At 41.8% G+C, this 144,179-nt stretch overlaps 3 protein-coding genes across 3 annotated transcripts; 1 reads left to right on the forward strand and 2 right to left on the reverse strand.

The window, feature by feature from the left end:
- Positions 1-2,106: 2,106 nt before the first annotated feature.
- On the forward strand, positions 2,107-16,095 carry TYMS (thymidylate synthetase). The gene is made up of 8 exons (XM_063450452.1): positions 2,107-2,280; positions 2,355-2,511; positions 5,598-5,671; positions 6,777-6,951; positions 8,841-8,942; positions 10,037-10,212; positions 14,972-15,043; positions 15,816-16,095. Exons 1-8 carry the CDS (start codon positions 2,236-2,238, stop codon positions 15,951-15,953), a joined length of 939 nt encoding a protein of 312 aa, XP_063306522.1. The 5' UTR covers positions 2,107-2,235; the 3' UTR covers positions 15,954-16,095.
- A 14,075-nt stretch (positions 16,096-30,170) lies between these two features.
- Positions 30,171-90,925, reverse strand: ENOSF1 (enolase superfamily member 1). The gene is made up of 16 exons (XM_063451504.1): positions 90,760-90,925; positions 87,582-87,690; positions 82,570-82,685; positions 76,460-76,546; positions 73,676-73,702; positions 72,688-72,760; positions 72,545-72,583; positions 66,823-66,905; positions 56,397-56,431; positions 49,526-49,613; positions 48,315-48,449; positions 39,383-39,424; positions 37,157-37,286; positions 35,542-35,641; positions 31,555-31,636; positions 30,171-30,577 (listed from the first exon to the last, which is right to left on the reverse strand). Exons 1-16 carry the CDS (start codon positions 90,841-90,843, stop codon positions 30,470-30,472), a joined length of 1,338 nt encoding a protein of 445 aa, XP_063307574.1. The 5' UTR covers positions 90,844-90,925; the 3' UTR covers positions 30,171-30,469.
- Positions 90,926-115,182: 24,257 nt separating this feature from the next.
- On the reverse strand, positions 115,183-117,816 carry LOC134609367 (zinc finger MYM-type protein 1-like). The gene has a single exon (XM_063453043.1). The coding sequence runs from the start codon at positions 117,775-117,777 to the stop codon at positions 115,183-115,185; it is 2,595 nt and encodes an 864-aa protein (XP_063309113.1). The 5' UTR covers positions 117,778-117,816.
- Positions 117,817-144,179: the final 26,363 nt, after the last annotated feature.

Genomic DNA, 144,179 nt, shown 5'->3' on the forward strand with positions numbered 1-144,179 from the left:
TTACTGACTGTGCTATTTTCTCTTCTGTGTTTGATTTGGAAGCTCTTATAACTTGCTTAGCCTCTTTCTGCCTAATCTTATAGGTCATTCTGTCTTCCTCACTCTGGTTTTTTTATAATTACTAAATGCTAACTTTTTGTTTTTTACTATTTTGGCCACATCTGCAGAGTACCACAGTGGTTTCTTGAATTTTTTGCTTTTACTGACAAGCCTAATGCAATTTTCTGTTGCCTTCAGTAGTGCAGCTTTTAAATAATCCCATTTCTTTTGGACTCCATTTAAGTTGCTCCAGTCTGATAATGACTCCTTTACACATATTCTAATTTTAGAAAAGTCTGTTTTTCTAAAGTCTAAAACTTTTGTTTTTGTGTGGTGTGACTCAGTCACTGTTCTTATATTAAACCACACTGACTGATGATCACTGGATCCTAAACTTTCACCTACAGTAATATCTGATACCAAATCTCCATTTGTTAACACTAAATCTAGTATGGCCTCTTTACGAGTTGGCTCCTCAACGACATGTTTTAGAGACAATACCAGTAGGGAGTTTAGAATATGTGTGCTCCTGGCACAAGTAGCTATTTTTGTTTTCCAATTCACATCAGGAAGATTAAAGTCACCCATGATGATAACTTCCCCCTTCATTGTCATTTTAGCTATTTCTTCAACTAGTAGATTATCTAACTCTTCAATTTGTCCTGGGGGCCTATAAATCACACCTACACGAATTACTGTTTGATTACCAAACAGGAGCTTCTTTGTCTTATGGTGAATTCTCAAGTTGATAAAAGCAGAGCTACTGCCATCAAGTATGGTCACTTCCTCCAGCAGTTGCAAGTATCTATGGAGGACCCTAAAGTCTTGCAGGCACCTCCATAAACCTAAGTGTTGTGCTCTCATGCATCTGTGAGCGCACCACATTGAGGTGGCACCACACTGAGGTGGGCTCCTAGCAGATGAAGCACCAGGAGCTGAAAAGTATCCGCGCATGACTGCATGAGGTAAGTATAACTCACCCCGGCTGCACTCCTAGGCCATGCACACCAAGCAACGATGTCACCATCGGGGACCTTTGTAAATAAACAAGTAACCCATAAAGAAACAGATACACTTTCAATCACTTTATTTATGCCCTAACCACACCTCCCTTGACTCAGACTCACACAGTCTCTCTGTGGATTATCTGCAAAAGCCATTTTTTCCATCCTTATTGCACAGTGGGTTTAATTTAGAATTTATTTTTGTTTGCTGTGTTAATAGTCTGCTAGAGCCTACAGATATCTCCTGCATGTGATTAAAGTTCAATTGACCTTGTCCTGTAAGATCTGCTTGAAAATGAAACATTTTTTTCTGGAAGCTGTGTGAGTTACAGCCAAGGGAGGTGTGGCTAAGGCTTCATAAACAAAATGATTTAACTCCTAAATGGCAGAGAATAGAACAGTGAGACTGCAGGGGCATGATCTATACACTAAAACGGTTTGATTAAACTAAAGTTGTTTTGGCAATTAGCGTATCCTTTTAGGTTTCAGGTCAGAAGACTTAGGTCTTAGTTATAGTTCCAGCTGTACAGCGCTGCAGACTGTGTTAGTGATTTATAAATAATAATAATAATAGCTGTTATAGTGCAAGGAGCTCTCTGGTGTAGTCTTTTGGTATATGTCAAACCGTTTTAACATGGTTTGAGAATTTCAGCTAAGCATTTTTAGCCAATGAAATTGGCTCTACTGCTGGAGAAGACTAGATGCAGAGGCTGTGGCTGCAGGTAAGTTATCAAACCATGCTAAAATCATCTTACTGTGGGATGAAGAGCGAGCACACCAGGCACAGTAAACAACATAGCGGACTGTAGTGGTTATAGTGTGTAGAGTATTACCTTAACGGAAATATCACAAGCATCAGGACACAGGTCCCAAACTTTGCAGTCCTGACAGATCAAGAAAGGATGCAATCAACGTGAATTTAAACAATAATATAAAATATGAGGTGTGGTGAACAAACTTTTACAGGGATTTGTGTGGTAAATTATATAAATACTCTTGCTGCCCTGCAGGATACACCTAATCTCACTTAGTTCATATTCTGTATAGTTTGGCACTGCTCAGTAAAATTGGGTAGGGTAACATTGTCCCTATCATGTGACCATCCACCCCCTCCCTCCTGTACAGGCGGGAAATCCTTTTTTCAAGTGACAGCAGGCAGTGTGTGTGTGCGTGCAGACATTAAACTGGGAATATGCCGGCAGAAACCGAGCTGTCCGTTTGTGGCCCCCAGGAAAAGGTGAGCCCTCGCCCCCCAGCCCTACAACAGACGGTGTTTCTGTGGATGTACTAATGATCTCTGTCTCTGGGTAGGTGGCCAGGGATGCGGAGGTCCAGGAAGCCCCCCATGATGAATTGCAGTATCTGGGACAGATCAGGCACATCCTGGAGCGCGGGCACCGCAAGGAGGACCGGACCGGGACCGGCACCATCTCGGTGTTCGGCATGCAAGCCCGGTACAGCTTGCGAGGTGAGAGCCCGAGAAAACGCGGGAAAACATTTGGCGGCAGGTCGTTCCGTGCACCGCTATGGACAGTGCAGGGGTTATTACTGCACAATGCTTTATTGTAATGGAGTAACCCGCTTTTAATAATAAAACGTCATTCATTCATTCATTCATTGAAGGGTGACCGGCTGGCGGGAGATTTTACCCCTTCCATGGGAGCTCGGATAGCGCCATCTACTGGCACAGAATCAGAGCACTGGGTGAAGGTCAGGGACTGGCACAGTTAAAGTTAACATTATAAGCACACAGACCAGTTATTGAGTATTGATCCCTAATCCTAAAAACAATGAAATGTGATAACTGATAAGACATTAAATCGGCAATGTCGAGTCATGTTTGAGAGCTATAGTGCTCTATTTCCCAAGTTTCTGGGTTGACAGTTTTTGCATTTTTCCAATTTTGCACATTGCAAGCACTTATAGGTTTTATTTTATTTTTACTATTATTTCACAAAAACAGGAACAAGGGAAGTGCAACTTCTACACCAAAATCGCCAAATTGAAATAATAATCAAAATATGTTTTCACAGCTGTGATTCTTACCTTAAATTTCCAAGTGTCCTGTTATCTCTATACATTCTCCAGTTTGGTGGGTATAATACTGAAACAAATAATGATGTTTACAAATATGTTTTTGCTTTAAGAAAGAGCAAAGGCAAACAAATACAATGCAGATAGTAAATATAAATGGAGGACCACAGAGTTACACATGCTTACATTGTTTTCTAAACTTCATGAGGGCTTCTAAAAGTGTACAAAAGAGAGAGAAACGGGACTATTTTAAAACTAGACTAGATTAAAACTAGGTAATCAGAATATTATTAAAGTAGTTCTTATTTTAGTGTACAATAATGGACTGGACGTGAGTTTAACCCCTTAAGGACACGTGACATGTCCTTTTATTCCAGAAGTTTGGTCCTTAAGGGGTTAAATGCTTAATCCTAACTAGACTGCAATGAAATAAGTCAAATTGGTCAAAAGGAAAGTAATAAATTGGAAAGCACTATACTGTTTTTAGTATAAATGATTAACGTTTTCCTGGGATTATGTATGGCCAACGCGATAATTGTGGCCATACAAAGATTTACAAAATAAGTAGGCGCCCAAACACATAAAAACAGAAGTGGAGAGTATGAATTACTGACCATGATGTTGTCACTTAAGTACTTTAAGGAGGGCAGAAATGGTAAAAAAAAAAAGAAATAAAAATAAGTATTTTGTTCTCCAAAAATACAAAAAATAAATAAAAATGTGCAGATCTCCACAAAAGAAACTTGTAAAGATGGTAAGCTTGCAACCCAGGTCTAAGTCTGCATAGATTATGAAATAAGAATACAATAACACAATACAGTACTTTATTTTATTTTTTTTACAATAGACTAGGTGTGCGCTTATTCCTATTGGCCTTTTTCTTTTCTAAACCGTTTTATTCACTAAAGTGCGAATTCTAAATTTAAGGTCAAAATAGCTGAAATGGAAGCATTCTCTGTCAACTATGCTTTCAATTTGGCTACACTGGCATTACATTTGAAATTCAGTTGTGAATTTACACTTTAGTTAATAACCTTGATAGTCAACCTTTTCTAACTCCCTAACTAATGTTACCCTACAATGCAGGGCTACCTCCAACCTCCCCTCTACTGGAGGATCCCTACAAGTGGCTGCAAGGCCATGCGGCTCAAAGCGTAATTGCTACAGACTGTATCCCCACTTCTGCTAATAGCAGCACAGGAACCCTAATGAAACACCAGATCTTCCTTACTACTGTGTGAAGCTGATGCATTTGTTCTAGCAGTCAACAGGGATACAAAGCAAGTAGTAAATAATCCCCCACAGCACTGTGGTGGCTGAATGTGGTATCTGTGCTTTAGTTTTCCATTATGATCCAGAAATGGGACCTAATGCCATGAATAGTGTCTCCATCAGCTGTGGGGAGAGTACAACACCTTTCCTGAGTCCTCAGTGTCGTTGGGGAAAGCCCTGTCGCATAAAACCATAAACAATTCCAGTGTTTCCTCTCTGCTGCCATGGATAATGGATGTGACTTCATATTCCCATATTCTCTATCATAAGTGCTTAACATCACAGAGCAGTGACTTAAAGGGCACCTACTATGCCCCAAATAACCTACGCTCGTTGGGTTGAGCATAATATTTTATCTTTACATTGTGCTAGCAGTTTTGCTTGCAAACCTATAGATTAGAAGAAAAACCTGTTTAACAATAGGGTTTTCTCCCAGCTGTAAGGTGTCCTGAGCAATTGGCTGACAGGAGGTACCTCTGCTCTCCTACCACAGCAACTTCAGCACATGCTCTATGGTTGCTTTTAAAACTCCCTAGACTGCACTTCTACCTAGGGAGTATAGCAATGAAGACGGCTAGATTTGCCCTGCTTGAGGATGCTTCCCAAGCAGGGCAAATCAAAGAAGACCTCGGGAGGAGCATAGGACAGCCTGAAGGTGGATGCTACACAAAGGGTAACGCCCACGAAGCGGCAATGGAACGGAGGAAATGTGAGTCAATCTTTTATATTTTAAATTGAATACGCCATGTATCTTTGTGATATATGATGTATCCAATGTATATGGGAGCGATTTCAGGTAATTTTTTTTTTTGTTCCCATAACCAATTCACTTCAAATAGAAGGGTGAAATGGAATGATGTGATAGGGAGAGAGAGGTCAGAAGGCCTAGGGAATCTACTACTGAATATAAAGGTTTGCAGTGGCAAGTAACTAACTCTGGCTAGTTGTGTAGAATATTAAGTACATGTATTTGTGTTATTACCTAGTTGCATGTTTTATAATGTAAGTGAGTGGCTTGTTATGGCAATGAGTGTTCCTTATTAAGTGGGAACATGGGAGTATGCCACCTATTAACCCTCTGAATGATTTAGATGAGCACAGCTGTCGTCAATTGTTGCCTGGCCCTTAAATGCTAGGAACCCTTATCAATCTCTGGCATGAAAAGTCTATACTAAAATCTTGTTGCTAAATAGCTGATGTAGACTTTATTTATTTATATGATAATATTTCTTTTGTACTTCCCCACAGACCAGTTCCCTTTGTTGACAACAAAACGTGTGTTTTGGAAAGGAGTGTTGGAAGAACTTTTGTGGTTCATTAAGGTAATTTATGTCATTTTTGCAATGCAAGAGGCCTCAAATGCCCATTTCTTGTATAGCACACATATTTAGGTAAACCGGTTTTATTTAAATGAAGTCAGTGCTGGTTTTCCTTTGAATTGCTGGCACAACTTACTCAAAATTAGTTTAGCCTTTCTCTGCTCCAAATAAATGTATAGGAGGATCCTGAGTATCTGTTAATATATGTGATTCTATAGGAATGATCCATTTTACAATAAAACATTATAAGTCTTACTGTACATAAATTAATTGGATGTGATATGTAAATTTTGTACCAATTTAGTACAGGCCTTTGCACTTCCTTTAGTCATTTTAGGCATATTTACCACCTTAACAAAGATAGGACATGTCATTACATCTGAACAATACTGCACTTTAACGCCATTATTGACACATCCTTAGTAGATGGTGGTCACAGACCACTACTATGTTGACTAGGAATCCCATCTGATGATATCATCAGTACTGGTATTAGCAGAGTGTAGGGCTAGGTGTAAGGTTAGGCTTACTGCTGCTATCAGGTGATGGATAATATAGGATTATGGTTTGGTGTATGGTTAGTTGGTGAAAGTATTAGGGGTAAGGTTGGTGCAGAGTGGAGCTGTGTTGGAATTGGTTAGTAATTGTCAAAAATGTTAATTTAGATCCTAGACATATGAAACATTTAACAATCATGACTTAATAGATGTGAATCTATTTAGATTATTTTTTTTTCGTGTTCTGCACTGGCTATGTAAAAATTATAAGTAAAATGTGAAGAAGTGCATTATCCCCAATTTTAACATTTTATCAATTTTTAATGTTGCTAGGTATAGATACAAGATATTAAAAGGAAGCTCTATCTGTCTTTTATTTTTTAAATACATTGAATATGTATGGGGGTACTTTAAAAATGAACTGTTAAATTATGGTGGAACAAACAATGCAAATTATGGTTCAGAAATTGGACTTTACCTCTGTCCTTAACCGGTTAACTGGGAGTTGGAGTGTTAAATTTAATTCCATAACAATTTACTTCCTTAGGCAATAGATGGGTTGATTACATGGTATTTCACAATTACTCACTTAAACACCATCCTGAATACAGGGCTCTACAAATGCAAAAGAGCTTTCTGCAAAAGGCGTGAAAATATGGGATGCAAATGGATCCCGGGAATTTTTGGACAAACAAGGATTTACATCCAGGGAAGAAGGAGATCTTGGGCCTGTGTATGGTTTTCAGTGGAGACACTTTGGTGCAGAGTACAAAGATATTTATACAGGTAATTAATACTCCACACACTTTTAGTTGCAGTCTATTTATCAATCAGTATTTACATAAATTGCAAATTATGAAACCTTCATCTGTAGATGAACAGTCCATTTAAAGGAGCATTATTAAGAAAGAGGTACAATAATTTAGTGTTGCAATTTTTCCCCCCTAACTTATATTATTTCCTGCTGGCTAATAACGGGTGTGCAGTGTTTGTGAGCAACGCAGTGATGTTTGCAGCCCTTCTTTTTTTTTTTTTTTTTCTCTACCCTATGTCAAGAAGCCCTCTCCATAGAAAAATGGAAGTCTATGCTAGCTATTGTCCTAGCTTCTTTCCTCTGGGGTGTAAAGTCACAGTTAACAATAAACTTTCTCTAATATGTGTGTTCCTATACAATTGTCTTGTGTTTAAACAAAGATACTGCTTGCAAATTCATTTACATCAGTCCACTGTGGTGACCAAAGTGTAATATATAATAGTTTGGATCAGATTTTATTTCACTTATGGAAAGGGAACATTAGGCAATTGAACTTCCTATTACAGAATATAGTTTAACTGATTATAGTTTCATGACCTTTATGGTGCAGTGCTTATTTTGTTCACTGTGTTGCTTCACTCATCTCTCCATTGCCTTGGTGTCATATGGTTTGTTTTTGTTTCTCCTATGCAATTGGCCATAATCCTGTATAGCATTTTGTTTAATGAGCTTCCGTTAGCTTACAGTAGGGGTGCCCAAAAGGTAGATTCCCAGATGTTGCAGAACTACAACTCGCATAATGCTTTGTAGTGCCTTTAGAACGGGGCTCGACAAATCCCATGGCGCTTAGGAATTTTACCTTCGCGTCTGGGATACGTGAGCAGGTTGTGGTGGCGGGCGGCTGCCTGAAGGATTCTGGAGGCGGGCGGCTGCCTGAAGGATTCTGGAGGCGGGCCGCTGACTGAATTTATTGTTGCCAGGTGGCGAGGGAGCTGTGATGTACCTACCGGAGCCAGAATTACCTCATATTCCGGCCTCACTGGGCGGAAGGGAGCAGAGCAGGGACATCACAGCTCCCTCACTGCCAGGCATCAATACGTTCAGCCAGGTGCCCGCCTCCACAATCCCCCAGCTGGTCGCCTACTGGATCCCACAGGTATTTAAAAAAAAAAAAAGCAATAATGTGTGAGTCTGTGTCAGTGTATATTGGTCTGGTTCAGTGTGACTGTCTGTCATGGTATGTGTGTTTACGTGACCAGACCCCTTCCGTTTGCAAGGGAATGTTTTTACTTATTTTTTATTTTTTCCTAATGCTGTAATGGTCTCCCCTTGACTGACCCCACCTCTGAATGAGATTATCAAGCTTGGTGACCTCAGCCAAGCCAATGTTTTATTTATAATCCAGTGTTTTCAATGTTTTACATTGAGAAGCCTGCAGAGACAGGCTATAGACACCAGCACCATTACATTAAGCTGTAGTGGTCTTGGTGAGTATAGTGTCCATTTTAAGAATTGTATTTTTGTTGTTGAATATAAAGCTTTGTAAGTTACACACAAAAAAAAATGGCTTCTAACTTTTCTAGCTGGTTCCTATATTTAAAGAAAACTTTGTCAAGCCCTGCTTTAGAATGACAAAGCATCATGGAAGCTGTAGTCTTAAAATATCTGGGGATCTACCTTTTGGGCACTCCTGGCTTACAGCTCTAAGATTTGCATCTTCTTTCATATTTGCAGTTAGTGCTGGTTACTGATCTTAGTTTTTATATGTAGCAGTTTAAGAGGCTAGCAATGTGTTACCTTTTTAAACATGTGTTTTTACTTTTTTTTTTGCAAATCTTTATCAACCTGTTTAAGTTCCTGTCTTGCCAGATTTGTGTTTTTGAAAAATGACATCTAATTTATCTTGTGATGGATTCCTTAGATTACACAAATCAAGGTGTTGACCAGCTGCAGAAGGTAGTTGATGCCATCAAAAACAATCCTGATGATAGGAGGATCATTATGTGCAGCTGGAACCCCAAAGGTATAGTATCAAAATGCCTGCAATTGATTGATTGCATATTGTTCGTTTTAAGTTCAGGTGAACAGGTGGCCCTGCCGAAAGGGCTCTGTTGAAGCAATAAATCTACCACAAACAACTACATTTGAGGCAATTCTTATGTAGATGAGGTTGCATCCCTCTTGTGAATTGGAAACATGGCAATGTCATCTGTGGAAGATTTTACGTTTTCTTGCTCATGTGCAATTTTATGTATTTTCCCTCTTGTTATAGCTTGTGACAGTTGACTAGAAACAACAAGAATTGGGAATTGTTGCCCTATGTATCATATGAACTTTTACAACATTAAAAATAAAATAAAATTGGGGATTTTATGAGCTGATGCAAATGTAATGGGGTGCCCTTCCCCTCCTCCCTCCAGCCCCCCAATTTCCCCAAATTGAAAGGAGAAAGTAGTGTTTAACTGTATGTGAGAGTGAAATATCCAGAGTGTGCTTCACATTTTGATCATTTAAAGGCCAGTATGGCCCATACTGAATAGGTCTCATCGATGCTGTCCTGTGTTCCTTGTTGTGAATGAGTGGAACATTGGAACAGGAACCGGTGCAAAAAAAATTATCTAATGTGCAGGAGTAAGCAGGTAGCCTTTATTTGACATATTTAATGCATAATCATGCTTGTTTCAAAACTACTTTTAAAGGAACACTACACTATAACCAGCACATACTGCTGGTTATTGTGTTTAGAGTGTTGTAGTGGTTATGGTGCACTCTCACAGTAAGTTGTCAAATCACTTTAACATGGTTTGATAGCTTATTTTAGTACACTAGGCGCCTTAAAACTAATCTTGATGTCTACATAGAGCAAAACAGAGTTCAGCCACATGAGGTTTCTATAGAGACGCTGCTAAAATGAAGAAAAAATTACCAAGCATAAGGTTTGTAAATGTTGTTGTTTTGAGGCCTATTTCTGCAGTGGAAATTATCTCTTTAAAAGGTTTTCTGTTATAATAAAATTCTGAAAAAGCACAGATGGAAAATGTTCAAAGTAATTTATCCAACGCCCGATGCCTATGACGTGTCATTTTACGAACTAGAACTTTTTCTTTTCGCCTGCAGATATTCCTCAAATGGCTCTGCCTCCATGCCATGCCCTTTGCCAGTTCTATGTAATAAATAATGAGTTATCATGCCAGCTGTATCAACGTTCAGGAGACATGGGCTTGGGAGTGCCATTCAACATTGCCAGTTATGCTTTATTGACTTACATGATCGCACACGTTACTGGATTAAAGGTATGATATGTCTGTTGAAAATATGCTACAAAACAATATATTTCAACTAAAATATAATATTACTGAGAAAAAGAGCAGACTACGGTAGTTGCTGTGAACCCTGTGTATGCGTAATTCTCTGAAGTTCTAAGATATAGATGGATATAGATTTCTTCCTCTCTTCATAAATCTATATCTAGGGACCTCAGAAAATTACACACATACAGTGCTCAGAGTAACTTAAATCTATATATTTTTTTTTTCTGTCATATGGTGGCAGTATGTTTGTGTTGTGCCTCCTAATTGGGACAAACATCTGCAAGATAGGTGGTTAAGAAAAGACCCACCCCAGTTCTTCCTTGTCCCAGCACGGGACGGATCAAGCGCCTGCTGAAGGTGAGGCACACAAGTTGCTGTCTGGGTGAGGAAGCGCGTGGGTGGTAGGCTGAGCGGCATGGCTCCATCCATGGAGGTTCCGGAGCCCTTTCTGTTTAACTTTGCGCAGGGTATGTTCCGGCTTGGTGAGTATAAGCGGGCCGTGGGACACCTTCATTATGTTGCAGGCCGTGCGCCTGCGCACAGCGGTGGAACGCACGCCCGGGTGGTGTGCGTTCCACCGAAGTTCCGGGTGTGCTATTGCACATGCGCGAACTGGAACTTCTGGGAAACTGCCGAGTGCGGATCGCTGTGCTGTTCCCTCTGGCAGCAGGAGGCTTGTCAGAAGGGTTCCCCATGTCACCAACCCCCCACACGGCTCAGAGGTTTTCAAGGTAAGATAAGCTGATCTTTGCTTTGAAAATCTGTTCTGATTAAAATTGCAAGTTTTGGATGGAATTGTTTTGCAGAAAGTGGACTGTATGTGCAAAATAGACTGTTTGTTTGTACATCGTGAAATGCCTCTGCTACACAAGGCTTTTGCTTATTGTATCGGTACTACTCCCCTTAAAGAACCACTATAGGCACCCAGACCACTTCAGCTCAATGAAGTGGTCTGGGTGCCAGGTCCCCTCTAGTTTTAATCCTGCAGCTGAAAACATACCAGTTTCAGAGAAACTTTCACTGAGGGTTAATCCAGCCACTAGTGGCTGTCTCACTGACAGCCGCTAGAGGCCTAGACGCTTCCGTGATTCTTACTGTGACGTCGGCAGGAGGAGGAGAGTTTCCCAGCGCCGAGGGAACCCGGCGCAGGAGAAAGGTAAATGGCTGAAGGGGTTTTAACCCCTTCAGCCCAGCGGGAGGGGGGCCCTGAATTTGTTTTCCTGGCACTATAGTGGTCCTTTAATATGTTTCTGGGGTTTATAAATATGACTAAGGTGCTGTAATTTCTTTGGTAAAATTAAGCATTCCTATCTTTGAATTCTTATAGAGAATCAAATAGCGTATCAGCTGCTCTGCCTGAGATGTTCTGCAGAGACCGAAGAGAAGCGTCCTTCGATTACTTCTAATGTCTGGCGAATATTTATCTACCTCTTCTTAAGACATGTCTGGTTCATCATACTGTGTTGAGTTGGCTCCCACCTGATGTACTGAGAAGGTTCATTAGGAATGAATCGGTCACGGGGCAGGATAAATCTGCTAAACTTTAATGAGGGCTATCTGTTCCTCAAACCCCATGTCTTTCTCATATGCAGAAATGGGAAAACTCTGTGTAACGAGCCTTTCGTGCCCGGTGTTTAATATGTTTATCATTAAATAGGTAAATGTTACACCCCCAGGTACACTGGGAATCCATAAAAACCTGCAGAAGTACCTCTTGCAGACTATCTTTCCAGACTGCTGGGTTTCGGTATGGGTCTTTGCTGGCAGGTGCAGCAGTGTTCAAAAACGTATAACTTTGTTTACAATCGTTAATAGAGGTTATTTAAGTCTCCTGATGAGCAGTTAGTCAGTTTCCTGTTTTATTGTGATTGTCACATACTTTATATGGATTTGACTCCTAAAATTTGACAATGACAGCCAAGATCATGGGTTGATCTGCTGTTTCCCTTATATCCTGGTGGCTTAAGCTTGGGCGGCAGTTCAGCGTCCTTTTCGGTCCCCTGTTTACTCCCATTATTATGTCGAAAAAGGAAAAAAGCTCTGCCTCAAGACAAATAGAACTAGGTCTGACATGGGTAGGTGTTTCGGATGCCAAGAAACTTAGAGGCGTAATCCTGCATTTCTATACTAAGTGTGGATAGCTCAGTGGGTTTAGACCTTGTTCAACCCTTGGGGTTCGCAGGTTCATTTCCCCTGCAGGGTTAACTCCGCACTTCATCCTTTTGAGGTAGATGTCTGGAGTACCATTCAATGGAGTCACTTAACATTCCAAGGTTACATTTGGGAACCAGTATATATCTGAATGTCTCTTGCCTGGCTTTTAAGTAGAACCTACTTGCAATCACTGGTTTCTTGATCTAGTTTAAGAGGGCACATTCCCTACTTGGGAGTTTGGCTACTTATTGCTAATCGGGATGGTTGCCCTTTAAGTATGTTCAGGTAGGTAGAAGAGCAACACAGTTGGATACAGAGACTATAATGTATTTTCTTCTTCTCCAGGAAACATCGTTTTTTGTTTTTTTTTTGCGGTTAACCTTAAAACGTTACCTCTGCATCTACTGCTCTCATAAAGGAAAGGTCCAATTACTAATAAAGTGAAAATTCCTCCATAAGAACAGGAAATTAGATTGCTGGGATGCCTGACATCTTCAATTCCTGCGGTCAACTGGGCAAAATCTGGATTTGGTCGCTACAGTGGAAAATTCTCTGGGTCCAAGTGTGGAAATCTTGGATTTCTGTCTCCTAGACTTTCTTTGAATAAAGCGGAAGATCGACTAAACTGGTGAACAATGTAAAGTTTTTTCCGACAAGTCTGCCCTTTCAGCCTATAGAAGGAGTAATTTTCACCACAGGAAGCATCTAACACAGGCTGGATCACTCGTCTAAATTCTCTAATGTGCCAGCTTTCTTGGTCCTAAGAAAAATAGTTCACTAATTTCAGAGCTCTTAAGGCAGTTCTTCACTCCCCTCACCGATTCAGATCTTGGTTGATTGAGGGACCTATTACAATGTGTTCAGACCACGACACGGTTTCCCTAATGTCAACAGACAGGGTGGTGCCAGAGGCAAGGTCTGTTTCAGCTATGTCCCAAAACAGTGTACTGGGCTCAGGATCACTTGGAGGTCCTCTCTCCATTCCACTCGTGATGTGTCGACAATGTCATCTCCAACAACCTCAGCAAAAGAAATTGGGATCAAGAGTAATGGTCTATAGATCCGAACATGTTAACTGTCTTCAGAGAGATTTGGAGTGCCCGGATAGACCTTATGGCAAAGAGGGAGAACGTGAATAAGGCATAAGGCTATCCTAACTATAAGATAAGGCCAGGGACTAATGAAAGTATTTAGAAAATTGGGCAGACTAGATGGGCCGAATGGTTCTTATCTGCCGTCATATTCTATGTTTCTATGTGAAAATTCTCAGGTTTCCCTCTCTGTACAGGACAGATAATTCACGCTGAATAGTTGGTCTGTCTATCTAAGGGTATTTCTCCGGGCTTAAATTGTTTCTTTTATAGACTTTTCACAAGACTTCTTCAAAGAGGTGAACGGACAGAGCAGTGGTTCTGCCAATCTTTCAGTACTGGCCAAACACGAGCCAGTTTTCTGCCTTGGTGGAGATGACTTTCAAGTTTGAAGATCTTCCGATCTTGAAAACACTTTTGGAAGACAGGATATCCTGCTGGAAGTGTTGAATAGGTTCTTATTGACGGTAGGGCAACTGCTTGGTTGATTCTTCATTAGTCAGAGTCCACTTGTTGCGTATAATCTTCTAGTCGTTCTGCCTCTAACTTTTACATGAAGGTTTGGGTAGAGTTTCTACATTTTTGTAAGGAACGTCATTGTCTTCTAGTTCATTTGTCCGGGTGGTTCAAACTTACACTTCCTGCAGGATTTCCACAGGTGTTGGGCGTTTCCACATTAAGACGAAATTGTATTCCTTAAGTTCTTTCTGAGAAGGGATTGGTCTTTGTATTTACTGGTTAGAAGTTTCTTTAAAGCAGTAGGCTTCTTAGGCCACCCAGGAAGTTCTGTTTCCCTCTTGGGATCTTTCTTCAGTCTTTTAGGTCCCCTTTTACTTTAGAGGGTGTTCCTTTTTAATATGCTAAAGCTTTCTTAGTGGCCATTCCTCTACCAAGAGAGTAAGTGAGCTTCAGGATGTATAATCTTCAGTGGAATTTCAGGGTGAAAGTTGTGTTTCATCCTAACACTTCAATTCTTCCTGAGTTATCTTCTTTGAGCCGTTAATCAGCTCAGCCATCTATAATTATGCTGGAACTAGATGGCATATTTAAAGGGCATTTCAGATGTACCTATCAATATCAGCCAAATTCAGAAGATCAGATTACCCGTTGTCAACTTCTTGGGAAGTTTTAAGGGGAATGAAGCCTCCCGTAATTCTATTTCTCGTTATTTTGTCTATCATACTGGCCTATGCTTCAGTAGTTTTGATTCGCAAGCATCTTCCACAGCGCATTCCACAAAGGCAATGGCCACTTCGTGGGCAGAGAAAAGCTTAACCTGAAGAAATCAGCATGGCAGTTTCTTGGTTAGCTTTTAGCACCTTAAAATTAGTCCTAATTAGGAAGCACAACCCATACATACTGCCACCATATTAAGAAAATAATAATTTACGGTAAGTAAACATTTCTGTTTTTATAGTAGAACACAATAAGTTTGTGAATATTTGTGTTCTATCAAATTCAATTTTCTACTTTTTATTTTAATGTTTATTCCTCAGCCTGGTGATTTTATACACACCTTGGGAGATGCTCATATTTACCTTAATCATGTTGAACCATTAAAAATTCAGGTAAGTTCTGTCTCTACAATTTTTCATACTGGTTTCAGACAAGTATGTCATTTAATTTGTGAAAATTTGGGATTTACTATATATTTGAGGATATAAATTGCATCATATATTTTAACTGGTGGTTAAGAGAAAAATGTACAACCAATGCCGTAAATACTTTTAATCTTCAATTTATGTGTAATGGGGATGTAGTATGTGTGTGAACTTGTGTCCTGGGATAGGGGCTGTTTTGTGTGGGGTGTTTTGAAAGAGAGCAGTTTTATTTATTTAAAGTTTATTACTTCCCTGTTTCTTATCTTTTGTCCAGAGTAGGGGGACATGACAATTCCTTGTGTTCTGGTGGTGAGTGACTTTAACCTGCACCTCCATCACATTGCAAGCCCAGCACTGTCTGGTACTGGAGTCATGCCATGGTAACTCATGGCAACACTCTGAACAGCCAAGACTTGCGGGAGAGATTCTGTGTGCACCCGGTAGAGGTGCAGAGAAAAGTCTCCAGTTATCTTTATCTCCACAGGGCAGGCCTTATTTATTGCTCCTTCAGATTTTATTTTGACACAAGTGTGCATAACTTCATTAATTTTCACTAGAGTGGTAACCCATACAATAAACAGTGTATTTAAAATATTTGAATAATAATTTGCTAAATAGGACACTGCTTCAGGGGTGACACTAGAGTGGAGAGATCATAACACAAGCTATTTCCTGTTGTATGCCATATATTAAAACCTAACATCAATTCCACAAATCTATATTTTATTTTTTTGTTTAGCTTCAAAGGAAGCCCAAGCCGTTCCCTAAATTAAAAATCCTCCGTACAGTGGAAAGCCTGGATGAATTTAAGGCAGAGGATTTTCTGATTGAAAACTATGACCCTCATCCTACCATAAAAATGGAAATGGCTGTATGAAAATATTCTAATGTCTTATGGAAAACACATGCTTTCAAAATATTTAATACATATTTTAGTTAATTTCAACTCTTCATCTACCATGAAAAATATCTGGTGGCTTTATTTATTCAGTAAAATAGTATACTAAACTTCTGGTGAAAGTGTTTCACAGAATAGTATTGTGAAATTGCTGTTTTTCTGTTTTTGTTTTTGATAGAAATGTTTTAAATTGTGTAAATAAACTAATAAAACTTGTTTTATAATCTATTTTATGTGTGCTGTGTTTCAAATATGTTGTTGTAAAGTGATGTGCCTATGTGTGTGTGAACTGGACAATCTATAGACTGTGTTTTTTTTTTTTTTCTCCTTTCTTTTGTGTTTATCTACCTGATGATGTCTCCAGGAATATCAAAAGTGAGAGGGAGACCTGCAGTATCTGAGAAGACCATAGTTCGGTCTCTCTGCATGCTCCTCACAAAGCTGTCAGTACCCTCAGGTGTCGGTGACATTGGCTATGAGAGTTCCTTTAACAGCTGAGGGTTGAAAGGTTGGTCTAAGCACCAACCAATGATCACTTCATTGCTTTTAAAGTGAGCATGGAAGTTTGTATGTGCAGCATTTTGCTTTGACAAAGGGGGCTTAACATCAGAAGAGGAAGACTGACTTGAGGGGGAACTGTTTTGTCATTAAGTCTTCGGTAGTCCACACGGAAGCGGGTCGTGCCATACCGCTTCGGTACCAGAACTACCGGAGATGCCCAAGGACTATCAGACGCTTCTATGACCCTGAGGCGGAGCATCTCCTGTCTCATCTTTTCCCCGACTGCCTCAGGGATTCCGTAAGGGGTCTATCTGAGGGGTGGCTGTTGGAAGTGTCTATTCTGTGCGTAGCCAGCAGAATGTATCCAGGTACGTTTGAGAATTCTGGCTAGTAATTGCCGTACCTGAATACACTCTTGGGGACTTAGCCTCTCCCCTAACTGCACCTCATCTAAAGAACCTAGCTTATCATCCTCCCCCAGATGGTCTGGTAAAGGGTGATTCCTCCTCCGTCCTTTCATAGTAGATTTAAGCATGTTTACGTGGAGAATGAGTCTCCCCCCACAACCAGAGCAATGGGCGATAACGTATGTGGTGTCACATCTTTGTTCCACCACTTAGTATGGGCCCTGCCAGGTGGCTTGGAGCTTGTCGTGGTGAACAGGTTTTAAAATGAACGCCTTTTGGCCAATCTGAAAGCCCTGGCACCTCTGTCATACCATCAGTTCTGGTGTGTCTGTGCCGCATGGAGGTTAGTATGCACTTAGTTATTTCCTCCAAGCGGTCACGGAACTCCAGCACATTTGGTATAACTGGGGTACCATCCTCACCTACTGTCCCCTTCCAGTGTTCCCAGATGAAATCGAGGAGTCCTCTAACTCGCCATCCGAACAGTAGTCGAATGTGGAGAATCCTGTAGATTCCTCCCTGCAAGCAAATAGGAGGTGAGGCAGGAATCTCTCCAAGTCCGGAGCATCTGTTTTTTTAAGGTGCCATTGAACCGTTCACATAAGCCATTGGTCTGGAGGTGGTAGGGAGAACGAACAATTGACTTGATGCCACACAGTTTCTAAAGCTGTTGGGTGACCTCTGCTGTAAACTGAGTGCCCTGATCCGAGACTATCTCTCTGGGGAAAACCCATCCGAAAGAACCTGTAACGTTGGGTCACTAAGGGTTTCCTGCCCAAATGCTGCGGAGGTATCCCAGGGAATGGGGTTAATGTTTTGGGGAAGTGTTCTTACCTGGACCTCAGAGTGTGCAGTGTTTTCCGTGGTGTGGGCCTGCGACCGGGTTGATAAGTGGGTACGTCTCGTTGGTGCCCTGGGTTTGGACAAAAGCTGAAGTCATCGGGCAGAGTTCGCCCCTAGCAAGACATCAGCGGGAAGGTCCTGAATCAATCCTACATTAATTAATCCCGCTCCGGCACCCCAGTGCAGATGTACTCTGGCTGGCCACCCACATTGCGGTCGGAATCTGTAACCAGGTGACGTTTGACCAGGGTGAGGGTGGCACCGGAATCTTGCATTCCCTGGGTTGTCTTGCTGTTTAGATTGACTGACTGTCTGGCGATGGTGTTGTCTGTTGTCGGTATCCTCCTGTATCAGGTCAGCCTCGTGTAGGACATTTCAGTGTTCCTCTGAATCCTGGTCAGATCCACGTTGCTTGGTCCGGTTCTGAGTACAGTCTCTTTGATAGTGCTCAAATTTCTTGAATGAATGGCATTGTACTGCGCCCAGGGTATATGTCTGCCGGTGGGGTAGGCATGAGTCCTGACCGTTGTGGTACTGGTGGCCCTGGGTTATTGTGCAGGGGTCTGGGATTTGGCCTAAAGCTAATCCGTGATTGCCTGCGGGCGTCCTTGTACTCATCCGCCTGCCTAGCTGCTTCCAAGAGGGTGGTAGGTTTTCGGTCTCTCACCCACTCCTGCACTTCTGGGTTTAGTCCATTAAAAAATTGTTCTGGCAGAACTAGCTGGGTAATCTCTTCTGCTGTAAATGCTTGGTTGGCTTGCAACCAAGCTAGGGCTGCCCTCTGAATATGGCAAGCCCATTCAGTGTAGGAGTCCTTCTCCTGTTTTTTGGTTTCCCAAAAAACGTCTCCTGTATACTTCTGGGGTGATGGCATATCTCGCCAAAATTACTTCCTTCACCCAGTTATAGTCATGGATCTCTTCATCTGGTACAGCTCTGTACGCTTCTGCTGCACGGCCGGACAGCTTACCAGCTAGGATACCTACCCGATCTGCTGGGTTTACTTGGTGTAGCTTGCACTGCCGATCAAAATCTTGTAGGAAGCCGTCGATCTCTTCCTCGGCTTCCACAAACTTTTTAAATGCATCATGTGGTACTTTTACTTTTGTTTCTGGTACCTGGGTAACGGTTGGCAGTCTCACATGAACGCTGTTCTGCCAGCCGAAGTTGTTTCTCTCGCTCTTCCCTCGCTGTAATAAAAGCATCCACCTGGGTCACCGTTGCCCGTACCAGCTCTATTGAGGGTTTTTCTCCATAGAACGCTAGCCTATGTTTCACTTCTCTGTCGAATTTGGTATCTCGGTTTTCTCTAGCCATACTGCAAGCCTGGTCTCCCTCGGTCAGCTCTGCAATCAGCGCAGCTTTAGTTTTGTTGCTGGCTATCTGTCCTCTCGCTTCCAGCAATTCCTTTAATGTTACTTGTTTTAATCCAGCATCATTTGTCTCCATTAACCTTTACATTTCTGTAACCGAATTTGTTGATGCTGGGCACGACCCGCTGCTGTTTCACTTTGCCGTTCGTTTATTTGAATCCATACGAACGCTGCTTCCTTTTGCGGCAAGGCTTGTATCCCGCCGCTTGCCACCAATTGTAGCGGAGCTCCAATATTCAGCATCAATGTCTCCGCTGTAGACTCCTTGTAGCTGAGGAAGCGATGCGATATCCAAGGCACAATCCCCCCAGTAACTGGATGACTCGCACAGTTCTGGGAGTCAACTGATTTTAATTCAGCCATAGCTGGCGTTTATGCAACTCCCCATGCAAGGGGTTTCTTAAATTACATTCCAGGTGTTTTCCCCTTGGTGGACCTTGTTTGGGACAGGGCAAAAATCAACATTTCACAGACTCCTCCTCTGTGCCTTGGAGATAATTGAGTTAGAACAACTCTTTAATTACATTATCTCCCAGGTACAGAAAATATACAATATTGTAAAACCACATAAAACATTTTAATATCTCACCGACTAGCAGGGATCTGAGTGCCCACTTTGCCAAAATATCAGTCAGATTTGTTTGGTAGATTGGGAACGCCATTCAAGTTAAATTTAGACCGGTCGACCACGAGGTGACGGCACCAGGCAGGGATGCCCACTATCCCCCCTGCTCTTTGTGTTGACGCTCGAGCACTTCCTGTTGCACATACAACACGATGCCGACATAGGGGGCATCGGGAGAGGCGACACACAGCACAAGGTGCCGGCATACGCCGACGACCTCTTGTTCTTTGTTACCAACCCGGAGGTCTCACTCCCGAATATCCTAAAAGCCTTCAGGGTCTTTGGGGAAATATCAAACTTAAAAATCAACCTCTCTAAGTCCTTTATCCTGAACGCCAACATATCAGAACACAGAGCCACCCCACTGACACAGAACTACACATTCCAATGGGCAGCACACAAAATACAATACCTGGGCACATGGCTGACCAGGAAAGACAAAGACCTATTCAGAGAGAACTTTACCCCCCTTACTAAGCAGATTCCAAAGAGACCTGTCTGATTGGGCGTACCCACACATATCCTGGCTCGGCAGGATACAGGTCATAAAAAATGAATTTCCTCCCACGCCTACTGTACCTCATGCAGGCACTCCCTATCACTATCCCCAGATCCTTCTTCCACACACTAAGACAGGCAATGGGGAAATACGTATGGAATCAGACCGAGAGTCGGGATGGCCACACTGATGTTACCCAAAGACAGGGGCGGCCTGGCTATGTCAGACTTTACCCTGTTCTACGAATCCTGCCACCTTCAACGAATCATGGAGTGGTCAAAGAGGGGGTACATAAGAGATGGAAAGACATAGCGGAGGCTGGGAGGCCGCTGTCCACCCTGCCATGGCTGAAGGGGAAGGGGGGGAAACCGGGGGACAGTGCGCACCATACACGACAGCAACTATGCGGGTATGGAGGATAGTAATGAAGAGGTATGGACTGGCGCCGTACCCTTCTCCCCCTGACATACAACAAAAGCTTTCCACCGGGCCTAGACCCCAAAGCATTTAGAGACCTGCTCCGCCACAAGACACCTAGACTATACCACTACTGACCTTGCTAGAGGGTAGCACTCCCACCCCCCTACAGACTCTTAAGTACAGACAACTACAGAGCTATGTACACACCCTCCCAGGGGGCACGGCATAAACAGGGGCTCACACCACATTCGAGCGACTGTGCATAGACCCCCAACCCCACTTATCTACGCCACGCTACAGAGGGAAACCCCGACGGAGACACCCAAGTTCATGGGGACATGGGAACAAACACTAGGTAAAACCTTCATGGATGGAGAGTGGGAGAAGATATGCTACTGCTCGGTCTTCAGCAGGACCCAGGAAATGGCATTCAAACTGCTGACAAACTGGTACCGCACTCCAATCATATTCCATGCCATAGACCCAGACCACACTGACCTTTACTGGAGATGCAGCAAAGAAGCCAGCACCATGCTCCACCTCTGGTGGAACTGTAAAGTCGTCAAGCCCTTCTGGAAGGGCATACACGACTTACTCCAAACATTCTCAGACGCACCACCACCCTTTCTTCCGGCAGCCATGCTCCTACACCACATGAAGACACCCAGATCCCGCTATAAAAACTCACTCACCATAAGAATCCTAAATGTGGCCAAGCAAGTGCTCCCACAATTCTGGAAGCAAACATTGACACCCCTACTGACAGCATGGTTCTCCCAAATGGAAGAACTAAGAGCCATAGAGAAACTCAACAGGAGCGCAAACACACCGGACAAATACCTGGAAATATGGTCGCACTGGCTACTGAAGACCAGTAAGACAGATTTTATGACTAGGCTCCAATACGACACGTAGACAGAGAGGCAGCAAGACAGCACAGACCGACACCACGACAGACAAAATAGACTGAGACAACTCTGACAGCAACACGACTCCCCCCACAAATAACCCAACACCTAAACCCACCCCACACCGCACACAAACCAACACACCCTGGCACCGACCCACGGCTCCAACAAAATATCACCCCTATGGGACACACACGACCACAACACTGCACAAGAAACCACACACTTGTCCAGACAAACAAAACACAGAGACAAGCCGAAACACAAGAAAGCCAACACCCAGCCACCTCCTGGAGCACAAGTAGGACCGACAGGCCACAATACAGGCACGGCAGACCAGAATCAAGGAAACACAGCACTACGCCACAACACATTGACACTGCCAACAGCACACGTGACGGCCAGAGAATGGACACATTGAACTAGGACTTACACACGAAAAAGAACCCAACAAACACCATACACAACCAAAACACAGGTCTCTGCACTACACACCTACAGCAAATTACTATTTTGGACTTACGAGCCACAGGAAAGCAGAAAGTTGAGAGACCTGTGTGTCTCAAGAGTTACTGACTATTCACAAATGTTGAAACCTGCGAGTTTCGGAATAAACCCAACCTTGACACAATTGAAATGTTATCGCAACCGGTCACAGACCTGAGACCTTCGAGTCTCAATGTTACTCTTTTCTTTGAAAACAAATAAAATCATATTTACAATATATATATATATATATATATATATATATATATGTCCGGGATTATGGAAGGGGCGCCCATTAAAGTGTGTGTAGTTTTTAATATATAAGAGTCGGTTGAGGTGTGCCGAAACCGACGCGAGGTTAGGCCTGCAAAAAGAGGGCCCACCCAGGTATAATGATATAAAAAGAGGGCGTGGTGGGAGGGAATTTCCGAAATCGACGAAGACAGGTGAGTAAGGGGTTTGCTGGGTTTAAATAGGCTTAAATCCCTCCCACAACTTCAGGCATACGCCTTCTATTTGTGTCCGGGATTATGGAAGGGGCGCCCATTAAAGTGTGTGTAGTTTTTAATATATAAGAGTCGGTTGAGGTGTGCCGAAACCGACGCGAGGTTAGGCCTGCAAAAAGAGGGCCAAAAAGTATGTAACATTTATCCATCATAACAACATAATTTATACATATTATAGAAAGCAAGCCTGATTTCTACTCTGGATTTGGAATGTACTGGTTGTATGCCGAGGACTTCCAGCATCCCATCTTCTCTACAAGATGAGTTGGAACTTGACAACTTGAGGCTGCTGTGGCGGCCCCCACGCGGAATGAATGTCCCGAGAGGGACTTGGATTGAGGCCAAGACTAATAGACAAGGAGCGAATGTATGGCATGAACTGTTTGAGAGATGTGGCAAAAATTGTACGAGCAACCATTATAATCGGAACGCATTTAGTATCTTGAACCACATACAATAATTACACATATCGTGAGCCGTAGAGTACGTTTGCTTAGTATTAGTAGACAAATCTTACCTGCGTAGACTCTAACTTCAGGCATGATTTATACCTTTTTTGACCTGCAGAGGAAATCTGGACTGCGTGTTCTTTTATCTCAACCGTTACGTTAAGCAAGGTCCGACTTCAGGACTTCGGAAGTGGCTAAAGCGGAGGAATACTGCAGGGGACTTGAGACGTCAGGGTTAGCGTTTATTAAAGATAATACGATACCTGGAGCTAGTTCTTGTAGCATGCTGTGAGGAGGAAGGAAACGTAATAAGTTTAACTTATGCAAAACTCAGAAGCCCATTGAGCTTTCTCGTGTAGTAGAGCTGCTAGCTAATGGGTACCAATAGGTGAAGATAAGGACTATCCCGTAAGAGTTGAGGCCGTGCCAGTAGCCCTGTGTTTGAGAGAGGCCCTACCTATGATTTGGGCCATGTGGACTTGTACCATCTATGCGCGGCAGGGTATTAACCTCTTGTGGACAAGCGTTAACCTGACCGTACACGTATGATTACCTGCATAAAACCACAGCGAAAAAGGACTGTAACAGGCGCCTGATGAAACTGCCGTGATGTGAATCGAAGAATAGAATGTAAAGCCGTGACCTACCGTAGGGAAATGTTTGCACGAGAGAGGAACCTGAAAAGAAGCTTTGACTAAATTTGAAGACGATATGTGTTTGTATAGCAAGTACCCTATAGCAGTTACTTGATAGGCATGAGATCGTAAGAGATTGAACTACAGGATGCATAAGGTGTTACACCTTAAATCGAAACATCCAGCATGACCGAGAGTAACTCCCGATGGATTACTTAAACTTACATAAAGAGAAACGGGAACAACGACAAATGCGTGACGAATTAATTGACTGCGCATGGAGGACCCTGTGAATGTCGAGCGTGCAGACAAGTCCCTAATTAGTAGATTAAGGATTCGAATGGTATTTGTTTGGCCAAAAATGGAGGCGGAGTGATGCCTCGGTGTTCGATATGAAACAAGTGGGAAATCTGTTCACCCGGTCCAATCAGATTGCTAAAGCCTATCCTGCAATGCTTGTATAAGTGACACCGACGTGAAAATTGAGTGATAGTATGAGTCGATAAACGGTAATTTAGGACTCAATGTACTAAAGTGCCCCCAAAATGTTGCGAAGCAATAAAAAATATATCCGTAATACGTGAGTCCGGAAGCAGTCACTGTACGTAATGTCAGCGCCTGGAGGACCCGACGAAGGTCCAATACGAGGCCAAACCTGTACAACGTGCAATGTGGAAGGCAAGGCGAGGCCCAACATACTTATTTGACTGAATATATGTAAGAAATGCCTGAAACAAGTTGTAGGAGGCACCGCTGGTCTTGGTGTCTACTAGCTAGGTCTGGGCACGCAGTGTACGTGGTACCTAAGGATCACCAGTGAGCGACAGGTTGGGGTAATACATATATATATATATACATATGTATCCTCGTACTGCTAGAACTAAGCATCTAGCAGACCCGTCGCCCATAAGAGATAACGTATCGAAAGCACCGGATTAGCCGAGTACGATAGTTCTGAAATACTGTTTGTATCGCTGTAGGAGTATGTAACGCACAATCAAAACTAAAGCGGGAAATAAAGCGCCAGGATACCTGATGTGGTTATAGGATCTAAAACATAGTGATTATGCATGATGGGTCTGGAGTGTGCCGCCCCCCCCCCCCCCCCCAGCTTACTAGGAGCGCGAGCGTGAGTGCGTGTGCGTGTGAGCTGGCCGACTAGCTAGTGCCGCAATGCGGCGAAACGATTACACTAGGTTGGTGACGGGTGAGGCCCTGCTAGTTGCCAAGCGGCTTGAGAGGCTCTATCTATGCGTTGGCGTGAGGGGGTAGCGTGGCCACTGAATGAGGTGGCGGGGTGTCGGCCTCTCGGTGCCGGTAACATAAGATAGACTGGGAGTGACAGATGAGGCCCTCTCTATGCCACAATGCGAGGCGACTAGCTATGATTTGGCCCGAGGGGCGTAGTACCTCCAAGAATGAGGATGGGTGTTGGCCTCGCGGGACCACTAACCTATGGCGAAGAAGCCGGGGAGAATAACAACTAGTGGACACCTAGGAACCTAACAGCCAGCAGTTGCTAACTAAGATGGAAGGGTAGTTAGTGAGAGAGGACATACTACAGAACGAAACGTGGGTAGCAAAGAGTTAGGATCGTATGGTTCGACCGAAACTGGAGTGCCCAGTGAGCATGTGGGGTCCGGATGGTCGGGACGTACGAACTAGAATGCGTGTATGATCGTATGAATGGCCCTCGGGGCTCGTGGTGCCAGACCGTGGCCTTGATTCGAAATGCAATACGAATAAACGTGTATATCTGTTGTTATTTGCTTTTATATATATATATATGCAGATCTTGTTCGTAGTATAGTTAAATGCGTACTTGCCTTAGCCGAGGCTCGCTCACCAGAACTGCAATATGAAAGTAGATGCATTTGTCCAGTAACGTATGTGCTTGTCTGCGTAGGAGTACGCCGGGTTCTACACGTAACGCAAATTGCCGCACTGACTGAGGATGAATTAGGGCTGGTACAGACAAGGCTTTGTTTGCTGTGTGCATACATCGCTTCAAAGACCCTCACAATGATGAGCAGGTGAAAGAAAGTCAGAGCGGCGATCCCTCATGTCTACATATGATCTGCACTCCTAAACAGATACCGGCATGGCATCCCTAATTGCCACCAGCTTGTGAATCAAGCCCAGCGGGGGGTTTACGCTTATCGCAAGGAGGATCCAACTCCGCCGAGGGAAGCAGTTACTCCGTGTACTGAAATCCACCACGAATCTGCAACTGTGTACAGACAATGGGCAGACAATAGGAGAGGGGGGGTGTGGGGAGAATAGGGGGGAAACCTTCCTACCCGGTATACAGACAGTGTAATGTAGGTAAGACACTGTATACAAAGACTATCCGTATGCAGCGTGTTAGTGGCTCTGTCTGCACTGTGCAGGTAGCACAGAATGAGTCTAATAGTAATCTGACACTGGAGAGTATATAATCAAACAGGTGTGCAGATCCATGTCATTTAAGCAGACATGACTTAATATCGGAATACAGCAAGCAAAGGGGGGCACATATAACCCCTTCATGCCTTGGGAATGAAAGCAACTCTCTGCTCTGTATATAGAACATGAGATTGACACGTTCATGAGAAAGCCACAATAATTTGCAGAACATGCTATCCACTCGGTTACACAGGATAGCCCGTAAAATTCTCTCACGTGCTGTGCATTTAATACATCTGACTGTCTACCAATATAGGCGTGTTAGAATGGTGTCTTGCCTGCAGAGCCTACATATAACTTTGCACGAATTATAGTTGGTACAAAGCGTATACACACCACAAAAATTACCAGAACGGGTCAAAAGGATGTAAAGACTTTGATATCGTCCAGATTACAGCGCTCTCCTTTCAGGGTGAGACCTCAAACCTCATCTCACAGCCACCAGATGCGCAGTACAGAACTTCTACAAAGTGACTTGCGAAGTTTGTACCACTTCATTCCTTCTGCATGTAGATTATCCTTGTGAGACCAGTCTAATATTGAATAATGTTCGCGTGCCGCATGCATAGTCTGACACTGTGCAATCTGAACAAGCGTGTACCCTACAAGTGTGAGACCTATGTACATGATCTAACGTTTCTCGGTCTAATGACTACCTACTCAGTGAGATATGTCTAACCTCAATGCAGCCCTTTGAAACAACCACGAATGAGGTTCTAGCATAGCGCCACTCGCTCCATTCCGACACTATAGGCATGTTCCCGTTAATGTAAAGCCAAGTCAGGAACCCTTGAGAGCTATCACCCCACTCGTGACCAGCACTGGCCCGGACTGTCAGCCAAACCCAACGAAGCGTGATTTATTCCGGCTCCCTTTACCATCTGTGCGGCTGTGTTGGCCAGCAATGCCTAACGGTGGGCAGTGTAGTCGTACGAAAAGTACATTAGTCCTGACACATGAACCGGCCAACAATACCGCCGAACAGTGTTAGACATGCAGGGAAAAGCAATTACCAGTAGGTATGTGTGTGCGTTAGAGGCAGGTTAGTACATAGCATTTTCGCCACAACAGCGTATACAAATGTAAACAGGCTAGGCAGTGGCATGTTAAATCACACATTTTTGTTTTATGGTCATGTTTTACATTTCTAGTTTGTCTCCGAGTTAGGAATAACAATTATCAGAGTTAAGGAGGCATGCATACGTTTCACTAGCATATTGTTTTAGGTAAGTCATTGAGTAATCATATTAGGATAGGTTAGGTTAAATGTTACTGCTTAGAGAGGGGGATGCAGGCCAATATAGGTTATTTGGGTTAAGCTAGGTTTCTATGATTGCTGTGTGAGTTATTTCACCCCATAGGCCCCTATGTTGAATCTTGGGTATGCACGGTGAGGTTGGCACATCAGCGAGGCTTAGATCAAGTTTTTTTAGTTTCGCAGTGCGTGTACTGAGTGGAGGTGAGGCATGTCTGCCAAGTGTCCCCTTGGATTTCAGCTTAGTCCGCGATTTTAGCATGATCCTGCTGTATGTCAGCAGTCCAAGTGCGTCACAGTACCAGGACTGCTGGGCGGGAGGCACCGTATGGCAAACGGGGGGGGGGGGTGCAATGATTTACGTTGGGTGCCAGTTCCCTGGATCCTTCTGAGGGTAGGTATCCCTGGGCAGGCCGCCGATGGCAGTTGCTGTGGTGCATCTGCTTGTTTAATGTCTCTCCTTCTCTTCCGCCCACCCCGGGCCTGCTAAAGTGCCAGAGTTGAGGCCTCGCTCCGAGACTCGAGAGGTATGTGTTGTGTTAAGGCTCTGTGTTTCTTGCATGTTGCAGGCTGCTTTATGAGTCGAGCCAGCTTATACCGATGAGCTGCACCATGTACGGTGTGTGCAGGGGGAGCTCTGGCATTGGCTCCTGCGCACATGGCCTCCGCCATCATAGATGTAGGCCTTGGCATGCAGAGTGGGATGGTGTTGTGTTTTGGTGACTGTGGCTACAGGGTGAGGACCGGGATCACCCCCACCGGTCCAGAGGGGGGGGGGGGGGGGAGAGGAGGGACAGGACTGGATCCGCGAAGGTTCTGAGCAGGATAGTGGAGCACCAGCCATCCACTCCACTCCCCGCCGGATAAGGTCCCACATGGAACAGCGGAGATCTCTCCTCTAAGGGACTAAAACTCTGGGAGCAAGCCTCGCCTTGGATCAGGTACCCTTGCACATGGAGGGTCGCAGTTGGTTGTTAGATTTGTCTAAAAGCATGGGTTATAGACTTGTTTGAAGTTTCCTGGAGCTGATCTTTCCTGCGACCGTCCAGCTTGGCGGTCTGGCCCCGCCCCCAGAAATTGGCCTTTTAAAAATTGTTTTAGTATACCTTGTGTGCTTTTGTTTTTTTGAGTTTATTTCAAAGAACACTATATTGTGATCACTATTTCCCAGTGCTCATCTACTTGAATTTTGGTCAAAAGATCAACGTTGTTTTTTTAGAACCAGGTCCAGACAAGTGTCCTTTCTAGTTGGAGCTTGTACAAGTTGTGACATGAAGATGTAATTTAACAAGTTCAAAAACCTGATTCCCTTAACTGAACGACTAGTCCCTCTGTCCCAGTTTATGTCTGGGTAATTAAAATCTCCAATAATTAATGTTACCCAGATTTGCAGCTTTCTCAGTTTGCTCAATCAGCTGTTGTTCCTCATCAATATAAACATTAGGTGGTTTATAACATATCCCAACCAATAACTGATTTCCCTTCTTTTGCCCCAAGCAGATATTTACCCAAAAAGCTTCCACATTTTCCTCATCACTTTCCACTTGCATAAGATTTGACTTTAACTCATGGTTGACATACAAACATACCCTACCACCCTTCTTGTTTTTCCTATCCTTCCTAAATAACATGTACCCATTTAAGTTAGCTGCCCAGTCATGTGTCTCATCCCACCATGTTTGTTATGCCTATTATGTCATATTGTTTAGTGTATGCTATTAATTTATGTAAATGTACATTTTTAAAAATATTTCTTTTTTTAATATCAGAGTGATTAAATGTTATGTTTTACATTTGTGTCAGGGTAACCCTTTATCTGAGAGTCTAGAGTGAATCCAGGGTGGGTTCCAAATTTAAGGCCAGAGTAGCAAATATGAAGGCACGACTGATTTTTCCAGTTCGGCTGTTTTGATCTTACGTTTTTTTCCCATCGATTTTTTTATTTTGTTTGTTTTTCAAAAATATTTATAATATCAGTAATTTAAATGTTAAATTTTAAATTTGTACAAATGAAAAAAATCTCAGGCACTCACTGTGATATCTTTAATGCAGTTTTATTGGATCTGCAACGTTGCGACCTGTAACCAGGTCTTTATCAAGCTAACACCACAGTGACAAGAAAGCATTTTTATACACACATAATAATCAATTAATGTGCAACTACAAAATTCATATACAAAAGAAGTGATAAAAAAAAAAACAGATGATCAGTTATTTTGATTAATACACTCATTAGATCTATGTACCCCATAAGGACACATGACATGTGTGACATGTCATGATTCCCTTTTATTCCAGAAGTTTGGTCCTTAACCCCTTAAGGACCAAACTTCTGGAATAAAAGGGAATCATGACGTGTCACACACGTCATGTGTCCTTAAGGGGTTAAGGGGTTAAGACATGGAAAGGAATAAACATGTACATGGCATATAAAAGAGATTTGAGAAGGAAAGAAAGATTAAAAAGAATCCATGTATTAGTGCAGACCAAATTAGGCATTATAATAAACATACATCACTTCCTTGTGATAGGAAGATATAGGTAAGTATATAAAATCAAAAAGATTGAATAATTAATGACAGATGTTAATACCTGAACACCTAACACTTAAAAAAAAAAAAACGCGGATTAATTGAACCGCCTACCGCACGTTACATGCGTGATTACATCAATCAAAATGTTAAATGGAAGCCTGTAGTGGTCAATAAGGGTAAATGCACTCAGAACCAGAGCGCATGTGCAGAAAGTGTCAAACCGCGCATGTTAAATTTAGATCATTGTTACACTGAAGGATTGCATTGGGCACCCAGTATTTGTTAAGTACACATCCTGCTTAAAAAACAAAACAAAAACATAGCCTGATTTTAATTAATGTTATACCATTAGGCAATATTTTCCTATAAACTGAATTTGCCTGGTGATATTTTGTGTACAGCATTAGGGGATTTTCCAGATATCTAGCAAACCATATGTTTCATTGGAATAGCGATACCACTTACAGAACAGAATGTAATTATTATTATTAATTTTTTTTTTGTATTCTCTATACCAATTGCTATAATAACCAAAGTACAAAGTTTAGTACTGGTAAACTAACAATAAGCTTGTTATCAAACGTTTGCAACAATTTTGTTTTTAACATGTTAGACTTCAACTTTTTTATTAATAATTAACTGATGCCAAACTTCTCCATCTGGGAACTGATGCTGTAATACAGACTCTTCTTTCATTTCAGTGGAGTAGCCAGGATCCTAAGATTAAAAAAAATACACATAAAAATAAGATATCATGATGGAACAATCTTAATTTGTTTTTATAAAGTAACAAAAAGGTTTTATAGCACGGCTACAATTACTGTTGGCATCAAGAGGGAACTTTCAGAATGTGTTGTCTTGTCTAGCAGTGATGTTTTATATACCTATTCTTTTCTGTCGCAGTATTTTTATTTGTGCGTGCGGCTGTATACAAATGACACAAATACCCAAAAGGTAGATCACCAGATGTTGTAGAACTACATCTTCCATGATGCTAAAGCAGGGATAGGCAACCTTCGGCTCTCCAGATGTTGTGGACTACATCCCCCATAATGCTCTTACACACATAATGCTGGCAAAGCATCATGGGAGGTGTAGTCCAAAACATCTGGAGAGCCGAAGGTTCCCCACCCCTGTGCTAAAGCATTCTAAAGGCATGCAAAGCGTCATGGGTAGTTCTACAACATCCGATAATCTACTTTTTGTGCACCCCTTGTGTTACTGGTTCTGTATTACAGTCCTTTGAAAGCTGGGCCTGGAACTGTGTTTCCCATAAATCTCTTTCTCGGTCAGTATTTTAGTGAGGGACAGGTATTTTCTCCAAGCAATTAGATTGCTCAGTTGGCTTAATCAGGATTGCATTGGAGAAAGAGTACAAATTAAACTGAATGCATTCCAATAGGAAGTAATAGAAACTAATGCGAGCTGGCATATTAGTTGTCTAAACTTGTACAATTTCACTGGTTTTCACTGTCAGGGTTTAATAAATTACAATTTTACAAATTTTTTGTGAGGATGGGAACATAAACAGAAGAATTCTTATGAAGGGGTAAAAGAAGTCTGTTGTAAGTCCACATCCCAGTTTCAGTTCTCTCGAGTTGTGCAAGGAAGGCATTAAGAAGCAAATAAAAAATGTGATGTACATTTTGATTTGAACAGTGTGGCAGAATGATAAACATATAAATATTACTTACATGTGGTGGCATGTATGCAGCATGATGGATGGATATTGGATATTTAAAATGTTCATGGAGGTGATCCACATACTCGCACATCCTGAAAAAATACACACAGGCTTTGACAGCAATTTAAGGAAACTAGTAAATTAGCGGTTTAGTCACTATACTTGGAATTGTGGATAACTGGCAAAGGAATTGCAAATTCAATATAACCAAACTGGGGAAATCAACTAGTTTTCCAGATGGGCTATTTTTATTCCACGTTTTGCAGTTTTCTTTTCAACTTCCTGCGATTTTAAATTTAGTAAATTAACTTAGTAAAAACACAAATATTTAAGAGGGACACTGGTGATTCAAGCTCCCATACTGCATCTCAATGACACCACCATAAAGGCTGGAGTTGCTGAAATGTTAAACCATTTTCAAAGCGTTAAACCCAGGGCTGCCCAATACAACTCTCCTTATGCTTTGTATGCCTCTAGAATGACAAAGCATCATGGAAGCTGTAGTTTTAAAACATCTGGGGATCTACTTTTTGGGCACTTTTGGTTTAACCACAAAGCTGTCCCCACCCACCCAGGAGGCTAGCAGCAGTGATTTCGGTGTCGTCCAATGGCCACCACAACGATCAGGAAGGTGTGCCTTGGTGACTGGTGATAGGCTGAGAGTGACACCTGCACGCAATCTCCTGAACAGTGCAGCAGACAAAGGAAAACTGAGGAGGCTGTAACAACAGGTGATAACTTTGTAAGGTAAGACTTTGCCCAAGAACTCCATGCCCCATAACAACGTAAAGCAGCACTGTCATCCCCCTTCATCGTTATGAAAATTAAGTAATTCATAATCTTTATGATATCCTCAGTTTAACTGTGTTGAAATTTCACAGAAATTCCAACCTAGTAAAGAGAAATACAGAGACAAAGTATGGACTATTTTATCTTTGTATATTTCCTATATCTGACACTATACACTGGGCTGAGCTACTGCCATCCAGAAGTGCCAATCTCCCCCACCCCCCCACCAGTGATGGCTGCAGGTAACTGGCTCTGTCTATGTAGGATTCTCCAGACCTCAATGCTGTACTCTCACACATGCGCTAGATTACAGCAGTGACGGCTCCTGGCACTGAAGCGACAAATGTTGAAGAGGACCCACCAGAGGAGAACAGCTGTGCCAGTGAGAGATGGATAAGGAGAACTCACCTTTACATGCCTTCTTGGCCCCAGACCCACAGTGGTGATGTCACCTTTGGGGGTCTTTGCAAATTCTGTATAATCCCCAGATGGTGACCGTGCTGCTTTAACTGCAATGGGATGGGAGTGTTCCTTTAAATGTTCCATAAACAGTGCTAATTGCTGCACAAGCCTAAAATACTCTTACTTTGTAAATTGATGGTTATTCATTTAACGTCCGAACGGCCTGGTAGTAAACTGGGCAAAACCAACTGGCTGCATACAGGATCATGCTGACTGCAAAATTCAGACTTATTTCACAATGTCCTGAATTTGCAATTCATACTACAAACCTTCTTGACTCAGATTTGGATTTCAGATGGACAGCTGAAATCCAAACCCTAATGCTTCAAATCTGGGCCCATATCTAAAAAAAAAAAAAGAACCAACTATTTGTGCAATGGAAGCACCTTTGCACACTTATATTGAATTAATTAAATGCACTTCAGTTTATGTTATATTCATTTAGCACTGGCACTATTTAAGTAGTAAGCATGGTAGTTAGCATGTTAATCTCCCATGCTAATATTAGTGTAGGAGCCACTGATATTGGGGTACTGTAACCAGGGCCGCCACCATAAATTTTGGGGCCCCTGACAAAGCACAAGGTCTGGGGCCCCCCGCCCCATCCCCCCGGCCCACCCCATCCCCCCAGGCCCGCCCACGAGTCCGCCCACAGGACTCTTACCTAGTCCGCAAACAATGATGCAGGACTGAATGTGGTGTGTATAGTGGAAGTGAATTAGAATGTGTGTAATGGATGTAGTGTTTGTGTGTATTAGATACTGTTTGTGCAGTGAATGCAGAGTGTGTGTTTGTGTAGCGGATGCAGTGTGTGTAGTGGATGTAGTGTGTTTGTGTAGTGGATGTAGTTTTTGTGTGTACTAGATGCAATGTGTTTAGTGGATGTAGTGTGTGTTTTAGACGCAGTGTCTCTATATAGTGAATGCAGAATGTTTAAATGTGTGGTGGATGTAGTGCGTGTACTGTGAATACAGGATGTTTGTGTAGTGGATGCTGTGTGTATAGTTAATGCAGTGTGTGTTAGTGTAGTGAATGCAGTGTGTGTGTTAGTGTAGTGAATGCAGTGTGTATGTTAGTGTTGAGGATGCAGTGTGTGTGTTAGTGTAGTGGATGCAGTGTGTATGTTAGTGTAGTGGATGCAGTGTGTGTGTTAGTGCAGTGGATGCAGTGTGTGTGTTAGTGCAGTGGATGCAGTGTGTGTGTTAGTGCAGTGGATGCAGTGTGTGTGTGTTAGTGTAGTGGATGCAGTGTGTGTTAGTGCAGTGGATGCAGTGGATGCAGTGTGTGTGTTAGTGTAGTGGATGCAGTGTGTGTGTTAGTGCAGTGGATGCAGTGTGTGTGTGTTAGTGCAGTGGATGCAGTGTGTGTGTGTTAGTGCAGTGGATGCAGTGTGTGTGTTAGTGTAGTGGATGCAGTGTGTGTGTTAGTGTAGTGGATGCAGTGTGTGTGTTAGTGTAGTGGATGCAGTGTGTGTGTTAGTGTAGTGGATGCAGTGTGTGTGTGTGTTAGTGTAGTGGATGCAGTGTGTGTGTGTTAGTGTGTTTATTAGTGTATGTATGTAATGTAATGAAAGTTATTCCCCCCTCCCTGTTTCTTACCTGGTTCAGGGAGGGGGGAAGATCCTTTGATCCCTGGTGGTCCGATGGCATTCTGGGGCCCCCCGGCTCCCTGTATTTGCAGAGGGGGCCCAGCGGACTGCAGGATCACTTTCCAGCATTTGCCTGTCTCTAACTCCCGCGAGACGTGGTTTGCGCGTCGCGCGGAGCATGCCATGGTAACCCATGGCAACGCTCTACCGACCGCACATCTCGCGGGAGTTAGAGACAGGCAAATGCTGGAAAGTGATCCTGCAGTCCGCTGGGCCCCCTCTGCAAATACAGGGAGCCGGGGGGCCCGCGGCTGCACATATATATAGCGATGATCGCTATATATATGTGCAGAGTGTAATTGTGGGGCCCTGGACTGCCAAAGCAGTCCGGGCCCCCCAGGACCGCCGGGCCCGTGACAACCGTCACGGTTGTCACCCCCTGATGGCGGCCCTGACTGTAACACAGTGGTGGGCATAAAGGGAGACTAAAGGCACCTAGACCACTTCAGCTCATTAAAGTGGGGTGCAGTGCCCCTGTCACTCTTAGTCCTGTAATATAAATCATTACAGTTGTTAAAGAAAATTTGCAATGATTGCATTTCAGGACTAAGATTGCCCCTAGTGGTTGTCAATAAAACCGCTGCTAGAGGCATTCCTGGTGGTTAACCGACTTTATGTAGCCTGACACTGAATGTACTGCAGTGCATGAGGACATTCAGTGTCAGTAAAATCATCATAGGAAAGCATTGAGTCAATGTATGCGTCCCAGCACCGAGGGACATATAGCTGTAATTGGGTAATCGTTAAACCCTTTCCATGAGAGGGGGGGAGGGGGGGGGGGGGAGGCAGAGGGAACTATAGTATAAGGAATACAGATTTGTATTCCTAACACTATAGAATCCCTTTAACATAAATCCCAATATTTATTTTCTAAGATAAGTGATTTTAAGTAGTCTTTCAAATCCATCATTTAGTGAATAATTCTATAAGAATGAATATCTTATTCTTTGTTTTCACAGCAGTCACTGGCAAAGACAAACAAAAGATTACATTGGGTGTGTGCTCACATATACATAGCATTTAATAAAGGGAAATAGGGGATAGGTTATATATTTGTCTTGATATGTTATTTTAGTTTGTTAACAAAATGTCTCTAACCTGTTTTCCAGACTTCCTGAAACCGAAATATAATCAAATATTATCAAATGTTGTACCAATTCACAGAGTCCAACTCCACCAGCATGAGGACATACAGGAACTGCATAGAAAAAAGTAAAAGGTGCTTATCAGGTCATCAATGCAGCAACATGCTTTAACGTTTGGATTCTAAATGATATATGATACGATTAACTGTGATAAACTGATAATTGTCACAGGAACAGACATATTACTGGACCTAGAGAGTGGCCTGGCTTAACGTACAAAAGAGAGAAATCGTTGTCAAATACAAGCCAAGGGCAGGGTAACAGAGAGACAGAATATTCAAATAGTCAGGAAAATAGGGTCACAAACTAGCCAAGTTCAATATCAGAAAAAAACAGATAGCAACAGGGAATGCACTAAACAGCTACTAGGAACAGAATCCATGGTAGGGAGTGTAGGTAGGGCAAAATAACTGTGGTCCACTTCACACCTGTGACCCCAAAACATGTGTGAAAGGGGACTCCAGATTGATGTTGTCCGCATGAAACCAGAAGTGATGTGATCCCCGCTCTGTGCCTTTAAGAGCACGCTTCGAATGTGAGCAGCTTTTGCATTTCTAGATTTCGGGCCACGTGAATGGTTTATCGTATTGCCGTGCTGACCAGGTAAATACTGCTACAGTACTACCTTAGTCCCTTCCCTCACACAAAGTATCAATGTGCACACATTTTTCCACCCACTATGACCTCCAATTTATTTACTATACTTCTTAACTATGTAAAGTCACCCATTGCATAAAAGTAACTGTCACTTCCCACTTTTACCACAACCAAACAGCTAACTAAAAATGACCCACAATTTGCAGGACGATTTTTTTAAAATCATTTTCTTTTCTTTTTTTACTAACATACTTGGCTAGGCAAAGTATGTCAATTGGTTAATTCTCGCATTGCTGTGCACACTGCATCTACGTGCATACATCACTGCAAGAAGAAAATAAAGAGACAGACGCAACTGAGCCTGCCAAAATCTACAAAAGAACTGTGGTTAGTTCTCCAAGACGTTTGAAACAACTTACCTGCTGAGTTCCTTACAAATCTGTGCTCAAGTGTACCAAAAAGAACTGCCAAGCCAGTATAAATGATTTTTTGAACATCTGTGCAGAGTTGTCTCAATCTCAAAACCTAATCTGGGGTAATTTTGGAGAAATAGATTGTGTGGGGTTTTGGATGATAATGTCATGTCTCAGGTCAAAGGCACGGGCACATTCCGTTTATAGTATGACATTTTGAGACAGTCATGGAATATGGTTGAATAATAGTTTACAGGACATCATTTGCAAACAAATTCACTTTCTATTCATCATCTACAGACATCCATTGAATATCATGTGCATTACAGGTCAATGAAATCTATGGTTGATTATTTGACATTATTACAAAAATGCATGACATTTGCTAAAATTCAGGAAATAATAAAAACCCAGTGGACACTGATTGAAGTTATTAAGTTATATCATAAAATAATAATATATCATAAAATAATAATATATTCGTGTTTCTTCCTACATGTAACTGTCGCTTTTAAATTTCAATTAACTGGATTTTGAAGGATTATTATATGATCTTACTGTTGAATTTTTTTGCCATGAGAAGTACTGCCAGGTTTTCATTCACACTTCCCAATCTACAGCTATCGATCTGGAGATATTGTAGGGCATTTGCTTGAAGAAACTGTTTAAACATTACTCTGTTATGGCACTAAAGGACAGAAAAAAGAAAATGCAAATTTAAGGTATAAAAAGAAAAGTATAAATTCTCAAAGTTTTACATTTAAAGCATGATCTACCTTGGATTCAAACAGGAAATCTCGAAAAAAAAAAACCATATATAATAAATACTACTTCATATAAGGCTCTGACACTTAACCTTTTTTTTTTGTCAAGGACAGACATTTTGTAAATGGCATTAGCTTAAAGGCATATTTTTAAAAATTTATTTTGCAAAACATGTTCGTCAGACACTTCTGGCATTAACGTTTCTGCTCCAGTAAAATATTTATTATGGACACTTAGCTAAGGAATGATGAACACAATATGCCCAGGGACACACTGAAATAACATTGAATAACACATTTTGGGTCTCAACCCAGGGAGTAAGAACCATTGCTTTAATACATTCTTTATACCAAAATCCAGAAGTGAAGAAAGAGTTGATTATTATGAATGAAATGTAGTGGCTTCATGGCTAAAGAAGAAGTTTTTTTTTGGTGGTGGAAATTTTGAGTTTGATTGGAATGTAACACATTTTCATTGCATGCTGCTGAAGCTATATGTAGGGCTTGGTCAATGAAAATGTAAAGCATTTTAAACACAGGTGGTAATGTATAATGTCTGTGTATCTCTGTGATACAGTCATACACATTCAAACAATCTAAGTTCCAAGGAGAGTGGGAGAAAGAAATAGTGGGTCATACCACAATTCTACTACAGCAAAGGTATTTCAATTACACTAAATAAACCGCTGAATCAAATACATTTCAGGTGTTCATGTCAAAAACAAAATTCATCATCTCCTCACAGCAGCCAACACCCTCGTTCCAGTAAAATGGAAAAATCCCAATACATCGACGATCAGAGAATGGATTCACAGTAGACGCGCTTAAAATAATGGAAAATATACAAGCCTCTGTTACCCACAAATTGTCCCTCTTCCAAGAGGTGTGGGAGCCATGGACAAGATTCTTGTCCAAATCTAACACTGCCCCATGACACCTCAACCTAGAAACTCTCCACCACCTACCGGTCCACAAGACAATTGGAATGCCAACAGCCTAAATACTCCCCTTGATCTCCTCTTGGTCTTCCCCCCTTCCCATCCCCCCTCCCTCTCATCCCCTCCTCTCCCCCCTGCTCCTCCCTTTCTCTTTTGCGATATAACTCACATACTCACATACTCTTAACTCACAGGCAACTACTAGCTGCTTAACACAAAGAGCCGACTCGGGAGACCTACAGCCAGCCCATGAGCAAGATACCCCCACTGTAGTATCTGCTAGACCCATGCTGGCCCGAACTCGAGCAAGTAGCCACCACCTAACCAGGAACCTTGATCACAACCAACCCATATTGATAAACTTGAACTTACCCATACCGTCCTTGAACAGAAGGTAACCACTGAAAACAAATACAACATACTGTAATACGGGTTACTCCAAACCCACCAAGCTCATATAATTCAGCATAGGGGAATGTGAAACCCGCACAGACGCCAAAATTGTTGGGCAATTACACAAGTAACACCACTCCACCAGAGGGTACAACGTCCATGGTTCATAATGTACTACATGATATGTTTACCACCACAGTATTGTAAAGTGACACCAGCACTAGAGACCTGGGCATCACTTATCGCTTTGGCAATACCCCCTAGGTCAATACAATACGTTTTCAAGCAACACACAACTCTCTTTGGCAGTAGGTACCTGACAGTTAACCACAGCGATTTCAATGAGTTATGTAATGATGTATAATACGCTACGACCCCTGCGTGGGTCCCCTTTCCTTATGTAAACGGATTGTATGTGAGAAATGCAAATCACCCCTATATGTATTCATGTGATTTCCTTTTATGTAAACAATACAAGTTTATAAAAAAAAAATCATAAAAATATAAGTTCAGTCTGCCACTTCACTAACTACAAAGGCATTTGAAGTCTCCTTGATGAATGTTGGACCCTTAGGCAGCAGCTGTTAGCCTTTTTGATTCTTTAGTCCCATAATCTGTTAACATTTTAAAACCCTGTCAGCAGTCACGCACAGTTCACCTTAATATGGTAAAGTTCATAGGAAACTTACTTGCTCTCCTGTAGCGACTCCAATTCCTAAAGGTGATAATGCCTAATTTAGAAACAGAAATTGAACGCATTTTCAAGCATTTAAATAAAATGTACACTTAGTCTTCAGAGCCAAACTATACTATGAATGATAACATAACACAAATATAAAAAATACAGGTTCAAATTATTCAGTTCTATAGAATATATAGGGTGCTCACTGACATTTGTCACACTCCTATAACTCTATAGGATGGTAGAAGGTTCCCTTCTATACTGATATAATCCATCTCTGCCCACGTAGATCCAGTTTAAGAATTTAGTTTCTATTAAATTTGAAGATATTCCACCTAATTCACTTAAATAATTATTCTCTCTGCTTTGCCACCACAGCATCCTGTATAGAATGTAAACTCCACTACAGTATTAGCATCCACAGTGGAGAAAGGAGTTGGACTACCAGAGGTCCAAGCACCTAAAATCCTGTAGTAAAACTGGGAGCAAGTCTAGCATACTTACTAAGTGCATTGTGTTTGGTTCAATAGTACCATGGGGAAGTACACATTGGTATATATATTCAGTTTGTGATCTGTTTGCCATTATCAATATTTCATACACATTCTTCAGCCATTCAAATATAATATAGACATAGTAAAGTATAAGAAATCCAGATGTTTGGACTACATCTACACTGATGATTTGCCTTCGTTCAGACTTTAAGAGCATTATGGGACATGTAGTCCGCAACACCTGGAGTGCCAGAGATTTCCTATAGGCCTTTCAGAGATCAGAGAAAAACGCAAAGAACCAAAAGTTCTATGTCCCTGTGTAGCATCCGTGCACACAACCCCTTGTTCACCAAAAACAGGGGGGGGAGTGGTAGCGGGTGTCACACCAGAACGAATGTACCGATATGAGACTCCAGATGTCTCAAAGGGGCTTAACCCCAAGAGAAAACAGAACAACGACAATTAAATATGCAAAGCAGTCTCAGTGTGAAAGTGAGACTACTTGCATAGTCTGGAAATATATACAGCGCGGTCAAAAATCCAAAATCTGACTGTCAAAATAATATGGTCAAAATACCCCTATCAAATAAAGTATATACAGGTGATCCTACAATCCCTTGCCAGTCCAGACTGCTATAGCTCAGGAGATAATTATGCTTAATCAGTATCCTCACTCAGCCCTAATAATAAGCTTTATTGTGATCTGCTATAGGGATATGAGTGTCAAATAGCTAAATCTCCATAGTCTAAACACCCTAGAAATGTCAATGTTAGAATAAATATATGCTCAAAAATTGAGCCATGTCCATTGCAGAGAGAGAGATAGAAATTAGCAGAAAAAATTAAGCATCAGTCAAAAACAGACTGATAATTATAATTAAGAAAGCCTCTCTCCCTGTAAAACTAACTAGACAGGCAAAGGAAAGAAAATAAGAAAATAAATTAAGTGGTGATCATGGTGCTACAAACACCAGTGCCCAGTGCAGGAAAGAACGCCCAACGTACGTTTCGGTGCTTAGGAGATGCACCTTCGTCAGGGGCCAACATAAGACTGATAGAAAGTCTCTTAAATACCCAAATGCCAGAAAACCTGAATACCTTGTGGCCAATGACGTGTGGGGGTGTGTGTTCACAGCTGAATGTGATATCCAGGTTATCCGACTACAGCAGCTTCAACCACGTATTAACGTGGTGATTGTGAATGAGTCCGAGACCGGTCACATAACCCTCTGTGCCGCGCGTCACGTGACACGTCTTACACTACCCTATGTGGGCGGGGCCAAAACGTCAACCCCACTTCGCTCCACCCATCATGTTAACATGGGCGTACCGAAAAACGTCCGAGCAAAGCTGAAATATATATATATAAAGACGAGCCAGAAATGCCCATCATGTGAATATGTGCCAATATATACATGTCCATACCTAACCAAAGACCTATAAGGAGTATGTCAATGTAATGTAATAAATAAAGTATCCGGTCTCTAAAGGATGCCTAAGGGAAAATGTACAGTAGGTAATCATGATAAAGCAGAGGTACTTATAAATAGGGATGTAATGATGCAGGAGGGATAAAAACAAGTCTATATATATATGTTGCAACATAGGTAAAAATGTCCAAAGCAGTGGTACATCCAACCCATATGTACCCCCTACTATATTTAATATAAACCTATATCCAATAGAATCTAGATGATAGTAGTTCCCTAATGAGGGTATACCCTAAGGCATTTAAAAGAGGCATTGGGAGATGTAATCAGCCAGCTACAAGCTGAGGCAAATAAATAGAGGTATAGATATTATGGAGATAATACATCCATCTTCTTATACCAGGTAGCCTTCTAGGTATGGTGGTCATTCTGTGGCATTCATGTCAGAGTGATATAGAATAGTGATCCAATATAATACAAAAAAGATAAATAAATTATAATAATATATACACATAATGAAACAAAACACACGCTCTATTTACAAATTTACAAGTATATCAGGCCAATTAAAAGTGTCTAACAAAGTACACATGTACATACTTAACGTACAAGGAACAGGGACACCGGTAAGTCAATATTTCTCTACGGTGTCAAAAGTCTGAGATGAAAGGTGTATATGAGAAACCCTCATTTAAGCCAGAGGGAGACAGGGTTTTAAGCTTATAAATCCAGAAGCTCTCTCTTTGGAGTAGCTTCTTATCCAGATCACCACCTCTTGGTCCCAGTGTAACCCTCTCAATGCCACTAAATCTGATCCCTTCAGGTGAACCATCATGGTACAGTTTCAAATGTTTAGAGACTGGAGTGTCAATTTGTCTTCTAGGGTTAACTGAGTTGACATGTTCCCGTATTCTGAGTTTAAAGGGCCGGAAGGTTTTTCCCACATATAGTTTTTTACAACAGCAGGAGAGCAGATATATAAGACCCTTGGACTGACAGTTAAAAAAGTTTTTTACTCTGAATTCCTGTGTTCCTAGGGAGTCTGAGAATGTTTTAGAGGGTCTACGGATAAACCGGAACGCCTTACATTTCCCACATTGATATGTCCCTACAACTGGAGACTTTAGCCATGATGTTTTCTGCGGTGCGCTTTTTAGGTGGCTAGGGACCAATATATCCTTAATATTGCATCCCCTTCTTGCTGTCACCGAGGCCCTAGATGTAATTACCTTGTATAGATGTGGGTCCTGATGCAGAAGGGGCCAAAATCTATCCAAGATTTGCATAATTTGGTGCCAGCCGGCATCAAAATTCCCTATGCATCTTATAACTTCCTGTGTTGCCCCTGAATTATGTTCACCCAACAGGTCCTTACGGTCCGACAGAAGAGCCCGTTTATATGCATTCTTTAAGCATCTATTCGGGTATCCCTTTTGTTTGAATTGGTGTTGTAAGGCCTTGGCTTTTAGTTTGAAGTCGTCAAGGGTAGAACAGTTGCGTCTGAGGCGCAAGTACTGACCAGTTGGGATCCCTTTCTTTAGGGAGGGGGGGTGGTGGCTTGTCCAATTCAGTAAGTTATTGGTTGCCGTTGGTTTGCGAAACAGGGTAGAGGTGAGGAGCCCTTCGTCTGTTAGTGAGATGGTGAGATCTAGAAAGTTAATTCTATTACCGCCAATTTCACTTGTCAATTTTAAATTAATATTATTGGAATTGAGAATGTGAACGAATTCCAAAAACAGATCAGAGGTATCTGTCCATATGATTAATACATCATCGATGTATCTTTTCCATATGTTGATGTGCTTTGTGTATGTAAAAGATACGAAGCATACACTAAACATCATTGAAGGAATCAAAACCAGTGGCGATGCTATCTTATGCAGCCTCGATGTGGAGAGCCTGTATAGCTCAATTCCACATGAAGTTGGCTTACAACATATGAAAGCAATTTTGGATAGCAAACCAGTAGTTTCACTACAACACAATAAATTTGTCCACGATTTGATGCAGTTCATTCTAACGCATAATCACTTCATCTTCCAGGGAAAATACTACCACCAGGTGAGGGGCACGGCGATGGGGACGGCTTGTGTCCCATCATATGCCAACCTTCACCTGGGGTGGTGGGAGACCACAATGGTATTCACTGAACATATGGTAAAATACACAAAGCACATCAACATATGGAAAAGATACATCGATGATGTATTAATCATATGGACAGATACCTCTGATCTGTTTTTGGAATTCGTTCACATTCTCAATTCCAATAATATTAATTTAAAATTGACAAGTGAAATTGGCGGTAATAGCATTAACTTTCTAGATCTCACCATCTCACTAACAGACAAAGGGCTCCTCACCTCTACCCTGTTTCGCAAACCAACGGCAACCAATAACTTACTGAATTGGACAAGCCACCACCCCCCCTCCCTAAAGAAAGGGATCCCAACTGGTCAGTACTTGCGCCTCAGACGCAACTGTTCTACCCTTGACGACTTCAAACTAAAAGCCAAGGCCTTACAACACCAATTCAAACAAAAGGGATACCCGAATAGATGCTTAAAGAATGCATATAATTGGGCTCTTCTGTCGGACCGTAAGGACCTGTTGGGTGAACATAATTCAGGGGCAACACAGGAAGTTATAAGATGCATAGGGAATTTTGATGCCGGCTGGCACCAAATTATGCAAATCTTGGATAGATTTTGGCCCCTTCTGCATCAGGACCCACATCTACACAAGGTAATTACATCTAGGGCCTCGGTGACAGCAAGAAGGGGACGCAATATTAAGGATATATTGGTCCCTAGCCACCTAAAAAGCGCACCGCAGAAAACATCATGGCTAAAGTCTCCAGTTGTAGGGACATATCAATGTGGGAAATGTAAGGTGTGCCGGTTTATCCGTAGACCCTCTAAAACATTCTCAGACTCCCTAGGAACACAGGAATTCAGAGTAAAAAACTTTTTTAACTGTCAGTCCAAGGGTCTTATATATCTGCTCTCCTGCTCTTGTAAAAAACTATATGTGGGAAAAACCTTCCGGCCCTTTAAACTCAGAATACGGGAACATGTCAACTCAGTTAACCCTAGAAGACAAATTGACACTCCAGTCTCTAAACATTTGAAACTGTACCACGATGGTTCACCTGAAGGGATCAGATTTAGTGGCATTGAGAGGGTTACACTGGGACCAAGAGGTGGTGATCTGGATAAGAAGCTACTCCAAAGAGAGAGCTTCTGGATTTATAAGCTTAAAACCCTGTCTCCCTCTGGCTTAAACGAGGGTTTCTCATATACACCTTTCATCTCAGACTTTTGACACCGTAGAGAAATATTGACTTACTGGTGTCCCTGTTCCTTGTACGTTAAGTATGTACATGTGTACTTTGTTAGACACTTTTAATTGGCCTGATATACTTGTAAATTTGTAAATAGAGCGTGTGTTTTGTTTCATTATGTGTATATATTATTATAATTTATTTATCTTTTTTTGTATTATATTGGATCACTATTCTATATCACTCTGACATGAATGCCACAGAATGACCACCATACCTAGAAGGCTACCTGGTATAAGAAGATGGATGTATTATCTCCATAATATCTATACCTCTATATATTTGCCTCGGCTTGTAGCTGGCTGATTACATCTCCCAATGCCTCTTTTAAATGCCTTAGGGTATACCCTCATTAGGGAACTACTATCATCTAGTTTCTATTGGATATAGGTTTATATTAAATATAGTAGGGGGTACATATGGGTTGGATGTACCACTGCTTTGGACATTTTTACCTATGTTGCAACATATATATATAGACTTGTTTTTATCCCTCCTGCATCATTACATCCCTATTTATATGTACCTCTGCTTTATCATGATTACCTACTGTACATTTTCCCTTAGGCATCCTTTAGAGACCGGATACTTTATTTATTACATTACATTGACATACTCCTTATAGGTCTTTGGTTAGGTATGGACATGTATATATTGGCACATATCCACATGATGGGCATTTCTGGCTCGTCTTTATATATATATATTTCAGCTTTGCTCGGACGTTTTTCGGTCCGCCCATGTTAACATGATGGGTGGAGCGAAGTGGGGATGACGTTTTGGCCCCGCCCAAATAGGGTAGTGTAAGACGTGTCACGTGACGAATACGTCAGGTGGCATTGACGTCACGTGACGGGCGTCACGTGACGCGCGGCACAGAGGGTCATGTGACCGGTCTCGGACTCATTCACAATCACCACGTTAATACGTGGTTGAAGCTGCTGTAGTCGGATAACCTGGATATCACATTCAGCTGTGAACACACACCCCCACACGTCATTGGCCACAAGGTATTCAGGTTTTCTGGCATTTGGGTATTTAAGAGACTTTCTATCAGTCTTATGTTGGCCCCTGACAAAGGTGCATCTCCTAAGCACCGAAACGTACGTTGGGCGTTCTTTCCTGCACTGGGCACTGGTGTTTGTAGCACCATGATCACCACTTAATTTATTTTCTTATTTTCTTTCCTTTGCCTGTCTAGTTAGTTTTACAGGGAGAGAGGCTTTCTTAATTATAATTATCAGTCTGTTTTTGACTGATGCTTCATTTTTTCTGCTAATTTTTATCTCTCTCTCTGCAATGGACATGGCTCAATTTTTGAGCATATATTTATTCTAACATTGACATTTCTAGGGTGTTTAGACTATGGAGATTTAGCTATTTGACACTCATATCCCTATAGCAGATCACAATAAAGCTTATTATTAGGGCTGAGTGAGGATACTGATTAAGCATAATTATCTCCTTAGCTATAGCACTCTGGACTGGCAAGGGATTGTAGGATCACCTGTATATACTTTATTTGATAGGGGTATTTTGACCATATTATTTTGACAGTCAGATTTTGGATTTTTGACTCTACCGCGCTGTATATATTTCCAGACTATGCAAGTAGTCTCACTTTCACACTAAGACTGCTTTGCATATTTAATTGTCGTTGTTCGCCTTTCAGAGATCGTATATGTCTATCATTGATGAGATGAACCTTTGAATATTCACCAACAGAGCATAAAGTCACTTTAAAAAAAATCAGAAAACCTGCTGTTGGGGTGGTCAGTAGGGCAAGATAATGATGGCTAATCCCTTACTTGTATTCAAAATTCAAGACTAAATATGTTGCTGGGTGATTTGGTTTATTATCTATGACTCTAAATAACATTATATTTTAAGGCATTTCCTAGGTGTTCCTAAAAGAGGGGCCTCCATTTTTAGTCTTCGATTTTGAAGCACTTACAACATTGCTCAGATTTAGTTGCATTAACGGAATACTGGTTAACCCCTTGAGCCTTTGAGAAAGTGAGCAATGCATTCCTTTGCTAGGCCCTTGGCACCTATGTGTTAATTTATTCTGAAGAGATAAATTACTGATTACTGGCCACACATGCCTTTTACAAGACTACAAATGTTAAACCTGGCAATTTGCTAGAGAGAAATAATTATTTGTTTGTGCAAATTGAAGTAATGAATAATGCTGAGATGTAAACAGACGTTCACTCAAAATGTAATTAGGCCGTTGGGAGTTGCAGTCAAACCCACAGTAAGCCTAGCAATTATTCCCTCCTTTCATCATGTGACCCTTTCTGGAACAATATCTCCCATTTAGTGTACTATAAAGGAACATTCTAATGTGTGTGTGTATATATATAAAACATCCAAATATTTATAACGGGTTCACTCACAGGACTTGAAACATTTTTAAATGATTTTAATCCAAAAGGTGAAGAACAATTACATCTGTAAATTAACTAAAATTTTGACCCCTGAGGGTATATATATATATATATATATAAATAAATAAAAAACACACACATACAGTATCTCAAACAAAAGTTTGTAAGTATTTTATTATATCTTTTTATGTGACAGCACTTAAGAAATGGCACTCTGCTACAATGTAAAGTAGTAAGTGTACAGCCTGTATAACAGTGTAAATGTGTTGTCCCCTCAAAATAACCTAAAACAAAGACAGTAAAGTCTTAACAGTTGGCAACAAAAGTGAGTACACTTCTAAGTGGAAATGTCCAAATTGGGCCCAAAGTGTCAATATTTTGTGTGGCCAACATTATTTCCCAGCTCTGCCTTAACCCTAATGGGTATGGAGTTAACCAGACCTTGCGCTCCCCCACCTTCCATTTGAGCATGCCCCACAGATGCTCAATAGGGTTTAGGTCTGGAGACATGCCAGTCCATCACCTTTACCTTCAGCTTCTTTAGCAATGCAGTGGTCGTCTTGGAGGTGTGTTTGGGGTCATTATCATGTTGGAATACTCCCAATCTGTGTGTGTATACGCGCGCAAACACACACCCGCACACATTCACACGTGTGTTCTTATCATCTTTAGATAATAAGAACAGTTATAATACTTAAATTCACTATTAAACTTGTCTTTATTCCCAGTCCTGGGAGAGTACTGCCATTCAATATCTCCACCCTCTGCATGCAGACACTGAACTTGCCTCATAAAGATGCATTGATTTAAGTAATCTCTGTGACGAGATGCTGATTAGCCAGAGCTATGTTTGACTTGTGCTGGTCCTGCCCCTGATCTGCCTCCTTGACAGTCTCAGCCAATTCTATGGTGAAGCACTGTGATTGGCTCAGACCACCACTTCTGATTATGTCAGCAGACAGCAGGCAAATCCGGGGCAGAGACAGCAGCTGCAGACTTAATTTCAAGTAAGATTTTACTATATTTAGGGAGACAATGGGCAAGGGGACAGGTGAACTAGATGCTGGTTTAAAACTATAGGGTTAGGAATACATAAGTGAGTACCATGGGACAATGACGTGTTTTTAACTTGCCTACACTGGAATATTCATACTGATACTTATTTCCATGCCATTTACTGAGGTGATTGAATAAAGATATGCTACTTGCAATTATATAAAGAAAATGAATACTTACCAAAATAGCATTTAGCATAATTGGAAATTAACTAACTAGGATCTACCTTTGAGATTGTTGCATGACCAAGGATGTCATCTGGTGATGTTGGTTCCTCAATCCATAAAGGTTTAAATGAAGCCAACTCAGACACCCATTGGACTGCTTCATTCACATCCCATCTCTGGTTTGCATCAAGCATCTAAAATAGAGGGAGTAGTAAAAAAATCACATGTGTGTTTAGTTCTGCTATGATTAGTTCTAAATTGATAGTAGCTGGATACATGATTACATATGGCAATGATTAATTTTGGTTATTTAATAAATAGTATTAATTAACTTTATATGTGATTGATTACTATAGTCAGGTTAATAGCTTGAAAACTATGAAGGATACTGTGTTCAGCAGATTTCAGTAGGGTGTGAAACTTAGCATTTTGAGATTGGTAGCTAAAACAGAAAGACCAATGCATATACTTTTTCCTCCACAGCTGTAGAATATGCAACAGCAAAATGGAAAAAAGGCCAATTACACCAAATAGCACAATCCAATGGGCATCTTCATCACACCCAATGTAAAATGAAGTATCTCCCTGGACTGAAAAGGAAGGGAGGGCATGACTGCAGGCCAGCAGTAAAGGGGTGGCTAGGTTGTATACTTTATTGCAAAATGAAATATAAAGCAGTTCAGAGGAGGGGCGATATCAGTTTCTCAGTAAAGTTAGGAGTGAGATCGCGCTAATTTCCCGCCCCACCCTCCCTACAGTATTTTGACTGTGTATTGGGCTTGTTCTGGTATGTTTCTTGGTTCTGGTTTGTTCTTTCTTCTCGCTGTCACAGCTGCAGCGGTGTTCCTGGCCAGCGCATTGGTAATTGAAAGAAATTGATGAGTCAACTTGGGGAGTCGCAGCCTGCCGAGGGCCCTTGGCGGTAGGCAGGCGGATATGAACTCATGGACAAATAAGTGGTATCTGCCTGTTGGGAGAAGTCTCTCAACAGCTGGCAGTTGGATGGAAAGCTGGTCTGTGTTAAAATTAATAATGCTGTGGCCGTTGCCCTTACCCATAACTATTGTATGGTGTTATTATTTATGTAGGGCAACGGGAGGTGGGTTTTTGGATCAGCAGTAAAGAATGCTAAGGCCAACCATCTCTCATCCTGTTCATTTTGTTTTTTGACTTACAAAGCATCGTTTAAAACAGATGGAACAGAAAACATTTAATCACCATTGACAGTCTGAGAGAGAGACATTTCTGAACTTTTTACATTCATATTTACCATTTGGTTGTCAGGACCAATCATGCTTCTGATGAGCTTACATCTTCTCTTGTCATCTTCTAAATCTGCTCCAACTTTTACTTTAAACCTGAGAAATTCAGTTGAATGAACCATAAAATTAGATGAAAAGGGTTGAGTTAAAAATATATTTTTGTGTTATCATCCAAAAAGTGCAACAGTCAGTGTGGCTACTAAGACAAGCAGTGTTTCAGTGTCACACTGCATTGCTGTACACCATTATTTTTCAATGTGGACTGTGCGGGTCACAGCCAGAGGAGGTGTGGCTAGGACTGCGTAAACAGAAACAAAAGTGACTTAATTCCTAAATGGTAGAGAATTGAGCTTTGAGACTGCAGAAGTATAGTCTTTGCACTAAAATGGCTTCATTAAGCAATCAAGTAGTTTTGTGCTTAGAGTGTTCCTTTTAAACATTAATTAAATTAATATAATAGAGGGTTTTATGGGTGTTTATCTAATTATAGTATAAATAATTTACTTTTCAAGGTAGCTTGTGGTGATAACCTAAATAATCTTTTATGTAAGACACCTTATTTATAGCAGAAAAAAATACTGTATTTAGTCGAATCTATGCGCACCTTTTCTGGAAAACAAAGTTTCCAAAATTTGAATGTGCATTAGATTCGATGGCGCATTACATTCACGGTAAAATTCTAAATTTTCCAGAGAATTTCATTCCGGCGAATTCACACAGACTAATTAAAACGTTGAATTAAAACACACACTCACTGATAGACATATACATATTCTCTCTCACACACGCAAATTATAATTTTTATTTTTATATAAGTCCACCCAGCCTCCCTACCTTTGGGAGAGCTGGAGTGGATCATGTTCAGTGGGGATCCTTTCCCTGGGATCCAGTGTGGGGATTGTGTAATCTTCGTTCTCTTCCAGCTCTGCTCCCTTGCGTGATGTTTAGTGATGCCAGGGCCAGAGTGACGTCAAAACCTGGCTCCTGGTCTCACTGCAGAGCGTGTGAGAGAGCAGTGCTGGAAGATAATGTAGATTAGAGCTTCATCGCCACCTCTGCCTCCACCTCCATTCCCCCCCCCAGATACTGTTTTTGGGCATAGAAGACACCTATCATCTGGGTAAGCAGGTGTCTACTTTGCCTTAGTGCACAGCCAGCCTTCCCCTGGGGTACACGTACCACTGGTTGAGAAACAAGGCTGTACATCGCAGTACATTGTGAAGATTTTGTCAAACATTCAGATCTTCCAAAGTTGTCCCAATTATTTGTAATAAACATATTTTATTGAGTTTTGAATATAAAATACAAATGTACAATACATATCTAAATAAAGGTGGCAAATTAGAAATAAACATAAATTAAAATGAAATCTGTAACAAGTTCACATTTTAAATATTTATCATATAATGATAATTATTTAAACTTTGTCACTATTTATGTTTGTATATTATTCAGAAACATAGTTCACTGGCCATTTAGACTATCAGATGTATTAAATACATGAGGCTATGCATAATCATACATATGTAGTTTTTTTTTTCCAAGCACCATGACCACTTCAGAAATTTTAAGTGGTCATCGTGTCCGGGTCTGTATGTACAGCGCTTCGCTTTGGCATACCGAGTTTAAACCCTTTGCTGCTAGAGGTGTAACTCCACCTCTGGCAGGACAGAGTAATTGAGTCCAGGCTGGCTGATATCAGTTCTGTGCAAATTTTGATGCACAAAATCTAATTAATTGTCTGAGAGCAGTCAGCTGACACTCTCAGCCAATGAATGAGTGGCAGGATTGGCATCCAGCTTCTGCAGCTCTGCAGTAGCCGGATGTTACAAATCCCGCTTCACAAGAAGATAGCCAATACCGCAGATATACAGATTTACAGATATAGAAATTAATTATGCATGGTTTAACAAGCTGAACAACACGAACTGATCTTGACATTAAACCTGTCTCCATATATTTTGGTACACAGGGTAAGAAACTGGAAAGGACACGTGATGACTGTGTGGGTAATTGTTCTCATTCTGCTTGTATAAACATTAACAGTTTGGACCTTGAACATGCAGACATGCAGATTATTTCTATTATACATAGTGAATGGCTTATCTTTTAACTAATAACACGTTATAGGGTCTGATCACTAACCGAATAGCAAATTGTAGACCAAAAGAACTGCTATAGATAAACTACATCTTTAACCCCTTAAGGGCCAAACTTCTGGAATAAAAGGGAATCATGACATGTCACACATGTCATGTGTCCTCAAGGGGTTAAAGGACGTTTAGTGACTAAACATTCTCTAAAGATTTATTCTATCAGTTCTATACGATTCACTGCTTAATGAAGAGGACCATATAACACTTGAAAAATAGTTTGCAGTATCTATTTTACAATGACTTCCATACACTTGAGATGGCTACTTCATACATTTTTGGGTTTAAACGGGGCTGGCCTCAAACCTTTGGGTGCCCTGTGTAAAATGTAAGTTTCACACCTCCCAAGCATATCATCTTAGCATTATTATTTATTACAAAAAAAGAAATGTACAATTGTTTTTGATTGTCATTTTTTCAATGCATTATACAGATAATGAATTATAAAAAAAAAATAATAATAATAATAATTAATAAAGTTAGACTTCCTTAGGTTAGGGATTATCAAATCAAGAATTGGCTTAAACATATGAGCTAATCCTAGTGCTCTAATTATTTACAAAGGGAATGGTAAGCTTATCTCAAACACCCTCGGTCAGCAGTGACTTCAGATATGTAGTTCAGCAATTAGTAAACATTTTACTCATTAAACAGATGACAAAATGGCTGTTAATGCTGACAGAAAGTACAGAATGTGTCATCCTCCATCCCCTGCGACCCCTGCGACCCCGGTATGTATGCCAGTGCATGCAGATGCACACACACTTAAAGGACCACTACAGACATCCCGATCACATCAGCTCAATGAAGTGGTCTGGGTGCCAGGTCCCTCTAGTTTTAACCCTGCAGCTGAAAACATAGCAGTTTCAGAGAAACTGCTATGTTTCACTGAGGGTTAATCCAGCCTCTAGTGGCTGTCTCATTGACAGCTGTTAGAGGAGCTTCCGCGTTTCTTAGACACTGAACGTCCATAGTAAAGCATTAAGTAATGCTTTCCTATGGGTGGTTTGAATGCGCGCGCGGCTCTTGCCGTGTATGCGCATTCGGAGCTGAGAGGCGGAAAGATCCCCAGCGCCAAGGGAGTCCGGCGCTGGAGAAAGGTAAGTGCTGAAGACACACACACACACTCTCACGAACAGACGTATACACACTAGCTAACAGACACATACATTTACTGACAGAGACACACTCAGCGACAGACATACATACACACTCACTGACAAACACACACTCACTAACAGACATCAAACAGACACACACAAACACACTCAGTAACAGACACAGTAACACACTCACTGACACTCACTAGCAGACACACACACTAACACACACACACACACTCTAAAACACACACAAACTAACACTAACACACACACTAACCCTGACACACACACTAACACTCACACTCACTAACACACACACTATCACACACACTAACACTCACACTCACTAACACACACTCACACACACACTATCACACACACTAACACTCACACTAACACTCACACTCACTAACACACACTCACACACACACTATCACACACACTAACACACACACTAACACACACACATGTTTTTTTTTAATATAATCCCCCCAGCCTCCTTACCTGTGGGAGAGCTGAGGGGATTCCCTGGGATCCAGTGGTGTCAACCGGGAGGCTGGCAGGCAGGCGGGCGCGAGGGAGCACTCTCCCCTGAGTGCTTCTTCTTCAGCTCCCTCGCACGTCGCGTACTGATACCGGAGCCGGAAGATGAGCTGAAGAGGAAGCACTCAGGGGAGAGTGCTCCCTCGTGCGCCCGCCTGCTTGCCAGCCTGCCGGGTGACACCAAGGCCAGCCTCGGGGGGCCCTGAGGTGGCCGGGTCCTGGGCCCCTAGGAGCAGAGGCTGGCCATAGTGGCAATACATACCGGGTCGCAGGGCAGCCGGGCCCCCAGGTGGGCCGGGCCCGGTCGCAGCCGCGACCCCTGCGACCCCGGTATGTACGCCACTGCTCCCAAGGATCCCTATTTAGGAGATGCAGTCCCTATTTTGGGCCCAAATCCCTCTGTCCCTCTTTTCTATGAGCTCCATATTGTTGGTGTGTCTGAGTGTATAACAGAGCTCCACAGCTATAATACTCACAGTAATGTGTCTATTACAATAAATGTGTTTAGAAATCAGTCTGTTTAAATCAGTGGTAGTCAACCTTTTTCTAACTACCGCCCACTAATGCATCTTTTTGGTTGAAAAAATTTCCTTACCGCCCACCAGTTTTCGCGCAAGTGCGGAATATTTTTTTCGAAAGGAGGGTGTTTTTAAAAAAATAAATGTACGTACATTTATCTTTTTATTTGCAATTAATGCATGTTTATAATGTTTTTAACTTTATAAAAAGTTTAATGAGAAAACAATAAAGTAAATTGAAATTACCTTTACTAGTGATTAATGAGATCCTTGAGGTTGTAAGGAACAAACGAAGGTCTCCTCTTTCGGTGATATTCAGACGACTTCTCTGTTTGCGCATAATATGATTTCTCATCTGTGCGTCAGCTCCCCTCTTCTCCCTCCTCAATTCCCCTCCCCACCTTTTTTCCCCCTTTTTTTTAACCTTCCTTATAGCAATGCCCAGTAGGAAGGCTGAGCTAGGTATCCCACTATAACAGACTGGCACACATACATACAGACACACATACAGACAGACAGGCACACACACACACACACAAAGACATACATACAAAGACACATACACATACAGACAGACACAAGAAACAGACACACATACATACACACATATATACAGACAGACACACACACGACACATACATACACACATATATACAGACAGACACACACACACGACACATACAAAGACATACATACAAAGACACACACACACAAAGACATACATATAAAGACACACACACACACAAGACATACATACAAAGACACACACACACAAGACATACATACAAAGACACACACACACACACAAGACATACATACAAAGACACACACACACACACAAAACATACATACAAACACACACACACACACAAAACATACATACAAACACACACACACAAGACATGCATACAAAGACACACACACAACATACATACAAAGACAAGACACACATATATACATACATACACACAGACACAAACAAGACATACATACAAAGACAAGACACATGTATACAGACATACACACACACACACACAAGACACATACATAAGACACACACAGGACATACATACAAAGACAAGACACACATATATACAGACATACACACACACACAAGACACATACATAAGACACACATACAGACACACACAAGACATACATACAAACACAAGACACATGTATACAGACATACACACAAGACACATACATAAGACACACACAAGACATACATACAGAGACAAGACACACATATATACAGACATACACACACACATAAGACACACACAAGACATACATACAAAGACAAGACACATGTATACAGACATACACACACAAGACACTTACATAAGACACACACAAGACATACATACAAAGACACATACACAAACAAACACACATTATATTTAAGTCACCCTCCTGTTTCCTACCTTTAAGGTGCAGGAGGGTGACTTTCCCTGGGGTCCAGTGGTGGCTCAGGTGCATGGGAGTCAGAGTTCCAACTCTGACTCCCTCCTCCTCCTTCCTCCCGCGCGGCTCTCTGTATGCTGGGAGGAGTGACCGGGGAATCACTTCCTCCCAGCAGATTTGATGTCATCACAGGGGGCCCGGTCGCGCTGTTAAAGCGCCCAGCGCTGACCGGGCCCCCTCACAATCCACATCCATCGGGTGGCCCTGACAGCATGGGCCACCCGATGGACCCCTCCATATGCGGCCCCGGCGGTTTGCCGCCGGGGCCGCAAGTGGTGATGGCGGTACCCAGTCACAGTGGTACCGCCGGCTCGCGCCCGCCCGCCTGCCCAATTTATAAAAAAAAAAATTGAAAATCCCTACCGCCCACCTGGAATCCTGAAACGCCCACTAGTGGGCGGTAGGGACCAGGTTGACGACCCATGGTTTAAATAATGTACATTGTTCTTGTTCCAATATAACAATTTATGCAATTAAAATGTAATTAGTAAATCACCTAAAATTTCTCAGAACAGCATCACCCCTGGCCACACCCAAACTCACACCCTTGAAATTAATATGTCCCTGTTTGTCTATTTGGAATTTTGAAAGGTATATCATTGTGTGCTCCTCTCAATGGCCCCTTGTTCACCCACCTCCATGCTCTCATTATGTATCCCTTTCCATAATCTCTCTTTGTGTCCCTTTCTGTGACCTCATTGCGTGTCTCTTTCCATACCCCTATAGCTTGACACAGGGCACCCCTAAGGCTTAACCTGGAGTTGAAATCTTAAAGCCAAGCGGTTTAACCCCTTAAGGACCAAACTTCTGGAATAAAAGGGAATCATGACATGTCACACACGTCATGTGCCCTTAAGGGGTTAATAGCTGCGGATGAAGTAAATTGTCTATAGGTATATACTTGTTTAGTATAACATTCTTGGAGAACTGTGAAATCACTATCTTTTTGGGATGCCATGTCTGAGGTAGACTTCTTTATGGTCATATATATATACGATATAGATACAGGTAACACACAACAGAACTTTTCAGAATACAAAGAGGAACCAAAATTCAGTGTACTTGAATCATTCAAAATAATAATATTTAACTCACCTCGTCCAACCATCCTTCAGTGCATTGGCACATAACTAAAGAGATAATAATATTGATAATGAGAGTAATCACAACAAACTGCTAAAGGAATAGTTAGTTTTGTGCCAATAAAGCATTTAGTTATGAAGTAAGGCAATTTATCAATTTATGTCCAGCTCTTGTTGTATGCTATGGAAACCTTCTGTATTGTAGTGAAAATGTCTCGTCAATAAATGTTTAAAGATCTGGAAATAGTCAATATGAATGCTTGCGTAATCAAGATACACTATATTAAAAAAGCATTTATCAAGACAATACAATCATTTTGATAGTTTGAAGTCTTCACTCACAAACACATATTAATTCCAGTAATATAAACTGCGGAGTAATTGATTAGTAATTAATTTTGCAACGTATCCCTTATGGATCATAATTCAGCCACAGAGTTTTATATAACTTCATTATAAAGCTAACAAGGAAATCTTTTCCCATTAAAATCCTATATTATTATTATTATTAATAAAGCAACAACAAATACCACAGCTCTGTACAATAGTTGGACTAATAAACGAGCAGTTGCAACAAGGCAAGTTGGACGCAGAGGAACAGATGGTGCTAAAAGCCCTGCTCAATCCAGCGTACATTAAAATATATATACATAGAGGGCGTGTCCTAGCCGCGCATGTGATCGGACGTGCTTACCGGAGCTCTCCCGGACCGCGGCACGAAAACGGCTTCAAACAGCGTGTAAACCTTCCGAACACAAAAAATTAAAGCAAAAAACGCTCAATTCCCTCCTGGAGAGGCCGCAAACCTTGGAGCTGCAAGAACAAAATGGCGCCGACGGGCAGCAAACACCAGACCCAGGCCCAAGCCCAGACACAGGAGACAGCCAGCAAGCACCTGGCAATCCTGCTACAGATGCCTCTATCAGGCTGATTATGAAAGAACTACAAACCTCCTTCAAAGCAGACCTCCTGCAGATGACTGCTGATATCAAAGCAGATATACATAGCATGGGGGAACGCACTACCCGCCTGGAGGAAAGAACAGAAGAACTAGTGGAGGCGCACAACTCAATGGCAGATGCATACTCCTCCCTGAAAAATAAGGTCAAAGAACTAGAAGAAAAAGTGACGGACCAAGAAGACAGGAGCAGGCGGAATAACATCCGAATAAGGGGCATACCCGAAAATATCACACCTCCAGACCTCCCCATGTATGTCAAAGACCTATTCAAGGCCTTAATCCCCTCCCTGTCTGAGTTTGACCTCATCCTGGACAGGACACACCGGCTCCCCAAGCCCAAACACCTCCCCCCGGACACCGCCAGAGACACCATAACCAGGGTTCACCACTTTACGGTCAAAGACAGAATTATGCAAAAAGCTAGAACCACCAACCCATGGCCAGAACCATACACTAACATCAAGCTCTTCACAGACCTCTCCTCGGCTACCATGACCAAACGCCGTACCTTTGCGCCTGTGACAGAGGCGCTACGAAGCGCGAACATCCCCTATAAGTGGGGCTTATGGTCAAGAAGAATGGCTCTATCCAAGTCATCACTCATCCCGAAGAAGGCAAAAGACTGCTCCAAGAGTGGGAAGTACCGATCCCATCCAAAAGCCCGCAGAAAACACAAATGAAGGCCCAAGCTCCAAAGATATCTACCAGGGAATGGTCCCGAGTGCCCAGACCCTCTCACACACCGGCAGAAATGGAGTCTTCACCGACCTGAAAAGTCTATAGACTGTTCTCACACCACCAAAACCAAGTGGACTTTTCATACAGGTTTATTCTTATTTTGCGTTTCAATTTAATGCACAACTAATTTTTAACTTTATATATATTGCAATGTTACAAGAAGGTTGAAAACGTATGCCGCGGAGGGTGGATCACACCCGGTCGCTGCGTGCTTGGACTCAGACTATCGTAGATCCCGTTCCCATCAAGATCTCGATACTCTAACCCCGAGAGGTATACCCCCAAGGCTCCAGTAGCCATATTTCTCCGTTGCCTAGAGCATCCCTCGTCACCGAGAGGTGACACACGGAGTATTGTACATAGTTTCCCCCCGTTACCCCTCCCCCCTTCCCTTGTGAGTACACCCAAAAGCCCCCTGGGACCCCGCTGCCTAAGGGGACAACACATCCTACGAATACAATATGGTTTGTTTGGGGAATTGAGCAAAAGGGCTCAATTCCCCAAACAAACGTAGACTGGCCATACAAGAAGCGAAGAAATGTGGTGCGCTAGTAGCATTCTTCCAGGAGACACACTTCAGGTGGAAAGATAGACCCAAATTCACATCCAGATGGTTCCCCCACGATTTCCATACATGTTACACAGCCAAAAAGAGGGGTGTTTCCATTTTAATAAGTAAAGAAGCGATCTTCTCCTTGGTCCGCAAGATCACGGATAGGAAAGGGCGATACCTAATACTACAATGCCTACTTAATAATACACCGTACACTCTAGTTAATATATACGGCCCAAACGATAATCAACATGACTTTCTAACTTCAACCCTGGCAGTAATTGATATGTACAGATATGGGGAGGTAATAGTTGGAGGCGACACTAATTTCCTATTGGATGCCAAATCTGACTCATCCACTGCCACAGGTCTCTCATGAGGCACTATGCGACAACGAACTGCCCTAGCAACTAAGGCATGCACTACGCTAACCTCCCACCACTTAGTGGACCCTTGGCGCATCCTCCACCCCACAGAAGTGGATTATACATGTCATTCCACGGTGCACAACAGCTACTCACGCATCGACCGCTTTCTCATTCCTGCCACATTGATGCCGAAAGTGGTAGAGGCTTCTATCGGTACGATGTCATGGTCCGATCATGCGCCTATCACCCTTAGCATCAATGAAACATTCCCTAATAAAGGGAGAGGCTCATGGAGACTAAATGAGACACTTCTGGCAGACCCCTCCATAGTTACACAAATCACCACAGACCTCCAGCATTACTTTGCGGAAAACATGACACACGACACCTCTGTAGAACAGCTTTGGTTAGCACACAAAGCAGTCATCCGAGGCAGTTTCATAAAACACGCCAGTAGAGCCAAAAAGTTAAGACTAGCAGAATACAACGCACTGGTTTCGCAGATTGCCACACTGACACACTCTAACAAGCGAGACCCATGCAAGAACACCCAAAACACCCTACTGGCTCTCCAAAACCAATTGAGAAATATAGAACTAAATAAGACAAATTATCTCTTGCGCAAAGCTAACCACAACTTCTTTGCCAATGGGAACAGGGCAGGTGCCAAATTGGCCTCCCAATTAAAGGAGAAAAAAGTCGCCTCCAAGATTGCCTTCCTAATCAATAACAAAGGGGGGAAGGTTTTGAATCCACAAGATGTTGTAGACCTGTTCGCACAATACTACGGGGAATTATATAATTTAAAAAATGACCCCAACATGTTCATACCATCAAACGAAGACATTGACAAATTCCTGACAGGCCTCGACCTACCGAAACTACAAAACGGAGACTGGGACTTGCTCCAAAGACCCTTCTCCCCTAGTGAACTCACGGAAGTTATCTCCCAACTTCCAGCACACAAATCCCCAGGCCCTGATGGTTTCACGAATGCCTACTACCAACAATTCTCCACCATCCTTTCACCACACCTACTAAACTTTATGAACCACTGCGCTACCAAAGGTGCACTACCAGATGAAACACTGCTAGCCCACATTTCCACTCTCCCCAAACCTGGCAAACCCCCCACCATATGTAAAAACTTCGGGCCTATCTCCCTACTTAATGGAGACGCCAAAATATATGCCAAACTTATCAGCAACCGCATAGCCCCTCTCCTCCATAAACTAGTACACAATGACCAGTCAGGGTTTATAAAAGGCCGGCAAGGGTCAGACAACACCAGGAAAATCCTAAACATGTTAGCAACACTTGATGCAGGCGGCACAGAGGGCCTCTTTCTAGCACTAGATGCAGAGAAGGCTTTCGACCGCTTGAATTGGATTTATATGGCCAAAACCCTCAGCAAATATAACTTCCCTGAACCCACCATTAAGAGTATAATGGCATTATACCACAATCCAGCAGCCAGGGTCTCACATGGTGGCTTCCTATCCAGCCCCTTCTCCATCACAAATGGCACCCGACAAGGATGCCCCCTCTCCCCCCTGCTATACATACTGGCCCTCGAACCACTGGCATGTAAAATTAGATTACACCCTGAAATACAAGGAATTCCTATACGCAACACACGGTACAACTTAGCCCTATTCGCAGACGACATCTTTGTGGCATTAACAGACCCCTCCCAGTCATTGCCCCATATGCTGACTCTCATACAACAATTTGGAAAGGTATCCTACTATAAACTAAATCAAGATAAAATCCAAGCCCTACCCGTTAACCTGCCAAAAACCCAAACAGACGTCCTCCGCACCACCTACAACTTTGACTGGAGATCTTCATCCATCACATATCTAGGGATAAAAATCGCACCCTCTATCCCAGCCACAGTAACACTTAACTACACACCACTGTTGACACTCTGCAAAACAGAAATGAACAAGTGGAAACACACCATGATATCCTGGCTAGGGAAAATTAACGCATACAAGATGATGATCCTACCCCGCATCCTCTATGTCTTCAGGATGCTTCCCCTCAAAATCCCCAACCACTACTGCAAAACACTCCAAAAACTATGCAGCGCATTCATCTGGGGGGGCAAAAAACCTAGAGTGTCCATGGCACTACTGCAAACGGCAACCCGCTCCGGAGGTGTAGGCCTCCCTAACATTAGACAATACTATAGGGCAGCAATCCTGACCTCTAGTGTACTACTGCACACACCGCCTGACACGATCCAATGGGTAGACATGGAGAGAGCACAATTTGGCAACTATTCACTCACTGACTACTTATGGACACCCAAACAGTTAAGGACCCCGCGCAATGATCTCTTCCCTACCACCCAACTCACAGTTGCAATGTGGGACGAATTCATGGGAGCCATGGGTCACAGCGCCTCCTTCCACCCCAGGGCACCCAAATCGACCCTCAAGGCAATAGTGCCAGGCATACCACTACAAGACTGGCACGGGGCGGGGATCAAAACTATATCTCAACTGATGACTGACAAGAAAGTAACACCCTTCCCGGCCCTGCAATTAAAGTGGCAACTCCCTAGCAGAGCCACCTTTTCATACCTACAGGTGAAAAGTGTCCTACAAGCACATGCTGTAACCCCGCACAGCCTAACACCTTCAGTACGAGTCGCCCCCTGCTTACTCATTGAAAGATGTTGGTCCGCACCTACCAAACCCAAAGCACTTTCACTATGCTACAACGCGTGGCAAGAACTTATGCCATCCAAACCACACTCACATAAAACACATTGGGAAAGGGATTGCAACTTGACCTTATCAGACAAAGAATGGCTCTCTGCACTAAACGGGCTGTCCAAATGGACAAAGTGCTTCACACACATAGAAGCCCACAGAAAGCTGTTGTACAGGTGGTACATGACACCAAACAGACTCCACCAGATATACCCCAAGTCAGACCCGAAGTGCTGGAGATGCAACTCAGCTACAGGCACATTACATCATATGTGGTGGTCCTGTGGAAATATACGACCCTTATGGGCCACAACGAGATCACTCCTAGACGCACTAGACATCCCACAATTTGAACTGACGGCATCAATCTGCCTATTGCTACTACTTCCAAAAGACCTAAATCCAGGTCAAAAACAAATAGTGGCGCTAGTGCTACTAGCTTCAAGAAATCTCATCACACTTAACTGGAAATCAAACAACTGCCCACTTCTGTCACAGTTGACAGACAAAGTACAGCAATTCTACTTATACGAGAGGATGTCAATTTCATCCCCGACTAAAACGCAACAGTTTGTGGCTTCTTGGGATAAATGGGTAGAAAAATTTGGAGGTATAAGTGAAAGAGTACAGATGCAGACAGGAAAAGACAGAAGGGACGATGAGAATTAGTCCCGATCTTCCCCCCTGGCCCCCTTTTGTAGTACCCTAGTCATAGAAAACGTCATCGGTCACCAACCAATGGTGATACTCACACACCCCCCATATCCCTCTGAATACCTTCCCAACCCACAAGTTTCCACTCTCCCACCACAACCCCCCTACTTAGTGCTTGACCTCAACTACAGGCTCTAAGGAGGCAGGCGAGACAACACTTGCAAGGTTACCCAAATGTTAGTATTGCAAAGTCAAAAGCAAGGATGTTATATACGGTTCTCACATACTAGCAGTATACCTTAAAATAACAAATGTACAAAGACTAAATTGTACCATACATATGTCTGTATCTTTATTGGTTGTATAATGCTACATCACCATTGTTGTCAAGCCGAATGTATCTCATGTTTGAATAACCCTCCCACTTTCTTTTTTCTGTACCCCTAATACCCTTAACCAACAAAAACCAATAAAATACAAATTTGAAAAAAATATATATATACATAAAGTAAAGTGGTGTGGCACTCTTGGGGAAAGAAAAGCATGGGAACTAATGCACCTCCAGGTACTCTGTGGTCAGGGCCGGATTAACATAGGGGCTGATGGAGCTGCAGCTCCAGGCCCATGCCCATAGAATAGGCCTATTGATTTAAAAAAAAACACTTTTTTTTTTAAAAACACACTACTCTTAGAGTTGCCACCTGGCCGGCACAGCCAGTATTTGAGGCTGCCTGGACAGTGCCATTATTGCAATAATAGCGCAATACAAATGACAGTGTTTTTTGCAGTATAAACGGAGATTAATCTGCTATACCAGCGCTGGCCAGTAGAGGTCACTGTGTGTGGAGAGAGACAGGGATAGGAAGTTACAGCATATCCTTGCCTCTCTTTACTCATTAATCCGCGGGGGAGCTGCTACACAGCATCTCCCAGCCTGCATAGACAGTCTACATCTCAGGTAGTGGGATGGGATGGGGAAATACTGCAGGGAGACATGGGGACACTGAGTCACAAAGGGACACACTAGAAGACATGGGGACACTGAGACACATGGGGAAGCTGGGAGCCAGTGTTCCTGGTGTCTCAGTGTCCCCATGTCTCCAAGTCAGTGTCCCTGGTCTTCTGGTGTCCCCATGTCTTCCAGTGTCCCCATGTCTCCTAGATTCACCATGTCTCCTAGTGTCACCATGTCTCCTAGTGTGATAAGGACACAGCCACTAGGGGACACTGGGATACATAAGGATGCTGAGACACTAGGAGACATGGGGCACTGATACATAGGTGACACAGACACTAGGACAATGAGAGAAATCCATCTATACAGCAGAATCAACTGGTAAGTAGTTTTTTTTATTTTACAGAATTTTCTCCTATGTCACTCCTTGTGATTTCCATTTTTTTATGTCACGCATACTAAATGAATTATGCATATTAGTAAGGTCAGTATTTTTTTTCCAAGAAAGGGGGCAACCCTAACTACTCTTATTCTTGCTTAAGTATTGAGACACATATTCTTGCTTAAGTATTGAGATTTAAGAGGGACGTATGGAAACAACACTTGTGTGGACTGGCTGACAATGAAATTAGTCAAGGTAATGCTGACTTTGGTCTCTCTAACACTGTGGCATGTCCCCTTTCTTCTACACTCACATACACCTTGTCTCTGTCCCAGACTATGTAAGGAGACAAAGGGACATGTGAGTGCTCGGGGACAGTCCTTAGAAAGCATAGAGCGAGCGTATCATTAGACATATTTATGCCAAGCTCAGGGTGCTGTCTGCATAGTATGCCCTTAGTTGGCCAGCATGCATGATTGTCAGGCAGCCTGACATGCATTCATGCCAGGCTAGCCTTTCAAATCTTTGGGCAGACATGCCCCCTTTTGGGCATGTTCGCCCCTTTTGGCAGGTTACGCGATTCGTGTCACAGGCACACCCTTTTACCCCGTCCATTGATTTCCTGCTTCACTTGACACTGCATTTAGGGGTTATGGATTTACTTTAAAGATGAAATCATAAAATAGAGAGAGATTAGCATTGGATATGTGTTTTTTTATAGCTGCATCCTATGATTTTCCCTCCAGTACCATCTCCATCAGATACATAACGCTTGAGAGGTATAACTGTTTTAGTGTTTTTGGTCAATAAGATTCTGTAATTAGGCCCATCATAATTGTCAGCACCAGGCCCAATGGGCTCTTAATCTGGCCTGTCTATGGTGGAAGCCCGCAAGCAGTTTTCCTTTTTTTTGTGCAAATATTTATTAATTTGAGAGTATTTTTTTAATAGAAAGAACATACAAAATAAGCAACAGAGCACACAGTCTCTGGAAAGAAGCTTAATTATATTGCATAGATATAAACTTAGTGAGATTTACAGGTCACAGTCCTACCAAGGTATATAACAATAAGATAAACCTATTCAAGATGGTAGACACTCAGAGGATTGTCAATGGACCTTGGCATAAAACATTTTAGTCTATGTATGAGTGCTTCCCATCCGAGGAATGTGTGTTTAAGTATTTGCTGAAAAAAGAAAAAATTCCGTGTACAGATAGAACAGTAGGAAAAAGAAGATGGAAAATGGTCGCTATTTGTCCAACCCACCTTGTAAAGTAGCTCAAACTCCAAGGCTGTCAGGTCACCACTCCCCGGCTTACCTACCTCCGTGCTCCCACGCCGCATCTCCCTCTCCCTCCATGGAGACTCCACGCCGGAGCACAATGGCCGCTTACCATCCTCCAGATACTACCGCCTCCCGAATGCAGCTATACAGAACCCAGAGCTTTGGGGAAATCCTAAGGCGCACGGTGAAGCAAAGTCTCGTATAGAGACAGAAGGTGGAAACCAGGGAAGGGGGTGTGAATGAAGGTGGAGCTACAGTAATGCCCCCTCTCCCTATTTAAACACCACTAACCCTTGACTCTTTGCTCAGTTATACAGTGCTGTTGTTGAATATATTAATACCTTCAGTGCCTGTCCTGTTTGATTCCCTGATATTGATTCCTGCTTGACTCCTGACTATAATCCTGTGCTGACTGTCCTGACCTTTGGCTTTGCTGACCAATCTTCATCTTGACCAATTTTGTACTGCGCTCCTGATTGATTTTTTCTGCATCTTGGGCTTCATCTCCTAAACAGTGTCCTGACAAAGGCTGACCTCGCTAAGTGTCTACGGTCCCTTGGTGCTTGGTATTCAGTTGTTAGTGTTGTGGTGATCCAACATGTCCAAATTGTCATATACGTTTGTGTACGGCCTGAAGCACTAAATGTGAGCTCCTCTATCGCTCTGAGTTCCTCCTTTCTGGAGAACCAGAGTTGTATGTAGTGTGATTCAGGCTTGCGCCACATTATGGAAAATGAATTTTTAGCGGTGTTCAAGATGCTGGTAGTCATTGATTTTTATTATGAGCAGAAGTCGCCACTGAGGTATTGTGGAGGAGGAATGACACCGGTTAAAATGGTTGAGGTTGACCTGTAAATCATTTAATTATGTCATGTATCTATTTCCATTTTTGTGGGAAAGTGTCCAGTGCGTCATGGCATCTCCAACATCCACTATCCTGAGAGGGATCAAACCTGCAAAGAATCTGTAGAGTCCTGTACCATGTAGACAACAGTTTGGATGCAGATTATTGCATTTTGCTGGACAGGTAGCTGTGGTTTGTCAAGAGGTATTTAAGGCCACTTCCCAATGACCAATGAAGAACGCAGCGGTGGGGGATTTACTTTGGTGTTGAAGGGTAGAGTATAGAATAGAGATTCCATGCCAGTATCAGTAATGATACTGCTTTGACAATGGAATTATTAATACACGGGTGATAATGCACAGCAGAGTGTATAGAAGGATGGGGCACAGATCTTACAAAGCTCAAAAACAAAGCTTTAAAGGCTACACTCACTGTGAAGTGATTCATTCTTAAATATAAATATGTGTATATAAAAAAAATGGAACAACTATATAATGATTTTTATTTACAATTGGTCTTTTATATTGTAATGCGATTAGGATTTTACTTCTCACTTTTATTAATTCATCCCAATAAGTACCAGTTAAAATTGAATTATACAATATAACTGATTGTAGAGAATTCATATTACCAATATCGTAGTCAAGCTTTGATATTAAGGCGAGTTAGCATGCTAGAAATAGCTTTGTCTTAGTCGTGTCTAGAGATTGACCTCAGAATACCACTGCTGTGTCACGAGAATGACTTTAGAGTTTTAGGTACTATAACTAACAAACAATGATATTCTCAAATACAGATGCCTTATTTAGCATAAAATAAAGAAATGTGACAGCCAGAGTAGAATGCAGGGTTTGAGGTTGCACTGTGTAATATGAAATGTATATCTAGATTATTGCATATAGAATAATGTCATTTCTAAAAGATATATCACTGCAATCTGGCACCATATCTGAATGAACCAGCTAGATTCTCACCTTTTGTAGCTGTTCGTCTGAGTAACCTAACCAAGCACACGATGTTGTGTAAGCGGGATATCCATTCTTTTCAATGTACTCCTCTATAACAAAATACACTCAATAAGTTAAACTCACTTTTAAAATACAATCTTGGAAACAATAAAATATAGACAGGTATATACAAAGTCATTCAATGTGTTTATGGTACAATCAATCAATGTATACATTACAAACATAAAAAGGCAATCAGTTAATTAAAGTTAATTCATCAATAAATAAATATGGGCAAATTAAAGGGATATTAAAGCAGCTCTATCACAATCTTAATTGCAAAGAGCCCCGAAGGTCACTGATGCACAGGTAGTGCGGTGGCCAAGAAGTGCTGGGAGATATACTTTCTTGAACCGTCCTCTCGCAGTCACCACCATATTCTTCCTAATGGTGCTCTTCAGCTCCAGGCGCTTCAGCTGCCAGGAGCCGACAACAGCGTTGTACATTTGCACATACGCAAGAGCACAACACTGAGGTCTATGGAGGATCCGACAAGATCCTCAATAAATAAAGCCTTTTTCCCAATAACGGCTAAGGGCTTGACAAAAGATAGGACAAGGACAGGACACTTTTCGGCACTTGCCGCAAACTACTACCGAGTTGCATTTGGAACGCAGAAGGGGTGATCAGTGACACGCACGCGGCACCATACAGTTGTTTCATCTACCGGCCGAACTGCAGGACCATGATAACTATGACCCCAAACAACACACCTTTCCACAAACACTTGGTAGAATTCTGCAAATTGTGAGTGCATTTTAATTTAGCAATTTTATTAAAGCATCTAACTCAGTAAACACTATGGATCTCCACTTTATTTCTTTGTAGTACGGAGTACGGAGGAAATATCCATAACTTAAGATCCTCATATATGATCTTAAAGTCCATTACATTATATGCATTGTACATATCATTGATACCACAACATTTGAAGAAGATATCACTGTTATTGTACTATATACAAATAGCTCATTCAGTAGATAAACTCCAACTGGTCCAATAGCTGGAGCTAACTGATACTTGCTAATATTGCATAAACTGTATCAACATAATTATTTTGATATTTGTATCAAACAGACTAAAACTATTGAAAACATTGTTACTTTTACATTAGTATTCTAATAGAATTGTATTCAGTTTTACTAAGTTTTATAAAGTTATATTTGGTTTTATATATATTTTTTTAAAAATGCACTTGAATGCATCTCTTATGCATATATCAAGAAACAATTTGGAGAGTCAATGTATAGGTATGCAAGAATGCAATTCATTTATTATACACCAATTGTGTGCTTGAATAGAACAAGACATCTCATATAAATCAATAATCTCTCTTACTTTGGAGAATTAATAAATTCTAAATAAATTCATATATAATACAAATACCGGGAATTCATAGTATATACACACTAGACTCTTGGAAAAAAAACAAAAAACCTTTACATTCCTCGTCAACATTTCTTTGGAATCTACCCCATAGTGGCCGCCTACAAGGCCGTGGGAGGTATGAGTGGATAGGGGAACCTGTCAAGTGCTTCTCTGACAATAAAGCAGCTGGCTATACCCACATTCCATGGCTTAATCCTGCACTAAATCGCCTCATGGCATTTGGCAGATTTCTAGATTGAGCTGCCCTCTCTGATTATACATCTCGAGCATACAATAGAGATTTCATCTTGACAACAAGGTTACCACCAATTACCATAATACCGATATTCATTCACTAGTCGCCATTGTCACACTCCTCTCCTTTTTGCCCACACAATTTAAAAAATCTCTCTTAACACTACAAAACTTACCTGGCTGGATCACAACACCATATCTTAAGTGCCTATCCTAGTACCAAACAGTTCACATCCTCTTACCATATGTAATACGTAGGTACATAAGGACTATCCTACGGACAATAAGGTGCCGGTCAAAATGTCAGACCTTTACAGGTTCACTCACTGGACCAAATCTCAATATGCCCCTATTTAACTGCAGGGCAAACCACTCACTATAGCTAAATTCATAATGTACCTCAGAACCTTCTTAACAAGGCGGGGACTCAACCCCAATGCCTTTTCCTCCAGAATCAGGGCAGCATCAGCTGCTTCCAGACAAATGTCCCTGCTCACACCGTAAACATTAGGACGCTGGAAATCCACAGTATATTACTAGATACATACCACAACCAGAGCTAGAGTTGAGTATTACGAATCTTGCAACGTAAAGATGTGTAATAAGGTATCTTATTCAACTTTTTGCCCTCTTTTATTACAGGCCTACCCGATACGTCGGTTTCGGCACACCACAACCGACTTGCTCATATATCTAACTTATCATGTATACGGCTTTTGTCCCCGACTACAAAAATATATATATATATATATATATATATAAATATATGTATATTTATTTTATTTCATCCATTTATGGACTACTGCGCTTACTCTTAAAGGTACATATCATTTACTACTCCTGGATACCCATTAGATTATATCTAATACCTTACTCTCATTTTGCATTTTGTTTTTTGTTTTTAGTGGGAGCCCTGTTATCTCCAGTAGAGTGGTATCTCTAGCCATACTATCTACTCAACATCTAAGACCTCCAATTTCAATCTCAATCTCAACCACATTGACAAAAGATAGCTCTACCTTTTGTCAAGAGAACGAAAAAATACTAAAACAAAGTCATAGTTTATTTTTTAACTTGGTTGGAGTTTCATAGAAAAAAGGGGAATTGGGGGCACACCTGGAACATGCATTTCTTAGCAGTGGTGCTGCCATAGAGTGCCACCCGCCTCCTAACTTTAGATGCCCCTTTGGAGGTTATCACAAGGAAGTATACATTTGAGGAGATTTTGATATCAATGTCACTTTAATAATAATGTTTATTTGATATAGAGCAGATATTTGAAATGCATTGGGAGTATCCAAGCACTATTACTTTAATTCGTTTTTTACATTGCAAGAATTGCTTCATGAACAGGAACCAGAGGGGCAAAGGCAACTGTGCTGGACATACACTGTGCTCAGGAAAGGAAGGACAGGGGGTAGTAATTGTGGATGAATGACAAAACAGGGAGGTGGGGAACTTTTGGGGTATAATGGGACTTGACAAATATTGACAAAGGAAGTAGAACATGCCTTATTCCCTACCTTTTGTCAAGATATCATATATTTTCCGAGAGAAAAAAAGATGGGAAGAATGCAAAATAGATGCAGAGAGAGGATAAGAAGAGGAAATGATAGGAGAAAGGTAAGGTAAAAACAAACATCTGATATCTCCCACATGTACAGTAAAGTAGGTTTAACAAATCTGTGAATCCTATAAAGTCCATCACCAATGACCAATCTGATCCAGGCATGGAATGGGAACCTGCATTGTTAGCTTTTCATAATATTAATAGGTCAGAATGTTTCTCTCTTTTCTGAGATTCCGGAGTCTCCACTTCATGCATTCATTTCTGAATCGGACTATTCACTTGTAATAGTTTCTTTCTTTTTTTATTCTACTCTCCTGCTGATGAAAAATTCCCGGTATTTATATTTTATATTTATAATCACATTGTCTAGACAGCAACATGGTATCTATACCTATCTCTGCAACTTCTGTCGTGTACAGAAAATGTGAAGCAGTTTTCATTACTTTATTCAGCAGGGGTGGGAGAAAATGCAGGGTAAATATAATTTTTGGGAGGCAATTAAACAGCAGTACATACAGCAAAAATTACAAAAAAAAAGTCAATATCTACGGTTCATTGTATGTTTGGTCAAATTAAGAATGTTTTAATGATCTCTTTGCTTTAATATTTTTTATTATTCTAACTTTCCTTAGATTATATCATTACATTCTCCAATGAAATTTGTAATCCATTTAGTAGTTTACAGACTGTAGAGCTTTGTTAACTACCCTTTTGTTTCTCTGGTGTAGAATTCTTTAAAAACGAACACAGAAATTGAAAGCAATTTTATTGTAACCCATTACAATTCTCTCAAGTCACAAAATAAAATGAGTAAGGTAATGTAAAAAAAGAAATAAAACTTTAAACTCTTTGCATTGTAATTGTCTTATATCATTTTCTAGTCTAAGTGGTGCATTGGTTTTATTAAGACCTACAGTACTCCTTATTCAATATTTATTTCACAATGTTTTAAATACAAGTAAAGTTTTTCTTTTAATCTTACAGAATTTTACAGAAAAGGACGTACATAAAATGCACCAGAGAAAGCGCACAGGCCTCGTCATAAAACTTAGGATACTGGTATATGTATTTTTACTATGTAACATTCCACATTCTATTATCTTACACCTTGTATTATCGATTACTATACTAGTATTTGTAAATGGCAACATTACATTTAAAAGAACCAAATACAATCATTTGATCATCATGTTAAGCAGCAAATCAAGGGTGATATTACAATTTTTATTACATTAGGTGAAACCCGTTAAAGGGGCTCTCTGGGGACTTAATAGCTTTTGACATTATAATCGTATTATATTTGTTTGCATGTTTAATTCTCTTTAAACTATGTGTTCGGGAACCGAATCAACATTTCCTATAGGAATTAATGGAAATTTGATTAATCCGTTCCAGACATATCATGTACCAGATGTGATCATGTACATGTACATCCAATCCTTCCTGTCTACTGTATCGGCAACATGCAGTCACTATAGTACTTGTGTTCACTTTTACAAATAAATCTGCCAGCCACCTGAAAGCCTAACGTCGAACAACGGTGTCCCAAAATGTTGCTCAACGGACACTCACCTCCATCATAACCCCCAAGTTGCTGCCACTCATGTAGACAGGACTTGTCCAGTCATATTTTCTAGCTGCCAAAGGCTGACCTGGCAGATCGCTCCCCTGCACTAACACAGAGTCCACTGCAGAGAGCGACCGCCGAAGCAAGGGCACTGCCCATCGAAGTCGAAACCCTGACACGAACAGCTCATCCACAGTATCCATCAACCTCTCCAGAATGCAGCTTGACTACTGATACTCACGTAGAACCAGCAGGTGTCACTGCTAAGATTACCAATGAATGCGCGTGATGTGTTCGGGTACCGAGAATCGTTCTTGTACCGAGACATTTTTAATGCAAAGTTTTTGTTTGAATTCCGAATTGTTCGTGAACGGGAACGTTCGAGTTCCAACGTTCCACTGCAACTAACTTCCTGATTGGCATGCACTCACTGTACATACAGAGATTAGAAACTGGCAGCAGTGGTGTAGCTTAACTGGGGGAAAATCTCCAGCCTGCACAAGAGGAAGAGGACACATAGGCAACAGAATAAACCCAATGAACTGAATGTTTCTCACAGAGAAGATATGTATGCATACAACGTGCAAAAGCTTGAAATAGATTCAATAACTGAATGACGGTCACTAGCAGGCTTGGAAGTGGTTAAATGTAAACCATTCTGTTTCTGAGAAATTGCATTTATTTCATTTGCTAGGCTGCAGAGGTAACATCTGAACAAAAATATAACTTTATTAAAATTAAGTGATTTTGATGCTTAGTCTGGGAGCTATAGTTCAGGAGCAGTTTGAAAGCTGCACATTTGTTTCTACAATAAGCCTTTTTCAGAAATGCACCAAGAGACAGCTATAATGTTTAAATCAAAGAATACAATTTAAAGCAATTACATTTTAAAGGCTGTTATGTAAATGCCAACAAATAAATTACTGTACCTCTTGCTTCCTGTCCGCGTTTTCCATTTTGAAGGATTTCTACAAAATAAAGTTACTTTAGCTGTTCATATGATGAATGCAAGTCTTTATTCTATTTATTTTTTGTTGCCTAGGGAGTAAATCTGTTTAAGACAGTGACTCACCGAGTGCTTCATCCTCTGATAGTGCATCAGTTATGTATCTGAAATCTATGCATGATAGCAACTGAATTGGGCTCTGGCAATAAAAATGTCAGTTAAAGCATGCTACGTTCCGAATTACATTAACAAAATACGCTTCAACAATTTCTTCATGAACACATAAAATTTGACTTTTAGCTAAATTACGAATTTGATACTATTTTGCCTATTTGGGCTCAGTTAACTCAGCCGGGGTAATCTGAAGGCCAACATGTGAGCTATGTTATATCCTACTAATATAGCTTGTTCAAACAGATATAACATTAACAAAATATGCTTTAAAAATTATCTCATGGAAAAATAAAGTTTGACTTTTAGATAGTTGACAAATTTGATTCCATCTTACCTATTTAGGCTAATTTTCCTCAGCCAGGGGAAACTGAAGGCCAATAGCGGAGGTAGGCCACACCCTACCTACTATATATTGTTCAAAGAGACATAACACATAATAAACGTAATAAAAGAGACATAATAAACTCCACTAACCATAACCATTAATAGACCGTCAGCCTTTTTTTGGCAGAGCTATAGCCCGTCAATCTGAGAAGTTGGCAGGTGGATTGGTATAGAATGATTTGCTATAGTATTGGTACTAGGCATAGATATATGGTGACGATAGCAAGTAAAGAGTAATTTCAGCGAATATCCCTTTTCATCTCTCTTTAATGTTTTATCTACAATTATTACCACATGAAGACCTTTGAATGATTTGTTAATATTGATTAAAACATTAAATTAAAAAAAATAAAAATTATGCCATGTATTATTCTAGTTAATTATACATCTTTGGGAAAACTAACACCACTGAAAACAGGGTTAGTGTGCAATTAATATGACGCTCCATATAAAGAAAGTCAGAATGTGATCAAGGGGTAAAGTGAGTAAATAAATATTTGTAAAATAAAATATTGTAAATGGATATACAGTGAGCAAAATAAATATAGTTTCTTACCATGTCAGTCAGAAGCTTCCACAGGGGCTGAATTAATGAGAAAGATATATAACAACAAAAACGTAGGACATTTTGTGAGACAATGTAAGACAATACACAACTATCTAATGGCAAAACAATTTTCATATGTTTTTTCCATACTATTTCAACCCCAACACAACTGCTGAAACCTGACAGAAGCAAACTATACATATAGTTTTCAATCAATTTATGAACAGATGACATAGCTATTAATGAAGCCATTTTATTTGCTCTTTGTATTCACGTCTCATTCTAGCTAGGTTACAGTGTAGCAACTCGCCATTGCTTCCTGTGATAATGACCATGACATATCAGTGCAAAAAATGTGTATGTCATGAAGCTCAGGGCTGAAACATAAAACTATAGGTGACAGTTAATCTATCTAAGGCCTACATAGTTTCCATTAAGAGTTTATGGAAAAGTAAAAGCATTTACCTTTCCTCAAATTTAGTGTCTGATTTTGGAGTGATCATAAATATCTCCCTGTCGATGGTGGTCAGGTAATTGCTATTGGCCTTATGTTCACCTATTCTTGAACTGGCCAAGCATGTCTCAAGACCTTAACCCTATTGAGCATCTGTGGGGCATCCTCAAACTGAAGGTGGGGCAGCGCAACGTCTCTAACATCAACCAGCTCCATGATGTCGTCATGGAGGAGTGGAAGAGGACTCCAGTGGCAACATGTGAAGCTCTGGTGAACTCCATGCCCATGAGGGTTAAAGCAGTGCTGGAAAATAATGGTGGCCACACAAATATTGACACTTTGGGCCCAATTTGGACATTTACACTTAGGGGTATACTCACTTTTGTTGACAATGGTTTAGACATTAATGGCTGTGTGTTATTTTGAGGGGACAGCAAATTTACACTGTTATACAGGCTGTACACTTACTACTTTACATTGTAGCAGAGTGTCATTTCTTCACTGTTGTCACATGGAAATGTATAATAAAATATTTACAAAAATGTAGGGGGTGTACTTACTTTTGTGAGATACTGTATGTACATGAAGTGTTTTGTATCTTTGGGATCTTTTCAAAGTATAAAAATGTAATCAGTTCTTGCCTTTCTGGCAGATCATGAGTCAATAATTGTAATTTTGTGATATTTTGGTGTATGGATCAATCTTTTCCAACGGGTATATTTTGGAGTTTAATTGACAGGAGTGGATGAACATAAGGCAAGTTCTGCTAAAAAAACTTTGTGGTGGAAGCATCTTTTAGAATATAAAATATGAAGCACTGCAGAATTGAGAGCATTTAATAGCTTCTAAGTGCTTTCAATAAGCCATTTGTGAGTTGGTTTTCGTACCACCCTTACAAACATGTATACCTCTAAGGACTAATTGTGACAATGGATTGTCCTATTTCAGCTCTGAGATTCTCCTCAAGTACTATAATTCTCTGCAAGCCTAAAGCTAGAATGAAAAATAGAGTAACAGTAGCTGAACGGCTGAGGTTAGACACCATTTCAGATATATGGTTATTCTCTGTAAGTCAAGAGCTGTTGCAGTAGTTACCCGATGAGCACACTCCTCCGACTTTCCTGAGAGAGCTGCAAGCACCATTCAGGAATGACTATCTCCTAGTTAATATCTGTACTTGCATTCGGCCCTCCGATTTCACTTATCGGGAGGCAAATGCTCTAAAGCTGCCTGATAGAGAGAGGCATGCTGGCAGTTCTCCACAACGCCTACCGTTATTTTCTGTATAGGCAGTTCCATGTCATCACTGCAGCCCCTTCACTTTTTAGGGATCACAGTGGTGACATGGACCAGTCAGTCTCCAGCTCAATAAGTTTTAGCCCAATTGTCATTGCCTTGTTGCAGTTTCCTCATATAGTGTGTTATATTTAAGCTACTATTCTGGTTCTTCAGTTTTGGCTTATTTACTGACTCTTCTGACCTCTGTAATCCTGACCTGGCTAGTAATATCGCATTTACGTATTTGTGATATCCTGATCTTGGCTAGATTTACATTTATGCTTTCTCCTCTCTTTTTTAAAAGTTAAACCCGGCCATTCTAAGGCCTGGTAATATGTCCTTTGTGTCTTCATATACCTGACTAGCCATGTTCGATTCGTTTCGTTACGAATGTACATACGTAGGAATTTCATGCCATTCGGACATTCGGATGCTTACGAATGTCCGAAGTGCCGAAGTCCTGAAGCGCCGAAGGGATTTGGATTTCTGAAAAGTGGCAAAACAAGAGAGAGGGAGGGAAAACTATGTGAATGATGACAGGAATCTTGAGCAATAAGCTAATTCCTTTTGTGCAATGACGTCATATCCTGTTCGCGTCACATCGCGGCTGCCAGTGGACCCTGAAGGACTGCGCATGAACGCATCGTACAAACATCCTCTTATTATATAGGATATATAAAGTAGACATGTGCAATTTGTTTCGTTCCGAATGTACATTCGTACAAATGTCTTGCCATTCGGACAGTGGGATGCTTACGAATGTCCGAAGTTCCGAAGTGACGATGTTTGGCAGTTCCAATGTGCCAAACCGAACCGAATGCCATTGGTCCGAATTGCCGAAGCAGAAAAAATGTTTCCAAACCTAATTTTTTGCCAATGCACATCCCTATTCCCGACCTATACTTGTAAGTTGGGTAATGCACAAGAGTATTCCTAACAGATCTTTGACTAAATATGACCAGAAACTTGGCCAGAGTGTATAGGTCAAATCAGCACAGTTAGTAATAGATACCCATGAGTTTCATTGTAATAATTCATAAAACATTAAAAAGTCAACCTACCTTCTTTTCTTTTTTAGCCCATAAATCCCAAACTGCATTAAGAACAGCAGAGGTAGCCAGATGTATGACTCCTTTTTCTGGACCAATCTACAAAAAAATAATTAAAACAAATATGCATTTTCTCTTCAGAGAAGAAAGATAAAAGCAAATAAAAACGTATAAAATAAACCTCTGTTGCATGCTCACCGCCACCTTGTATGGTTGTATATGCTTGAATGTAGACATTGTTTGGGAAGCAATATGTCTATTTATTCAATTAAAATAATTAAGGTAATGAATGGAACACTCCAACACCATAACCACTAGAGCCCAATATAGTGATTATGGCGGCAGGAATGCCCTGGTGTTCTCGCAGGGTAACTAGACAAACAGCTTAAGAATGGTTCAGCACCTTACTTGGAGTCCACCTGGCACTGGTAGTCTCTTCCTGTGGAACCACAGAAAGTTTTAGTTACTAAGAAAAGGTTAAAAAGTTTAAATCTCTTTAGTTTGGAAAAACAGTGCCTCAGAGGGGATATGATAACATTATACAAATATATTCGGGGCCAGAAGAAACCATTATCTGAAAATCTATTCATAAACAGGGCTATACATAGGACACAAGGTCACGCATTTAGGCTGGAAGGAAGGAGATTTCATCTTACGCAAATAAGTTTTTTTGCAGTAAGAACAATAAGGATATGGAATTCTCTGAGGTGATTTTATCAGAGTCCATACAGATGTTTAAACTGCAATTGGATAAATACTTGCAAAAACATAACATACAGGGATATAATTTCTAATTAGTGGGGTAATAGCTGCTTAATCCATTGAGATATCAGACTGCCATTTTGGGGTCAAGAAGGAATTTTTCCTAGTTTCTTGCAAAATTGGAAGAGCTTCAGACTGTTTTTTTGTCTTCTTTTGGATCAACTGCAAAAACATATGTGAGGAAGGCTGAACTTGATGGACTTGATGTAACTATGTAACCAGGCGCTTCTGCAAGGAGTGCTCTGCTGGACCAGCTCATCACCAATGAGCTACGCTTAGCACCAACCACTTAGCTCAGTGCAGGAGCTTACAGGAGCACAAGAGAAGGTGGCCAGAAAAGCTTCACAAAAGGTTTGACTACGTACCCTGGGAGGGGCAAGGGGTACCATAACCAATAAAAGGGGCTGTACTGTTTATGGTGCTTAGAGTGTTAATTTATGTAAAAGTATTACCTTAGCACAAAAAAATGCCATAGTGTGCCTTTTTAATAATGCTGTAATTATACATATAGAAATACACAAAGGCAGTCCAGAAAAGTAAATATCAAAACATAACCTTTATTGAATTTTGTATGATTAAAAAAAATCAGTGAATAATAAAGGTACCAGTGTGAACAATAACATCCTAAATGAATGGATGTAAACCTATCCTGTCATGAATAATTGTTCTTTGGTGTACGGTTAATGGCAGTAGCAGAGAAATCAAGGCTTGCAGTTTATACATAAAACAAATAATACGTTTCCAAATAAGGACACACAGTGTAAGGTTAGTATCAGTATATATCAGAAGCAGACATAAAACAGCAGCAGGGAGAAGCAATAAGGAAGAAGAGATAGAGCCCCTAAGAATCTGACCCTGAGTGTGCCTTCAAGGACACCTATAGTGGACTAAACATGCAGAGAATGCTGCAACATTCAGGGTAAAAAACAAACCTGCTACAGTACAAACAGAAAGAGATGACATGAATAGGTATTGCAAAAAGAAGTGCACAGCCAGGTCCACAGTACTGCAATCACTCCATGTGCTATGAAGAAAGCTGTGTGGGAAAACAGGCAGCACTTCAAGGGGGACAGATGTTGGAACCCATTCAATTTTAAATAGGGCAGCTCCCAATGTGATAGGCAGGGGTATGAGCCAATAGAATGGTAAAATTATAATGCACAAATGCCACAGTGAACCTCTGTAAAGTAGGGGGAAGCAGTGCAAACCGAATCCTGGAACTAGATATTACTTATTTGTACTTTAGTACAAATATTTGTACATATCCTAAATTAAAGTGACACTCCAGGCACCCAGACACTTAACCCTGCAAGTGTGATTATTGCAGTTTTCATAAACTGCAATATTTACCTTGCAGGGTTAGGTCCTACCCTAGACAGCCACTAAAGGGCACTTCCGTGTCTATAGCACAGATTTTATCTGTGCTATAGCGTCGCTGTATGTCCTCACGCTGTGTGAGGACCGCCAGCGTTGCTAAAATCCCCATAGGAAAGCATTGAAAAGCATTTTCAATGCTTTCCTATGGAGAGGTCTAATGCGCCTGCAGTCTCCCCCGCCGGCTGACGTAATGAAGGGGAGGAGCTGCGGCAGAGGATGAAGCAGCGACGTGGGACATGTTTTCACCCCTTCAGCAACCGGGGATGGGAGGTGGGAGGGAGAGGGGACGGATTGTTTTCCTGGCACTGGAGAGTCCCTTTAACTTCCTTTCTTCTCACTCTCCATGTGCAGTCTGTAAGGGTGATCTATATAAAAGTGCTGGTATAAGCTTAAAGAGTTCCTATACTATGACTCCTATCATCATTTTCTTCTTCATAATTAAATATAATTATTAAAAAGGTATAGAAATTGTACACATATATATATATATATATATATATATATATATATATATATATATATCAATATATTGACCCATTTTCATACATAGGGGGATGTTACACAGACTCATTATTTACAAACTGAAATTGAAAAAGAAAACAAAAAGGCCAATTTGCATAGTTTATGATGATAGATATTTTTTTTTACCAGATATTTTTGATACACAGTCTTACTTCATACCCTCCATACATTTTATTGACACACTGTGTATGACAGTGAACATGTTTTATGGCATGAATAGCTTATTTTAGATTGTTCAGCATTGTGAAGTAGCCTTTTAATTTGCATCATTTTACAAGTATCTGCACCATTGTGTCATATGTGTGTCAATAAATGCACACATTTTGGACAAGCAGGAATGGCGCTGGCCAATAGCAAGAAGCAATAGTTGCCAGAGGGCTAACAGAATAAATAAAATTAAATTAAAAAAGGCTTACTACCCTCTAAGGAACCAGTGTGTTGGCTGAGAGTAATGACATCATCATATTCAGACTCATTGTGAATAGGACTTTTAAACAGCGCCATAATAATATAATTGATGTAATAGATATCGAACAATCAAATTTAAACAACAAAAGGAAAATGACATCAAAGCTGGGTCAGAAATAGAACTGACTCAACAAATGAAATTTCCTCACAGAAAGCAAATACTAAAATCAATAAAATATGATAAGCTAAGATTTTGAAATACCGTAGTTTACAAACTCAATTACTTTATTTTATTTATTACAGCAGTGTTAGATGATATTTATGTCAGATTTTATTTTTTATTACGAGTTATTTTTTTCCCCATGTGTTATTTTTCTTAAGGAGTTTATCACTGAAAACAATTGTACATCATATTTGTAAGTCATAAATAAACAACATCTTAAAACATGAGATCACGACTAATTTATTTCGTACAACATGTGCCAGGATGGACAAAACCGCAGATATTAAGGAATCGGCAGCCAAGAAGGAGCCGGACATAAATTTTAACTTAACTCAGTTAAACTCAAAGGAATCAAGATGGAGAGAGTATGAGGCTATATTTTGGTCTTTAAGCTAATCTTTTCTGTCCCTGCCTGCAGTATTTCCCCTGATACCACTATAAAACTGTTGTAAAGGTCATCAGGAAGCACAGCAAAGGTTTCTGTGATTGTAAGTGAGTTATGAAAAAATAAAATAAATGTAGAAACCCATATCTCTTTATCTTACAACGAGAGACTCCATCTTAGCTTCCTGTCAATCATTGTTATAACTCGGCCGTTCCCAGTCTCAGAAACATTTGCTGTATGTTGTCTCTGTGCAAACTATTTCTCCTCTTCATTTTGCCCTGGCCTTCACATGTCTGAACTGGACTGTAATGTAATTTTCTAAATCTTTAATATACATTTAAAAGAAAACAGAGAATCTCATAAAAAAATAAATAAAAAAAAAATAGGTTAACACCAGCTATGGGTGATTTTCAATGTTTTATTTACGCGTGTAAATTCTAGAGAAGTGACCGTTCCTCAAATTGTGGTGCTTGCACGAATAGTTATTGTAGTAGACCGACTCTTCCCAGACTCTTTCTGGTTTATAGGTTTTTTTTCTCATCCCATAAATCACGGTCCAGCAGGGGATTATATGGTATATAGTTTTGCCATTGAACTCCGTCTCACTCCTCAAAATGAAAGGATCCGTTCAGTGGCGTACACACAACCCATGGGGCCCCGGTGCAAAAACTGATCCATGGCCCCCCCCCCCCCGCTTACTCTGCGCGGGCGGGGCCGCAACACATGGCGGCGGGCACCTGGTCGCAGGGCTGCGACCCCTGCGACCACGTTATGTACACCAGTGCATGCATAAACACATACACTTAAAGGACCACTACAGACACCCAGATCACATCAGCTCAATGAAGTGGTCTGGGTGCCAGGTCTCTCTAGTTTTAACCCTGCAGCTGAAAACATAGCAGTTTCAGAGAAACTGCTATGTTTCACTGAGGGTTAATCCAGCCTCTAGTGGCTGTCTTATTGACAGCCGCTAGAGGATTTTCTGCGATTCTCACTGTGAAAATCACAGTGAGAAGACGCTGAACGTCCATAGGAAAGCATTGAGTAATGCTTTCCTATGGGCGGTTTGAATGCGCGCGTGGCTCTTGCCACGCATGCGCATTCGGAGCTGAGAGGCGGATCAGGGCGGAGAGATCCCCAGCGCCAAGGGAGTCCGGCGCTGGAGAAAGGTAAGTGCTTAAGACACACACGAACACATTAACTGACAGACACACAGTCACTAACAGACGCACACAGACACACACTCTCTAACACACACACTTACACACACACACTTACACACACACACTCTAATACTAACACACACACTAACACACACTCTAACACACGCTCACACACACACTCACTAACACACACACACTCACTAACACACACACACTCACTAACACACACACACTCCCTAACACACACACACACACACTAACACACACACACACTAACACACACTCACACTAACACACACTCACACTAACACACACTCACACTAACACACACTCACACTAACACACACTCACACTAACACACACTCACACACACACTCACACTAACATACACTCACACTAACATACACTCACACTAACATACACTCACACTAACATACACTCACACTAACATACACTCACACTAACATACACTCACTAACATACACTCACTAACATACACTCACACTAACGTACACTCACACTAACGTACACTCACACTAACGTACACTAACACACACTCACACTAACATACACTCACACTAACACACACTCACACTAACACACACTCACACTAACATACACTCACACTAACATACACTCACTAACACACACTCACACTAACATACACTCACACTAACATACACTCACACTAACACACACTCACACTAACACACACTCACACTAACACACACTCACACTAACACACGTTTTTTACACACAGCACCTCCTCAGTCACTTTGCTTTGTTAGTGACCTTCTCTTGACTTCTTATCATTATCATTCTTTTCATTCTCAGTATTCCTATGCTCACCTACATGAGGGAAAAAGGGTTACAAGAGGTCACTGCCTGCCCAGAGAAACCATACAATGGTGATGGGGCAAAGAGTGTCCATGTGCAAAGGTCTGGAGATTAGATAGGTTCCTCAATTAGCATTGGGCTTGAGGCATAGTTGGGTTCCTCCATGCTGTGAGACTCTGATTTTAACACCCTGCACCCCACATACAGCTTGGGGCTTTTGCAAAAAAGGGATCTTGGCCTTCTATTTCAATAGACACTACATTAATGTGGGCCTTCCTTTAGCTTCCGGTTCCGCTTCAGTCTTATTATTCACTTTATGTTACAGTTATACATTTTTTTATTTTTTTTTAAACATAAGAAAAAGAGATTTTATGAATTATCAGATTTCACAAGAGAAGAGTTTATAAGTCAAGAATGTACTTGAAAATTATTTTATAAATCATACCCATCGGAGCTGTCCATCACTTGTCAACTGTCTGTAGAACCTTCTGAAATCAGTGACAATATCTTCTAGAGCTCTGCCAACAACGTGTCTTGAGAGAGCTTTCACAGCGCACACCACTGTAAAACAAATGTATTTAAAATCTTAAATGATTTTGATTAACACAGCTTGGTTAAAGAGTGAAAGATGTAACCATTTCTGTAGACAACATAACTGCCAAACAGGTTACGAAGGAGCTGCTAAGATTATTACTCTTAAAATGTTAACTGTCTCAATCTAACTTTAAAAATAGATGCCAGTGAGCATATACGATGATTTTACAGTAAAACACACCTGTACGTTCAGTGTTTTATTTTATTTGTGTATTTTAAAATATTCCATATTCCCAGGTTTCCAGTTAGCACCATATCAGTGCATGCTTTCTGGTGTTATATTTAAAGAAGATATGGCAGCATTCTGGCCCCCTTTCTCTCCATAACACCCCTCTCTTACCCTTGTTCCTCATAGCCATAGCTCAATTAATGAAAACATATTTATGGAAGCTTAAAAACAAGCTGGAAGAAGTCATTTGCTAATTCAGTCATATCTTATTCCTTATTTTATTTCTGGATTAAACTGCTGACAACATTGAAATACATAAATTCCATAAATCCCTACCACAGTGTAAACTCATACTGAATACAATCAGAATGCATGATATTCCATTGATGACCCTTCAAGTGTTTGTTTTTATATGTATTTTATATTTTTTGGATCATATAATAAATAGTTAATTTTGCTGACACTTATGGCACCATATTTCCTGATTTTCTAAAAAGAGTGTTGTCCTTAGCCACACATTATTTGTGCCTATTTTTTGGCTCTGGGTTTGTGAGTATCCATCTTATATTTTTATAAGAATATTGAATATTGCACCATATCTTGCTTCCCCTACTACCATACATAGTGAGATCTGGTGAGATAGCTCAGTGGGCTAATAGTAAGTAGAAAGAAACAAAAAATTGCAGCCTAGATAGAGTTATGAGACAGAGTGGTAGTGGAAAATGGGGGGTAACACCTAAATCGCTAACTGGTGGACATGACAAAAAGAAAAAGAAAAAACTACCAATATATGTCTCAAAATGGGTATTTGTCACAGTAGAATGAACTTTAAAACGTAACTTTTAATAGATATATTAAAAGTTACGTTTTAAAGTTCATTCTACTGTGACAAATTCTCAGTGGGCTAATGCATCAGTAGAATCTGTTCAACCATTGGGTCGCAGGTTCATCCCGGTAGTGTTGACTCAGCCCTTCATCCTTTGAGGTAGATAAAATGAGTCCCATTAAATTGGGTAATAGTAACAACCCCTGGATGTTGGGCTAAGGTAACATCCCCGGTATGTACTTGAAAACCAGAGAAATCTGAATGTACCTTTCCTGGTTAAGTACTTTGTTTTACAGAGAGGGTAGTGGGATAGCCTTCCAGCACAGTGAAGGAGTTTAGACATGCGTGGATAGGCATAAGGCTATCCTAACCATACGATAAGGCCAGGGACTAATGAAAGTATTTAAGACTAGATGGGCCGAATGGTTCTTATCTGCCGTCACATTCTATGTTTCTATGATCCGTACTACACCAAGAGGATCCTGAAAATAAGAAGGGGAGGGTCGCCTTGACGGACCCATATGCCCTTAATACTAGAGTTAGGTGTATAGATCAGACATATATGAGTGTTTCCTTGTTATACTGTAACACCACTTGGTTTTACACTATTGCATTTATTTATTTTCTTAAAGGTATTCAACCTCAATTAAAAGATTACATACCTTAAAGTATATAAGATACTTTGCAATTGGCACTTTAATACCCATATACTTTTATTCCACACTACACCGTATGGTTCAGAATGCATGACATGGCTAAAAGATTTTAAGATATTTCCTATTCAGGACTCACTGCAGCAGCAACAAATATTATTGTATTTGTTATTATTTTGTTCAATTAATAGTCTAAAAACAAAAAAAACATTAACAATGTAGGGAACTCAGAATTCTCATTATATACTCATGTTGCATTTAATAAAATATTATTTCCAATAAAATTATTGAATTATTTCGTAATAATTTTCTGATTGGTGCATCCTGATGTTTGGCCACAGACTGTTTGTTCAGTTTAGAAACCTTTCAGTTGCTTCATGTTTTCAAAGCTCACATATACATTTGCTTATCTTTAGATATATCGTCCCACCTTATTTATTTTCCTTTTTTTTTTTAAATATTCTTTATTTTTGTGGGGCTCTTGTTACATAACAAGCTGAAATTGACGGTGTTATGGTTACAAGATGATCATCAGTATGTATCAGTAAGTGTTGAGAGTTCAGCACCTTTTTATTCGATAAATGGAACAGACAAGCGGATAATGCCATAGCGTAAACATACTAAAAGGGGAAATAAACAGCAAAAATACAGTGTATGGCAAGATTAGATTGTTACTCAAGAGGTTGAAAAATAAGAACAGGCTAGTCAGTCATGTCTAACAGGAATAGGCACCAGTAGCAGCAGTGTGGAGTATGGTGGTGAGCCAAGTTGTGGCCCCAAGGGCCTCTTCAGTAAATAAGTCCCTCGGTTTAGGACTGGAGAGGCCTACTGCACCAGTAGATCTGTAGGTGAATTGCGCTTGGCTTCTCCTGTATTGCAGCGTTTAAGGCGCCTCCGTGATGCACAGGCTTTTCTCAGTCCTGACGCCGAAATCCCTTGCCGTGGGTGCAGCTGGAATGGCTGTAGTTGAAGCCTCTGAGCTACTTTGCTCTGCTGGCACCCAACGATCATGCTCTTCAGGCGTTCACCGATCACTTACTCCAGGCGCCTCCAGAAGGTGTCAAAGATTATCATAAGCCTGTCCTCTAGATCAAGGCTTGCTGCTCAGGGGTGAGAGAGACATGTGTTCTACGTCATGTTGGGCAGGCTGAGGTTGGGTCTGCTCTTCTGGATGGCCTCACTGAGTTCTGGAAGCCTCCCAGGTGTGGACCGGCATCACCCCCGCCAGTTCAAAAAAAGGAGGGGGGAGGGGAGGGAAGGGTGCCTCTGCATAAAGGCAGTTGGATCTGAACATCCCAGAGTCAAGAGAGTGGCCGCCTCTCCCGTCTGGTTCATGCTAGGCCATATCTGTCACAATTAGGTGAGCAAGCTCCCAATAAGTTGGTAACCATTGCTTATTGAGAGCTTGCTAACACGTCTCCCAGATTATCTTTGGTGTGTCAGATTACAGTGCTAACAGTAGTTATTTGCAAGCTAGTAGAGCAGCTCTACTACAGTAGACGAGGGCTACAGGGGTTGAGTACCTGCACTGATAGAGCAGACATATATAGACCTAGGAGTTTAAGGAGATGCTAAGCAATCAGAAATGCAATTTCCCCCTATACCTGAGCATTAAAAGCACCCAACTAACCCACACAAAGGGTATTGACAGGAGGCATTCACTCTGAGTATGTCGAGTCCACTATATATGTATATGATGTAAGGGAAGAGGCAAGCACTGGATTACCTTTAACTTTTTTTTAAAAATTTGTTTGGTTAAAGGAAAGGTAAGTGCAGATTTAAACTTACAAGCTTGCAGAGACATTTTACAAGAGAGAAGTATTAATAAGGTAGAGATGTAACTGTAAATGTTTAGGGTACTGCACTTTTTTTTCCAAATATAAAGTAAATGAGAAGGCAAGTAAAAAAAACATGAGAAGCACAGCTCCATCAAAGTCAACAAAGAAAGGGTGCAACATGCTGTAGAATAGAACTGTATAAGAGGGGAGAACCACTGTGTGAGATAAGGATCACTTAGGGCATAAGAGCAGAGAGCCCAGACCACAGCATATTTTGTACTTGAAAAGGTTAACTGAAAACATAAGATCAAACTCTAGCAATCATATATTAAAATCTATTTTGCTGTATATGAGAAGCATAGCCTCAGCCGATTCCCTTAGAGGGATGGATGTCTTTGTAGTACTTGAGTCCATACAAGATGAACGGGATGCCCCACTGGACTTCAGCCACCACACTCATCCGGACAATACTTCTTGTCGTCTGAACAGGTCTGGCCTCCATTGCTATGACTGGTAAGCTTCCTGGGAAAGACATCGATGCTCGCCGCCCTTGTAGGTCATACCGTGAGGAGATTCCCCGTGCAATATGCTGTTCAGGTAGGTATGTGCCAGCTTGAGAGTTAGGTCATTCCAGTCGCGGTCTCCTGCTCCTCAACACCATGCGGGGCATATCCAAATGAGGTCTCATTTTGCTACACCGTGGGGCAGTCGGGACCTGTGAGGCCTCGACCCAACCTATGGGAAGTCGAGGAAGCACGCGGTTACATAGAGTCTCTCCAAACTTTTGGAGAAGCGGTTCCACAATGGAGGGCTGCTGTGTGGAGGCCTCAAGCACTGCAGCCATCTTAAAAGGCAGGCCTTGGCCCCCAGAGTCACCTGATACTTCGGTGTGTCGCTGGTAAGGCTTCATGAGCACCTCAGTGGGGACCGGGATAACCCCCACCGGTCCAAAGAAGGGGGAAAGGAGATCGGGCATAAGGTTTTTGGCACACCAGGGCAGAGGATCGTCCACATACCCTGGCTCCAGCATAACCAGCATAACAGCAGCCCGCAGGATCATTTGTCACGATGAATGCCAGCAGAAACCAGGCAGACGTTGGTCAGACAATAGGCAGAGTGTAAGTAAGGAAGGTTTGTGCCAAGATTGCACTCTGGACATCGAGGTTTTAGCTGACTAAAAAGCTTTTCCTAAGGAGCTCTAGTTACATACGACCAGCTTCGTCAACTGTCAGGCCCCGCCCCCTCTGTGCATTTTTCTGATATAAAAGAAAACACATGGTCATTTTTGTCACTCTTTAGACATTATAGGATTTATTGCACAAGTATTTAACAGAACTGCCTGATAAACTTTTACAAATTGTATTGGGTAGCCTGAGAGAAGGCTTTGAACGTCAGATGAAATAAACCCTCTTTTGCACAAAATTACCTATTACGTACCAATTTCTGTGCCCTTTCCCAAGGTAAAAGTAAGTCCGTAGCCCTTTAAACCATCATCTGCATCAGTTTCAATCACAACATAAGCTGCTGAGTAATCAGGATCTGTGTGCTACAGTAATAAAAGAGAGATATACAAATCATTTAGAAACTCACAAATTAGTACTAAGTTTGTAAAATTTCTACACACTATTATAGAACGGTTTGATTTCTTGCCTGGAGTCGTTTCGGTGCCAGTACCCACCTCCACTGCTTACATTTGAGAGCTTCCATAGCTCTCCTGAGCTGAGCTCTGCAGTACAGAGCTTGCTCGTTGGCTGAGAACATCAAGCGATTGCACTTATCTAACCTCTGCACTGCCGGTTCTCTGTCTGAAGTAGTGGAGGCAGGTAAACCCAGGTAAAAAGACAAACCATTCTAACACAGTTTGCAAACTTAAACAGGGGGAGGAAGGGTGTCAAGACGTTGATGCCTTTCCTGCAGTTATTGCTTCCAAAGTTGGAAGACATTATTCTGTAAAACTGGATGTAACTCTTGTTGTTGCTGTCCTTGTCACTGCTGTTAATCAAATGTTCTTAATATTAAAGGAACACTCCAGGCACCAAAACAACTTCATCTATCCTTTAAGTGTATTCAGAACAAATATTTGGGTATGATGTACATGTATTTGCTGTGTTATGGAGTTCACCATGGAACAGTGCGTATTTGAACTTTACTTGCTTTATTCATCAACCAGAAATGTTTTCATATGTTTGTCACTGTTAATTGGGGAATTGAAAGGGACATAAAAAGGGTAAATGAGTGAGGTTTGCACACGTGTAATCCAGCTATGCTAGGTATTTTAGACTAACTGCATAATATAGTGAATGGAAACCAAAGTTTAAAAATATAAATGGAGTTGAAAACAATCCAACTCAGCAACTTTCCCAGTGTGACTTATTTTAGCCTAATTTTAACCATTTTCGTTTACAATTCTCAACAATATATTGTTTTGTTTTTTTTAAATACATTCCCAAGTAAGCCATAGAAAACTTCTGGCTCAAATAATCAAAATCTAGCAGAGACAAATGTCTTTGATTAATAGGTCTCATCCACGCAAGTTTTGGCATTCTGGCATCAAAACTGTATAGATTAGATGGATGCCTTTGCAGTGGTGTATTTTGGATTGGTGCTGCCCTAGGCATGACTGAACTCGGGCACCCCCTAATTTAAATTTGCCCAACCCCTTCCTGCCAAGGCCACACCTCTTCTTGTTAACACACATTGACACACGCGCTCAGATACATTGACATACACACACATACTCACAGATTTGACACAATCATTCACACACACTCTGACAGATGCATATGCACTGGCGATACACACACTCACTGACAAACACACACAATCACTGAAAGACACACACGCTCACTCACACATACATTCACTGACAGACACACACACACACACTGAAAGACACCCACAATCACTGTCAAAAACACACTCACTGACAGACACACACATTCACTGACAGACACACACTCACTGACATACAGACACACACACACACACACACACATTCACTGACAAACAAATGCACACACACACACACACACACACACATTTTCCCCCAACACTCACAAATTATTATTTTTTTAAATTTAAATCCACCCAGGCTCCCTACTTTTGGGAGAGTTGGATGGATTATTTACCTGGGGTCCAGTGGGGTTGCTGGGCGGGCAGGCAGGCTGGCAAGCTTGCGGGTAGGCAGGAAGGTAGCCGTGTAGCTAAAGTAGGCGGCGAGGGTGCTGTGACGGGAGCTGGACTGACGTCATATTGCAGCTCCCGACACCACTACGGGGCACGCAAGGGAGCTGAGCAGGAAAAGCTCAGAGGACAGCATGCCCTCATCGCCGGAACACAACTGGCTGCCTGCTCCAGGGGGTGGGAAGCAAAGGTGGACTGCTAGCTCTTGGGCCCCCATAAAACGAGACTAACAAGGCGTTTGCCTGGACATTTGGGGGCAGTGTTCCCCCTGGAAAGTGCTGCCCAAGGCAAATGCCTTGTTAGCCTCGCTGTAAATACAGCGCTGCGCCTTTGTCACTTTATAGCAGAGTACATTTTATATTGGTGGCACAGTATATAGGGCGAGGTTTATCAAGGTAACATTTGTTCTGTTCTGGGGCAAAGTGCTAAATATTTACAGACATTTTATTGGTTCCTTTTTTGATTGTTCTTTATTTGTCATTTTGCACCCGAATGGCTCCAGTGTTTGCTCTCTCTAGTCTAGAAGTAAAGTATAATGTCTCAAGTACACAGGAAACACAGGGTTATGAAGCAACATACAAGATCCAGTGCACTTGCTCATTCACTAAACAGCAATGTTAAGTCTCACAGAATTTAATAAATAGTCTGATTTAAAAACACCTCACCAAGGCAAAAAAAATAATGGGGGTGTAGTTACATTATATGATCATATAGTGCATAAGCCTGCCACAACATCAATGTACCCCATTCTTGGCAGGTCCTACTCTAGCAGCCTAATGTCTGATTTTACGAGTTTAATCTTCTTAGGAAATGCTTCCTCCTGGGACTCTCTTCAGTGCATGGTTAAATAGGTCCCTTGAATGAGTCACTTGTGACAGGGTGCAAAACCAAGGAGTTGGCCTGGTCTCCTAAATATATATATGAAACCAGGACGCTGCACTCACCTGAACATGCATACATTATAGGGTGCTGCTGAGGGGTGTGTGTAGCCTCTTGGTTTCATTTGGTTATTAAGCAAAGTGGCCTAGGTCAGTTAATTTAGTCTTTTTAGTAAAGATCACTTGACGCATGTATTTATTTTCAAAATAGTGAATTTTGGTGAATAAAAAAACTAACTTACAAAACTTGGGCCAAAATAGTGGAGTTTGAAAACTCTCAGTTATATTTCATAACTCCTGCTTGGGTATAATTCCCAATTTGTCCATTCCGGCCTATGTTTTGCAATCCAGTTTTTGGATCACTGCAATTCCCGATTTAGTAAATAACCAGTGCAGTGTGTTGGTTAATTTTCTGTTAACTGGAGAAATCTCGAATCACTGATAGGATTACAAGCTTTGTGATTAAGGTTGGGCAAGCCTACTGTTAATCCTGCCAGGCACAGTGTGAATGTGTGCTACAAACTTGCACAGGAAAGGTTTATTTTATTCCTTACCATGGCATCAGAACCGTGGTGACCCAGAGAGGTCGGGAAACGGACATCTGTCACTATGAGCCCAGTGATCTTTCCTGCTATCATGGTGAGGTATAGTGTCAGACTGTGAAAGAAGGAACAAATGCTGACAGCATGTCTTTGCAGCCTTGTGGTAAACAATGTTTAAACTTCCTCCCTGGTTTTCCACTCCCCTGACAGCTGACTGGCTCCAGTTTTCTCTGAAACTGCAACGTGGTTAACCCTGCATTCAGCGTTGGTTGCCTCTTTCTCTTTTGTTTTATGCAACCGAATGGAAATAAAAACATTTATTTTGCAGCCAGGTTTTCACTGTCAGTGTGATGCCTGGCCATAGATACCCAGATGCAGATTATTTTATTAGCACAGTTATATTTAGCAGGTCTGCTGATTTCAGATGGTGATTCTTGCAAGGATGGCTGAGAATGATGAGTGTATGTGCAGTAATGTTGTTGATGTATAGGGATTTCCAGAGTGCCACATTAAAAAGTTGTTTTTGTGTGTAGTCGTGTTGGTGTTTGAATGCTGTTGCGTGTTTGTATGTACTGTTGCCATTTGAATGCAGTGCTGTAATGTTGGCGTTTGAATGCAGGGTTTGCGTTTGTGCGTACTGTTGTCATTTGAATGCAGTGGTTTATTGAACTGCAGTGTGTGTAGTGTTGCCGTTTGAATGCAGGGTTTGTGTTTGTGCGTACTGTTGTCATTTGAATGCAGTGGTTTATTGAACTGCAGTGTGTGTAGTGTTGCCGTTTGAATGCAGGGTTTGTATTTGTGCATACTGTTGTCATTTGAATGCAGTGGTTTATTGAACTGCAGTGTGTGTAGTGTTGCCGTTTGAATGCAGGGTTTGTGTTTGTGCATACTGTTGTCATTTGAATGCAGTGGTTTATTGAACTGCAGTGTGTGTAGTGTTGCCGTTTGAATGCAGGGGTGTGTTTGGGTGTAGTGTTGACTTTGGAATGTTAGGGTATATCTGTGTGTTGTATTAGTGAATGCAGTTGTGTGTAGTGTGTGCTTGAATGCAGGATTGTATTTGTGCCAGGGGAGAGCTGGCAACTTGTGACAATAGTCACCATTATTGGGAGCATAAGATGGACATTTTCATAAGGTCCCTTGATGACTCCTATGTTACCCTGTGCCCATTGTGGGTGCAGGGTGCGTGTAATGTGATTGTGTAACAGTACTTACCTAGTCCTCGTGCCGGCAAGGGTCCTCGGATGTAGTCGCATGTGGCTCGCATTAAGGCTGGAGTAATCGAGCCACGTGTGGCTCCATCCGAGGATCCCTGCCGACACAAGGACTCCTTGCTTCTTGCAGGCTGTGCGCCCCGAACGGTATTGGGAACGCTGCTTGCGTCGTGTGCACGCTCTTAAAGAGGAAATGGGAGCCTAACCTTGTGGTTGGCTCCCATTGGTCCACGTCATTCCGGCACCCCCATTCACGCACATTTTTGGGTGGAGGCATGACGTGGACCAATCAAATAAAAAAAATCAAAGTATTTAAACTTGCCTGGCCCTAGATTCTGTGCCCTTTTGTGGTTTCTGTTCCTAGTACCCTTTAGTGCATTCCTAGTGATTTGTATTTTATGCCAATATTAACCTTGGCTTGTTTCCTGACTCTGAGTTTCTCGTTAACCCTTGCCTGTCTTGTTTGCCCATCTGATTTTTGCCGTGTACCTAACTCTGGCTAGTTCTCATTTTCGCTGTCTCTCCGTTACTCTGACCTTGGCCTAGTATTTAGACTACGCTTTTATCTGTCTAACGTTAAGTCCGGCCACTCTATGGCCCGATAAGACATTTATTCTTCATTAGTCCGTTCCTTGCTATCCTAAACTCTGCGTGTTTGGGTTAATACTCCGTGACAGATTGGTGTTAAATGTTTTGTGTGTTTCCTTTCCTGCTGATTCTCTCAACCAAATAGGTGGCTTTGGCCGTGGAGCCTGTACAATGTCATCTGTTGATTGTAGGCATCCTGAAATAGCTGTATGTACTACCTGAATAGCAAGGCTTGTAATTTGGCATATTCACGTAGATTTGCATATTATGAATATTGCAGAGAGAAAATATATTTTGTGTTATTATTGTCTTCCCCGTCCTTTTATAAATATGTTATTATAAGTTCCTGTATGTTTTCTGATATGATTTGGTTATTTGTATTATATTGAGTGTGGCGAAACCAACTTCGCCACTGTGAACTGGAGAAGCCTGGTTGCTCGCCTGCTGCCTTTGGATTATGGACCGGCAGCTAAAGGGTTAATTTTACTGTGCAGAAGGATGTATTTCTCCCTTTCTGCACAGCCGTTCGGTAGATTCTATCTACCGAACGGCGTTCGGTAGATTCTATCTACCGAACAAAGAGCCGTTTATCAACCTCCCCAGAGCCGTGGGAAGCCGGCCGGCGCTGTTAATGGGCCACCCAGAGGCTGGCGTGTGCCTCCCATCTACCTCCCTGAAGCTGCGGTTAACCGCGGCTTAACAAGCGTGTGCTGGCAATTGACCACCCAGTAGCTGCGGTTAACCGCAGCCTAATTGATTGTTACTGGGTGATCGCGGTTACACTTGGCCGCCACACAATGGCGGTGTTCTGGAGCTCCCCGGGCAGCCAGCGCTTTTCTGCCCGTCTTTCATGCACCAAACCTGGACACTGTTACATGCAGGCACCGCTGAACCTCCAGCCCCTGGTTCTAATTCGTATGGATTGAGCGAATGCATGTTAATTCAGTAGTTTATTTTATGTGAATGTTTTAACCCAGATAGCCATGCCATGGAGCCTGTTCGTGTAATTAAAGACTTTAGCTCCATGGCAATTAAACTGTATTCGTGTGGTCTGAGTGCCATTCACCTAATAATGTGCACTCAGACCTGAGCTATCTGGGGATATGTTAAATGTGTATATTTACTGTACCATTTGTCCTATTGTATATTTTAAAGTGATACACTGTCTTTGTATCACCACGTGCATAATGGAGTCTTGCCTCTCTCCTGGGAGATAATTGAATTACTTCTCTAATTATCTCCAGGACAGAGGGGAGGAAGCCAGGATGCATTGTGGGAAAGTATTGTGGCTGTATGTACTAAAATGATACATTTCTGTCTGCTGTTTCAGTCTCCCATTTGGGAGACCTGCATAAATACTGGGCAGGTAGCCCTCAGTAAATCAGTTCCTGCTTAACCCTCAAAGTGAAGTGTTGTCTAGTTATTGGGGGAATTTGACTGTATGCCGATTGCCAGGAGTGTAAGCTGTTCGTATTGCTTTTCCTGTTCGGCTGCTTCCAGGGTTCGTGTGTCTCTTGTTCGGGAGTTGGTGAATACGTGCAGTTTGCAGTTTGGGAGATTGGTGATTGCAGTAGCTGCTGGTCTATCTGGAAAGGGGATTATCGCCTAAACGTTTTTTATCCCCTTCTGAGCGAAACGGTCCGTTACATTGAGTTTGTCACAGCAAGTTTGATGTAATGAGTACATGGGCTGGTCCCAAGTAAAAATAAAGCTTTGTATTGTTCATTTTGAAACTGTATCCTCTGGTTGATTTATTTAGGGATTCCAGTAACAGAGTATTTTGACTTGTTGGCTGGCTGCTTTGTCCCTGTATCCTGGAACAAGTTAAAAAGAGAGCTAAGCTGGAGAGATACAAGTACCTTATTAAAGGCAGTAGCTAATCACAGCCTAGGTAGAGGTGTGTATACCTGCCTTGGAATGGAGCTGAAGAGCCAAAGGCAGAGGGGATGATACCTGCCTGGAAGAAGAGAGCTGCAGCCTGTTGGGTGGAAGAGTTCATAAGAAACCCCAATGAAGCTTTGGCCAGTGGGACTGAAGATTTCCAGGGTCTCTGATCCTGGCTGGGAAGCAGACCTTGTGGACTTACATACATTTGGTGGTAGTGGGTGGCTTCCTAGCTATTTGGGGAAACAATCAAGAAACCACAAGGACCCCTACATATCTTTTGGAACTCAGGGAGATGGTAGACCTAACACCCGTGCAGCGTCCTCTTCCGAGGAGTAGTTCCAGATTAGTGTGTCAGAGGGATTGCTTTCCTCAAAGACAATCCATCAGCAAAGGTATGGATTGTCTTTGATAAGATCCAGGGAGAAAATGCAGGTGACACTCCTTCAGCAGAAGAGCTGACATCGAAGCAGAGCATCGCTGGCCTCTGGCCAAACCCACCGGTAGCCCAAGAGCACAAGGCATCAGATGCAGTTAGCCCAGCAAAATAGTGAGTCCTAGGGCAGAGCACCACTAACCTCTGCCCTTACCCTGGACTTTACACTGGAGGTTGTTGGCCTCCCTTGCAGGTGACAAATCACAGCCAAGGAAACGGAGGTAGTCAAACTCCCTCTCCAGCGATAGATTTGGCTACAGGGAGTGAAGGTAGTCGGCCTCCCTCCCCAGCGGGAGATGGCAACCATGCAAGATGAGCTAGAGGTAGTTGGCCTCCATCCACAGCAGTAGCTGGCAACGCAAGTGGAACCCAGGGAGCCGCAGAGTGGAACCCAGGGAGTAGAGATAGTTGGTCTCCCTCCCTCACGGCCAATTTCCAACCAGTTAGAGAAAGACACCTCCCTGGACTGACAAGGAGGGTAAGGCTAAGGAGATGCTAGGCTAAGGAGTCTTGAAGGAGTAGGAGAGGCGAGGAGTATAGATGGATACATAGTGGCCAAGATGGAAGGACAGTTATAAGGACAGTTAGGGGAGGGGACTTACCAGTCAGCTCTTGGAAGTGCAGGGATCCTGACTTTCTTTGACCCATTTGCTGACCCCTAACACAAAAAAAAATACATTAATCAACAGAATTCATCTCTTACCTGGTTTCCTGAGATTTTGAGCGAGATGGAAGTTTCCCAGGAGTCTTTGGTGGCCCTGTTGCAGGCTCACTGGGCTGCACATGGAGCAGGCTCGCTAGCAGCGGTGCTGGCCGGCATGGACGGTGTCCCCAGTGAAGAGGCAAGGCCAGAGGATGGAGGGCGGCAGGCCAGGCGTTCCAGGCCGCCGTCGCTACTGTCTCCCAGTCCGGTGAGGGGAGGAAGAGAGGGAAGAAGCAGGCGTAGCAGGCGCTCTGAGGTGGCTGGGGCTGTTGGGCCGAGCCTTCCGACAACTCCCCGAGTGGTCCGGTCCCAGGTGAGGGCTGTGGCTGTGTCCGGCGGCCATTTTCAAGATGGCGGAGTGGCGGGAAGATCGAGAAGCCCTCCACCTTCTCTTCCAGCGCGGCCGGAAGTGACGTCACGACGTCGGTCGCGCACGGACGGTGCACCGGAAGTGACGTCAGCAGCTGTCGACGGGCCGAACCCGGAACTGGGCGCCAACGCCGGAAGTAGGATGCCGGGAACCCGGAAGCACGCGGTTAATACCGGATCGGGCAGTGAAAGGGGTGCTGCGGATCAGGCAGCAGCCCTAAGGCAGCTGGAGCAGGCAGAACCGGGCAGTTCAAGGCTCCTTCACCTCCTGGATGCCGGCGGCCGGGAGGCCGTGTCGGCTGCAGCACCCCTGGGAGCTGGGAGGCTCCAGGGTGATTCGGACGATGAGGAGGAATCAGAAGAGGAGAGGGACGGTGCTGGAGGACGACCCCTGTGCCTACCCCCATTCAGTGAGTTGGCATGCGCTGGCGCCTGGGGTTCTGCAGGGGCATCAGGGCAGGATAGTGAGGTGCTGTGCCTGCTGTGGCTTTTAGTGGAGGGACAAGCCAGGGGTAGTGGTTAAGGGGCTCAGGGTCAAGTTTGTGTGGATAGTTTAAGGGGTCAGGGGGTAGGGGTTGGTTCTTTTCTCCCTGGGTGTGAATTGGCTCCGCTAGGTTTACATGTGCCATCTGAGGTGCAGGAGAAGATTATTCGGGGTGAGTATGTGGATCTCCTTTCCCTCGTTCCGCCGGACAAGGAGTCAGTGGACAGACCGCGGCGTGGTGAACAATTGGAAGGCGAGAAGGGTAAGGCTATCTCGCGCACGTTTGGGAATTGGCTGCAGGGATTTAATATCTTTGCTAGTGTTCTAGTGCGTTGCTTCCCAGAGATGGCCCCTTCGCTATTTGGCTATCTGGACTTAATTTGGGGCGCTTACAAGGTTTATGGGGGGCAATGCTGGTTCAAATACGACCAGCAATTCCGCCAGAAGATGGTGGCGTGTCCAGGCATGGGTTTTGGGGTGCAAGGCGGCAGCCTGTGGCTGCTATTGATGACCCTGTGTTGTCCCTCTCCCTTTCCAGGGGCTGCCGGCATGCCTACGGGTACGTCGGTGGGTCAGAGAAAGGGAGTCTGTTGGCTCTTCAACGAGAGCAATTGTAAGTGGTTTAGTTCATGTAGATTCCGGCACGAGTGTGCCCACTACGGGGGAGCCCACCCGGCCCTTCGCTGTTTCAGGAAGGGTAGACCATCCGCCACCAAGGGCTCTGGTAGGGACAACGTTTTTCGCGGCGAGGACTCCGGTGAGCGTGGAAAATATGCGACTGTGGCTAGACAGGTATCCTAAGTGGGACGTCACGGGCCTTTTGTTCAACGGAGTCACGACGGGTTTCTGGATTCCATTTGTTCTGTTGGACGAGGGTCGGTTTGCCGACAACCTTCGGTCCACTCGGGGAAAAGAGGGCTTATTACGGGAAAAATTAGAGGCGGAGATTCAACGGGGACGCATGGCCGGCCCCTTTGATTCCCGCCCCCCCATTCCACAATCTGATGGTGTCTCCGTTTGGATTGGTACCCAAAAAGGATCCGGGAGCGTTTAGGTTAATTCACCATCTCTCGTACCCTGCGGGGGCGTCAGTCAACAATGACATCGACAGGGATGTGTGCAGGGTGCGCTGTGCGACTCGGCATTGCTCCTCCTTCGGTGGGCCGGTCGTGGGGCGTTATTAGCAAAATCGGACATTGAGTCCGCCTTTCGTTTGTTGCCGGTTCATCCGGATTGTTTCCACTTGTTAGGGTGTTTTGCTAACGGTTCCTACTATTATGATATGTGCATGCCCATGGGCTGCGCTATCTCTTGTTCTTATTTTGACCAGTTTTCTTCCTTTTTGGAGTGGGTCATGGCAAGAGTGTCGGGTTTGGGTTCTTTGACCCATTACCTGGACGACTTTTTGTTTGTCGGTCCGTCGGGTTCTCAGGATTGCTTTTCTTTGCTCCAGGCCTTCCGGCGTGTGGCGTCAGATTTCGGAGTTCCAGTTTCAGAACAGAAAACGGTCGGCCAGGTGTTGGTTCTTTCGTTTCTGGGTATCAAGATTGATACTGAGAGCATGGTTTTTCGGTTACCAGAGGAGAAGTTGGTGGTGTTACTTCGTCTGGTTGATTTGGTCAAGGGTTCTAAGAAGGTTCAGTTGTGTCAAATGCAGGGCCTTTTGGGGCACTTGGTTTTCGTGTGTCGGGTTTTACCGATGGGTCGGGCATTTTGTCGCAGATTGTCCTTATCCACGGTGGGGGTGAGGGAACCCTTCCATTACATTTGGATCACGAGGCACCTTCGGGCGGATCTGGCAGTGTGGAGCTCCTTGCTACGCCGTTACAACAGGCACTGTTGCTGGTTGAGGGAGGCCACCTCCAATGCTTCGTTAGTGCTCTTTAATGATGCCTCGGGGTCCATTGGTTTCGGGGCGTATTTTCGGGGCCAGTGGTGCGCGGAGGAGTGGCCTGAGGAGTGGCGGTCTTCCCCGTTTCGACGGAATTTGACTTTTTTGGAGCTGTTTCCGATAGTGGTTGCGCTGGAACTGTGGGGTGAGGATCTTCGAAATCACACGGTGGTCTTTCACACGGACAACATGAGTGTGGTCCATGTGATTGCCCGGTCGGCCTCCTCGTCCCCACCAGTTTTGGCGCTTCTCCGTCAACTTGTGCTCCTTAGTCTGCAGTTTAATGTTTGGGTGCGGGCGCAGCATGTCCCGGGTGTGCAAAATGTGGTGGCTGATGCATTGTCTCGATTGCAGTGTGAGCGGTTTCGTGAGGCAGCGCTGGAGGCGCGGCGGATCGGTCTGCGGTGTCCGGACTCCTTATGGAAGCTCGATTTTGAGGCCTGATGGGCTTGGTATCGGACTCCTTGGCGGAGTCTTCCTGGAAGGCATATCGGGCAGTGTGGAGACAGTGGCTGTCATCAGCATGGGATGGGAATGTATCCACGGAAACAGGGCGTCTGGAGGCGACTCTAGTGCTGTTGGAGGACATGGTCACGAGAGGTAGGTCTTGCGCGGCAGCAGAAAAGGCTGGCTGCTCTGTCCTTTCTGTTCCGTTTCATGGGTTGGCGGGATATCACCAAGGAATTGGGGATTCAGAGAGTGATAAAGGGGTGGCGGCTGCGGCGGTGCCCGGATCGTCGTCACCCGATTTCGGCTGAGATGTTGCGACGGATTCTTTCAGTGTTGCCGACGGTCTGTAGTTCGGAATATGGAATATGGAATATAAGTTATTTCGTTTGGCCTTCTCGTTCTGCTTCTTTGGAGCTTTTCGCATTGGCAAGTTGGTTGCCCCTAGTAAGGGGAAGGCCTCGCCATTGGCTTTGTCTGATGTGCGGTAGTCTCCTTCCACCGTTGACATTCTGGTGCGGCGATCTAAGACGGACCAGGCGGCCTGGGGTGCCTGGGTTTGTTTAGGGGCCACTAGGGATGAAGTATGTCCGGTTGGGGCCTTTCACGAATTTCTGAAGGTGCGTCCGGAGCGCGGGGGCCTTTTGTTAGCTCACTCGGACGGGTCGCCTCTAACGCGGTATCAGTTCTCGGCGATGCTGCGGAAAGCATTGGCCGCTGGTGGGATGGATGGTCGAGGGTTTTCGGCCCATTCCTTTCGGATTGGGGCGGCCACTCAGGCGAGTGTATTGGGCTACTCGGCTGCGGGCATTCGACGCATTGGTAGATGGGAGTCGGGGCATTTTAAGTCATATGTCCATCCTCATATGCTGTAACTCTCTTCTCGTTGTAGGTGGTCGGCCCCGGTACGTGTGGATTATAGGGCATTCCTACGTGTACTGGGCAGCTCGGCGAGCAGAAGACCAGGCCTACGGACGGAATTTGGGGTTCTCATTTGACTTAGCCCGAGTCCGGTGGAAGGGCATTAGGGGCCTTTGATGGCAGCAAATATACCCAGAATTCGTGGCGCTGCATAAGTTTGTCTCAGGGCCGGTGGTAGCGGTGGTCCATGTGGGAGAAATTACTTAGGCGAATCCAGGACAGTGGATCTTCTCCACGCGATTCGGCACGACTTGGCGAGGTGCATGGCGATATTTCCGGACATGACCTTGGTTTGGTCGGAGGTGGTTTCCAGGCCATGCTGGCGCGCGCTGCTGCACTCACGCGGTTTGGAGAAGAGCCGGCGCAAGCTTAACATTGCCGTAGGAAAATTCGTACAGCGGCTAGGCGGGAGCTGGAAGGTGATAACCAGGATTTGATGAGGAAGGACACTTAAATGCCATCGGGTTGGATATCCTTAATACGGGTTTACAGAGCGGGATTGAGGCTGCGCTGTCGGCGGGGGGCGCGATGACGGCAGGAGGCGTGAAGGGAAGTCATCATCGCAGTGGCGGGAGTCCTGGTCAGCGCAGGCAAAAGTGAAGAAGTTGCCAAGGAGGCTTGGGGAGTCGCAGCCTGTTGGGAGCTGATGACGGAGGCAGGCTGCTCTGGACTCATGGTTTGTGGGGATAGACCTGTCTGTTGGGCAATCACCCCAACAGCTGACAGTATGGTATGTTGCTGGCATGTAAGAATGAATAAAGCTGTGGCCGTTACCCTTACCCAACTTAATATGGTCTCTTGTGTGTCATTGGGAAAGGGGGCAACGGGTTGGTTGGGCATTACATCTAGACAGCAGTCAGGTAAAAGCAGTCAGCCTCCCTCCACAGGTGCAGATTACAATCCCAGCAGAAGAGCTGGCACCAGGGCAGTGCACTACTGGTGTCTGTCAACATGCAGGAGATCCAGTCTCTGGGGAAGAGAACGGCCCTACAACAGCAAAGAAAGAACTCAACAGATCATATATTTTTTAATTCTCAAACGTAAGGCTGAATCATGGAGATTTAAAAAAGAAAATAAATTATATATTTACTAAAACACATTTGTCATTGTATGACTATTTTTTCTTTTACTTCTATTACAGCTACTGAGAAAGCAAATTTTTAAAAAGGATATAAATTAATGCCACCAGAGTGCACTGTAGTACATGCTAACATACCTCAACAGAATCCGAGTTACCCATTTGTGCAAGAAATTAGAAATATTTACCTTTTCTTTTCATAGAATATTTTGTTTCGTAATAGTTGAACTCTCTGTTTCTGTGTAACTTTGTAATGAGAACTACAGTATACTGGAAATATTATTTTCCACAAAATAATTTTCCATCATGATTGAGATTTTTACAATGCTAGAAGATTTATTAACCTAATACACTGTTTTCCTGGCAGAGGAAAGAAACCATTACAATGACAGCTGTTGTTGTAATACAACTCTCATTGTTAATATTTGGTATAGTCCGAACCAACCTTGCTATATTCGATATATTCGCTCATGTGCTCTGAAGCAACTCAATTAGAGAAACAATCTGGATACAATCACAACTTTTATAATACATACATTATAATGCTGTCCTAATGCTCAAATCTTTATAAATGCAGCACCATGAGCCACCGTTGCCACAGCTCCCCAATTAAAAAAAAAAAAAATACTTCTCATTATTGTACAGTTGTGCTCACAATTTTGCATACTCTGGCAGAAATTGTGAAATTTCAGCAGTGTTTTTGAAAATATGACTGACCATGCAAAAAAAAAAAAAAAAAAGTATTTTATTCAAGGATAGTGATCATAAAAAAACATTTATTATCACACAGTTGTTTGGCTCCTTTTTAAATCATAATGATAACAGAATTCACCCAAATGGCCCTGATCAAAAGTTTACATACCCTTGAATGTTTTGCCTTGTTACAGACACACATGGTAACACACACAGGTAGTGGGGTAGTTGTGACTGGTAGAGAGAACAGTGCAGTGTCCCCCAGGGAGAGTGGTGGTTGTGGGGTAGTTGTGGGGATTTGCTTAGGGAGTGTGGTGGGAGGGAACGTAGGTGTTCTAGGGGCAGGGAGGGTGGTGCAAAGGAAGCTAAGCGTTCTAGGGGCAGGGAGGGTGGTGCAAGGGAAGCTAAGCGTTCTAGGGGCAGGGAAAGTGGTGCGAGGTAAGCTAAGCATTCTAGGGGCAGGGAGGTGGGGGGTTGGGGAGGATTTTCCCAGGCAGGGTGGTGGGAAAGAGGCTCCCAGGGATGAGGGTAGATGAAGTGAGTTGGGGAGGATTTTGCCTGGGAGAAAACGGGCCCTAATATTGACTACTTCTGGTAGTACAGACTCCTCATCTGAGGAGGCCCCCCTTGGTGAAAGATCAAGGGGCCCCCCTTTCAGCAACACTGAAAACTGTGTGCTGGTAGCTGCCATCATCAAGGAAAAAGAGATCCAAGTCGGAAAAAGACTGAAAATGTCCACGGCAATGGCTCAGTTATGGCACCTCCGTGAGTTGTCCTATTAGGGAGCTAAATATCATATTTCAAGCGAGTATGGAGCTGTTTCACCCAGAACACATCGACATGGAGTTGGCAAACTATTACACAACTCAGCACACTATTTCTTTAGATCAATTCAACAAATTAAGAGCAATGAAATATGCAATTTTGTTCAGAAAAACATAATTTTATATTATAAAGTACTGGGTGTGGAATGGATACTGCCTCTTTGAATGCTTTTTTTTAATTTTTTTTACTAACGAGCTGGTAGGATACACATGTCAAAAAAAATATATCAATAAATGTAAAGGTAAACAAAATTTACATTCGGAACGAAACAAATTGCACATGTCTAATCTCTATCTATCTCTATCTATCTATGTTTCTATCTATCTATCTATGTCTATCTATCTATTTCCATATACATGGCCAGCCTTAGGGGTGTGCGAGCTGTGCAGCCGCACAGGGCGCCATGGAGCTGGGGGTGCCCTGCGGCCGACACAGCTCACAGATTGCCAGCTACCTGGATGGAGGATTTCATTATTCTCCACCTGGCATAAAGAAAAAAAAAAACATTGCGGCGGGGCGGGGCTTAGCACGTGGCGGGGCAGGGCTAAATGACGGTGGAGATGGGGCTAGAAGTGCCAGGTAATTGCTGCATGGGAAGCAGGAAGAAGTCCATGCTTCCCCAACAACCAGAATCCAGGAGCTGCACTACTTCTACCTCCATAATGAATAGAGTTAACTATATGTGACTGTCTGCCTGTTTGTGACTGTCTGCATGTGTGTGTGTGTGAGTGACTGTCTGCCTCTGTGTGTGTGACTGTCTGCCTGTGTGTGTGTGTGTAGTGTCAGTATGTATATATGTCTGTATGTATGTGTGTCTGTTTGTCAGTATGTATGTGTGTGTGTCAGTATGTATGTCTGTGTGTGTGTGTATGTAAGTATGCATGTATGTCAGTATGTATGTCAGTATGTATGTATGTCTGTGTGTGTATATGTCTGTCTGTATGTCTGTGTGTGTATGTCAGTATTTATATATGTCTGTGTGTGTATGTATGTATGTATGTGTATGTATGTATGTCAGTATGCATGTATGTCTGTGTGTGTGTATGTCAGTATGTCTGTATGTATGTGTGCATGTGTCTATCTGTATGTGTGTGTGTGTATGTCAGTATGTATGTATGTCTGTGTGTGTGTATGTCTGTCAGTATGTATGTGTGTATGTGTCTATCTGTATGTGTGTGTATGTCAGTATGTGTGTATGTCTGTGTGTGTGTATGTCAGTATGTATGTATATATCTATCAGTATCTCTCACACTCACTCTCACACTCACTCTCTCACACTCACTCTCAATCTCTCACTCACTCACTCACTCACTCTCACTCACTCTCACTCACTCTCACTCACTCTCACTCACTCTCACTCACTCTCACTCACTCTCCCCCTTACTCTCTCTCACTTTCTCACACACTCACTCTCTCACTCTCTCTCACACTCACTCTCTCACTCACACATTCTCTTACACACACACACTCTCTCTCAATTTTTAAAATAAGTTTACTTACTGTTTGAGATCAGTAGATCCTCCTGCTCGGTCTCCTGCCTTCTGCCTTTAGCCTGTAAGCCTGTCAGCCCGAGCCCACGCTGTGTGCGGAGATCCTTATCTCCCACACTGTCGGCTCTGGTTGCTGAGAGGCTTGGGGTTACTACAGGATACAGGACATCCATGGAAATTACTAGAGCATGGACAAGCTCCTTGGTAGGGGCGGATGCGGGCTATGTTTTTAAGATGAAATCTATGGGATTTGGCAACATACTGGATTTGAGGCTCAAAGGTGAGGCTAGAGTCAAGTATGAGCCAAGACAGTGCACTTACAAGGATGGACTTATGTGGATACCGCTTACTTGAAGGGAGAGCGAAAGAGGAGGCCATGAGCTTTCCTAAAAAAGATGTGTTTTAAGGTACTTCTTAAACGGTGTCAAAGTTAGCAGAGAGGTCAAGAAGAATTAGTATGGAGTAGTGGCCTTTGGATTTAGCTGCAATTAGGTCATTAGTAAGGTCGATTGTTTGGCGATTAGGTCGTTAGTAACTTTGATAAGAGCAGTCTCAGTAGAGTGGAGAGTCAGATTGAAGAGGGTCAAGGAGAGAGTTGGAATTGAGGAAGTGAGACAAAGTCTTTCCAGAAGCAGGGATATGGGATGATAGTTAGAAGGGGAGGACTGGTGAAGAGATGTTTTTTAAGGATAGGTACTACAGTGGCATGTTTAAGGTCAGCAGGGACAACAGCAGAAGAGAGATAGCAGTTGAAAATGTATGTTAAGGAAGGCACAAGACAAGGGGAGAGAGATCTGACAAGGTGAGATGGAACAGGATCAAGCAGCCAAGTGGTGGGGTTAGAGGAAATGAGAAGTGCAGTCACTTCTTGTTCAGTAGCCAGGGAGAAAGTCTGAAGGGTAGGAAACACATGATCTACATGTGGTTGAGAAAGAGAATGGCAAGGTGGGGAGAATTCTTTCCTTAGCTGTTCAATTTTTTCAGTAAAGTAGCATGCAAAGCTATTGGATGTAAGGTTAGTTTGGGGGGGTGGCCACAGCAGGGCGAAGAAGAGAGTTAAAGGTGTCAAAGAGATGCCTGGGATTGCAGGAGCATGAACTAATGAGAGAGGAAAAGTATGACTGTTTGACCAGTGCTGTGCTTTATGAACACAATATAAATCTATAATGAAGATAGTCTGCCTGGGTGCGAGATTTCCTCCAGGAGATGATAACTCTGCTTAGGTTTTTCTGCAGGGCTTGGTTGCTTGTAAGTACTGGGTGTTGCTAATCAATGCTGTTATTTTGGTCCCAGTCTGTGGGGAGACATGGAGATGTTGAGGTAATTAGAGATGAAAAACCAGATGAAACAACATTTGGGATAAAAAGATATGAAGGATCAGAATTAAAAGTCATAAACAGTGAACTTAAATTTACAATACTATCAGTGAAAGAAGTAACACTAGCTAAACAAACAATTAACAAAAAAAAGTTGTAAAGAATGAACATAAAATAACAAGGCTATTAATGCACCAACATTTAAAAAAAAAACAAAAAAAACTAAAGTTCAGGATGGGAGATATAATAGCTATCAATTAAGTAGTGAGAATATAGGGAGGTGGAATAGAACACAATTTTAAATTAAGAAATAAAGGGGAACAATATGTAGTGCATGTAATTCTTGAATAGATCTTCCAGAGATGATACCTCTGCTTAGGCTTTTCTGCAGGGATTGGTTGCTTGTGAGTACTGGGTGTTGATAATCAATGCTGTTATTTGGGGCCCAGTCTCTGCTTAGGCTTTAAGGTGTCGTGAGTTATAGAGAAAGAAATGGTGTGATCTGTGCCGTAATAAGATGCCCAACTAAACTGCACATTTAATGGGGTGTTTTAGGCAATTATCTCCAATTTATGTATGGGTTTGAATATTTTAGATAGTACAACCCTGCTTCTACATGCTCGTGACCCAGGGGAGTAAGAAGAAAAGGAAGATATGGTCAAACAGCCACACATTGCTAAAATATTTACTTGATTCCATTTTGAATAAAAATCAAACTGTAATGAAATATATATTTACATTTAATTATACAGAAAACTGTAATGTAACCATCATATAATAAACTTCTCAGAATAAGATTCAAAATACGCAATTACAGTTACCAAATCATGAGGATATTACGTTTTAAACTGTACATGGTTATTTACTAAAGTTAGAGCTGTCTGCAATTCATAGGAGTGTCAAATTTAAGGGCAAAGACAGGGAACCTAGCTGACCTGGAGAATATTTTACCAATTTGGCTTATTTGTCAATAAATTTAAAGGGGCATTATACAAGCTACAGAACATCTACAGCTTATTGTATTTGTTCTGGTGAGTAGAATCATTCCCTTCAGGCTTTTTGCAGGAAACACTGTCTTTTCAGAGAAAATGCAGTGTTTACATTACAGCCTAGGGATACCTCCACTGGCCACTCCTCAGATGGCTACTAGAGGTGCTTCCTGGAGCAGTGCTGCACAGTGTGCAACACTGCCATTCAGTGTCTTTACCCGCTGCAAGGAAACACTGAATTTTCCTCAGAGAGATGCGTCAATTCAATATAACTCTATGAGGAGATGCTGATTGGCCAGTGCTGTGTTTGGCTTTTGCTGGCTCTTCCCTCTTGCCTCCTTGACAAGTTCAGCCAATCCAATGCTGCCCCTGATCTGCCTCTTTGACAAGTTCAGCCAATCCAATGACAAAATCAATGTTTACATGTTTATATATTTTTTAATTTGATAAAGATATTTTCAATTTTATTATTTATTGTTAAATTCTATATATTCTATTTTAAAAGAGTTTTAAATGTAATTTTTTTTTGTAATAGTTCTTAAATCACATTGAGATTTGTTGGGAATATTATCACTTGGTACTAACTGGCTTTTCCCTCTGACTATTCACTTCAACTACACCTAATTGTACTGCATTCACTTGCACTTTATTATGCAGATACGTATTGTACATGTTAAAGACCATTTACTTCAATTGCACCTAGTCGTATTGTATTTATATGTATCTCAATTATACATGTATGAATAGCATTGTGACGAAGTGCCCTTCGCCACTTGGTCCTGGAGAGGCCTGCTTGCCAGCCTCCTCCCCTGTGACTATGACTCTTTGATGTATTTGGCTTTAAAGCCCCTATTCTACCTTCAGACAGACTATTTATGTAGGTTGCTTTATTTCTCTTATGTTTTAGTCACCCTGTACCCATTATAGGTGCAGGGTGTGTGTAATGTAATTGTTAATAGTGTGTGTGTGTGTGTACTGTGAAATGTATTGCCTGCTCTCCTGTACTGCTGATGTTTGCTACCAACTAGGTGGATTTGGCTATGGAGCTTGTGTAGTGCCCTCTGTTGGTAGTGTTATGGACAAAATGCCTATTTATTCTGTGTATCTGTGTTAACTGTCTGCTAGAGTAAAAGCTTCCCTTCTCCCCCTTTGTTTGCTCAGTAACTATTTCCTCTGCAAATTCCTCCCATCCTGCTACCCTCCCCCTTCCCATCGAGCAAGCCTCGTGTAACAAATTCCTGTGTTAAAGTAACAGCTTCCTTTACTAACTCCTCCCCTACTTCCTTTGTGCAACTAAAAGCTCTATAGAAACATGCCACGTGTAGTAAAATGGAGCTGGAATGGGGCTGGGATACAAAGAAATGTCATGTGATGGTGCTGGGGTCACGCCCAGTAGGGTGGGTTTAGACAAGACCCCTTAGACTGTTAACCAATTGATGAATGTATACTGTATGTTAACTGTGACTCTGTACATGACGTATTTCTGCTTTAAAAAGGGAATTGCACCCCCTGCAATAAAGGCCACTCTGGAGTTCTTCATAAACCTGCAATGTGTCTGGTGTGATTTACTTCCAGAAGACATGCGCACAATCAATTTAGAAAGGAGTAGATAGACAAATAATCAAAGTTTGCTTTCATCTAAATCAGTAGCAACAGCAATATGCACTACCTGAATAGCAAGACTGATTCATTTGCATATTCGGGTAGATTTGCATATTGCTAATTCTGCAGGCACATGAGATATTTTCTTGTCTCCCCCACCCCTTTAAAAATATGCCATTGTGTTATAATAAGTCACTGTATGATTTGACTGTTTGTAATTTTTTTGAGTTTTCACAGCAATGTTAATGTAATGACCATATGGACTAGTCCCAAGTAAAATAAAGTTTCAGACAGTTCTTCTTGATCCCTCAAAACGTAGCCTTGTCTTGTTATTGGAGGGAGCTGTTATAATTACACTGGGGATTGCAATGCTCTTATAAGAGCTTGCTCCTGATATGCTCTCCTTGGAGGAGAGGTCTTCCCCACACAGCCCTGGATGCTGGAGGTTCATACAGGGTGGAAGGAAGAGGTCTTTCCCACACGGTCCTGGAGGACAGAAGCTGATCCAGGGTGGAAGGAAGTCGGCGATACTCCAGTTAAGCTACGGCGGTTGCAGAGTCTGCGGTGGTTGTGGTGTCTGGTGCGGTGCTTGTGGTCCTCGGCGCAAGCTAGGAAGCGTCCATTAGGTTTTTTTTAAAAATGAGCCACATTAATCCCAATAACTAGCCGGGAAGATGGACAACCATATATTTTTTTCTAACACTGGCGTGAAAGGGAATTTACCACAATAAATATGGCCAACTAACAAAGGAAATTACGTTATCTTCAGGACTTCTATGAAATATACATGGACCATTTATTAACGCGCCCTTTTCAGACGCCGCTCGTGACGTATAGTGCCACGTGGGGTATCATGTGACCGGGCTATAACACTTCATCAGACACAGCTGATTCAAGCGCACACCTACGGAAAATAAGTATCCAATTGGAGGACTCAACAAACGAATCACCAATCAGCAGGAATAAGGAGACATTTAAACCACCGATATGCAGCATGATGGATACCGATTGAGAATGCTGTTACTATACATCGAAACGCGTTTCGGGAAGGACGATTTGAAAGGACTTTTAATTCTTTTTATATTATTTGATTTATTAGCTTTGCTATATTTGTTTAATAAATAAGTCGACCTCCTACCATCTGCTGCTCAAAGAAGGGTTGTTGCCCCCTTAAAGGCACATTTACTTATACACCTGGAGCAAGGTCTGGGCTCCTGATACATTTTTTCTCTATCTTGTGGAACTTATTGCACTAGAAGCCACCTTGCTTCCTTTGTCCCCCTACCCTCTTCTTTTTTTTTATATGGGGACCATCTGAACAAGAAGAGGTACAGTGTCACCATAGTACACACACACTAAAGAGACCTGAGCCTATCCTAAGTGGCTCTTTCCTATGTGAGTGAGAATGTTGTGACCATTTATTTCACATTGTCCCACTATGATATTGCACTATATTTGATTTTAAACTTTCAGATGTGTATACTAGACTACATTTCTTGAACGCTAAATATTATATTAACCCTTAGGAGTAAGTCATTGAATCTTAAAGCGCTCCACAATTACACTAGTGGTGGATCATATATATTTTCCTTCACACTTAGTGCATAGATCTATTTGTTAACTAATATGATGTCCTAGTCCGATATTATTTCGCAATATAAATTTCAAACAGATCAGACATAACAATGACTCAAGTAACACGCATGAAAGTTTAATGTATTTTATATGTAAAGTTTATATGCACAAATATTAGTGGACAAATATTGTTACATGCCTTTTTATGTTGTTTTGTATTAATCGTAAAAAAAAAAAATGTTTTTCTTAATAAAGATTAGTTAGAAAAAAAAAACATTTAAAAAAATCCTAAGGCTATTATATGTAATTATCAGATATCAGATATGTTTTGTAAGATTCTAACTATAGAAGATGCTCTAAGAGATATGAAAGATGTTACACATAACATGGTACTTGTGATCTTCATATGAGTATTACTGAGGCTGTGTACAGTAACACTGAACCATCAGTAACACTGTACGTACTATCAATAAAAGACAAAAAAACAATCAACAATTAATCTTCTGAAATGAAGCATTGCATGTACACGTGCCATTTGTTTGATTATACTCCACCTCTGTTTTTCTTAAACACAGTTCAAAATATTTTTATATAAATTGATCAGTAGTCCGGAGATCAGCTATCCCAACGGATTACCAAGCAGTCATTCATATGTCTGACTGTTCATGTGCATTTAGAATTTTCAGTTGGAAATTTGTGCACACCATTTATGACTTAATAAGATGCCTTTTATTTAAAGTGAGTAAATATATGAAAATTAGGGCGATATTTAGGACACAGTTATAGGAAAGGTGCAAGTGACAAGAAAACCAGTAGAATTCTAAATGTTGTAAACAATTTGGTTCCATTATGATTTCTCCTTAGTATTTGCAGTTGAATCTCACCTGGTTTTCCTCAATAAATATATAACTTTTCGCTTAAAGAGTTAGTCTATGTTTTTGGATTACAAAGATAATGCAGCAATAATATTGTACACAAACAAAAATAAAAGAATAAAATATTACATACTTTGAAAGTGCCCTTCTGTGCAGTATTTGATTTGAAGCTATTATGGAAATGGTTCTCTGAATTGTATGAACACTGGGTGAGTGATTCAAGTAAGGTTGGTGCTACTCACTTTACATTCAAGTCACATCAGAGGGGGCTCATTCTTAATTGGGTATGGACTGATCTTATCACATACATTTCTGCCGAACAAGTTAAACAGTCAAACCCCTACCCACAATTCCAATCATCACATTCAATGATTGTAACTGCTCTAGATATTGATAACAGCCATACTGCATATACTATCTGTTTATACACAGCTCAGTTCACTGCAGTGACGGAATTAATGTAGAGATGGCCCTGGTACAATAAATATTTTTGAGCCCTCCTCTAGTGCAAGCGTGATCAAAAGGCAAATCCTCATCTGTCGTACAATTCCCATGATGCTTTTCCAACTGAGAATCTATTGTTTGTCCATTTGCATGGTTGTATTTGTGAGTAGTGTTTGTGCATGTGAATATAAGCATGTTTTTGTATGGAGTGTGTGTATGTAGGGGTGTATTTGTATGCACCATTCTCATTAGAATGCAGTGGTGTTTGTGTTTGAATGCAAGGGTGAGTTTGTGTGTAGTACTGGCTTTTAAGTGTAGGTGTACTTTTGTATGTAGTGTGCTTATATATCATTTTGGCATTTTAATATAGAGATATGTTTGTATGTAATGTTTGTGTTTGCAGCAGTGTGCTTCTATTTAGAAACCTTGCTGCTTCTTCCTCCCCTCCTCCACTCTGAGTCTGCCTCCCTTGTGGCTCCCTCTGTATCTGGGAGGAAATGCCCGACTGTCACTTCCTCCTAGGTTCGGCAATACTACAGGGGCCTGGTTAAAGCACCACAGCGCCCAACCGGGTCCCTATTCAGCATTATCCATAGGGTGGCCCAAAGAGCATGGGTCCCCTGAGTGTGCCAGCCCTGGTGTGGCTGCACTGGCGGTAGTTTTGCTGCTGGTTCACTGTTTAGTTAACTGGCCTGTGGTTTACTTCTGACAGAGCAGAGAGAATAAAACTAATTGGGTTATTTACTGAAGAGAGAATACAAAGTGAATTTCAAATTTAAGGCCAGAGTAGCCCCGAAAAAAATTCAATTTTAACTATTTGACCTTGTACTTGTCATTAACTACAAATTTACTTTGAATTCCCAGTTTAGTAAAAACCCAGTTAGTTTAATTTTCTTTCCTCTGTCAGTAGTAAAACATATGCCATTGACCAAACAGTGTATAAATGGCTGTATAGTTTCTCTTTATCTGTCTTATAACAGCAATGATTAAAAAAAAAAAAAAAAAAAATGACTGCCGCTCTAACCCACTCTCAGAAATTGGAGCGTGTTTAGAATACTCCAAGTACTATTCACATTGCAGTAATGCAGAGTGTTTAGTGTGCTTAGATTGATCTTTTTATGTTGAAGTAGTCGAAATTACTGTTTTGCATTGTTCCTATATTCTCCATAACAAGACAAACATCCACTTGACTACAGAAAATATGAGACATAAAATATTTGCTCTTATGCTAACGAAAATGGTAATGATTAACGTAGTGAGATGTAAACAAACTCCCTGCTGATTCATAATTGCAACTATACCAATTTACAACATGTGCACATCATAATTAAGATTGAAGTAAAATGTGCCCCAGACACAATAAACCTGAGTTGTTGGCTTTCCACAACTTTACCATGTTGCTATGCAAAATATGCAAATAAGCACAGACATAATTCGGTATTTAAGTTTTCTGTAAGCTATCTTAAAAAAAAAAAACAGAAACAGAGCATTGTCAGACCTATTTATTTGATATATTTTGGGTTAAAAGGATATGCCAGATAACTAAAGCACTTTCGCTTGCGGAAGTGCTTTATGAGTGAATCGTGTGACCTTTTTTCATGCTACAAAAAGTGCAGATTTCAATAGAAATGGGTACTTTTATAAATAAACCTTGTTCACCCCCCCGGCTGACAATCGGACAACTAGTCCTGTTACTTCTTGGTTTGTTTAGCTTAGTGGAGCTAAACTCAAGAGGCAGCAATTGCCCAGTGCACCTGCTTTGCAAAGACTTCTCAGTTGGCTGCATTGGGAAGTCTGTTGTTGGGCAGTCACTGAAAGTCTGTGTTTCAGGAGATATAAATAAAGACACAGCCAGGTATTAGTGTATAGCAGCCATGTTTCAGGAGATGCCGGAAGGAAGTACACACCTCAACAGGAAACACGTGCAATAGAGAATAAACCATAGAGTTAGTTGCATGTAAACCAAACATAACATCCATAACATCTTCTTCTTTTAGTATTAATAACTCAACATTGTGAAACACTGTCCTTGTAATAACATTCTAAAGGTTAAGTCTCTTAGGTGGTTGTGAAGGTCTGCCACTATGAGTGAAGACTGGTCCAGGTTGTGCAAATAGTCTTTTAGCCCTCTCTAAAGTTACTGGACTCTTCCCACCACTTACTGGCATGCTTTGAACTTGACTGCTGTCTGGTCCTTCTTGCTCAGGGCTGTCATTAGTACTAGTCTGTGGTATCACTTCTGTACACTCTTCACTGCCGACATGTGAGTGTGTCCTTGGAATACCAGGTGTGTCTGGCTTGTCAACTGGATATTGAGAATCGGGCTTCTCAGCCACTCGCAGATCCACACGATTGTGTCGGTAGAGAGTTCCTTCGATATCCACAAGATAAGGGCGTGGTGCAACCTTTTGCAGACAGGTTCCCATTCTCCAGCGACCCGTTCGATCTCCAGGAAGTCGTTTCATATGAATTTGTTCCCCAATATTCAGTTCAGGTAAATCCCTAGCAGATGAGTCATATCTAGCCTTGAACACTTGCCTTTTAAGTCGTAACTTTTCTGGTACACCTTGTATTACAGAGGGTTCGAGTAGCTTGTTGGCTACTGGTAAGGAGGTCTTTAATCTCCTTGACATCAGTCTTTGTGCCGGACTACTATCCATACCCTCTGTTAAAGTGTTTCTCCAATGTAAGATGGCTTTCTATGGGTCTTTACCATCACTTTTAGCTTTTTTTGCATAAATTCTTTACTATTTTCACAGCAGATTAGCTTGTGGATGACGTGGTGAAGAAGTCACATGCTCAAACTCCCATTCAGTGGCAAACTTGTCTATTGATTCACCTTCTTCTTTCTTGCAGCTGCCAAATATATATATATATATATATATATATATATATATCTTTCATATATTATATATATATATCTTTCATATATTAATTTTTTTGCAGGTCTGAAGAAAGCTTCCAATGCATCAAGGATGGCTCTAATGTCATTATTTAGCTCCTCTGTGAGGTTCAAATTATGCTTGTAAACATGGTAGCACTCACTGCCCATCACCCTCCTTGGTGTGGCTGCTTGCACTGCTGCAGGCTTTTTATTCAGCCCTGTAGCTAGGGAGTAATCCTCAAACTCAGCTCTGAAGTTATCCCACTTCATACACCATGTTTCAGGAGATATAAATAAAGACACTGCCAGGTATTGGTGTATAGCAGTCATGTTTCAGGAGATACCAGAAGGAAGTACACACCCCAACAGGAAACACGTGCAATAAAGAATAAACCATAGAGTTAGTTGCATGTAAACCAAACATAACATCCATAACAGTCTGGGTGGGGTTACAAGGGGAGGGTTTGCAAAAGCTGCAGACAAGAGGACTGGCATTTTACTAGCAGCTTTTAGATATATCTCCAATGAAAATATGCATAATTAAATGCGTGCAAGTTTGTTTTGTTTATATTAAGGGTATATCCACTAAACAGTGATTATTTTTTCTTGGGATTTTGGCAGTGGAGCATACCCTTAAGAAAGCTGTTGCCTTTCAATTGACTGTAAATAGTTTTACCATTTGGTGCTCAGTTTACATGGTGTATCAATTTAAAATAGGTATAATAGAACTAAAAATTAAATCTAATTAATTAAGGCAGGACCATTTCTTTACATGTTTTCAGTATATATATATATATATATATATATATATATATATATATATATATATTATATGTTAAAAGTATATATATTTGAGTGGTTACAGATCCTAACATATTTTTTCTACAGCTGTGATGTTGTGACGTTGGAAGGATCTGTGCTGCTTGTACAAGAATGAGTGGGTGTATTTTTGCATTAATGAGGGTGAGTGAGTGCGCCTATGCATGTGTTTGGGTAAGTGAATGCATGTTTACATGGATCATCATTAGTAGGTACATGTGTGCAGCTTTGGAACACATGACCTGTCCACTGAAATAACAGCATATGTTGATAGAAATAAATGAGAATTTTATATCTAATATCTATTTTTTTCCCACTTCACACTGTTATGGTATTTTAGTAGTTAAATAGTAGTTTTTTTATATTTTCTAAGTATGTTAGAACATACTGTAAAATGTCATGATTTCAGAGGTTTATTTATGATTGGTTATGCCCTAGCTCAGCCAAATCAATGGACACACGCTGAGATACAAACTCACTCATTGCTGACACACATGTACTCTCGAGCATCCACTATTAAGTACACACAACATACAAACAGACAAGCTCCTTAAAGAACCTGTGTGCATTGTCAGGTATAGTACAAGGAGGTTATCCAGTGCAGGGGCGTACCTAGAGCATTTGGCACCCGGGGCGGACCCTGAGTGTGGCACCCCCCTCCCCCCCCCCCCATAATAAAAATGTAAGAAAACACCCACAATTTTTTCAATGTTTTAATATTTATTGCACAAATTTGTAAACTGTATATCAACTTGAAAAAAATGGAACTATGAAAAATAAATTAACTTAGAAATAAATACAATTTAAATAGTTAACATTTACTTAACAGTTAATACGCTTTCTATAAACAAAAAACAGAGATCCAAAGTGACCACTCAGTCTATTCGGCAGAGGTAATTTGCAATGATTCACATCCGCTGCCTTCGAGCCTTCATTTCTGCAAACTTATCGATTACGTCATCAAAGCCAATCTTCCTTGCATATTCATGCTCAATTGAAAGTATAGCTAGATTTGTCAACCTTGTCTCACTCATGGTTGAGCGAAAGAAATTTTTTATCAATTTTAATTTGGAAAAACTTCTTTCACATGAAGCAATAGACACACAGAGAGTCAAAAAGAATCTTAAACACAGTGACAAATTTGGCAGAGATTCACAATAATCCCATTTAACAATGAACTCCAGGAACTGCAATGCCGTCCATTTCTTTGCTTCTTCAACACTGATCTTGGCAGCTTCCAAATGCCTCCGAAGACGTTCAATTTCCCTAAAGATGTCTTCATCAGAGAATTCGTCAAAAATCTCAGTCAATTTTGGAGTATAATTACGAATATCTTTCTCTGTTGCCACAACCAGAGAGTTTGGCTGAATAACAGCAAACATTGAAAGGATTTTTTCAATTGCCTGGGAACGAATTTCCAACTCGTGATGAAAACGATCAAGACACTCAAACATAGCCCTTTTCATTTCCTCTGGCAATGTGAGACCAGCGTCCTTTGCCTTCTCTCCTGGCATTGATTTACGGAGCTTTACTCTCCCTCTTCTTTCCATTGAAATGTCCATTTCTTTACACGTAGTAGTTGCATAACAAATGGCCTTCTCCACAATTTCACTGCGCTGATCTGCTAGAAACGCTTTCAAACCTTGTAGTTTCACAATGCACTTTTCAAGAGTGAGTCCCACAGTTTGCAAATATTTCTGTGTGATATTAACTTCTTCTAGAACTTCACACCAGAAAGAAAGGTAACACAAAAAAGAAAAATCACATACGGCAGACAGCAACATCTGAGACGATCCTCTTGTGTCCACATTTTCTTTGGGATTACACAATTGTTCAAGAGCTGAAGTCAGTTTTTCAAAATTTGCCCTCACTGGCTTCACAGCATCATAATGAGCGCTCCATCTTGTTTGGGAAAGTCTTTTCACTGTCACACCTAAATTCTCCATCAGCACTTCCCAACGATGTGTAGAAACCGAAAAAAAGGAATACACTCTCTCCAATGTTCCAAAAAAAGTCACACAGGAAGCAACACTTCCAAATGAGTGCACCCCACATAGGTTCAGGGAATGGTTTGCACATGGCATAAACAAAGCCTTGGGATTAAGCTCTTTTATTTTTGCCTGAACACCACCATGAATCCCTGCCATAGTTGCAGCATTATCATATCCTTGACCCCGGCAAAGGCTTATGTCTAGTCCATCTTCCTCCAGATGTTGCAGGATATTTTCTGTGAGCTCAGCAGCAGTCTTTTCAGCAACAGGAAAGAAGCCCAAGAAGGATTCCTTTACTTCAACATGGTCCCCTTCAATATGAACATATCTGATCACTTCACACATCTGATCAGTGTGGGACACATCAGGGGTGCTGTCAAAAAGAATCCCAAAGTACTTTGCTTTCTTGATATCAGCCACTATTTTGTCCTTCACATGATTTCCCAAAAGACAAATTAATTCATTCTGAATTTTTGGAGAGAAATAGGAAGTCATTCTCTTTCCAGATGCAACAGCATGTTTCAGCCTCATGAAATGTTCCTTTAAAATGGGATCATAGTTTGAGAGCAATTCTACCAATTCGAGGAAGTTGCCTTTGTTTGCGGATGACATGATCTCTCTATGACCACGAAAGGGAAGATTCTGGTGAGCCAGAAACAAAGTTACATCCAAAAGGCGATGCAAAATATCCCTCCATTTCCTTTTCTCTCTGTCCACTGTTGTTTGATGGACATGATCAATGCATTTTTGTAGCTTCAATCCTGCTCTCAAGGTCTTCCATTTCTCCAAGCATGTAAGATGCTGCTCAGAAGCCTCATGATCAGACACCTTTGGGTTCAGTTTCCACCACAATTGAAACCCAGTAACAAAACTGGATGCCCCTGTTACTTTGTCATCAACAGCAAAAAGTCTGCAGCAAAAACAAAACAAACTTTGTTTTGATGGAGAGTACACCATCCACGTTCTAAGAATTTTTTCGCCATTAGGCAGAGCCTTATAGAACCATGCAGTGGTCAGCTGTCGACTCTTCCCTTTTGATTTCTCTCCTTGCCTTTCAACAGGACTGAATGGCCCATCCCTATTTTGGAAAGGTTCACTTCCCCTCTTAATAAGGTCCACTCTTAAAACATCTGGAACTGGAACTGGCCAAGCAGCAACATCAGAATAAACTGACAGTCGAACAGTCTCCTCTTCTTCATCATCATCATCATCAGAGTCTTGCTGATGCAGGCTTCTGCTGGAATCTCCTTCATCTACATCACTTTCACCGCTTGAAGATAAAATGATCTTCTCCAATTCTTGCGCTTTCACATGTGAAGCTTCTTGAGAAGATACTTCAGGCATTTCACCTCTGGATTCAACAGACTGAACGTCTTCAGCACTTTCTCCTACTGCGGTAGATGTTGAAGGTGCAACATATTTTAAAATTGATCCAGACATCGCCTCAGCTGACTTTTCTCTTGCCTTCTTAATTTTTCGTTGCTGAGACCCGCTTGGTCGATTTCGCTTCATATTGGTGTTTTCTGCAGAAAAATTCTAAATTTATTTTGGCTCTAGTGTTCGCTAGTGCGATATCTGTCTTCTATTTCCCATCTTGGCATACCATTTGTAAAAGTAGACAACCCAGGGTATTTAAAGGGACACTATAGTCACCCAGACCCCTTCAGCTCAATGAAGTAGTCTGGGTGCCAGGTCCCCCATATTTTAACCCTCCAGATGCAAAAATCGCATCCAGCTTGCAGAACGTCCATAGGAAAGCATTAAGAAATGCTTTCCTATGGACTGTTTGAATGTGCGCGCGGCTCTTGCCGCGCATGTGCATTCGGCTCCACTCAGGAGCTGACGTCGGCTGGGGAGGAGAGGTCACCAGGGCCGAGGGAGCCCGGCGCTGGATTAAGGTAATTGGCTGAAGGGGTTTTAACCCCTTTAAACCCATTCAGCCACTTACCTTTCTCCAGCGTTGGGCTCCCTCGGCGCTGGTTACCTCTCCTCCCCCTGCCGACGTCAGATCCGAATGCGCATGCGCGGCAAGAGCCGCGTGCACATTCAAACTGTCCTTAGGAAAGCATTACTCTATGCTTTCCTATGGACGTCCAGCGTCTTCTCACAGTGAGTTTTCAGTGAGAATTGCGGAAGCGCCTCTAGCGGCTGTCAGTGAGACAGCCACTAGAGACTGGATTAACCCTGAGTGATACATCTCTGAAACTGCTATGTTTTCAGCTACAGGGTTAAAACTAGAGGGACCTGGCACCCAGACCACTTCATTGAGCTGATCCTTTAAGGGGTTAAACACATTTCTAGGAAGAGAAACAGCATAGGAAAGGGATTTGGGTTCAAAAGATGTAACGGCTAGGGCAGAGGTTTTGGAGAAGGGGGCCAGGGCAGAGGTTTTGTTCAAATCCGCCAGTTTTGTAGAAGGGGGAAGACCAGTGCTTTTGTAGAAAGGGGCTGGTGAGAACCTTCTACAAAGCCCCTTGTCTCGCACTTCTAGAAAACCCCTGCCCTTCACCCTTCATATAAAACCCCTGCACCCCGATCACATAAATTTCATACACTCCCTACACATAAAAACCCTGCACCCTGATCACATAAATTTCATTCACTCCCTACACATAAAAATCCTGCACACCCCCTTAATAAAAAACAAAAACATGCACAACCCCTCTTAATAACAAAAAACCTGCACACCCCCCTTATAAAAACCCTGCACACCCCCTTAACAAAAAACAAAAATCCGCAGTGCACATCCTCCCTTCATAAATAGAATACTGCAACCCCCTTAATAAAAAAAACCCTGCACCCCCATTATTTAAACCTCCCCCTTTAATTCTTTAATCCACAGCCCCCTTTAATTAATGCACACCCCCCTTAATTAATACACCCCCTTAATAAATCCTCACCCCCCCTTAATTAATACACCCCCCTTAATTAATCCTCACTCCCCCTTAATTAATACACACCCCTTAATTAATCCACACCCCCCTTAAATAATACACCCCCTTAATTAATCCACACCCCCTTAATTAATACACCCCCCTTAATTAACCCCTTAAGGACCAAGCTTCTTGAATAAAAGGGAATCATGTCGTGTCACACATGTCATGTGTCCTTAAGGGGTTAATACTCACTCCCCCCTTAATTAATACACCCCCCTTAATTAATCCACACCCCCCTTAATTAACCCACACCCCCTTAATTAATCCACACACCCCTTAATTAATACTCACTCCCCCCTTAATTAATACTCACTCCCCCTTAATTAATACACCCCCCTTAACTAATACTCACTTCCCCCTTAATTAATACACCCCCCTTAATTAATACACCCCCATTAATTGATACACCCCCCTTAATTAATACCCACTCCCCCCTTAATTAATACACCCACTTAATTAATACACCCCCTTAATTAATACTCACTCCCCCCTTAATTAATACACCCCCTTAATTAATACACCCCCCTTAATTAATACTCACCCCCCTTAATTAATACACCCCCTTAATTAATACTCACCCCCCCCTTAATTAATACACCCCCTTAATTAATACACCCCCCTTAATTAATACACCCCCTTAATTAATACACCCCCCTTAATTAATACTCACTCCCCCCTTAATTAATACACCCCCTTAATTAATACACCCCTTTAATTAATACTCACTCCCCCTTAATTAATACACCCCCTTAATTAATACACCCCCTTAATTAATACTCACTCCCCCCTTAATACACCCCCCTTAATTAATCCACACCCCCCTTAATTAATACACCCCCCTTAAATAATCCACACTCCCTTAATACACCCCCCTTAATAATCCACACCCCCTTAATTAATACTCACTCCCCCCTTAATTAATCAATACACCCCCCTGAATTAATACACCCCCTTAATTAATACTCTCTCCCCCCTTAATTGATACTCCCCCCTTAATTAATACACCCCCTTAATTAATACACCCCCCTTAATTAATACTCACTCCCCCCTTAATTAATACACCCCCTTAATTAATACTCACTCCCCCTTAATTAATACACCCCCCTTAACTAATACTCACTTCCCCCTTAATTAATACACCCCCCTTAATTAATACACCCCCATTAATTGATACACCCCCCTTAATTAATACTCACTCCCCCCTTAATTAATACACCCACTTAATTAATACACCCCCCTTAATTAATACTCACTCCCCCCTTAATTAATACACCCCCTTAATTAATACACCCCCCTTAATTAATACTCACCCCCCTTAATTAATACACCCCCTTAATTAATACTCACTCACCCCTTAATTAATACACCCCCTTAATTAATACACCCCCCTTAATTAATACTCACTCCCCCCTTAATTAATACACCCCCCTTAATTAATACCCCCACCTTAATTAATCCACACACCCCTTAATTAATACTCACTCCCCCCTTAATTAATACACCCCCCTTAATTAATACACCCCCCTTAATTAATACTCACTCCCCCCTTAATTAATACACCCCCCTTAATTAATACACCCCCTTAATTAATACACCCCCTTAATTAATACTCACTCCCCCCTTAATTAATACACCCCCTTAATTAATACACCCCCTTAATTAATACTCACTCCCCCCTTAATTAATACACCCCCCCTTAATTAATACACCCCCCCTTAATTAATACACCCCCCCTTAATTAATACACCCCCCTTAATTAATACACCCCCCTTAATTAATACTCACTCCCCCTTAATTAATACACCCCCTTAATTAATACACCCCCCTTAATTAATACTCACTCCCCCCTTAATTAATACACCCCCCCTTAATTAATACACCCCCCTTAATTAATACACCCCCCCTTAATTAATACACCCCCCTTAATTAATACACCCCCCTTAATTAATACTCACTCCCCCCTTAATTAATACACCCCCCTTAATTAATACACCCCCCCTTAATTAATACACCCCCCTTAATTAATACACCCCCCCTTAATTAATACACCCCCCTTAATTAATACACACCCCCTTAATTAATACACCCCCCCTTAATTAAACCTCCCTCCCCTTTAATTCTTTAATTAATCCATTATCCACCCCCCCCCCCCTTTAATTAATTTATCCCCATCACATAAAATGACTACTTACATTTTTTGATGCCTTGACCGACTGGGTGCCTCACCGCCCGGATCCTTCCGCTGAAGATCCGTGAAGGCGGGCTGACGGCGCTGCGCACGACGTCATCACGTTGCGCAACGCCGCGGCCCGCAACACTCCTCCCCTTCTTATCCATGTGGTAAGTCTTACCGGGTGCTGCGGCTGTGCACAGCGTAATGATGGGGGCAGGGGGGTGACACATGACACCGGACGTCATGGCACCCCCCTAGTCAGTGGCACCCGGGGCGGGCCGCCCCCCCCGCCCCCCCCTTAGTACGCCACTGATCCAGTGCATACTGGCTGGTTTCAAACTGTACAGGTGGCACCATGGGTTTAACTCTGTAGTCTACTCCGTGCACCACTGAACAGTTGTTGTTGTTTTCTTTTTAAACATTTACACCCTGTTCCAAACTAATATGCAAATTCTATTTAAGTGTCACAAAGATTAAATATTTTGTTTTTCAGTTTAACTCATGGATGGCATTGTGCCTCAGGGCTCTTTTAATCACTGAAAATCTTGGACACCTGTGATAATTAGATTGCTAGGTGAGCCCAATTTAAGGAAAAACTACTAAAGGAGGGTGTTTCACATGCTGAAGAAGTCACATGCTCAAACTCCCATTCAGTGGCAAACTTGTCTATTGATTCACCTTCTTCTTTCTTGCAGCTGCCAAATATATATATATATATATATATATATATATATATATATATATATATATATATATATATATATATCTCTTTCATATATTAAATTTTTTGCAGGTCTGAAGAAAGCTTCCAATGCATCAAGGATGGCTCTAATGTCATTCTTTAGCTCCTCTGTGAGGTTCAAATTATGCTTGTAAACATGGTAGCACTCACTGGCCATCATCCTCGGTGTGGCTGCTTGCACTGCTGCAGGCTTTTCATTCAGCCCTGTAGCTAGGGAGTAATCCTCAAACTCAGCTCTGAAGTTATCCCACTTCATACACCATGTTTCAGGAGATATAAATAAAGACACTGCCAGGTATTGGTGTATAGCAGTCATGTTTCAGGAGATACCAGAAGGAAGTACACACCCCAACAGGAAACACGTGCAATAAAGAATAAACCATAGAGTTAGTTGCATGTAAACCAAACATAACATCCATAACAGTCTGGGTGGGATTACAAGGGGAGGGTTTGCAAAAGCTGCAGACAAGAGAACTGGCATTTTACTAGCAGCTTTTAGATATATCTCCAATGAAAATATGCATAATTAAATGCGTGCAAGTTTGTTTTGTTTATATTAAGGGTATATCCACTAAACAGTGATTATTTTTTCTTGGGATTTTGGTAGTGGAGCATACCCTTAAGAAAGCTGTTGCCTTTCAATTGACTGTAAATAGTTTTACCATTTGGTGCTCAGTTTACATGGTGTATCAATTTAAAATAGGTATAATAGAACTAAAAATTAAATCTTATTACCGTATATACTCGAGTATAAGCCGAGTTTTTTAGCACATTTTTTGTGCTAAAAAATCCCAACTCGGCTTATACTCGAGTCAATAGTCTGTATTATGGCAATTTGCATTGCCATAATACAGACTGGGGAAGGGGGGGGGCTGGCAGAGCTGTAACTTACCTGTCCTGCAGCTCCTGTCAGCTCTCTCCTCCTCCGCGCCGTCCGTGCAGCTCCCTCTGTCAGCTCACACTGTAAGTCTCGCGAGAGCCGCGGCTCTCGCGAGATTTACACTGGGAGCTGACCGAGGTGCTGAACGGACGGCCCGGAGGAGGAGAGAGCTGACAGGAGCTGCAGGACAGGTAAGTTACAGCTCTGCCAGCCCCCCCTTCCCCCCACTGAACTACCAATGCTTGACCACCAGGGAAGGAGAGCCCCCCTCCCTGCCATGTATCAAGCAGGGAGGGGGGACGAAAAAATAATAATTAGTAATAATAAAAAAAATATAATAATTCAATAATAAATAATACAAAAATAATCATTAAATTAAATAAATAAAAATAATAATAAATAATAATAATAAAACAAAAATGTAAATTAAAAAAATTGCCCACCCCCCACCAAGGCTCTGCACCACACACTGCATTCATACACACACGCTGCACTCATACACACACACTGCATTCATACACACACACACGCTGCACTCATACACACACGCTGCACTCATACACACACGCTGCACTCACACACGCTGCACTTACACACGCTGCACTTACACACGCTGCACTTACACACGCTGCACTCATACACACACACTGCATTCATACACACACACACTGCATTCATACACACACACACTGCACTCATACACACACACACTGCACTCATACACACACACACTGCACTCATACACACACACTGCACTCATACACACACACTGCACTCATACACACACACACTGTACTCATACACACACACTGCACTCATACACACACTGCACTCATACACACACGCTGCATTCATACACACACGCTGCATTCATACACACACGCTGCATTCATACACACACGCTGCATTCATACACACGCTGCACTCATACACACGCTGCACTCATACACACACACTGCACTCATACACACACACTGCATTCATACACACACACTGCATTCATTATACACACACTGTAAATAAATATTCAATTAATATATTTTTTTTAGGATCTAATTTTATTTAGAAATTTACCAGTAGCTGCTGCATTTCTCACCCTAGTCTTATACTCGAGTCAATAAGTTTTCCCAGTTTTTTGGGGTGAAATTAGGGGCCTCGGCTTATATTCGGGTCGGCTTATACTCGAGTATATACGGTAGTTAAGGCAGGACCATTTCTTTACATGTTTTCAGTATATATATATATATATATATATATATATATATATATATATATTATATGTTAAAAGTATATATATTTGAGTGGTTACAGATCCTAACATATTTTTTCTACAGCTGTGATGTTGTGACGTTGGAAGGATCTGTGCTGCTTGTACAAGAATGAGTGGGTGTATTTTTGCATTAATGAGGGTGAGTGAGTGCGCCTATGCATGTGTTTGGGTAAGTGAATGCATGTTTACATGGATCATCATTAGTAGGTACATGTGTTCAGCTTTGGAACACATGACCTGTCCACTGAAATAACAGCATATGTTGATAGAAATAAATGAGAATTTTATATCTAATATCTATTTTTTTTCCACCTCACACTTTTATGGTATTTTAGTAGTTAAATAGTAGTTTTTTAATATCTTCTAAGTATGTTAGAACATACTGTAAAATGTCATGATTTCAGAGGTTTATTTATGATTGGTTATGCCCTAGCTCAGCCAAATCAATGGACACACGCTGAGATACAAACTCACTCATTGCTGACACACATGTACTCTCGAGCATCCACTATTAAGTACACACAACATACAAACAGACAAGCTCCTTAAAGAACCTGTGTGCATTGTCAGGTATAGTACAAGGAGGTTATCCAGTGCATGCTGGCTGGTTTCAAACTGTACAGGTGGCACCATGGGTTTAACTCTGTAGTCTACTCCGTGCACCACTGAACAGTTGTTGTTGTTTTCTTTTTAAACATTTACACCCTGTTCCAAACTAATATACAAATTCTATTTAAATGTCACAAAGATTAAATATTTTGTTTTTCAGTTTAACTCATGGATGGCATTGTGCCTCAGGGCTCTTTTAATCACTGAAAATCTTGGACACCTGTGATAATTAGATTGCTAGGTGAGCCCAATTTAAGGAAAAACTACTAAAGGAGGGTGTTTCACATTATTAATCAGAGCACCATTTTCATGCAATATGGGGAAGAAAAGGGATCTCTCTGCTGCTGAAAAGAGTGAAATAGTTCAATGCCTTGGACGAGGTATGAAAACATTAGATATTTCACAAAAACTTAAGCATGATAATCGCACTATTAAGAGATTTGTGGCTGTTTCAGAGCACAGACAGGTTTGTGCAGATAAAGGCACATTGAGGAAGATTTCTGCCAGATCCATGCATCAGATCAAGAGAGCAGCTGCTAAAATACCATTACATAGCAGCAAACAGATATTTGAAGCTGCTGGTGCCTCTGGAGTCCCACAAACATCAAGGTGTAGAGTCCTCCAGAGACTTGCAACTGTGCATAAACCTTCTATTTGGCCACCACTAACCAATGCTCACAAGCAGAAACGGCTGCATTGGGCAGAAAAATACATGAAGACTAATTTTCAAACAGTCCTGTTCACTGATGAGTGCCGTGCAACCCTGGATGGTCCAGATGGATGAAGTAGTGGATGGTTGGTGGACGGCCACCCTGTTCCAACAAGGCTGCGACATCAGCAAGGTGGTGGTGGAGTCATGTTTTGGGCCAGAATCATGGGAAGAGAGCTGGTCGGCCCCTTAAGGGTCCCCGAAGGTGTAAAGCTGACCTCTGCAAAGTATGTGGAGTTTCTGACTGACCACTTTCTTCCCTGGTACAGAAGGAAGAACTATGCTTTCTGTAATAAAATCATCTTCATGCATGACAATGCACCATCTCATGCTGCAAAGAATACCTCTGCATCAATGGCTGCTATGGGGATAAAAGGAGAGAAAGTCATGGTGTGGCCTCCATCCTCCCCTGACCTTAATTCTATTGAGAACCTTCGGAGCATCCTGAGAATCGCGGATTAAACCTGCAATGTTTTCAGCTGCAGGGTTAAAACTAGGGGGACCTGGCACTGAGCTGACATGGTCTGGGTACCTATAGTGGTACTTTTAAGCAGTTAAAAAAGTTGATTACGTTTTATTTTTTTCCTTTCTTGCTAGTTTGAAATCTTCATAAAAACAAAAGAGAACTTGGCAGTTTCTATGCTTTCAAATTTACCCGTACAATTGAAAATATCAAGAGGGGCAAAATGTGACATTGCTATATAATTAATCCTTTGCAGGAATTTAAAACAAATATGGGAGATTTATAGGACTGTTGCAATCCTATGACATGGTTCTATCCTGCAGATCAAATGGAGCAGCCCTTTCAAGCAATACATTTATATTTATTTTTTATTTTTTTATTTTTTGCAAATCTGATTTTATTGAGGAGAAGGAGATCATATAATGATAATATAATGAGGCTCGCAGGCCTCAACGAAAAGCTGTGTTACAGGTTACAACATATGGTATTCGTCAGGTTATTACAGTGAAAGGTTCATACAACTTCAAGGCTATTACACAACGATAGCGGTTTAAGGTATAGTTAGCGTACATGTTGTTTGCACAAGTACATCACAAAAGAGCATTCTTAGTATTTGTTTGCAAGTCGTTATCTAGGATGTTTACGTGGTGCATGTTCCACGTTTAGTGTTCGTCCACCTAGATATAGTCAGACATATATTGCTTTCAGTCATCAGGCTAGTGACTTATATCCCTGAGGTACGGGCGAGAGAGTGGCAGGGAAGATTGTGTGTTGTAGGGAGAGAAGAAGAAAGTTAAGGAATGACGTGTAAGTATAAAGAGAGCCTTCCCCGGTGTCCGCACTCTCATGCCTAACCGAAACGAGCTGTGCGCGTGCGCGTGATGTTCGGGTTTTCGTCAGGTTCTGTTGTAGTGGCCTATGGTAGCATGTATGGTCATGCAGTGCGGACCTAGTCTGTGTTATTGTCCGTCATCAGTGGGGTCGTCTGGGGTCCGGCCCAATAGGTTGTGTTGGGTCCTTCCCTTTAAACGCCAGTCTCCTGCTTGCACATCCGTGTGATGTGTCTTGTAGACTGCGGTGTAGTCTATCATACATTTATATTTCATTAACAGTAGAATGGTGCTTAAAGGGACAATGTAGGCACCCAGACCAGTTCAGCCCATTTAAGTGGTCTGGGTGTCAACTCCCATCACCCTTAATCCAGCAAGTGTAATTATTGTAGTTTTTTATAAACTACAATAATTAACTTGCAGGGTTAAGTCCTACTCTAGTGGCTGTCTACTTTTGGTTGTCTAAATGACGCTGGACGTCCTTACACTATGCATGAGGACCTCCAGGAATCCCCATAAGAAAGCACTGAATAATGCTTTCCTATGGGGAAGTCTAATGTGCCCGCATGCACGCCCATTGCTGTGCATGTGCATTAGGTCTCCCTTGCCGGCTGGTGTCTGCGGGGGAGGAGCATGTGCTGAGCCTGACCCAGAGCCGAGGGACATTGGCACTGCATTCAGGTAAGTGTCTGAAGGGGTTTTAAACCCTTCAGCGATGTGGAGTGAGGGGCAGGAGGGAGGGGGGCACTGCAGGATTCTACAGTGCCAGGAAAACTGCTTTTTTTGTTTTCCTGTCACTAGAGAATCCTTTTAAAGAGGGTAGAATGACGTTCAAGCAATGGAAAGCTAAATAGCATAGACATTTCCTATGGACCACCTGGTCCACCTAGACGACTCACCTACTACATAAATAATATTAAATTGACATATTAATCTTCAAAAATGGATGAGGTATTGTAGCAGAGGTAGAATTCTCAATATCTATGCACGCAATATGAGATTTTGTTTTATCAATACATGTCTGGAGTAAAGGCACTCCTAGGTTCAAAACAATTGTATTGCAATTTCTAAAACATTTAATTATGTTTGTATTGACAACGTAGACAAATAAAATGCATGACTGTGTTCAGTTGTGTCCCAGCAATAAACATATTAATTGTAATTTATACTAATGTTAAGTACAATGTAAATTGACTTCTTGGGTTACAAGGTAGTTAGTGTTTTTTAATTGCTGTATTTGGATGGAAAATTGGTGAATAATCGTATAAGGTGATGTTGATTAAATTTCTGCTCATAAAACAACCTAAACGCAGTACCGTAAGGTAAACTCTGTCAGGGTGGCGGTCCGGTGCCCGGGACCCAGACACAATCCGGGCGGCGGTGCGTGGACCGGGACCCAGTATGCCTGATGATCAGAGTAGGAGTCACAGTGTGGAGGTGGATTAGCACGGTCTGGTGCAGGGTAACCGCACGCCCCCTGGTGTTGAGCACCAGCGTTTGTGCAGCCACATACCAGAACCCTGACTCAACTTAAGCGGATCCCAGGAACTAGGAGCTAGGAAATTAAGCAGACCTCCCAGGATCTGAATAGGGAGGCTCTGCAACAAGATTGTATCCAGTACTAGAAACAAAGCAAGACTAGAGATAGGCACCAAACATGAAAACAAGACAGAACTAATAGAACCCAGAACCAGAGAAAGATAGTAAGCTAAACCCAGAACATATACACAAGACATGAGGAAAACATGAACATAACATGGGCATGACTGAACAGGACTGTACATGGACTGGGTATACAAACTAAAACAAGACAAGATAACATAGGCAAAACAAGAGGAGAAATAACTAAGTACTACATATGAAAATCATGGGGATTTAGTCACACTATATGATCATACATTGCATAAGCCTGCCAACAACGCCAATGTACCCCATATCTGGCAGGTCCTACTCTGCCTAATGTATACTAAAACAACCAAAGAAGACATATATAGCACTTACCTGCAAGAAAGGGCAGAAGCCTTCAGCAGCTGCCTGCAGGACACTGAAATAAAAGAAATGAAGGAAAACAAACGGGTGTGGCAAATAAAACAAACATTTAAATGAAACCAAGAGACTGGGAAATCCAGGGACGGAATATAAGAATGAACCCAGAAACCCAGCATAAAGAAAACCAGACATGGATTAGAAAACCAAAAAACAAAGAAAAACAAGAATAGTAAAAAGAGTACTGGATACCAGAAGCCATTGCCAGACATCTCCACAGAACAGAGCAGGATGTGACAAACTCATTCAAATAAATTAAATATAAACTGATAAGAAATTGTAATGAACAACACAGTCTCACTCTTCCATAATTAGGGTGATACATTAAAATCTTATATTTGTTCAAGAAGCCAGATCCACAAAACAGCTCAAACCACATACAAACAAAGAATGCTTTGAATTTCTACCTATTTTATGAAACTTTTTGGAGATTTTTTGAAAAAGCATTTTCACAGCTGAAATGTTGGTAGTTGTGAGATGCTCCCATGAATATACATTGTCTCCCCATATTAATGTTTTCCTAATCCTTGAGCTTTACTTTGCTATTAAACTTCTATGAATTATTTATTCTTTTTTTAGTACGTTTCTCTCTCTTTTTTTTTTAATGTTTGCAATAAATTTAATGTGAGGAATTCAAACATCTTAAAGGTTTTCTGATGGCACTTCTAAAAATAAAATCTGTTACCCTGATGTGCAAACACAAGAGATTGGGCAGACAAATGGCCAACTAACTCACAGATATCACCAGCCACATGGCTTAAAAGGCTTTAATTATGTAAGCCATGAAGCCAGGCTCCTTAGTAAACTCCTCGATATCATTCGAGTAAAAGTCAAAGCAAAAGTAAAGGTTCCTTCAAGCAGTATGTAGACTGGTATTATATATGATCTTTCCAAGATTCATAAAAGTCTTTACAGGTTTCTGACAGTGGTCACCTGCAGGTTACTAGACTTTGGAAATTTAAATGCACACAGCTAGTTAGACAAAAAATGGAGTTTATATGCCCTTGGTTTAGTGGCAGGAAGTCTCTAAAAGAGGTACTCACGGGTGAATGGTTTGGAGTATACTTCTAGTTTGCGTTTCATATGTGTCGCATTAGGATAAACAAGTTGAACGCAGGTAGAATATAAAAAAGAAGTACATTAAATATCAACCTTTTGGATTCTGACCTCCCTTTGCCTATACAGGAATAGCGGGTTAATGCTTAATGATGTTTTCCCACCTAGAAAGGTAACCTTAGAAACATATTGAAACTGGGTAAATGTTCTTCTGCGACATATCTTAATGAAGACCACGGGATAAGAACGCCTTGGGCACTTGGGTATAGTAATTCCAACAAAATTATGATTCCACAATTCTCAGCTTTATATGCGAATGAGCACGGATAGTAAATCTAACAGTAAAAGTCATACTCTCAGTTTAGAGTCGGAGAGTCTGTACAGCACTCTAACAGAAGCAATCTCATGGAGAGCTTTTTCCAGATCTTGGCATTTAGAAGCACCAAGGTTTTTTTTTAAACTGGGCTCTTTTTAAATCTAATAAAAATACTTGTATTTTGTATTTGATTTACATTGGGCTTTTGTTGTGTTATTCTCTATAATGTAAACCGTCACATTTTGCCCCTCTTGATATTTTCAATTGTACGGGTAAATTTAAAAGCATAGAAACTGCCAAGTTCTCTTTTGTTTTATGAACATTTTTTAAACTAGCAAGAAAGGAAAAATATAAAACGTAATCAACTTTTTTAACTGCTTAAAGGACCACTATAGGCACCCTGACCACGTCAGCTCAGTGCCAGGCTCCCCTAGTTTTAAAATTCAGGACAAAAAACAAACAAACTGGAAGACTTTTTTGCCCAACATTTGAATTAACTTTGAATTCCCAAAACTTTATGAGTGTTATTAAATCGGCTCTTTTGTCTTTTTTAAAATGAGTATTTAAACTTAGAAAGTTGCCTCTCATTGTGGCTTTAAAGGTACACCGGTTATTAGCATAAGTGGTTTCTTTAGGATTGTTCTCTTAAAAAAAAACGTTCAATCTGTAACTTAAGGGACTCTGGACTTTTTGCATTATATAATAGTCATTCATTTTCCATGTAGATTTATAGTTATTATTCCATTGGTCTTTCATGGTCCACATAATAATGCTGTGGTCAAACCATGTATTGTCCATTATATCAATCTTATCTATGTTTTCTATGGATATAGCATTACCCCATACCATGTCAATGTGTGAATATGAAAAATGAACTCTAGAAAAGAAAGTATAGTCTAATTTCTCAGAATACAAAGATCTCCAAAGATAAAACAGTCAAACTTATTCAAAGTATTAGTAAGAGATTTGGCCATTTTAACTACCAAACAATTATCGCTCGTGTTGTTAGCGAGCTTTTTTTTCCAAAAAGGGTGTCCAAAACGCAGTTAAAGTCACCTGCTATTAGGCATACTCCAGTCTTCAATAGTTCCACTTGTTCCAAAAGATTTTTTTAAAGTAACCACTGGGAAAGTATTTGGCAAATATACATTTACCAAAGTATATTTAATTTCATTTAGTTTACATGTAACAATAAAAAAATCTACCTTCCGTTTCTGCACATTGATATAATAATTTAAACTGAACTGTTTGAGCGATAATAATAGCAATGCTATTCAAGTTGAATATTAAAACACTACAAGCTAAGCGAAGCATATATTTTCATTCATTTTATGGTAGCAGTTAAGATAATGATAGCACGTAACTGGAAAATATCCACACTCTTTTCTTTATATAAGGTGCTAACACAAGTTAACTTTCAACTAAAGATGAAAGCACAACTATATAAGGAATGGACCCAAGGGAAAGAGATTTTAGTGAGTTTTGTATTGATAAAATGAAAATATGATAGGTAGGCAGAACCTGAGTTCAAAAACAGGAAGAAGGTATACATGTACATATGCCAAACAGACAGAAACAGATGCTCAAGGTCTCAAACTACAAAAGTAAATGAGACCCTATGCATACCTGGATATATGTATAGAGTATGTGGAAGGGTACTATATATAGATACTGGAGGCTGAATCCCCCTAGCCAGGGAGGACAGTGCCACAAAATGAATAGATAATTGGAACAATCAAAATACATAAAAGAACTCAAAAATTAAATAAATGAAGTATATGCAACTAATTCACTCTCCATTATCTAATGGATCTGGGATAAGTCGAGGACTATTATGGGATAGAGGGACAAAAAATAAAAAATCCTTTAATGATAGTAGTCAATAAATATATCCATATCCCTGTCTCTGCTGCTTACCCAGCTTACCCAGTTATTATGATTTAATTTAAACTATTGTTGTTTAATCTTCATCCATTCATCTACTCATTAACTCTGTATGGCTGGGTAAGCAGCAGAGACAGGGATATGGATATATTTATTGACTACTATCATTAAAGGATTTTTTATTTTTTGTCCCTCTATCCCATAATAGTCCTCGACTTATCCCAGATCCATTAGATAATGGAGAGTGAATTAGTTGCATATACTTCATTTATTTAATTTTTGAGTTCTTTTATGTATTTTGATTGTTCCAATTATCTATTCATTTTGTGGCACTGTCCTCCCTGGCTAGGGGGATTCAGCCTCCAGTATCTATATATAGTACCCTTCCACATACTCTATACATATATCCAGGTATGCATAGGGTCTCATTTACTTTTGTAGTTTGAGACCTTGAGCATCTGTTTCTGTCTGTTTGGCATTGATATAGTTTAGGGGTCAAGCCCCTGGAGACCCCTGGAGTCTCCCTGCGGTACAATAGGCTAAGCGGGGCCAGACTGGGACTGTCCCATTTGGTACAGTACTGGTGACTGTTCCATTTGGGTTAAGGACGTAGTCGGTTACCCACTACCTATTTTTTCGCTCTGTTTTCTTATACATGTACATATGTGTATATATGAATGAGCACATTTGCCTACACCTTGGTGGATACATCTAGGATGGCAGGTTTTTTGTTTTCCACACAGGTATGAGAATATATTTACGTACACGTGTACATGTACTACTAAGTCTGTACTAAGCATTCCACTTACGAGATAGGCGATCCCCCAAACTACTCCCTGTCGGTGTGCAACTATATTTTTATTGTATTGTGTAAGTCTGATAGAAGTGCATGTAACAGTTTGAAGCATGCGTCTAAGATATATAAAGTAAATTGTAAGGGAAAACCGAACATTATTTACTAACTGACAGACCTACGCTGTCTTAAGTAGCCATAAGGTTCGAGCACTATAATACTGGATTTAATCAATACAAACAAGATATTATGTCAAATTATGTTTTTGGTCTGTGTATTTGTATGCATATTTATTTGTATATTTTAATGAAACAAATAGGAAAACAATAAAAAAATAATAATAATAAAGGTAACAAGGCTAAAATATGCACTTTAACTATATACCGTATTATTTTAAATTTTTATGTGTAATAAAAGTACTTTTGACTTTCTAAATATGCTGGCTGGAATCAAATCTGTTTTGAATCCACAGAAAAAAAGTAGAGATTTTTCCTAACTGTAGGTTTCACCTGAAAAGACATTAGAAACGCTACCCTTCAATTTGCTATGACTGGCAAAATATTTCAGGCATTAAAAATGCTCAGAACATCAAAATACTAAAAGAGTCTAGTAATGATCGTTCTGAGGTTAGGACACTGTGAAGTTCTATATAATCTGTTCCAAATGCCAGATGCAAATGTACTGACTTTGCAAGATATGTTAGAATATCAATGTTATTTATTTCTCTCTGGAAAAGCTTTGCGGTAAATATGTTGAAGTTGTAATTTTGTACATACTCAGATTGTATTTTGGAGATCCTTGAAGTGAAAGCATCCAAGGTTGCAGTACATATTCCGTCCCTTTGTCCAGGAAATAAGGCATTTACTTTAATCCTACGAGGAATCTCACTGTAATAAAGCTATGGAAAGCTACTGGTACAAGGAAGAAAATGTGACATGATCTGGTATTTCCTGGATAAAAAAACAGCAGCCACCTCAGTGCCCACAGAGTATGTTTTAACAATTTATTGGTGCACCCTTAAGGCTATGAAAAGCCATTAATTCAAGGACCTGAAGTAAAATAAATAAATAATGAAGCTATAGGTGCTAAGCGTTAGTTCTATGGTCCACTACTGCTGCCCAAGCTTTATTGACAAAATAAAAATACATAATACATCACACATAGTTTTGAGCATGACCCCTTCCCTCCTCCCCTGGCGAATGGAGACTCCATCCCTATTCCATGAAATTAAATCTGGCATATGTTGCTGTGTGCACATGTATAGTATTACAATTCAGTTATCAGGGAAACGCTGCATATAGATACAAGTAACGTAATAACTTGTGTAGCATTTTTTATAAACTCATGTTGCAGTAACATCATACACAACAAAGGCACAATCAATAAAGGTTCTATAACAAAACAATGCTGATGTGGTCGCTATGAGAACAGATGCTTAAACAGCTAACATAATAGTAGAGAAACCATAACCAACATGCATAAACTGTCACAAACAATTTGCCTCAAGCAATATTAAATGTACATTCAATGTAGTGCCTTTAATGCCTTGCTGCTGTCCCTGTAGACTCTTTCTTTGTTTGTTTACATTTGAGTTTGATATTTACATTTGTCAATCTGTTTGCCTTTAGTGACTGTCAGTCAGACAGCTGGTAGAGGCTTTTCCTTTTTAAAGGAACACTATAGGGTCAGGAACACAAGCATGCATTCCTGACTATATAATGTTAAAACACTATCTAGCTCCCCTGGCCCTCTCTTGCCCCCCTAAATATTGTCAAAACTTACCTTCATTCCAGTTTGCTGGTGCTGGCTCTGCCCCTGATCGATCTCCTTGGCTGACATGATCTCAGACAATGCTTTCCCATAGGCAAGCATTGGATTGGCTGAGATTGTCATTTCTGATGAGCTCAGCCAAAGAGGCGGGCCGGGGGCCAGAGCCAAACCCCGCTTTGGCCAATTAACATCTCCTCATAGAGATATATTAAATCAATGCATCTCTATGAGGAAAGTTCAGTGTTTCCATCCAGAGGATGGAGACACTGAATGTCAGTACTGCACATTGTGCAGCACTGCCCTAGGAAGCACATCGAGTAGCCATGAGGAGTGGCTAGTCCAGGTATCCCTAGGCTGTAAGGTAAACGCTGCTTTTTCTCTAAAGAGGCAGTGTTTACATCAAAAAGCCTGCAAGGACTGACTATGCTCACCAGAACAAATACATTCAACTGTACACAATTTACACAGGGTTATTCACTAAAGTGAGAATCTAAAGTAAATTAAAATTTTAGGCCAAAGTAGCCAAACTTGAACCATCTGGCTTAGATAATTCTTCCAGCTCAGTCATATTGGCCTTATAGGGTTACTCCAACCACCATGACCATTTCTGCTTTAGAAGTGATCATGGTGTTAGGAGTTTGTATGTTCAGTGTTTCTGCTTGAAACAATGCACATACTGAGGCATTGGCATTTGTGTAATGGGGGCTAGTTACATCCCTGAAACACGTGCTCTGGGGAGCTAAATATCAATTCTGGGTATAAAATACTTGCTGGCAACGGACATTTTAAGATTATTGCAGGGAGAGCCAGTAAAGGAAGGCATGCCCCCTTCTTACCTTCTTGTCAGTAGCCCTCCCGCCTCCCAAACAGCAATTAAAAAAAAAAAAATCTCCCACCGCCCTTCCTCTCTGGCTCCTCACTCTTCCCCATGCTCGCTGAGCCGCATAAATGGTCCAATGAAAGGTTTGTTTGTGAGAAGCCTTTTATTTGACCTTGTGCGGCTTCTGTGACATCACGAGGTGGCATGTAAAGCAACGCCAGGAGCTTCACCTTGCACTGGATTTCAGGTAAGTAATACCTTTTTTTTTGTAGATTTATTACAGGTATTAGGTGGTGGCTGTCATGTCATTATTCATTAGAAAAACATGCCAATGTTATAAATACATATTTGTATTTAGAACATTAGGCTGCTCCCTTAACTTGAGTAGAAAAAGGTTGGCATCTACTAAATTGTTAAACACCCAGTAGGGTTAATTACAATAAATATCACTGAAGTGCTTCTAATTTTGCAACATACTAGGAAAAAAAATCCTTCTTGACCCCAAAATGGCAGTTCGATATCTTCTTGGATCAAGCAGCTATTACCCCACTAATTAGAATTTATATTCCTGTATGTTTTGTTTTTGGATAGTATTTATCCAATTGCTGTTTAAACATCTGTATGGACTCTGATAAAACCACCTGTTTAGGCAGAGAATTCCATATCCTTATAGTTCTTACTGTAAAAAAACCTTTTCTTTGCCATAGATTAAATCTCTCTTCTTCCAGCCTAAATGTGTGACCTTGTGTCCTATGTATAGCCCTGTTTATGAATAGATTTCCAGGTAATGGTTTGTACTGGCCCCAAATATATTTGTATAATATTATCATATTCCCTCTGAGGCACCGTTTTTCCAAACTAAAGAGATTTACATTTTTTAACCTTTTTTTGTAACTAAAATGCTCCATTCCTTTTATCAATTTTGTAGCTTATCACTGCACTTTTTATAGTGCCATGATATCCTTCTTTCTTTCTTTAGAACAGGTGCCCAAAATTGCAGGGCATAATCAAGGTGTGGTTTTACCAGGGATTTATAAAGAGGCAAAAATATTTTCATCCCGAGAATTTATACCCCTATTTATACATGACAAAACCTTACTGGCCTTAGCAACTGCAGATTGACATTGCATATTGCTGCCTAATTTGTTGTCTGTAACAATTCCCAAATCCTTCTCGTGTGTTGTTATCCCTAATTCACTACCATTTAGGGTGTAAGTTGCCTGTACATTCTTGACCCTGAAGTGCATAAGTTTGCATTTCTCTACATTAAATTTCATCTGCCATTTTAGTGCCTAGTCCCCAATCTATCTAAATCCCTCTGCAGCAAAGCAATATCCTGCTCATATTTTATTACTTTACGAAGTTTTGTGTCATGTACAAACACTAAAACATGACTTTCAATGCCTATTTCAAGATCATTTATAAATATGTTAAATAGAAGCGTTCCCAAAACAGAACCCTGAGGGACACCACTTACCACTTTTGTCCAGCTTGAAAATGTACCATGAATGACAACTTGTTGTATTCTATCCTTAAGTCAACGTTCTACCCAAGAACAAGAATAATCATCTAGACCTATTTCTTTTATTTTGAAGACTAACCTATTGTGAGGAAACGAATATAATGTCTTGGCAAAATCCAAGTAGATCACATCCACTGCAACACCCTGATCTATACTTCTACTTAATTCTTCGTAGAATGCAATAAGGTTAGTTTGACATGGCCTATGTTTCATAAAACCATGCTGATTAATGCTAATAACAAAGTTCTTCTGAATTAATTCCTAAATATTATCCCTTAATAGCCCTTCAAATATTTTCCCAGTCACAGATATTAAGCTCACAGGTCTTTAATTTCCAGGCAAAGGATTTTGAACCCTTTTTAAATATAGGAACGACATCTGCCTTCCTCCAGTCCTCTGGTACAAATCAATACCTGAAACAAAAGGATCTTGAAAGAATTAATACAGAGGTTCATTTATTTCCCCACTTAGCTCCTTAAGTACTCGTGGGTGAATATCGTCAGGCCCCGTAGCTTTATTTACATTAATTTTCTTTAACTGCTGTAGCACCTTGTCTCGAGTCATCCAGTCACAAGTTATCTGCAAGTTTTTTGCGGCTATCATGTGCATATCTCTTGCCATCCTCATTAATATATACTGAAGAAAAATAGTTATTTAAAATGTTTGCCTTTTCCTGGTCTTCATTAACTAACAGACCCATCTCTGTTTCCATTGTACTTACACTTTCACTTTTAATTTTTTTAGAATTGATGTACTTGAAAAACAAATTGGGGTTGATTTTGCATTTTTTGGCTATCAATTCCTCATTTTCTAGTTTACCCACTTTAATTGCCTTTTTGCAAGCATTATTGGCTTCCTTATATCTTATAAAGGATGCCTCTGATTTGTCCGATTTAAATGCTTTAAATGCCCTTTTCTTATTTTTAATATTTTGTTTTACTTCTCTACTGAGCCACATTGGTTTCAAATTGTTTCTTTTATATTTATTACCCAATGGTACCTTTCTAGTATTTGTTTTAAGAGTTTCCATTTATCCTCAGGGTTTTTTTCACTAAGGAGTTTATGCCAGTAGATATGTTGTAGATCTGCAATAATCTTATTGAAATTGGTATTTTAAAAATTATACGTTTCAGTATACCCCACATGCTTTTGCTTTTTTGAGTTTATATAAAAAAATTACCATATTGTAATCACTATTTCCCAAATGCTCCCCTACTTGAATGTTGGTCAAAAGATCAACATTGTTTGTTATAACGAGATCCAGACAAGCATCCTTTCTAGTTGGTGCTTTTACCAGTTGTGACTAGTAATGTCGCGAACATAAAATTTTCGGTTCGCGAACGCGAACTTGCGCAAATGTTCGCGAACCGGGCGAACCGCCATAGACTTCAATGGGCAGGCGAATTTTAAAACCCACAGGGACTCTTTCTGACCACAATAGTGATGGAAAAGTTGTTTCAAGGTGACTAACACCTGGACTGTGGCATGCCGGAGGGGGATCCATGGCAAAACTCCCATGGAAAATTACACAGTTGATGCAGAGTCTGGTTTTAATCCATAAAGGGCATAAATCACCTAACATTCCTAAATCACAATGGATATGGATTGACACCTGACATATGACATATTGACACCTTGACATATGGATTGACACCTGTCCTCAGAGACCCTGATTCACACTGACACAGAGCAGAATAGGGACTGTCCCCCCTACATAGGGTCACTTGGCAGATATGGATTGACACCTGTCCTCAGAGACCCTGATACACACTGACACAGAGCAGAATAGGGACTGTTCCCCCTACATAGGGTCACTTTGCAGATATGGATTGACACCTGTCCTCAGGGACCCTGATACACACTGACACAGAGCAGAATAGGGACTGTTCCCCCTACATAGGGTCACTTGGCAGATATGTATTGACACCTGTCCTCAGAGACCCTGATACACACTGACAGAGCAGAATAGGGACTGTTCCTCCTACAAAGGGTCACTTGGCAGATATGGATTGACACCTGTCATCAGGGACCCTGATACACACTGACACAGAGCAGAATAGGGACTGTTCCCCCTACATAGGGTCACTTGGCAGATATGTATTGACACCTGTCCTCAGGGACCCCGATACACACTGACAGAGCAGAATAGGGACTGTTCCTCCTACAAAGGGTCACTTGGCAGATATGGATTGACACCTGTCATCAGGGACCCTGCTACACACTGACACTGGGCAGAATAGGGACTGTTCCTCCTACATAGGGTCACTTGGCAGATATGGATTGACACCTGTCCTCAGAGACCCTGATACACACTGACACAGAGCAGAATAGGGAATATTCACTAAATGCCAAACATTGTTATACAGGGGAATATTCAGTAAATAAGGATAAGGGGGGGACCTACTGTCCTCCCCCCCGGCCTCCACCCCTGCGCGGTGGGTGGGGGCCGTAAATCACAATGGGGGGACCTACTGTCCTCCCGCCCGCCCCCACCTGTGAGCGGTGGGTGGGGGCCATAAAAATAATGAGGGGGGGACCTACTGTATGATGTTGTATCGATCAGGTAGTGTAAGGGTTACGCCCGCTTCACAGTGACAGACCAAACTCCCCGTTTAACGCACCGCAAACAACTGCAAACAGTCCATTTGCACAACCACAAACTCCCCATTTGCACAAGGTTGGATACCAAGCTAGCCATGTCCCGTTCCTTGTCCTCACTGATGTCATTGAAGGTCTCTTCCTCCACCCAGCCACGTACAACACCAAGGGTCCCCGAAAGGTGACAACAAGCCCCCTGGGACACCTGCTGTGTTTGGTCTTCCACCTCCTCAAAGCCACCTTCCACCTCTGACTCCTCTTCTTCAGAATCCTCTCTCTGCGTTGCCTCTCTCTGCGTTATTATAAGGTGTGTTAAGTAGTACTATTCTTATCAGTTTAATCCCTGTTACGAGTAGAGGACTATTTCCTTGTTTCGCCAAACCCCTTCAAAGATGGAAAAACGGTATGAGTGGAAGAAACGAGGAAATGTGGTCAGGTGGTGGTGCCAGCCCCACCGAGGGCTTGTACCCAGGTATGCTAATAAACTGAAAAAAGAAAAAATCGCCCAAGAAGGAGATCTAAAACTGGCATAGGAATAGTTTAGACAACTATAATAAAGTGATTCCTACAAATCCTAGTGAGCATAGATGTATAATAGAGGGAGAAAGGGAAAGCAGAGTAATGCTTCCTAATACCGTGGTTAAAGTAAAAGTGACCCTTTGTTAAAGTAAATTGAGTAATGGACAAAAGTCTTTATTGTATCATTTATAAATAACAAAGGGATACTATACTCATTCCCCTATAGTGTAATAATGGTAATACTATTACCTATTATATAATATTGCCAGGGGCAAGGAAATTCCCTCTAAATAGATGGGTATTGGCAGAGAGTATGGAGACCGGAGTGATGCTGTCATAAAAAGTGTCAATAAGGTGATATAAAGTTAAATGTATCACAGACACACAGCCACCCTTTCTCTTAGCTAGTTTCCAGAAATGCTGGATAGGTAGAAGGGCTATAAAGACTCAGAGAGGTCTAAGAAGAATCCTCTAAACTAGCCCTAATCTCCTTAAACACCTTCAAGGGTGTTCTAAGCTAAAGCTCAATCTAAACGTTTAGATGACTGCCTGATTTCCCATCACACATGCCTGAAAAATTATGTATTGTTGCAGCCGCTGCTGTAGCAGCGGCCAGAAAAATTGATGTTTGTTTCCCAGGCAGAAAGTGCCCTAAAACATTGTGGCTTGAACCCTAGTTGGTGGCTGATCAGTCACGCAAGTCAACCGGCATTCAGAGCTAAAATACAGCAGCGTGTGGACCATTTTTAGCCCAAGGCAGCTCATCTCATCAGGCCTTTTTTAGTCGAATGTATCGCCCACTGTCAGTCCCTTTGGTATCCATCCCTCATTCATCTTAATAAAGGTGAGGTAATCTAGACTTTTTTGACCTAGGCGACTTCTCTTCTCAGTGACAATACCTCCTGCTGCACTGAAGGTCCTTTCTGACAGGACACTTGAAGCGGGGCAGGCCAGAAGTTCTATCGCAAATTGGGATAGCTCAGGCCACAGGTCAAGCCTGCACACCCAGTAGTCAAGGGGTTCATCGCTCCTCAGAGTGTTGATATCTGCAGTTAAGGCGAGGTAGTCTGCTACCTGTCGGTCGAGTCGTTCTCTGAGGGTGGAACACGAAGGGCTGTGGCGATGCATAGGACTTAAAAAGCTCCGCATGTCCTCCATCAACAACACGTCTGTAAAGCGTCCTGTCCTTGCCGGCGTGGCCGTGGGATTTAAAAACAAAAAACTTTTTTCACTGTTATAGATTGAATAGCAGTTAGTTGTCTGCAAGCGTCTGTGTGTCAGGCCAACAGCGTGTACTCTGCCAACCTCTGCCAGTGCACATTGCCACTCATATCTGGTGTCACAATAGCGTGCATTTAAAAACAAAAAACTTTTTTCACTGTAATAGATTGAATAGCAGTTAGTTGAATGCAAGCGTCTGTGTGTCAGGCTCACAGTGGATACTGTGCCCACTCGCCCAGTGCCACCACTCATATCTGGTGTCACAATAGCATGCATTTAAAAACAAAAAACTTTTTTCACTGTTATAGATTGAATAGCAGTTAGTTGTCTGCAAGCGTCTGTGTGTCAGGCCAACAGCGTGTACTCTGCCAGTGCACAGTGCCACTCATATCTGGTGGCACAATAGCGTGCATTTAAAAACAAAAAACTTTTTTCACTGTTATAGATTGAATAGCAGTTAGTTGTCTGCAAGCGTCTGTGTGTCAGGCCAACAGCGTGTACTCTGCCAACCTCTGCCAGTGCACATTGCCACTCATGTCTGGTGTCACAATAGCGTGCATTTAAAACCAAAAAACTTTTTTCACTGTTATAGATTGAATAGCAGTTACTTGTCTTCAAGCGGGTGTGTCAGGCCTACAGCGTGTACTCTGCCAACCTCTGCCACTGCACAGTGCCACTCATATCTGGCAGGCCACCCCACAGGGGCCATCGTGGTCGTGGTGCTGTGATTCCCTTTTGCCCTAGAATTATGCCCAGTTTTCAGTGGCCACGTACCCTGAACTTGAAACGTTCTGAGGACATAGTTGACTGGCTAACACAGGACACCCAATCTTCTACAGCTTCCGCTCAGAACCTTGACGCACCATCCTCCTCCAGCTTAGCTTCGGGCACCTCTCAAGATACCACTCATCCGCCTGCCGCCACCACCAACACTAGCACCACAGCCACTTCACTTGGTATGTCAGAGGAGTTATTTACACATCCGTTTGAAGAAATGAGTGATGCGCAACCATTATTGCCAGAGGATGTAGATAACAGGGATATGTCTCAGGCAGGCAGCATTACACACATGTACGTACGGTGTGATGATGATGATGATGTTGTACCCGCTGCTGCTTCCTTTGCTGAGTTGTCAGATACAAGTGAAGCGGTTGATGATGACGATGCGTCCATGGATGTCACGTGGGTGCCCGCTCGGCAAGAAGAACAGGATGAAAGTTCAGATGGGGAGACAGAGAGGAGGAGGAGGAGACGAGTTGGAAGCAGGGGGAGGTCATCGCAAGGAGCTAGTGGCACAGTCAGACAGCATGCATCGGCACCAGGGGTCAGCCCGACAGCACGCCAATCAACGCATGCTGTGTCCACCACCAGAATGCCGTCATTGCAGAGCTCAGCAGTGTGGCATTTTTTTTGTGTGTCTGCCTCTGACAACATCAATGCCATTTGCAACCTGTGCCAAAAGAAACTGAGTCGTGGGAAGTCCAACACCCACCTAGGTACAACTGCTTTGCATAGGCACATGATCGCACATCACAAACGCCTATGGGATCAACACATGAGTACAAGCAGCACACAAACTCAAAGCCGCCATCCTCCTCCTGGTCCGGCATCTTCAGCCACATCAACCACTGCTGTCCTCCTTGCCCCTGCTCAACCATCCGCCACTCCGTCTCTCGCCTTGAGCAGTTCCCGCTCATTTGCCCACAGTCAGGTGTCTGTCAAGGACATGTTTGAGCGTAAGAAGCCAATGTCAGAAAGTCACCCCCTTGCCCAGCGTCTGACAGCTGGCTTGTCCGAACTATTAGCCTGCCAGCTTTTACCATACAAGCTGGTGGAGTCTGAGGCATTCAAAAAATTTGTGGCTATTGGGATACCGCAGTGGAAGGTACACGGACGAAATTTCTTTGCACAAAAGGCAATCCCCAACCTGTACTCGATTGTGCAAAAGGAAGTAATGTCATGTCTGGCACACAGTGTTGGGGCAAGGGTCTATCTGACCACTGATACCTGGTCTGCAAAGCATGGTCAGGGCAGGTATATCACCTACACTGCGCATTGGGTAAACCTGCTGACGGCTGCCAAGCATGGAATGCGTGGCTCTGCAGAGGAGTTGGTGACACCGCCACGACTTGCAGGCAGGCCTGCTGCCACCTCCACTACTCCTCCTACTCCATCCTCTTCCATAACCTCCTCGGCTGAGTCCTCTTCTGCTGCTGAGTCTTGCTCCACATCAACGGCACCCCCCCAGCTCCCCAGGTACTATTCCACATCCCGGATACGGCAGTGTCACGCCGTCTTGGGTTTGACTTGCTTGAAAGCAGAGAGTCACACTGGACAAGCACTCCTGTCCGACCTGAATGCACAGGTGGAAAAGTGGCTGTAACGGACCGTTTCAGCATAAAAGGGGAAAAATCAGTTTAGGCGATAATCCCCTTTGCTAGAGACAGGCACAGCTACTGCAGAACACCAAACTCCCGATCTGGATACGAAATAACACTCCGAACTGGAACAGCTGAACAAGAAAAGCATACAATCCGCTTACACTCTTGGCAGTCAGCTTACAATCCAATTCCCCCCAAGAACGAGACGACACTTCATTTTGAGGGTTAAACAGGAACTCTGGACTGGCTCATCCAGCCTGGCTTTTATTTCCAACTCACACATACAGGCCACACCCAGGGGGAGGCATAAAAGAACCAATGACATAGATGTTACCTCCCACACATCCCCTCCCCTTAGTGTGACACATAATCCCAT

This window comes from Pelobates fuscus, chromosome 4 (genome assembly GCF_036172605.1).
Source record: "Pelobates fuscus isolate aPelFus1 chromosome 4, aPelFus1.pri, whole genome shotgun sequence".
NCBI classification, from domain to species: Eukaryota; Metazoa; Chordata; class Amphibia; order Anura; family Pelobatidae; genus Pelobates; species Pelobates fuscus.

Excerpts from the sequence above, each read along its gene's own strand:
- LOC134609367 (XM_063453043.1), bottom strand. The coding sequence starts at position 117,777 with ATGAAGCGAAATCGACCAAGCGGGTCTCAGCAACGAAAAATTAAGAAG.
- ENOSF1 (XM_063451504.1), bottom strand. The coding sequence starts at position 90,843 with ATGATAGCAGGAAAGATCACTGGGCTCATAGTGACAGATGTCCGTTTC. Across the intron at positions 72,761-73,675 it reads GGAAGCTTCTGACTGACATG|AGCCCAATTCAGTTGCTATC; the intron begins GTAAGAAACTAT and ends TTTTATTGCCAG. Across the intron at positions 49,614-56,396 it reads CTGAAGGATGGTTGGACGAG|GTTTAAAGTAAAAGTTGGAG; the intron begins GTGAGTTAAATA and ends TGAATTTCTCAG.
- TYMS (XM_063450452.1), top strand. The coding sequence starts at position 2,236 with ATGCCGGCAGAAACCGAGCTGTCCGTTTGTGGCCCCCAGGAAAAG. Across the intron at positions 6,952-8,840 it reads GTACAAAGATATTTATACAG|ATTACACAAATCAAGGTGTT; the intron begins GTAATTAATACT and ends TGGATTCCTTAG. Across the intron at positions 10,213-14,971 it reads CACACGTTACTGGATTAAAG|CCTGGTGATTTTATACACAC; the intron begins GTATGATATGTC and ends TTTATTCCTCAG.